This window comes from Columba livia, chromosome 16, assembly GCF_036013475.1.
Source record: "Columba livia isolate bColLiv1 breed racing homer chromosome 16, bColLiv1.pat.W.v2, whole genome shotgun sequence".
Lineage (NCBI taxonomy): Eukaryota > Metazoa > Chordata > Aves > Columbiformes > Columbidae > Columba > Columba livia.
This window is the reverse complement of record NC_088617.1, coordinates 6,276,341-6,395,979: the sequence shown is the minus strand read 5'-3', so window position 1 is coordinate 6,395,979 and position 119,639 is coordinate 6,276,341. Positions and strand designations below refer to the sequence as shown.

Genomic DNA, 119,639 nt, shown 5'->3' with positions numbered 1-119,639 from the left:
GGAGTAACTCGACCTCCCCCTCGGAGCAAAGGGAATCAGCCCTGAGGAAGGAACCTGATTACAAATGTTTTTTTTCTCTCCACTCGTGGGGTTTGCTCCATCTCCAGCAGCTCATCTCCCCCTGGTGCAATTACCCTGCACGGGAAGGTGGCTGCACCCTGGGCCAGGTGGTTCTGCAGGCAGCTCTGCTTTCGGGGGGGAGCTGGGGGCAGCTGGGGCCACACTGGTCCCCTCCACAGTCGCACTGGCCTTTGGGGTGATGCTGTTGCTCCTACCCGGAGATGTGACTCCCCAATGGAGCCATTTGTGTTAATGGCAGGTTGAACCGAGGAGGCCGCGCTTCAGAGATGGACTTCATGGGTCTGGGAGTGCTATTTGATAGAAATAAAGGGTTTGGTGTGAGAAATGCTCCTCCCCTCTGTGTCTGCGGTGCCGACAAGAAGATGAGTCCCAGCAGCGAGGGTTAAACCTGCGCAGGGGTGCCTGCAGCCCTGGTTGAGGGTGTCTGTGGTGCTTTACAGCTGCTTTTTGTTCTTCTCAGCTTTGTTCTGCGCCTGCACAGCCCAGCATGGGGCTGCCCTGGCTGCCCTCTGCCTGTGCCCCCATGGGAACCCAAGATCTGTCCCCCCTCACTAAAGCACTGCCACCTCCTGGGATGGGTCCCACATTGGATGTCCCCTCTGTCAGCCCTGGGGAGATGCAGGATGCTCTGCCCTTGCCTTGTCCTCACCTTGTGTCCTTCCGTGCTGGCTCAGTCTCAGCCAAGATGAGCTAAAATCCACCTTCAAGCAAAAGCTGGGGGGTCTCATGTGCTTCCTGGGGAACAGAGCCTGGTGGCACCCCAAACATGGGTGCTAGTGGAGGTGGCCACCAGCCTTGGGGACAGGGGAGCAGGGGCAGCTGGTTCATGCTGCTGGTGCTCGGTGGAAGGTCCTGACTGTGTCGGTGGCCCCTGTGTCCCTCACCAGCACCGGGAGGGCAGAGGGGGGGCAGTGGGTCCGGCGGCTGATGTCGGAGCAGGGAGAAAGGCAGGTTGCTGGGAAACATCCCTCTTGAGCTCCGACAAAAATAGCTCCGGCTTCAAGGTGAGAGGACGGGCTGCGCTGCTGTGGGGATATGGGGGACGGGATGGGCTGGTCTGGCCCCCAGGTCTGTGTCTCGGCCCCTCTGCCCCATGGCAGGTCATGGTGCAGGGGGATGGTGGTGAATGGGCTTGGGGAGTGCCCTGGTATTGCCTATTTCACCCCCAAATTTGGCTTAGAAATGTACGAAAAGGAGTCAGGGCTGAGTGGGGAAGGAATAGAGGGTGTCTGTGTCCCCCCACCCTGCTGCCCCTGCCCCTTTGGCTCATTTCTTTGGGTTTGTCCCCAGAAGGAAGGGGGACAGGGCAGGTGGAAGCAGAGCTGCTCTGAGCCCTGTCGGTGTGGAGTTTCCCTGGGGACACTTCGCTGCACAACTGCAGCCAGGCTGGGTGGGCTGGGGGGACATAATTCTTTCCTAGGGTGTGAAGACCCTCTCGCTCTTCCCGGAGGTTTTGGACAGGCTCACTCTCCCAGCAACACCACAAGGTCCATGCATCTCCCCAGCCTGCTCCCCAGGCTGGGGGGGTCGGGGCTTCACTCCCCCCTCCTTCTTGGCCAGCGTTTGAATTTGGTGCCCAGGAGGGATTCACACACCCAACAGCCAAACTCCTGCAGCATGCAGCTGTGGGGAGACAGACCCCTTCCCCTCCCTGTATTTGGGATGCACATTTCGAGATCGAGGACCAAGGCTGGCCCAACGGGGCCCCAGAGGGACACAGCCAGCAGTGGCGCAGCGGTGGGACGTGCACTCCAGTCCCAAGGGCTGACCGGGGGCTGCAAGGGCTCTGGCACGGCGGGAGAGACGGCTGAGGACGCGGTGAGGATGCTGCGAGGATGCTGCGAGGATGCTGCGGGGCTGATCATTCGCAGCCTCCCTCACCCCGATTGGCTCCACCGCCGCAGGAGGAGGCTCCATGGCCATAAAAGCGGGGTCGGAGCCGGGGGGTGCCGAGTCCGGCAGGCACCCCGGGCACCGCTGCAGGGCCACCAGCCAGCGTGGCCTTGCCACCACCACCGATGACCAGCTCAGCGTGACACCTGTGGAGGGACACCCAGCACCCAACACCCGTCCTGACTTGGCGACGCGTGTGCTCAGCGGGACGGGGAGCAGCGGCAGGTAGGGCTGCCGGGGTCACCATCCCGCTGCCATCATGCGGGCACAGCCAGGGCATCGCTCCTGCTCACCAAAGAGTGACTCTGGTTAAAAACATCCCGAGAGCGGCTCACGGTTGGGCTTGTTGTGTTATTCTGAGGGGCTCCTCTGGTCCCTCGAGTGGTTTCATAGCCAGTGAGCCACCACCCAGAGCTTTGCTGGGGTTCATTTTGACACTGATGCCACGTCTGTCACCCTTGTGGTGGGGACATCTGGGGCTTGGAGGGCAAAGGGAGCCGGGGAAAGGATGGGGGGAGTTTTCTGTCTCCCTGCACTTGGCTCGAGCGGTGCCAGTGGCCACAGTACTGGGTTTTGCTACAGTTTGGTTCCAAAAGTCACTGGGGTTTTTGAGAAGCCTTGTCCTGAACATGTTTCCAGGTGATTTTTAAACGCAAGGAAAGGAACGGCCAGAAGGTGATTCTTCTTCTCCACCAGAAATCTCTGCAGGGTCCTTAACTGCCTGGGTTAGCCCTGGGTGGGAGGAGAGGTGTGCTCACATCTGCTCACCTCCCTCATGAGAAATAATCACAGGTTAATTGTAACAAGGGCTCAGTCTCTGTGCCGCCTGGCACACACCGTCCCTGTTCCCCCCCCTATAAACGGCTTGGGGCTTTGCCATGCACGAGCGAAGCCTGGACACCGAAAACTCAAGTGGAAACAGGGCAGGGGACAATGGGACCTCAGGACAGGTAGGACACGCTGCTGGTGGCTGTGGCAGCCAGCGCTGGTGTTGTCACACACTGCCAGGGTCCCATCAAGGTGATTCTGCAGGAGCGACGGCACCGGAGCACAAGCTCCTCCAGGTAACACGGCATCGGGCTCTCACTCTGCTTTTCTTCCTCCTCCCTTTGCGTGCTGCTGCTTCTCGCTTTTATCCAAAGCCTTTTGTTTTTTTCCCCTTTTCATGCCCCAGTCTTGCCAGTCCTGCAGCAGCAGCAGGCAGAGCGCTGGGGGACAGCGGTGACACCGCCTGGACAAGGTACATTTGCAGTGGGGTGTCCTGGGGTGTCCGTGTCTGCGCTGTGCTCCAGAGAGCTGCGGCTCCCCTGGGTGCCACCAAGCCCCCGATTCTTTGGCTGCAGCAGCACACGGTGCTGCTGGCAAGAGAAATGGGTGGGAAAAGGGAGGGTGGAAAAAGGAAAAAGGTTGTTCTTGGGAGCTTCATTCCCCTCGGTGCTGCAGCTGGCACCTACCTGTGTGGCTGGCGAGTCCTGGCTCATCAGTGCCGTCTCGGTGGCAGTGAGGTGATGAGGGACCATCAGCTGTCACAGGAGGGGGGGTGGCCGAAGTCCCCCCGTGCCCACCCTGCTGGGGCGAGCCGGGGCGCTGCACTCGGGGCTGCACAGAGCCCGTGTGCAGCACAGCCCAGGAATGCAGACGGCTTGACACACAACGGTGCAGATAATTCAAATTAAATTTTAATCTGGCATGAATTAATACCATGGCATTAACATTTCTTCATCAGTACCAATTACGGTACATTAGCAGATACTGCTGGAGAATACAATAGTCTCTGATATGCGTCATTAATGTGTAACAGATCCCTCTGGGTCATGCCTTTCCACCCCAGATAAAAACAACCAAGGAGGCAGGCAGGTGTTTGCTCCCCTTTGAGCTCAGTTCTTGCTCCCAGGGCCGCCATGGTCCCGTTGGCACTGCAGTCCTGTGGCACAGTAGCTGGGACCACTACTGGCCCCTGCAGCCTGGTCCAGGGGTTCCAGAGCAGCTGTGGGCGCTGCCGCCAGCACAGCTACCCTGCTGGCCCTTGCATGGCGTGTTCAGCCCTTGGGAGGCTCCGGCACAGCTCCTGGCCAGCTGCAGGATGGCGAGCATGAAGTGCAGGTGGGCTTGTAGCCCAAATCTGGCTTTTTCCCCCTCCCTCCTGCTGCAGCAGCCCAGCAGAAGTGGCAGGTGGGAGGGAAGAAAACGCGTGGGGTGCAGAACCTGGGGTGAGTCTGTGCTGGGCGACAGCGTCTCCCTGTCCCCTTTCTGCTGGTGGCTCAAATCGCACTGCTTCTCTTCCCCAAGGCCAAGGGAAAGAGCTGGTGAATCATCCCCTCTGCACCAGGCAAACGCAGCCATCACAATAGTGCACAGAAACCCAACGCTAAAGAAAACAAAAGGGGCTTTTCTTTCTGTAGGTACAGAAGGAACGATGGAGGAGATGGATCAGGATGAGATGGATGGGGATGGGGATGAGGATGATGGAATGGTGGTCCCGGCCCTGGGGACCTGGGTGGCCCTAGCAGTCTGGCTGCGTCTCAGGGCTTGTGCCAAGGACCCGGCTGCAGCTGGGGTAAGAGATCACATCCCATGGCCAGTCCTGTCCCCTTCTCATCCTGGGACCAGGGCGCAGCTCCCGGAGGTGAGTTGTGGTCACAGGTCACGATGCACATCCCCAGGAGCATTGGTAGGTGCCCTGTACCAAAGGTGCCAGCAGGGCAGTGACAGGGTCCCTGGGGCTGGCGCAGGGAAGGTGACAGGCTCTGTGCTATCTCCCCCTCCCAGGCAGTGGCTGCGGGTGACATGGCGCGGCGGGCACTGGAGCTGCTGCTCTGTCTCTCCCTGGCCTCAGTGGCATCTGCTGACTGCGTCACCCAGTGCTCCCTCTGCGCTGCCCGGACCCACGGCACTGAGAGCAGCATCCAGCCCCTGGTGAGTGCCAGCCCCATGCCGGGGGGTCACAGCGGGGGGACAGTGGGGGTGCACAGGTGGTGGTCGTGGGCACCCCAGGGTGCTGGGAATGTCCAAGATTCAGCTCCTCACTGAGCTTGGCAGCATGGCGGGTGCAGACCCCCGGGTTGGGGAGGGGGCCCCCGGGCAGGCGGTGGGGGAAGGCAGAGGGTGACACCAATGGGTGCCCCATGGCCGCTGTCTTGCAGATGTGCCTGCGGGAATGCCAGGGCTCCTCGCCACCCAGCCCCGAGTGGGAGACGTGCAGGAAGGCGCTGGCGCTCCTGGCCCCGCTGGTGGCCCTGGCCGAAGGGACAGACGCGTCCCCTGGGGAGGCGGAGGAGGACGAGGCAGAGCTGGAGCCGGAGCAGGGTCCTGGGGAGCCGCCAGCCAAGCGCTACGGGGGCTTCATGAAGAAGCTGTCCAAGGGGAAGCTGCTTGCCCTCCTGCGCGAGAATGCCCACAGCAAGGGCGGCCTCAGCAAGAAATTTGGGGGTTTTGGCCGCAAACTGGGGGAGCGGGCGGCCCCCCAAGACTACCCAGGGCTGGGGCCAGTGGGCAATGGGGACGAGGAGCCCACGGGTGCCGGGGCCGCGGGGCAGGAGCTGGCGGAGCTGCACAAGCGTTACGGCGGCTTCATGCGCCGGATCCGGCCCAAGCTCAAGTGGGACAATCAGAAGCGCTACGGGGGTTTCCTGCGGCGGCAGTTCAAGGTGACCACGCGCTCAGACGAGGAGCCCAGCGCCTACTCAGGGGAGGTCTTGGACCTATAGAGCTGGGTGTGGGACAGGTGGCACCTCTGTCACCCCCAGCCCCATCCCCTGCCCAGCCCGGTATCACCCCTGCCTCGTCCCCCCAGCAGACCACAGGTCCCTGTCCCCAGCTGTCCCGCTCTGGTTCACCTGCCCATCCCTTAGGGACCCTGTGCATCAAGGGGACAGTGCCACCCCTCCGGCTGCGGGTCCAGCCCCCGGGGTCCCCAGGGCAAATTGCAGAGGGGTTGCGCATCTTCCACACTCCTCCAGCCACAGAAGTGCAGCCGGGACTGGAAACCATTGCAGCTGAGCTACGGGGCAACAGCTGCTGAGCACCGGGAGGGATGAGCTGGGGCAGGATGAGGCCCCCCGGGCTGGATGACAGCTCAACAGCTGGCACGGCCGCGGGAGAGGCGGCGGGACAGAGCTGGCACCGCGGCACTGTCACTGGGACACTGTCACCAGCAACCAGCTGAGCACACCCCAACTCCCCTCCCCTCCCGCTCGCTGTGTCCCCCCCGTCTCTGCAACCACTGGTTCCCCCGGGCTCCCCCTCCCGAGAACAACCCCCGAGGCAGGATTGGACCCGCAACCGGCCCCCTCTCCCCCCCGCAGTCAATAAAAGGCAGATGCCAATGAAGCCGAAGCCGTGCCAGGTGCTGGGTGTCGGCTTTGTCCATGCTCTGGGGTGGATCCAGCTCTCAGAATGAGAGTCCATGCACCCCAGCTGGGAAATGGGGGGTGCTGGGGGGTTTTGGGTGCCCAACGTTGGGGTGCCAGCTGTGAAACCCACTCACAGCACATGGTGGTACCTGCCCTAGGTACCACGGGGGTGTGGGAGCCCCCGCACCCCATTGCTGCTGCACCTGGAGCCACGTCCTGGGGGTGACAGGGCACCCCCAGCCCAGCAAGGATGCTCAGCGCAGATGGGGTGCAAGCGGGGTGCTGGCTGGGGACCTGCTCTCCCTGCAGCACCCAGGGGATGCTCCACTGGGAATCACAGCAGCTCCACTGGCTGGGAAGGGACAGCCGTGCCCAGGGCACTTTGAGGACACAATGTCCCTGCCGGCAGCAGCTCGGTGCTGAGAAAGCCCAGCCCGGGCAGCAAATTCCCTTTTGAACTTGTCCTTCGTAGCCTCCGTGTGATTTGTCACCATGGGAAGCCTTACGCCACAACTCCCGGCCCTGGCGGGACACTGTGTGACAGACACAGCCTAGGTGACAGAAACAGCCGAGCCACCAGCTCCGGGGGGACAGGGGGGAGGTCACTGCAGAGCACTGGCACACTCAGCTCACCCGTGGCAGGGGCTGCTTCCAGCACCCCAGCTTAGGCACCCCAATTCCAGCTCATCTCCCATGGAAGGGGCACCCAAAAATGCAGCAGGTCTGTCCTCAGTCCCAGGGGACCATCGCCATCATCCCCATCCCAGCCTCAACCTGCTGACATCATCCTCCTCTTCCTCACTCCCCGTGCAGCGCCCTGCAGGGCTGTGCAGATGAGCACCCCTCCCAACACACTGACCCCCACCCCACACACACCCCCCAGCGCAAGGGATGAGGTGACCATCCTGAGCACAGGGACACTCTGACGTGCGGGAGCAGCACAGGACTTTTCACTTTTATTATAAAAATATCTTGCAAGCAAAAAGAAAAAAAGTCTGTACAAGCAGCCACATCATTCTCAAAGCATCACCAGCCCCCCCAGCTCCCCACCAGCAGCCTGGAGGGCAGCCCCACACATGCCCCCCGCTGCAAGGCCACCTGGTGCTGCAGGAGCCAGCGTAGGGTGGTGGCCCCATGTGGTGGCCCAGGGAGGGGACACATGGAAGACACTTGTCCCCATGGGTGGGCTGGCGGGAGCCTGCCTGGCCCTCATGGCAGAGCTGGGGGGGTTGAAAGCCTCTTAAACTCTGCAGGGTTTAGGGATCTTTACTGAGGCCTTGGTCTTAATTTTGCACATCTTATTCTAGTGTTAAGTACACAGCAGCACACCCACGCACAACACAAAACATCGGGTTTGAGCTCTAAAAATTAACAGTTACATGTCAAACAGTCAAAACATGTTACACGGTACCTGCGGGGAGCTCCCGGGGGGGCCGGGCTGGCAGGGCCACCCCCATGCGTTGTACAAGCCTGGGGCAGCGCTGGTGGGTCCCGGTGTGGGGCAAGGCTGAGCAGAGGAAGATGAGGAGGAGGATGCTCGGTGCTGGGGACACGGAGCCTTCCCCAGGCGGCAGGAAGGGGGTCAGTCTGCAGTGGGGGGCTCGGCTCACCAGCTGCCCAGCCTCGTTGGCCTTGGAGCGAGACTGAGGTCCCGCAGAAGGGACACTTGGGAAGAGAGAGGCGGACACTCATGTCCTTGCTTTAAAGCAAGTTTGTTTTCCAGGCGCCGGCAGCACAGAGCCCCGGAAGGCAGTGTGGAGATCCCTGTGGGTCCCTGCGGGGTCGGGGTGGCTCTGGGAGCCCAGGCAGGCAGCACCATCCCCATGGGAGCCAGCGTGGAGACACTGTCCCTATCCCCTCACTCAGCTGGAGCTTTTCAAAGAGCCGCTGGTTTAACTCCTGTGGCCATGGGGGATCCTGAAGGGATGGAGCCATCACCCTTGGGAGCAAACTGCCTCCAAAAATCAGGTCTCTGGATGGGAGCTGACCCCCACGGGCTGCATTTCCACCCCAAACTGTGGGTACCGCAGCGCATCTTCACATCACCCTCAGCGCTTCCAAGGAAATCCTCCCGGGGAGGAGTGGGACAGCTCCCCACAGGGGGACGAGGGTCCCAGCAGCCCCTACTCATTTCCTGGGGATCTGGACGCTGGCATATTCGGAACTGGGCTCCTCGGGGCGCGGGGCTGGCCGCCTGGGCGCCTTGCTGAGGTGCACCATGTCCAGGTCGGCATAGGTGAGATTGTCATCGTTGGCGGGTGCTGGGCTGGTCTGGATGCTGGCGTACTCCGACTGCTGGCTCAGCTCCACCATCCGCCGGATGGTCTTCCTCTCCCTCTCCCTCTCAAAGTTCAGGTCCACGTATGTCAGGTTGTTTGGGTCAGATTCCTGTGCAAGACACCAAAAGTTTGTCCTCCAGGATAAGCAAGGAGCTCTCCACCATCTGCATCAACCCAAAGCCCCACTGAATCACAGGATGGCTGGGGCTGAAGTGACCTCTGGAGATCATCTAGTCCACCGCTGTCACTGGCTTCAGAGCCACCATCACTATGCAAGAGCCACCGCTGCAGCCACCCTGTCACCCCACCCTGGGAGGGACAGGCAGGGACCAGCCTGCCCAGCGCTGCCCACGTGGGAGGCGGCAGAGGCTGGGTGGGACAGACAGATTGCTGCTGATCACGACTTGACTCCTAACTGCGTCACCAAATGCAAAAATAACTCCGCAAAGAGCCCGGCTGGCTATGGCATAGCTGGGTCTGCAGGCAGCACCAGCCCAGCACTCCCGGGAGGTGGAGGAGGAGGAGGAGGAGCAGGAGAGAGGGTGAAGGCAGAAAAGATGGTGGGAAGTGGCTACACCTCATCCCTGGGGCGTCTTCTCCCTCTCCAGCCACAGTGTGGAGACACTGAGATGTTTCACAGGGGAACCACCACCCTCCACAGGAGACACCGAGATGTTTCACAGGGAAACCATCACCCTCCACAGGAGACACCGAGATGTTTCCTAGAGGAACCACCCTCCTCCTCTCCCTCCCTGGCGCCTGCGGCTGAGCAACACACCTGGGTAGTGGCCTCGCTGCTCTTCTCCGGCTCATGCAACCTGAAAGGTGGAACAAACTGAGTCAGATCAAGCACCTTGTTGCCTCTTCCCTAGTGATGGAGGAGCTGGGGGCTTCAGAAGCAAAACAAGGTCCTTGAAGGAGCCCCGAGCAGGATGAGTCCTCAGCAAGGGAGCATCTGCTCACATGCTGCTCCAGCCACATCCTGCAGGCTGTAGACCTGGCTCCCACCCACGGCTGCAGCCTCACCAAAAGCCAAACGTTGGGGTGCAATATCAACATGGGAGCAGAACCACAACTGGGAGATGGGCAGAGCCCATGCTCCCGCCTTCCCCTTCACAAGCTTTTGGGGATCCAGCTCCATCCCCATCCCAAGGGACCCCATTTTCAGGCTGGAGGTGCCCAGCGCAGAGTCACCACAGGTCACACAGTGACGAGAGGAGATCAGCTCTTACCTGGCAGACGGCGAGCTTTTACCTGCCGGGAGAGAAAGAGTTTAGCAAATAAATACTGGAGGAATCGTTTCAGCAGGCACGCAAGCCCCCACGCAGAGTCTGCTGAGGGCAGATACAGATCTTTTCCCAGAGGCAAGTGGCTGCAGTTTTTGGAATTTCACTCAATTTACTGCACATCTATTCCTGGCAGAGGGCAGGAGCTGCAGGGGGGTGTCAGGTGTTTTAGGTATGAGGAATAAAGAGCACATTCAGCTCTGCTCCTGCCAGGCATTGGCATGTGGTGGCAGCAGGCAGAGGTTTCTCTGCAGCCTGCAAACAACACGGTCAGCTCTGCTCCGTCCTCCCCTTTCAGCAGGAGCTGCAGCAGCACAACTGTGAATAGTGTCCAAGCACGGATGCCCGAGAAAGACGGAGAAGGGGGTTGGGAGCTCCTGGTTTCCTTACCATTGCTCTGCTTTGCACGGATGAGGTACAGAATTGCAGCCACCAGCAGTGCCAGCATGGTGCAGACCACCCCCACCACACTATAGACGAGGGGCAAATAGCCTGAAACATGAATAGAAAAGGTCACCAAGGGCCTGAAAACTCTGGTACTGAGACCCTGAATCCTGACAGCTGGGGTTGGCTTGGTGACACCTGAAGTACTGAGGACAAGAGCTTGGTACACACCAGCATCAAACCCTGACCCCCCAATATGGAGATTTTTTGTCCTTGAACCACATTCTGGTGGGACTTTGAGCTTTCTGAGGGGGTGACATCCTAAAGCCTCACCCCAGCAGCTGTCACACAGCATTACCTTGCTGGGGTAAGTCCTCTGGTTCCTCCTTGGACAGCGGGACAATCTGCAGGGTGGCCATACTGGTGATGGGGTCCTGGGCATCATGCACCACACGGCAGGTGAACACAGACCCGTTCTTCTCCTCCGTCGCCTGGACCTCCAACAGGCTCCTCAGCTCGAACAAGCCCTGGGGGGTCTCCACCGCCCGGGAGACGTTCTGAACCTTCAGCTCCGTCCCGTTCTCCAGCCAGGTGACGGTCACGTCTCCTGGGTAAAACCTCTTCACATAGCAGGTGAAGTTCACGGTCTGGTTCACCTTAACGGGGCTTGATGGGTCCATGACCACCTGGACTCTGGGGGACACTGGGAAGAAAAGCAGCACCAGCTAACAGGGTCCCCCCACCCAGCTGCCCATGGGGTGCCCCACGCCCCCCAGGACTGGACACCCCGGGGGCCGGTGCCCCCAGCCCTCACCTCGCAGGGCTCTGCTGAGCGGGTAGGTCCCGTCCAACGGGTCCTCCAGTGTGGGGTGCTGCACTCTGCAGATGAGCTGCGAGCGGATGTCGCCCTCCTGCAGCATCACCGTCACGGTGCTGGACATGTCGAAGGAGAATTTCATCTGCCCGGGGTTGATCTGGGGTGGCTGAGACGTGATCATGGCCTTGTCCTTGAGCCATTTCACGCTGATGTCTTTGGGGAAGAACCCTCCAGACGTGCAGGTGAAAGGCAGCGACTGCCCCGGCCCCGCTCTGCGGTCGGGCCCGGACACAACTGGGGCACTGGGTTTGGCTGCAGGGAGAAGCGTGGGGCTGTAGAGCGGGATCTGCCACCCCCCAGCCCCAGGGCTGCAGGGAGAGGGGTTCCCATGGGGACACAGATGTGCCCAGGAGACCCTCTCCTGGTGATGGCCCCAGAGCCCCTTCCCCGTCCCCGCTCACCCTGAGCAGAGTCGCCTGGGCTGGGATGGGCTGGGGGGCTACGCCCAGCAGGGCTGGATCCCCCAGGAGCTCTGGGAGCCCCACTCACCCTGCACGGACACCTCTGTGCCACTTCCACGCTGAAGGACCCCATCACCGCTTAGCGATTTACTGAACTTCACGCAGTAATAGGTGCCGGAGTCCTCAGGCTGAACATCCCTGATGCGGATGGTGAAGTCTGTGTTGGACCCATCCACTGCCCTTGTCACACGGGGGAAGGAGCCCGTCTGCTCATAAACAGTCACGTTCCTGCTGTCCCAGCCCTTCAGCCACTTCAAGGGGCCAGGGGGACTGACTCCAGATATGGTGCAGTTCAGGGTGAGTGTCTCCCCGGCTGCCACTGACACCTTGTCCTGGGGCTGTCGCAGCTGGAAGCCTGGATCCACCTGGGCACCCACACCTGGATGAAAATAGACCAAGTGTCACCCCATACCGCACACCCAGCTCCCCACTGCCCTCCCAGCCATGAGATGGGCTGAGGACACAGCTCTGGGCAGATGGTGAGGGGGACCATGGGTGACAGGGCTCCAGCGCTGGGGAGCAGCTACGGTTCCGGCAGTGGGCACAGAGCTCTGTCTGCACGTCTTGGCCCGAATGCCGGCTGGAGCTTTTCTAGGTGGAGCACATCGTGCTCTGCACAGCTGAAAAACGGAGCAGAGCCCAGCTGGCTGTGCTGCCTGCACGCCGTGCTGCCTCCCACGGCCACTCGGTTTGTCAGTCAGGAGAAAACAGGGGCACAAAATAGAAAGTGCTCCAAAAAACAAGCTCCCCTCACTGATACCACATTTTCTACATTGAATCTCTCCTGTTTCTGCACTGAATTCCAGCCCCAATTCATGTCAGCAGAGCACCGGCATGAGCCAACGCCGGTGCCGCTTGGGCAGACGCCATTCCTGCTTGTCACCGACAGAGGAGAGCCGTCCCCTTCACAGCGTCTCCATAACCAGGTTCCCTAATCCAGCAGCCGTGCTTCACCTCGCCTCATGAACAGAGCACCGCTATCCCCAGCACTCCTGTACCCATGGGTGCCAGTGCACCCAGGAGCCCTGCGGGAACCAGCGATGCTGCTGCTCTCCAAAACCAGCCGGAGCATCAGAGACGGCCGCCCCGCAGCCTCCACGGCTCCTCGAGGGGTTCATCGTGGCAGTATTTGCCACGCCAATACAGTTATTGCAAATGAACTGCATGAGATTTCAATACAGGTCATTGCTTAAAGGAACACTTTTGGGAGAACCACCTAAGTCACCTGCCACAATTCCAGAGCTGGCAAGTGGCACACAAATCAGTGTCATGGTCACACAGGGACCGTGGTGTTTGAGCAGGTAACTCCTATGCAGCTGTGCAGGAAGCATATGGACAAGCACGGATGGCCGGACAGTTGCAGCCGCACCCCACATCTCACGGCAGAAAACCCCAGGGTACAGGCTCCTGCGAAGGCTGCCCTTTGCACCCTGCAGCCCCCGCACCATACTGTCCCCAGGATGGGACAAAGTCCTTGGCTGGACGCTCCCAGGGGGACCTGCTGCAGGACAAGCTGCTCTGAGCCCTCCCAGCCACATCTGGCTCCCACGGAGGATATTTGGCAGCTGTTAATCCCCTCGGACTTCCAGCAGTATTTGATGAACCCACAGATGTTCTCTCCGTTTGCACAATGGCCAGAGTTACCAGGAGCTCTGTTCCTCCAGATTCCTCAAGTTAAAGGCTGTTTGCCTGCTGCATCCCCAGCACGGGCTGCTGCTCGCACCTGAAACCTTCAGCCCTTGGCATGTCCCTTGGAAGCCACGACAAGGCTTTGCGGCAGCAGCACTTGACACCAAGATAAGTTTGTCCCAGAAGACACGCATGGAAGAACAGGAACTTGGTTTGTGTCACGTCCAAGCGGGATATTCAGGCTGAGCCTTGGACATTTCCCAGCAGTCTGGGCTCCTGCGAGGTGAGCCCGTGTTTCTGCGGTGACACCCGAATCGGGGGGAGCAGAGGCCCTGCCCGGAGTGGGGGCTGGTGCCCCCATGTGCAGAGCTCAGCGGTGCCGCAGGGTGGTGCGCCCACAGCTCCACTGCTGTGGCATGTCCTGAGCTTCTCCATCGCCCTCTACCCCCAGACCTTTTGCAAGAAGTGGTTGAGAAACACACAAAGGAAGTTTGAAAACACAGAAGCACCATTTGCTTCTCCCTGAGCCCGCACCCAGGGACGTGACATGGGGATCAGGCTGCTCTGGGCATAGGGACCATCACCCCCAGGAACCCACCGCACAGACCCCCAGCCCCTTTACATGCCCAGAGCAGCCACGTTGCTAATTGCTCCCTCTGCCCAGATCAACAAATGAAGCAATCCTGTGTAAAAGCAATTACTGCCAGGCTGTCACCTTGCTCCCCATATCTCCTTGAGGGTCCCCTGTGCCAGGGAGAGCTGCCCTCATCCTCCCTCTCTCCATCTGCCCGTCTCCCTGCAAGGCATGAGCTATGCCAGAGGGGACAGAGCCAGGGCAGCACCTGCTTTGGGGTCCTGGAGTCGACCCCAACACCTGAGCAATGTCAGGTTGAGTGGAACCAGCATTGCCCAACCCCAAAGCACATTTCTTGGTTCCAGTGATGGGGTCTCAGAGCTGCATCTGCAAAAGCACGGGGCAGTTAAACCGAGCACGGCTGGGCTGCAGATCACCGCGGCCGCGGCACAAGGCTCCTGCCTTCCTTGGGGTCATGGGGATTGATCTGTGCAGGTGGCAGGGCTGCCTCTGAGGGCCTGGCTCTGCAGATGGGCTGTGTGCATGTCGCACGGCCAAGCCACCATCACCTCCTCATTGGGCAGTGGCATCTGAGCACCGTGCCCACTCCCCACGCCGAGGGATTTGCAGGGATTTTGCTCCCAGAGCAGCACCAGGAGCAAAGGGCTTCATGCTGCCGCTGGTGGCTCTTGCCAGGAGGCTTCACTGGCAGCTCTCGGTCATTGCAGAAAACACCATGTGGCTCTAGGTGGCCTCTCAGGGCCAAAATGTGGCTTTTGGGTATTTTTCCATGTTCTGTTGTGAGCTGCCATGCTACTTTAGAGACTTCCACGCACAGGTCTGCTTGGCCAGCACTCTCCAGATGGCACATCCCAAGTCTGCAGATGTGTTATACCTGAGCCTCAACCAAAACGTGCCCCATTAACACCCATTCAGACCTCCCAGCTGCTCCACCTGCACCAAACAATCCCCTAGCCGGACCACCCTGACCCCCACAGGCTCAAACACCTTCAAACGCCAGCAGCAGCGTGCAGAGTGATGTCCCTGCCCCCCTGAGATGGGAAAACACAAAGGGGAAGTTGAGAGAAAACCTCAGAATATGCAAGTTAAAAAATGCAAAGTTTCCACTGAAGCTCCTTTCCTCCCTTCCCCTGAAGGCAGCTTATCCCTGCACCCAGCAGACGATGTTTCTCCTCCTTCCCCTTTTTGGGTCCTCACCCCAAGGAGCAGTGGGGCCAGGACCCCCAGCCGAGCCTCCTCCCAGATGGGGTTTTCCAGCAGCGTGTACAAGCCCTGCACACTCACGTGTTTGTGCACCAGGAGTGGGATGCTGAGACCTTCATGCTGCAAACACACGAGACACACCATGATTTCTCACCACGAGCACCAGTTCTGTGCAGACCTGCCTCCCCACCCTGGCACAGTCATGGTGCCACCCGATGATGCTGTTTTCTTAGACTTTGATTTCAAACCATGTACAGTCAGAGCACGATCCTTTCACCACTGAGATCAAGGGGAGTTCAGGTGCCCTGACCCTGTAATCTGCTCTATCCTACATTCCAGAATTAGCAAAGGCTTTAGGAGCCCTGAAAATCATCACCTGACAGTTCCCACGTAGGTAGGGACACCCTTGGAATGCAGCCCCAGAGCATTTCCAGCCCAGAGCAGAAGCACCAGCACAGGCATCGTGCTGTGCTTGGTCTGGCAGAGCCTCCCTCCTGTTATCCAGTTTAATTTAAGAGCACAATAATCCCCAGCTCTCCCACCACGGTGCAAGTTTTCCATTTCGGTGACACATTTTTTTCTGTATTCCACCTTTTGAAGTATTTGATACCGAACAGATTGCGAGAGGCTGGGGTTTAATTCAGGAGAGGCTGCCTGGATGCTTCCTGGTAAAAATAGATTATTCTTCCGAAGGAGCCGGGTAAGGAGGTCCGGGACGGCAAGGGGAGGGTTGGCTGCTCCAGAGCAGCTGGTCACCGGCATCCTGAGCCCCGCAGTCACTCGCTGGAGGGATGGGCCGACAGGCAAGAGAGACCCCAAAATAATCCTGCTGGAATTTCACCTGCAGTAGGGCTGTCCATGGGGGAAAATAACAGGTGCTGCCTATAAAAAGGGCCTGGAATCTGCAGTTTGGGGGAAGACAAGAAGAGAGACTCAGGGATAGCTGTTGAGCAGCTTGGGGACGGTGACAGTAATAGCCACATTTTACATACGTGACATCAGAGGAGGCCTTGGATCACATGTAGCCACCATTCGTGAGCTTCCCTCCTACAGCATTAGCAGAAATTCAGCTTGAAAGCCACAGCCCCACAACAAAACAGATTTCCTCTTCAGAGGAGGCTCCTGTAAGCTCAGCTGAAACCCTCAGTCAAAAAAAGCCTGCACGGAAGGGATGTGTGCAGTGTAGATTTTGTAACGGGGCTTTGCAATTTGGCTTTCCAGCATATGGCTCCTCTCTACCCTACGGGAAGGTCTCTGGCCGGACCTTCCCTTTCCCCTCTGCTTCTGTTGGAGCAGCCGCCTGAGCCAGCTCTTCTGGAGTCCAGGCTTAGTCTGAGCCGTGGCCCAGGCAGGGTTCACCGCAGGGTCTCCACCATATGGGAAAAAAAATATCTGCATGCTTGCACCTGAAATCAGGGATGCAAAACACCTTGCAACCCAGGGCCTTCTGCCCCAGGTTGGTTCTTTTCCTAGAGCTGGCTTGGAAAACCAGAGTTCTTACTCCAAGGCCATGTTTGATTAAACTCCAGAGCCATTCTTTCACGGCAGGAAATCACAGCGGTTCACTGAGAGCTGTACTTGCCGCCAAAGCCTTCTTGGCTTTCAGCAACTGGGAGTTTTCAGCTTGGGGCCAACACTTCTCAGTTGTGATCAAGCAACTCACAGCAAGGAGTGTTGTGCCGAAAGCATTTGCTTTCTGCTCAAGTTTGCGCTCAACTCTCTGTCCAAGTAAAGCTTTGACGGTAAATATTTCTGCTGGGCCTGGAAGAGGATGGTTTTCCCCCATGCGGGATGGTGTTTCACCCGCATGGGAGCCTGGGCTGGGCTGTTTGCAACGGGATCTGGCCGGAAGGCGTGAAATTTGGGCAGATCAGGCAAAAAGCTGAGCAGCCAGAAGCTCCTGAGGGTGCATGGCTATTGCCATGGGAGGTTTGCACAAAAAGCCCCGTCCCTCCCCAGCAGCACAGACAGCGTTGGCGGGAAGGAGAGCGATTCCTGAGCAATATCACCCAAGATGAAGAGCACCAAAACGAAACATCCTAGAAAGAAAACACCCTTGAAAGCAGCAACCACCACAGGGCTCTGTTCCTGGTGGAGCGAGAAGCCTCCCACAGCCAGCGAGGGAAGGGAAACAGACGGGGAGCAGCTCCCATCACCTTCTCTTGCTGCAGCCACAGCTTTTCGGAGGGACTGGTGGCGCCACAAGCCCTGGGGATGGCTGGGACAGCGGGGGGGTGGCAGCAGGAGCCCGGGGTGACCCAGGGCCAGTGTCAGCAGCAGGGCTGGATGGTGCAAGGTGCCTGGGAGGATGGTGCAATCCCACCACTTTGTGCTCAACAGTTGTGTTGAGCAGCAAGAACTGCACACGGTCATGGGGAAAGCAAGGGGGGAGCAAGAAAAACAAGTTCCCAGCAGAGGAGGCAGCAGCTTTGCCGGGCCCCCCCGCGACCCGCTCTGCCATGGTTCCCATCTCCGAGCAGCCTCCAAGTGGGAATTTTGGCTGCTTGCAGAGATTTGCCTCTCGCATAGCTGGCAGGGAATGCTAGCAAATGGGTGGAAACAACATGCCTCTTCACGTCCCTGCCTGAATCCCTTGTCTCCCTGGAAAGGGGAATGTCTGCCTGGAAGTTTTGCTTCAAGAGGAGCAGCCGAGCAAGGGCCCCGCTGCCATCGCTCTAGGTCATCGCACGGAAAGGTCAAACCAACCGTGCGCGGCGAGACGGCATCATGTCGCGTTCAGGAGGTGTGCGGCAGAGGGGCAGCAGAGAGGAGAGACGGGCATGGAGGGGAAAGGGAAGGAAAAAAAACAACGAAAAAAGGCCAAAACACAAGACAGCAGCAGAGTGGCGGGGGGGCATGGCTTACCTGGGCAGCCGAGCAGGGCGAGCAGCACCAGGCAGGGCAGCGGCCACTGGGCACGGCCGGGGCTGCAGGGAAGCGGCTCCATCGTCGGCTCTTTCTGGGGAGCAGAGATTAGAGTGGCCTCAGAGCGCGGCTCCGGCTGCGAGCTTGAGTTGGGTTTTTTGTTGTTTTTTTTTTTTTTTTTGTGTGTTAAAAATAAAAAAAAAGGCAAGCAGAATTGCCGCTGGAGAAGAAAATCGCTCTTCTCAGCCCCAAAATGAGGAAGGAGGACTGGGCTCCCGCCTCTCCCCCCACCTCCCTGGCTGCGGGCGGCGAGCACGGCCCCACGCGCGGCCCCGCCGCCCCCCGCGGGCACCGCGCTGGCCGGGCCCCGGGCTCGGGCTCCGCCGCGGCGGGGCCCCGGACGGGCGCATGCCCCGGTGCGGCGGAGCGGAGCAGAGCGGAGCCGCCCCCGCCGCCGCGCCGCCTCCCGCCGCTGTTGCCTTGGCACCGTGGCGGGATGGGGCCGGGCCCGGCTCCGAGACCCCCCCCGCGGCTCCGGTTCGAGGCCGGTGCCGGGGCCGAAGGCAGCCCAGCAAAGTTCTAAGGTCGGCTCGGGGCGCTGCTGCCTTAAGGTGGGCTGGGGGGACACCCGGGCATGGCTGCAAGGAGCCCCGGGGGTCAAAGCGGTGCCCAGTTCCCCGCGGGGAGCAGGAAGCACCCAGGGCCGGTGGAGGAAGCAGCTGGGGCAGAGGAAGGATGGTTCAGTGGCACCGGGGCTGTGGGGAGGGTGACAGGAGTGTCCCCCACTCGCCACAGGCTTCCTGCACAGCCACAACATGCAGTCCAGCATCCCTGTGCTGGAATGGGGGTGCTGGGGGAACACAGCTTCAGGGGTCCTGAACATGCAGGGTGTTTTGTGCCACCCAAGGGACCCCATGGGACCAGCAGCTGAGCTGGAACAGCCTGCAGCAGAGGTACAAGCAGCATTTTGGAGATGCCACATGGACAGGCCAGCTCAGCCCACAGGGGTCTGAGCAGGGAAGGGGCTCTGGTGCAGCACAGACAGCTGGAGGCAGGGTGGGAAAGGAGAGACCTGCAGCCCTCTCTGCAAGGGGTCCTGGAGACACAGGGGCATCCCAGGATGTCCCCTCAGCAGGATGGGGGTGGCCCCATGGCATCATCTCAGTAGGACGGGAGCATCCCCATGAGATCCCCTCAGGACAGGGACACAGGGAGAGGCAAGAGCCTGAGGATGAGGCTGTGATGGGAAATGAGGTGTGGGAGGGCGCAGAGGAGGACTAGGGTGTCTGCCCATGAGCATCCCTGGGATGCATGTCCCTGCACCGCCCTGCCACAAAGTCCCTCCTTGCAGGGGGAGGAGGGGGGCACAAGGACACATCCTCCACTGGCTGTGCCTGCTGAAGCTTCTCCCACCAGTCAGGAGCAGTTCAGCAAGGCCAGGAACCAGCTTGTTCCACTGCATCCTGGGTGGTCACAGTCACCGGCAGCCAGACGTGACACAGGTCCCAAACCTCCCTGCTTTCCCTTCCACCTGCCCAAAGGACGGGGCAGATGCACACCAGGGGCTCCCAGCCCCAGCAGCACCCACACACACCACAGCATGCCAGATCACACCCACCTGCTCTCCCTCACCAAACCAGATCCCAAGGGCAGCACTGGGTGCCATACCAAGGACCAGCTTCCCCCTCCCTCCCCAGGCAGCCGCCAGGGCTGTCGGCTTTATTTAGAGCTTCGCACAAACAAACAGCAAAGATATCTGAAGTGACTTGGCACCATCAATCTGTGCACAGCATCATCCCGCACCCATTTTCGTCCCCACCAGCCTCCCCCTCGGCCCCAGCTACACATCCAGCCTTAATTTAGCTCTTCTTGCTGCTGGGACTGGCCACCCCAGGCATCTGCACTACAGCTCCCTCCGAAACCCCCCCCAGGGCAGTTGGAGACCGCACTCCCATCCTGTGGCCAGTGCTGCTCCTGCTGTAAAATAATTCGTGGCTCCTGGGGAGCCCAGTGCAGCCGTTGTTTTTACTTCCCCTTCACACAGCTGGCAAGAGCATGAGCAAGCAGCAGAGACCCAGAGGAGCCGTCAGGTTTGGCCTTTTGCACATGCAGCATGGGAGGAAAGAAATAAATCACTTTGCACAGGGATGGGATACGAGATGAGCAGGGGTTTGTGAAAAACTTGCAGCTACACCACCACAGGCAGAGCATCCCAACCAAGCCTGGGAACAGGTACCCACGGGGCAAGCAGGCACCCAGCACAGGGGAGGTGCTGGTGGGACATGCTGCAGCCATTCGCAGCCTCTCTCCTGGTTATTTTTAAATGGAATCACAGTTCCTGGAGGCCTGGCTGACTTCAGCCTGTCTGGGCTGTTCTCCTGCTCAGCATTGAAGGTTCAGACAACCTGTTTTGAGGCGATTACAAAAGTGGAGACAGCCCGTACGCAAGCAGCCGCCACAGAGCGCTTGGGAAGGAAAGTTAAGAGCTTAAAAAAGCTCTTGCAAGAGAAGGTAACGGCGGCAGAGCAGATGGTGCAGCGCGAGCTTCCCGGGAAGAGCTGCTATTGCTCCCTATTAGGAAGCATATGGGCAGGTTCAGCTGCCTCCCCCTGCCCACAGCCCTGCCGCTCGCATTGCAGGGGCTTGCTGGAACACGGGGGGGGTGGGAGGATCCCCCCCCAGGAGAGCAGCTCCTGCCCCATGGGCTGGCAATGAACCCGGGGGAAAGGAGTGCTCTGTTCCTTTTCTTGCCCGAGACAGAGAGCAAGCGTAGCATTTTGGGAGGCAAAACACCACCATTAGTAGGCTCTTTCTGCACTGAACACCCACGGCGAGCAGGAGGCTGCTGCGCCGGTTGGCAGGGCGGGCAGTGCTGCCAGACTCCCTGCGGGCAGCCGGGCTGTGCTCCTGCAGCATCCTCATCCTTCAGCTCCAAACTGCTGCTCCCACAGGATGGATTTCGGAGCCTGGGTCTCCCCAGCCCCCAGGAGCCATGCAGCAGCTGCTGGGGGGGGACCAGGACAGTGTTTCAGGAGAGCTTTTCAAGAATAGGTTGATTTTCACAGCTTTGAGGCACAGCGAGGAGCTCGCATCACGCTGCCAGCACCCTTTTGGGGAAGGCACGTGCTTACCCACCCCCGTGGGGTTGGGTGCTGGGGGAGGCTCAGCCAAGCAGGGCTCTGGTCCCCGTCCCAGGGAAAAGGCTCCAGCCTGAGCTGTCACCGCTCCCAACAGGGACAAGAGGCCCAATGTGCCTTTGGATTTCCCCATTTTGGATTTCCTGCTGGGCAGCAGGAGCAGCTGCACGAGTGGCTTCATCCCCAGGGACCCCCAGCTGGGGCAGTAGCACGCCAGCTCCAGGAGGAGCCCTTTTGTCTGAGCCCCCAGCATCCAAGGGAGCAATTACAGCCTCGCCTGGGCAATCCCAGCTGAAAATCTTGCCACGCTGGTTTTGCCCAGACTGCTGTTCCATACCCTAATTAGCAGCCTGTCTGATCCCCTCCCAGCACCCACAGCCCAGGGGCACAAGCAGTCGCTCCTTCTGCTGGAAGGGCATTTGCAGGTGATGGAGATGGGAGAGGTTTCAATTCCTGCCCTGCAGTGCCAAACCTGGGCCTGTTAATGAGCCATGTTTCACTAACAACAGAAGTAACTGCAACTCGGGATTCCCGCTCCCCAGACCAATATGGTACAGTGGGAACATTACCCGTGACCAGAACTCAGCGGCTGAAGGGCTTGTGGGGTCAGTTCAACCTCAAAACCCATACCAGCAGGGATAGCTTACAGATAAACATAGGAAAAACACCAATATGTTGGACATCAGCCTAGAAAACACCCTAATACCAGCATCCAGCAGTGCTGTTCTGGGGCTGTGGGTACAGGACCATGCCAAAAAATCTGCAGAAAACCTTCATTATAATCCAAATTAACCCATCACACTCCCCATCAAGGCATTCAGGGTTCCCCATCAAGGCATTCAGGGTTGCAGGGACTTGCTGCCCCAGGGAAGCTGAAACACCCACTTGTATCCTGCCTGGCACAGGCCCAGCACCCCAAGAGATGCTGCTTTCACACCCTGTTTTGTTATGGTGAGCTGTGAGACCACATCAGAGCACCGTGCCCAGCACAGCACCCACATGAGGGCTGCTCCACTGCACGCAAACCCGCACCAGAGAACAACATGAGCACACTCACCCCAGCTGTCCTCCAGCTCCAAAGCCAAATTTCAAGACTCCCCCAACCTACAAGCCAGGTGGATATATTCTCTAGCCCCCCCACCTCACCCCACCACCCCTGGTGCTTTAGAGTCAGCACCCCCACAGGGCTTCCGGCTGGGAGAAAAACACACAAATGTCTCCTAAAGTAGGTAGCACCAATTACACTGCTGATATTTAGGGCTTCCAGTACAACAAATGGAGCTTCAGCTTCATTAGGTACAATGCCAATTTAATCCAAGACATCCAGTACAGAAGGAGCTTAAATTAGTTTATCTGATGTTAACTTATAACAAGCAATATGTTAACATGAGGATGGAAAGAAGTGACCCACAGCCTGTAAGCGTGGAGCAGCACACAGGGTGGCTGTGACCCCAGAAAGAGGTGAAGGCAGGAGCACCCCAGCCCTGCAAACACTGATTTATGAAATTGGGGGGTGTATCATACCTGTCTGCTCACTGCCTGCCCCTGATGCAGCACCCTTCACCTTACAGCTGGAAATAGGGGCACCCAGCCACCCCCTTGTGTAGGAGAGGCCCTGGGGGCAGTTAATGAGCTGCAGGTGCTTCATTAAGTCTGTGATTACCAGAAGAATGGCAGGGTGGGTTGGGGAGGCTGCTGTGTCCCTTTGCTTGAAGGGGGGCACATGGGAACTGTCTCTAATTGCTTTGGTCAAGCTTTTGCCATGTGATTTAGGGCTGAGCTGAGACATCTTGGGTCCTGGGCTGAGCTCTCCAGCCCCGGCGGTACAGATGGTGCCGGGGGCGAGCGGGAGGAGCTGCTCCCCGCGCGGGGGATTTTCCGGGGACGCCACCTCCGCATGCACCAGCCGGACCTGCCGCCTGTCCCCGCAGGGAGCTGGGTTCCTAATTGCAGCCCACTTAATTTTATTGGCACTTGAGTGCTCTGCCGGGATCAGCTGGTCCCTTCTGAGTGCATAAAATGACTTTCAGGGAGGAGGAGGGAGGGATGTGGTGCTGCTGGCTGCACTGGACCTAATGAGGGTGCAATGGTGTGCCAGGTGCCCTCATGCTGTCACACATCATCACCCTGGGCTATGGCAGAGCCTGGCCGGCATCAAACCATTCGTCACCACCCTGTGACGGATGCACGCATCCACTGAGCAAAAAGAGAAGCCCATAGGCTGCAGCAGGGACAATATCTGCACCATGGTACTCCCATCCCTGGGCCACACGATGCTCCAGGGCCGCTCCTCTGCGGCAGCGGCACCTGCGGTGTGCTGCAAGGTGGGTAACTCGGCCAGGCTTCCTTAACACTGCCCTGCATGCTTCCAACACGGGGAATTCCTCCTGGTTGTGTCAGAGCAGGAAAGGTGGTTTATATCCTGTGCCTGGCCTGGAAACAGCCCCGGCTGAGCTGGAGGCAATGGTCAGCGGGACAGGGGTTCAGGGTGAAAAACTGCTGACGGGCTGGGAAAACTGCTGCTGCCAGGAAGGACAGATGTGGCAGGGCCGGTGCTGCTGCCCAGTCAGCGGCCGTGAGCGCTGGGAGGGCTGTGACAACCTTTGCTCACAGGCAGGATCCTGCCCCTTGCCCTGGAGGAGGATTTGCTCCCGTGGGTGTTGTGGGGAGCAAAGCCAGGGGTTCCTGGTGTGGGATGCAGCCCACACTTCCCCAGCTGCCCCCTGCTCTTAACTGGGGGCTGCTGGGTCCCAGGGGAGGCTGGGGACTGTATGGGACACCCTGAAGGGCCAAAGATGCCGGGTGCTGCAGGTGGGTGGGGATGCACATGGGAACAGCAGGTGCTTTGAGCCACACAGCATAATGCTGGAGAAGACCTTGCTCTCCCCTTGGCAGTACCGCTAGGACCGTGGCCTAGCCGAGAAAGGAGCGATATCATCTCAGTTTTCTTCTGCCTTCTTTTTTTTCTGTATCCTCTCAAAGTTCTCTGTTGATTGCAAATTGTTATCATGAAAGCGCATCCCATGCTGCAAGAGCAGATAATGCTCTGTGCGCTCCCGGGCGCAGCGGCTGTAACTCCTTGAAGGCTGGGCTGCTGCTGAGTCCCACCGCAGCTGCAGATGAAAATAAAAACGCTAATGTGGGGGGATTTATCATGTTAAGCAATCTCAGCCCATCACTTCCTGCTCAGCAGGGCTCTTGCTGGAGGCACTGGGGAGGTTGCAGGACCATGCAGCCCAGGCTGGGCACAGGGATTTGTGCGGCTGGACCTTGGTACTCACACCTCAGAGCCGGGAGATGCCCCAAGTGGGGCTGAGCTGGGGCGCATGGGGTGTGGGACACCTGGTGCCACCCCACATTTCCCCTGTGCAAGCACTATGAATGGCTGTTTGGACAGATAACGGCCCGGCCGGCAGCAAGGGCTTTTATCAAGGTTATTTGTGAAAGGGCCGTATCTAGTACATCACAGTGGAAACGGCGATTGCACGGCGCCTGGGGTGCAGGGGGGACGTGTCCCCCAAAAACCAGCCAGACGCAGCCCTAGAGGGGGTCCTGCTGTCATGTCCAGCCCCAGCCCCCAGCACCATCAGTGCTGCCCCCAGCCCTGACACTGGGCTGTCCCTGTGGTGGCCATCACTGTGGTGGTTGTCCCCACGCTGTCCCCACAGCAGCCTCACAGCTCCGGGGCCACGTGTCAGGGATTAAGGCTCTTTGCTTTATCCCCATTGGGACCAGACACATCCATGCACCTGACACAGTGCTCCCAGTTCCACAGAGCCGGTGCCATACTGGTCCTGCTGTGAGCTCAAGGAAAATGCTTCTGCAAGAGATTTGTGTTGTTTTGTCTTGTTTTTTTTTTTTTTTTTCTTTTTTTTTTTTTTTTGGAAGCTGAAGGGCAATCCCAGCTCTGTAAAGTCCCCCCATGCTCCTGGTGACAGCATCAGTCCCAAGGATCTGGCCTGGCCCCGATGAGGGGCTGCTAATGAGCACAGTGAAATGCTGCCGTCCTGCCCAGAGCTCGGTCTGCGGAGGGAGATCAGGGGGTTTGGGGTCTGTCTGGTGTCTAACAGGTTTAGAAAATATTGCCTGGGATTATCCACCAGCAGCAGTGACCAGAGAGGTCTGAGCCGAGACACACATCAGCATGAGCTGATGGCTGCTGGGGGGTCATGTGTGTGCATGTGGTTTATATGCACGCGTGTACACATGTCCATGCGTTTGCATGTATTTGCATGTGTGCACGCACATGTGTGCAGCAGCAGCAGCTCTGGAACAGGGTTGTGAGTGCAAACGGTGCTGCTGGCCAGGGGTGCTGAGCTGCGTGTGGCCCCCAGCAGCTACCAGCCCTGTGCAGGGTCTGGGGTGCCAGGAGGAACCCCGAGCGCCGGCAGCAAAAGCATCTGCCCCACGACACACACGAGGGATGCTCCAGCCTTCCCTGCGTTGCAGCCCATTACCGGCAGCTCCCGCCTGCCAGCATTAATGATATCCACCCAATTAGCCGCTGCGAGCTCTGCCTAGCCCCAAGGATTAGCGAACAAAACCATCATCCCGAGGCGTAAACAGTTAACACGGCTAATTAGTCATGGTGTGAATCCTAACCCAAGCACTAACCCGGGCACAGGCAGCGCTGTGGGCAGGGGGCTGCTGCCCACCCAAGCCCCCCTTGGCTGCTGGGAGCTGTTTACGGCAAATTTACTGGGCTCGGGGATGTGTTATTTTTACACGTTGCCATAGTTACCGCTACCATTATAAAATTAAGCCTTGAACCTTGCAGAAGAAATGGATCTGTCAGAAGTGATTATTTTAGCGCCTGTGTTGTTGGTCCTGCCGCACTGCCCACCCCATGGCCAAGCCCCGCTGGGGTGATGGGCTCCCAGGAGATGGGGCTCTGGGCAATGGGGTCCTGCGTGATGGGGTTCTGGGTGATGGGGTTCCAGGTGATGAGGGTCCCCACTGGACGCTTGGCAGGGGACATGTCCTGCTCAGGGCATATTGCTGACCGAGGCGCCAGGCAGGCTGCCGCAGCACCAGGCTGGCCTGGCCACACCATGCCAGGAGCCACGGTGCCGGCACAGCCCCTCCACACTGGCAACACCGTCGAGCACGTCTGGGGCAAACAAAAGCGCACTGAGAGCGAGCTTTCAGCCCGCGCCATGGCTCCCAGCCGCAGCGCTTGCTTTCCCCCTTCTCCTGCCTCGCTGCAGATTTTTTCCTTTCCCTGCACTGCTGCTCACAGGGACAGGACTTGGGGCGCTGCCAGAGCTGTGGCCAAGCGCGGCTGAGCTGTGAGGCTGCTCAGTGCTGGGGGGAGCAGGGAGCCCAGGGACCCCGCAGTGTCCTGCCCATGCTGCCCCTGCACCCCCAGAGTTCCCCGGAGGGTTCCCCATTCCGAGCAGCGGCTCCCAGCGCTTTTCCCCAGATGAACGTCCCGAGCACCCCTGGGAGCATGCAGAGCACTGGGGGCACGATGCACGCATGGGTGTCGGGGGACCAGGACCACCCCAATGTGTCCCCATCCACTGGTCCAGCATGAGGAGCCTGGGGGCCCCCAGTGCAGGCAGGACACCCCTTGTGCCGCCCCAGGACCCTCTCAGGCACTGGCAGGACCAAGCCCAGCAGCTCTATTTGCCGTACCCGTGCCAGCTCTGCAGTGCGATTGTCCCTGACCAATGTCCCAGCAAACACCGAAAGCACAAAGCGAGTCTTTCTTAAGCGCTGGTTGTTCCTGTTCGTCCCACGGCCCTGGAAATCCCTCTTTAATCATTGCCAGAGTCTTGGCCTCCGCAACATCCTGCAGCAAAGGACCGCACGGGCCAAAGGAGTGCTGGGCGCAAAGGATTTCCTTTTGTCACCACATTTGAAATGTGTTTGACACCTTCATTTTCCCCTTTGAGATGGGGAATGGCCAGAGGGCAACCCCTGAGCTGCCCCACATCCCCTCAGCTCCAGGGATTTAATGAAAATGAGCCCAGGTGGGGCAGAGAGGTTCCTGGCAGCCATAGCTGCAACAGCACAACCTCCTGTTAGACACCAGAGAATCCACACGGACACGCAGCATCCCTCACGCTCCTTCATCTCTCTGAGGCTTGAAGCCCTGGACCACAGCCTGGGGGTCCTGGTTCATGTCCCCATGGCCACAGGGCAGTGCCTGGGAGTCCCCTCCTCCCTGAACACCCCGGGGGTCCTGCAGGGCTCCCCAGTGCCATGGGGTGAGTGTCCCATGATGTGGGTTTCACTGAGGCAGTGCTTCTGGGGCTGGAGAGCCCTTGCTGCATCAGGCCCCCGGGGGAAGGACAAGGCTGGCAGTGAGTCTGCGGCACCAAAACTGTTCCTATGACAACCCCAAATCCCAGACCTGTTTATTCCCTTTAATAAAAATCCACAATAACCATGAAACCTGGGAATGATATTGGATAAGTAAGACATGAAATAAATCAGTGGCAGTGCAAAGCATGTCACCGTTTTGCTCCAGCTTCTTTCCTTGCTTTCCAAGGAACAGGCTGAGAAACGGGGAGCTGCGAAGGGGCAAGCTGGCGGGGTTGGAATTGGTGGAAGCAGGATCCAGCCATGCAGCACCCCAGGGCTTCTCCCTCCAGTTCTCTCTCTGGGCAGGAGCACAGCCCAGGGCAGTCAGTGGACACAGGTGAGACCCACATGGCATTTCCTGGGGATACTCAAAGTGTCACTGAGACCTTCTCACCCTTTCCAACCCCCTCAAAGCACCCCAGCTGCTCCTCATGCTGCTCCGCATCCATGTCCTGGCACAGCATCCCCCATGGCATCGCCCAGTCCCCATGGCATCACCTGATCCCCATGGCATCGCCCAGTCCCCATGGCATCACCTGGTCCCCATGGCATTGCCTGATCCCCATGGCATCACCAAGTGCCAGTGGCACTTCTCCTTGCTCAGCCCTGACTCCAGCACAAGCTCAGCTTGTCCCGCTGCCCCTGAGAGCTGCAGCACCCTCCTGCCCCCCAGGAAGCTCAGGAGACACCCACAGCCCTCAGCTTCAGCCAGTCCCATGCACTAGCTGAGACCATGCTCTTCCTTGTTGTTAATTAAACCATTGATTCCCCTCCCCTCACTGCTGGGACCAGCCTCCTCCGTCAATCACTTTCTTTCAACTAATTGCTCTCTGTTATTCCTTGGTTTCCAACAGAGGCTCATGCTCCCCATTGGCTCTTGGCACAGCCTGTGCCTCCCATGCTGGATCACTGGCAAGGCACAGTGTGGCACAGCATCACACAGCACAGCACGGCATGGCATGGCATGGCACGGCACAGCACACACCACTGCCGCGGCACAGCACGGCACGCTCCGCCACCCTGGCAGGCCGTGCCAGCCCTCTCGCCTCAGCACGTCCAGGAGCCGCTTCCCACCTCCAGGGGCCGGGAGCGGAGCAGACGCTGGGGCAGCCCCTGAGCATCCCCCGGCCTTTCTCCAGCTCCTGATTTCTTCCCCTCCCCAGGGCAGAGGTCCATGCAGACCCCCAATGGCACAGCCCAGCTCAACCCCGTGCTCGGCTTTGCCATCCCACAGGGTCCTAACACCGGGCTTACAGACCACAGAGGAAAAGAGTGACTAAGACCACCGCTTTTGCTCTGCACCGTGACCCTGCCCTTGCTCAGCCCCGGCTGTGGGCAGGAGCCCCCGGTGGGTCCCGGCCCCCGTGTTGCCCCACGCCCCCAGCCACCGCAGCTCTCGCCCGGGCGCAAGCACCCACAATTCTCACTCGAGCACCCAGCAGGTGGTTCGGTGGAGTGTGACATACAGCAGCACCAAGAAACCACCCGGATGAGCAGTGAATCCCCAGCCCCGGTATCACCAGCGCTGACCCCGCACGAGCTGCTCCCCGGCACGTTCCTACCTTGTGTCCACGCTCGGGTGCCTGTTTTGCTTTCACTGCCGGCACACCCCGGGCTGCTGGCTTAAAGGATTTTCCTATAATAACCACCAAATCCCTCCCCTGGGCAGTTAAGCTGTAAACCTGGGCCCTTTCCTAGGTGCACAGCGCTCCACGGTGCTCTGCTCACTCGCTGCTTTGCATATGCTCATATCAAACTGGTTTCCCCCCTCCTGACCCAGCCCAGTGCTTAAAAAGCCTTAAATCCCCTTGAATTTCATTTCCCCTTGTCTGCGAGGTCTATCCCCGGTTTCGGTCTCACCCACATATTTTACATACTCCTGCCCGTAATCCTGACGTGAGCTTTTCCGCGAGCTTTGGTGTCCTCCCCATGCAGCGGCTGAGCAACCCCGTGTCGGGGCAGCCACGGTGCGGCTGTGGCTCTGTTCAGGAGCTGGTGCTGCCGGGGGCTTCACACCGGTGCCCCCACACCCGTCACTGCTGCTGGGGCTGGTGCAGAGGGGACCGAGCTGGGGATGGGCACTGAGGGTGGTGGTGTTGGAGCCCTGCCCTGGCAAACCCCCCCCACCACTGTGCCCACGGGGTGCTGGGTGCCCCGAGCAAGAAATGACCCAAAAGTGTCCCCAGGGCACGTCCCCTGCTTATTCACTCGTGTAATTCACTCATTCACTCACTAATTTCGGAAGTGGGTCTCCTCCCCCCAGAACAATCCCCTCCCCGAGCAGATCTCTGCCAGCACACAACGCTCCCCAGGGTTCACACACACTATTTCATGCTGTCTTGTTTCACTTCTCTTTTTTGTTTTCACAGTGAAAAAGTAGATAAAGTTAGAAACCAGCAACTGCAACAGCTTTCAAGGTTACAGTCAGCAGCAGCGGCAGAAACACCAGGTTCCTCTGCCTGAAAAGCACGTTTCGCCTCAGCTCATGCCCACAAAAGGTGTTTGCAGGTGGTGGCACACAGTGCGGTGGCACACAGTGCTGCCACAGGTGGCTACATGTGCGCATGTCGTGCCAGCGTGTGCCCGGTGTTGCGGCGGTGCCCGGTATGGAGCACACACGCTGCGGCTCCCTGTCCCCACCGTGCTCCGTCCTTGGCCACCGGCCTGCTGCCCTTGGAGGGGGACACCCAGCACGCGTGCATGGAGCAGGGGATGTGCATGGAGCAGATGTGCATGCAGCAGATGTTCGTGGAGGGGATGTGCATGGAGCAGATGTGCAGGGACTGGCTGGGGATGGAGCAGGAGATGTGCACAGCTCAGGGGAGAAGGGGTGTAGGGGCTGGCAGGCTAATGCCAGCTGCCCTGATTTTACCACAGCACCAGCAGCCCCATCCCCAATTACCAGCTCCTCTGGGAGGGCAGAAAAAGTCAGACAAGAGCTTTTCCTCGGCCCATGAGCTGCAGCAAAGTGGCCCCAAAGGCTGTTCCCGGGAGCTGCCCTGTGTGTGATTAGACTATGCAGGTTTGGGGGGAGCTGGGCAGCCGCCCTGCCCGGGGGGCTCAGCACGACCATGCAGCAGCACAGGGTGTGTGGGTACAGAGCTGTGGAGGGGACACATCCCCCCAGACCCCACGGGACCAGCACTACGGCTCTTGCTCTGAACACAGTGGGACTGGACAGCACAGTTGTTTGCTGCCTTTAATGAGGATGAGCTTGGTGCAGCAACAAGAAAGCACAAATCATGGAGCTGCTGAGCTGGGAAGGTGCTGCTGGTGGCCGGTGCCGGTGGGACAGGTGTGCCTGAAGCCCTCCTGGAGCCATCAGCACTGCATGGCTTGCACAAAGCAGAGGTGCTGAGCCCCATGGCCTGATCCTGTGCTCAAGATGGCCACTGTGTCCTGGGAGAGCTGCTGCTGAGCCCCGGAGCAGCAGGTCCAGCCCTGAGCCTCACCCTGCCCAGCACTGCCACCAAGACAGGAATTAATCAGGGGATCTTTGCCGAGTTGTGCCACATGAACAGATTCACTTCTTTATTGCACTCTGTAGAAATGTCCCTGCTTCCTCCTTGAAAATGGGCTCTTTGGCCTCCCGGGCTGCGGTGCCACACATCACTTGGTATCTACCCTGATGCTGGCGTACTCGGAGCAGGCTGTGCCGGGGCTCCTGCTGCGCCGTGTGGCCGCAGGCAGGGGCTGCAGATCAGCGTAGTGGATTTCGTTGTCCTCCTTGCTGCTTTGCTGCGGAAGCACACACAAATAGTGAATATTGTCACTAGAAACATCTTGCAAAAACATAACCCAAATGGCAGGTTCAAGGTGGGACGGCGGTGCCACAGATGCGTGAGTGGCCCCACACCACGACACGGAGCATGCCAGCACCAAGCGCAGGCGGCCACTGCTCACCCAAGGCCCACCCCGGCCCCAGAGCCATGCGGAGTCCCTGCAAGCTGGGGCATCGCAGTAGGATGTTCTTCCCCACATTCACAGCTTATACTTACCTTGCTGGGCAGACCTGAGGCCTCTGCATCCAGGACTTCGCTGCTGGGGGGAGGAAGGATGGTCATTAGAGCTAAAGGACACCCAGCACAGCCCTCCTCAGTTCTCCTCCCAAATTTTAGCTGAGGTCTGTGACACATGGCCATACATAACACCCACGCTGAAGGCAGAGGGACAAGGCGATTTCTGTGCACCTGGGCTGGGCTCAGACACCGCGGTGAGGGACTGCAGGGAGCCCTCCATGCTGGGCACTGCCCAGGCACGCTCCTGTATACACACAGAACAGTGATGCACCTGGGAGCAAAGGGCGTTTTCTGGGGAAAAACACAGCTCCAGATGGAGGGGAGACCAGGATAAAGCAGGTTGACAACATAGTTCATTCATCTCATGGTGCAGAAGGAAGAGGCAGTGGGTACAAACCTGAGGGTGCTGGGGGGGGTCCCTGCACAGCACCACAGCGTCGGGGGTGAGAAGCTGCCCACGGCCACCGGCTTGTCCAGGCACCGTCTCTCCGTCTCGCCTCTGCGCTTCCTCCTGCACACGAAAAAGGCGACAAAGAGGCCGAGGAGGAGGAAGCAGAGGACGACAGCTGCAGCCACCGTGACGGGAATGAGAGATGTCTCTGTGGAGACAGAGCAGGAAGAGGGCGATGGGCATGGGGCAGCACAGACCCCACTGTGGGCAAGGCAGGGCTGTGGGACAAATCCTCAGGAGCTGTGTCCTGCGAGGCTGCACTCACCATACAGGGACACCTCTGTGCCACCTCCATGTCGAAACACCTCATCGCCACCCACCGATTTACTGAACTTCACGCAGTAATAGGTGCCAGAGTCCTCAGGCTGAACATCCCTGATGCGGATGGTGAAGTCTGTGTTGGACCCATCCACTGCCCTCGTCACACGGGGGAAGGAGCCCGTCTGCTCATAAACAGTCACGTTCCCGCTGCCCAAGCCCTTCAGCCACTTCACGGGGCCAGGGGGACTGACTCCAGATACGGTGCAGGTCAGGGTGAGTGTCCCCCCGGCTGCCACTGACACCTTGTCCTGGGGCTGTCGCAGCTGGAAGCCTGGATCCACCTGGGCACCCACACCTGGGCACAGTGACAGGAGGGTTTGGGGCTGAGGGATGGAGCGAGGTGAGCGCTTGCTCCACTCATCCCGAGCGGTGCAGGCAGAGCGGCCCCAGTTTGCTCCCAGTTTGCAGCTGAGAAATGTCCCTGAATATGGCAGAGACCAACCACAGGCACTACGTGTGGGAGACACGATTAAAAATGAACAAGGGGCAAATTTGCATCCCAGGCCACATCCTTAACACGAGGCGATGTGGGCGCTTGGATTCCGGGTAGGTACAGGGCAGCCAAGGGGAATTCCTGGCAGGAAAAACTCCCAAGTGCTGTTAAACATTAACGTTCTGCCAGCTCTGTACAACGGGAGCCAAAATCACTGGGCCTCTGCGAGGAAGCGGGTTCAGAGCCTGGGGCTGTGCTCAGCGGCCAGGAGCGGGCTCTGAGCGGGGATGTGCATCCCGGAGCTGAGCAGAGCCCCCAAACCCTCCTGCCCAAAGCCCCCGGCTACCTCCGGTACCAACCCAGCAGGGATCGGCTCCGCACACGCGGGGCTCAGTTCTGCACACCCGGGGCTCGGTAGTGTATATCCCGCCCGCTTTGGCCCCGACATCGCCGCGCAGCCCAAAAAGGGGTTCGGAGGAGGAAAGCCCCCCCACCCCTCCCGGTGTCTCTTTTTGCCGGCCCGACCCGTTAGCGATCCGTGGCGGCGGGCGGGCCTCCCCCGCGCCGTGACCCACCCCCGGGCAGCAGCGGCCGGCGGGGCAGGGACGCGGGGGGCTGGCGGGGGCTGGCCGGGGAGCTGCAGCCGCCGTCCCGCTCCGTACTCACCGCAGAGCCGCAGCGGGACGAGGCTGAGCGGCCCGAGCAGGAGCGGAGCCGCCGCAGAGACCGGGCGAGCCATGGGCACTGCCCCAGCTGGGGCTGCGGCGGCGGGACGGGAGAAGGAGAAGCTGCGCAGGAAACGGTAGGCGAGCGGCCGGGAACGCCTTCGGTGCCTGCCCCGGGGCGGGCGGGGGCAGCGGCGGAGCCGCCCGGGAGCTCCGCGGAACTCAGCCCGGACGGGACCATCGCATCACCCCCAGCGCGGGGGCTGCACTGGGCGCGGGGCAGGAGCGCAGCTCGGAGCCCCTGCTCCGGGAGCCGCAGCGGTGGCTGCGGGGGGCTCAGGGGAAGCCCCGGCCGAGCTCTGGGCCATTGGAGACGCCCGCCTGTGTCATGACCCTGCTGGCAATGCTGGGTGTCCCTGCGACACCCTGGGGTGCCGAGCCGTGGGCTGGTCACGCGTGGAAGAGCAGGCCAGATCGGGACCCCTGCCTCTGGCTGCCCGGTGCTGGTGGCCGTGGCTGTGGCACACGTCTGTGTGGAGAGTGGGAGCGACAACCCTGGCGAGAACCAGCCTCATGACGTGTAAACACCATAGGAACCAGTGGGACTTCTGCAAGGGGTCTGTGGCTGGTGATGAACCGCTTCCTTCCCCTTTGCCGGGCGATAGCCCAGCACTAGTTGAGCTTAGCTGAGCTGAGCTGAGCCGAGCTGAGGTGAGCCAAGCCGAGCCGTTGGGAAGGGGCTGTGGGACTCATGATGGCTCCAGTGACACAGGCGCTGCTGCTTGCCTGCCTGATGCTGCTCTTGCTCCGGCGAGCCCCGGGTAAGTGGGGACCCACACAGCCCCACATCGCTGGCAGGGCCACCCTTCCCTGTGCCCACAGGGGTCTGGGGCTCTTCTCTCACTGCCTCCCAGATTGCTTTTATCCCCAGCCAAAGACTTTTATTTACTCCAGCACGTCCCGGGGGCCCCGGGCCCTCCTCATTCTGCAGTCCCCAGCAGTGCCAGCTGCTCCACGGGATGAGGAATGGGGATATCTCTCTGTCCCCTGCTTTGGACTCAGGGCTGGGGGTCTGGCAATGCCCTGTGCTGTGCTGCAGCTACAGGGATCAGCCCCAAACCCTCCTGTCACTATGCCCAGGTGTGGGTGCCCAGGTGGATCCAGGCTTCCAGCTGCGACAGCCCCAGGACAAGGTGTCAGTGGCAGCCGGGGAGACGCTCACCCTGAACTGCACCATATCTGGAGTCAGTCCCCCTGGCCCCGTGAAGTGGCTGAAGGGCTGGGGCAGCAGGAACATGACTGTTTATGACCTGGTGGGCTCCTTCCCCCGTGTGACAAGGGCAGTGGATGGGTCCGACACAGACTTCACCATCCACATCAGGGATGTTCAGCCCGAGGACTCCGGCACCTATTACTGCGTGAAGTTCAGTAAATCGCTGAGCGGTGATGGGGTCCTTCAGCGTGGAAGTGGCACAGAGGTGTCCGTGCAGGGTGAGTGGGGCTCCCAGAGCTCCTGGGGGATCCAGCCCTGCTGGGCGTAGCCCCCCAGCCCATCCCAGCCCAGGCGACTCTGCTCAGGGTGAGCGGGGACGGGGAAGGGGCTCTGGGGCCATCACCAGGAGAGGGTCCCCTGGGCACATCTGTGTCCCCATGGGAACCCCTCTCCCTGCAGCCCTGGGGCTGGGGGGTGGCAGATCCCGCTCTACAGCCCCACGCTTCTCCCTGCAGCCAAACCCAGCGCCCCAGCTGTGTCCGGGCCCGACCGCAGAGCGGGGCCGGGGCAGTCGCTGCCTTTCACCTGCACGTCTGGAGGGTTCTTCCCCGAAGACATCAGCGTGAAATGGCTCAAGGACAAGGCCCTGATCACGTCTCAGCCACCCCAGATCAACCCTGGGCAGATGAAATTCTCCTTCGATATGTCCAGCACCGTGACGGTGACGCTGCAGGAGGGCGACATCCGCTCGCAACTCATCTGCAGAGTGCAGCACCCCACACTGGAGGACCCGTTGGATGGGACCTACCCGCTCAGCAGAGCCCTGCGAGGTGAGGGCTGGGGGCACCGGCCCCTGGGGTGTCCAGTCCTGGGGGGTGTGGGGCACCCCATGGGCAGCTGGGTGGGGGGACCCTGTTAGCTGGTGCTGCTTTTCTTCCCAGTGTCCCCCAGAGTCCAGGTGGTCATGGACCCATCAAGCCCCGTTAAGGTGAACCAGACCGTGAACTTCACCTGCCATGTGAAGAGGTTTTACCCAGGAGACGTGACCGTCACCTGGCTGGAGAACGGGACGGAGCTGAAGGTTCAGAACGTCTCCCGGGCGATGGAGACCCCCCAGGGCTTGTTTGAGCTGAGGAGCCTGTTGGAGGTCCAGGCGACGGAGGAGAAGAACGGGTCTGTGTTCACCTGCCGTGTGGTGCACGATGCCCAGGACCCCGTCACCAGTATGGCCACCCTGCAGATTGTCCCGCTGTCCAAGGAGGGACAGGGGGACTGGTCCCAAACAGATAACGGTGTGTGAGAGTTGCTGGGTCCCTGCCGTGGCAGGGGGATGTGGGATCCCTGTCCTCAAGCCCCGGCCACTAACGTCCCCTGTCCCCACTGCAGGTGTGAACCTTCTGGCCAGCCCCGTCCTGTGGCTTGGCATCCTGCTGGAGAAGGGGCTCCTCGGCGGCCTCCTCATCTTCCTCTTCAAGCGCGGGAGGGCATGAGAGAGAAACGCTGGGGCTGCCGCCCCGTTCTGCTCCTTGTCCGCCCGAACCTTTGTCTTGTGTACCTGGAAATAAACGGGCCGGTGTGCACAGGCTGCCATGGGATGCTCTGCGCCGCCGGTCCCCGCTGCCCGGCCTTGCCCGCAGCCCGCACCGAGGCTGCGCACACCGGGGCTGCTCTCTGCACACCCGGTGCTCCGCTCTGCACACCGGGAGCTCGGTGTTGCACACCCGGTGCCTGGTTCTCACACGCGGGGCTGGTCTCTGCACACCCGGGGCTGGTGTCCGCACACCCGGGGCTGGTGTCCGCACACCCGGTGCCCGGTTCCCCGCACCCGGTGCTCGGTTCCGCGCAGCCCCTGACACCGCCGGGCCGCCAGGGGTCGCTGTGCGCTGCGCCCGGCGGTGTTTCCGCCCGGGGTGGGTTGGGCGGCGCACGCGGGGCGGGGCGGGGCGGGAGCGGCGCCCGGCGGGTTTACGGCGCTGCACCGCGGCAAGATGGCGGACAGGGAGGAGGCGCTGAGGGAGTTCGTGGCCGTGACCGGCGTCGAGGAGGAGCGAGCGCGGTTCTTCCTGGAGTCCGCCGGCTGGGACCTCCAGGTAGCGCCGCCGCCTCTCCGCTCGCTTCCGCTCTCCTGGGGTCCGGCCCGCTGAGGGGACTCGGCGGGGTCGCGGGCCTGGAGCCCGCGGCGGGGGAGGAGGAGGCGCCGGGCCGGGAGCTCGGGCCTCGCCGAGCTGTGGGGAGCGGGCTCAGCTGGGGCCGCGGCTGCGAGGGCTGGTTGGGGTCGCGGCCCGTCTCGGTTCTATCGTTAATTTGGACGTGGCTCATTTCCAACCAGGGCCGAGGAACCGGCGGGTTCGGGGATTTTCTGGGTTTCTCTCGGTTTTCCGTGGGCCTTCATGAGGTTGTTAGTGCTGCCGTGTTTGTGCCGCCATCAGTTAAGCTTCGGCACCCCGAGAACGGGGGCGATCGGCCCTCACGCCGACCTGTGCCGTCTCCTTCAAACAATCTGCCCGTGGTTAATTAACTCCCAGTCCACGCATGTCTGTTGCAAAAGCAGCTGATTCAGAACAGTAATTTTAGCATAACCCCTATAGAAATGCTGCAGAATAAAAGCTTACAGTTGCACGTACCTGCCCTGGTGAGTGTCCTGCCATAACAAAGCCAAACTTTGGGAATTGGTAAAGCCTCGTCTTTGCTGTGACCTCCAAAGGGGAAATGGCACAAAATGGCTCTAGTGTTGGTGTACCTTAAGAGCTCCAACGTGACAGAAGCTTCATTTGTGTTCGTGGCTTGTTTCTGCCTTTATTCTGGAATATTTGCTCTCTTCCTGAGAAGCTCCTGTGGTTTTCCTTTGCAGATCGCACTTGCTAGTTTCTATGAGGACGGGGGTGACGAGGACATTCTGACTCTTCCCCAGCCCACACCAAGTTCTGTATCCAGAAGCTCCACATCCAGGTGAGGAGGGAACTTCGCCTCAGGCCGGTCTGTGTATCAGTGGCTAGGAAACATGACAGTGGAAACCATTTGTGTGAAAATGCAGGCTCTGTCTCAAGCATTGCTGGATATTCATTTTCAGGAGAAATAACTCTGTGTTAGGTCTGCTTTACCTCGAGTGGCTCTCTAGAAATAGTGGAAACCTCAGCATTTATAACCCGTGAGCGTAGATGTTATTGCACAACTAATCCAAAGATCAGTTAAGGCAGCTTGCCGTATGACTCAGGAAAAACTTGATTTGTTTTTTGAGCTTAGAAGACAATCAATTGGTGGTGCTTTCATTTGAGCAGATTGTATCTCCATGGGAAAAAATTCTGATTTTCTGTGACACCTGACCTGATCAAGTTGAGCACTTTACAAAAATAAGTTCATTTTGCATTACCAGATCCCTGTGCAGTAGGGAAATACCACGCAGGTTTAAAGAGGAGGAGTTACTGACTGTATCTTGAAGGAAAAGCTCTCAGTTCAGATGTTGGTCTGTACTGGAGGGGAGCCCTGTTCCAATTTGGATCACAGGCAGAAACAACCCGTGGGGAGGGATGTGGGGCTGGAGGAGAATGCTGTGCAGGTTTGAGTGTGTCAGCTCTGTGAAAGGGAACAAAATCCAGACATGAGCAGGGCTGGTGGCTGACCAACCGTGCTGTGCTGCAGCCGCTGCCAGAGCCGCTTCCGCTCCTGTTTGCTGCGGGTGTAGCCAGCAGAGAGGTGCAAGAGCTCGGTTCATCCCGGTCAAACCAGCACTGCCCCGTCATTTCATAGAGTGATGAATCAGAACTGAAAAGTAGTACAGAGTCAACCGAGCTGCTGCGTGCGGGAGCTTTTGTGTACATGGTTGGAACGTGTCACAGGGCTGATGTGCTACTCTGGTTGATTTTGCAGTGACCACAGAGTAACATCGTTTCGAGACCTTGTTCATGCGCAGGAGGAGGATGATGAAGAGGAGGAGGGACAGCGGTGAGTTTTTACTTAAAGACTTAAAACCTCCGTGTGCATCCCTGCCCTTTTGTGATGGCTTACCACTTGTGCAGAGGTTGGCTTTCTTTAAAGAAGATTTAAGTTGATACAAAATTGCTGTAGTGAAAAATCTCAGGTGGCACAGAAAGGTTGGGCAGTGTGAAGTCTGTGTACGCGCACGTGCTCAGCGGGGCTGCGTAGCACCAGTTTGCATCACTGAATTGTGCGATTGAGAGAAAGCCTGAGGTAGGCTGTGGAAGTTGTAGGTCAGGAACAGAAAAAAAAAAGCTCAGATCATCACTTGTGTCCATAGAGAACAGTGTGGGAATAATGCAGGGATTGTTTTTATTTCTGCTTGAGGTTTTGGTTGTGGTTTTGTTTGGGTTTGTGGGGGTTTTTTTGGTTGGGGTTTTTTTAGGTGCTGCTTAAGGGTAATGTAGCGGAGGTGGAAGGAGGAATTTAGGTTCCCTTTCCAAGGGGATCATGGCATAGTAGTGGGAAAGCTGTCTGTGGTGTCAGCTGCAAGTAGTTAAATACCCTCGGGGTCAAGGGCAAGGGAAATGGGGTGGAACTGAGGGGTGCCGAGGTGGCTCAGCCGGGCTGGGCTGCACGCTCTCCTGCAGCCAGACCCAAGCTTGCTCTGTGTTGTGACCCAGCTAGAAGCTGATGAACCCAATCTTCCAGAAGTGCTTAATTGCACTTCACTGACTGCCTTCATTGCTTCCAGTTCAGATCCGTCCCATGCGTGGTGATCTCTGTGTGGCACGACCATGTGCCTTCCCTCAAAATACTGGTTGGGTGTTGCCCACCTTCCACCTGACAGGTCATAGACTTGCTGGAAGCCTTGTTGAGCTTGGTATTATAGCTGGTACTAGCTCATGAAACTGAGCCTTAGTATGGGTTGTTTCTCTTGCTATGGATGAGAGGATTATTATCATGTTATTGAGGTAATTTTCAGTAACTGACATAAAACCAAAGCTTCTGCATTACAGGAACTTGTAGGTGGCTACAGCAGGAGATAATATTGGTAGCAGCTGAGCACAAGCACAGATGTCTCTTCCAGTAGTAGCAAATATTTGTAGATCCAAGCTGTTCCATTAAACTGTACAAAAATGAACTGAATCCTGATGTAAAGCTAACGTACCCTGTCATGTGTGCACTGGTTTTGGCAGGACAGAGTTAATTTTCTCCACAAGAGCTGGTGTGCTGGAAACAGGGCTGATAACCCAGGGATGTTTTTGTTATCACTGAGTGGTGCTTGCACAGCGTCAAGGCCTTTTCTGCTCCCCACCCTGCCAGTGAGCAGGCTGGGGGTGCACAAGGACTTTGGGGTGACGTGAATATGACAGCTGACCCCACTGACCAAGGGATATTCCACACCATGTGGCAATAAAATTTGTGGGTAAGGTTGTCAGGGGGGCTGCTGCTTGGAGACTGGCTGGGCATCCATTGGTTGGTGCTGACCAATTGTTTTCATTTGGATCACTTGTCTTGCCTGGGTTTTATTTCTCCCTCTGTCTTATTTTCCTTTTTGTTACAATTTATTATTATTATTTATTTCAATTATTTAGCTGTTTTTATCTCAACCCACAAGTTTTCTCACTTTTACCTTTCCGATTCTCTTCCCCCCATCCTACTGGAGGGGAATGAGCGAGTGGCTGCGTGGTGCTTGGCTGCTGGCCGTGGTTAAACCACCACGACATGTGTCTCCTGGAGAAGCTGCGGTCCAGCCTCACGCAGGAGCCGTGTGCTTTCTGTCAGGTTTTACGCCGGCGGCTCAGAGAGGAGCGGACAGCAGATTGTTGGTCCTCCGAGGAAGAAGAGTCCCAACGAGCTGGTGGAGGATCTGTTCAAAGGAGCGAAGGAGCACGGGGCAGTGGCGGTTGACCGGACAGCCAAGAGCGGCGGCGAGAGCAGCAAACCTAAAGTGAGGAGTGCGAGTTCTCCTTCCTTCTGTTCCCTGTGTCGGTCATCACCTGTGTGTGGCTCCCACCATGACAGCGATTTGGCGCTGTAGAGTCCCGAATTCTCTTAAAAGAACAGCTCAGTCTGGGCTCCTCTCTCAGTGAAGCTCCAAGTCCTGTGTCACAGCGGCAAGAAAAGCTGCTCTCTTGTGCCCTATTTCTTAACTTGTTCAAGCTGGTGACTGTGCCTGCAGGACAGCACATGTTGCCGCTGCCACGAAGCCCCCATGCTCACCAGTAACGGTGTTGGGGAGGGGGCAGCAAGCTGGCCGGGGTCTGTGTCACTGTGTAATCTCTGCCTGCCCTCTGTCCTGCAGCCTTTCGCGGGGGGAGGGTATCGCCTCGGGGCCACTCCAGAGGAGGAGTCCGCTTACGTGGCAGGAGAGAGGAGATCCAACTCTGCCCAGGACGTGAGTATCTGTTCCATTTTGGAGATGTCACCTGAGGGATTTATCTGCTAGAGTTATGCAGCTTGTGAGCCCACAGAGTTCTAAAGCTTGATAGAAATTTGAGAGGACAGAAGTGTGGTAAATCCCGCTTCTCTTGAGTTTTCTGATTAGAGAAGGGTAGATGTGTTGGTCTTGGATAAGGAGCTTTTTTTGTTAAGAATCTGAGTGTTCCTTAGAAGTGTGGATTGTGAAAAATAGTGTGCAAAGAGCACTGGGTGATTAACTCTTCTTTATCCGCTGAGTAGATGTGGAGCTCACAGCATTGCTGCAAGTTTTTCTCGTGCTTCCTTTGTCAGCAAATACCCATCTAGGCCTTGGTCAGAGCTTAGTTTGGGCTCCTTGCCCAGCACACACTTGGCTTTTGAACCATATTTATCACAAAGGGGTCTGTGGTGCCACCTTCTAGGCACTGGTGTATGACCATTACAATAGCCAGTGCTTTGGGTTTTTCTCTCAGCCCAGAGGAACCTGGCTGGAACACTTTGTGCAGCTCAAAATTCCTCTTCCAGTCAGGAACTTTTCACTTTGTGTCCAGTTGTTGTTCTTACCAAGCTGCTTCAGTGAGGCTGATTGTTTTTGGGGGGCTGCTGCAGGTCCATGTTGTGCTGAAGCTCTGGAAGAGTGGATTCAGTCTGGACAGTGGAGAACTGAGGAGCTACCAGGATCCGTCCAACGCCCAGTTTCTTGATGATATCCGCAGAGGGTAGGTAGCGAGAGGGGGGAGAACAAACAGCTGTTTTCTGAAACAAGCATTTGTGGAACTCAGGATGCTGAATCAGTGGCACATTTCACCTGAGATTTCTTAAAAGAGCTGGATTCTTAGTATGGAAACCATGGGAGGGCAGACTTGAACATTTACTGCAGATAAGTGGGAAGTGGCTTTAGTTTGTAGGAAGCCTTGGGAGTTCAAAATGTGAACAAACAGACATTTATATTTGGTCTGAGAATTTGTCATGCATCACATCACTCCAGGTAAAGGCCAGGGAAAAGTAACCTTTAATTTGTGCCGGTTAGTGGGGAAGCGTCCATCTGCCCTCTTAATTAAGACAGAGCTCGCTGTGATTCCTGGAGTTCCAGACGTCTGCGGTTGGCACTTTTTCTCCCCAGTTTCCTGGCCGGTTTCCCGAGGCAGCTGCCTGAGGCCGCTCTCTTTGCAGGGAAGTCCCGGCAGAGCTGCGCAGGTTGGCACGGGGCGGGCAAGTGAACCTGGACATGGAGGATCACCGTGATGAGGAGTATGTGAAACCCAAAAGTGTCTTTAAAGCTTTCACTGGAGAAGGACAGAAGCTGGGCAGGTGAGGAGACAGCAGTGCTGGTTTGCTGCCTGTATGAGGTGAAAGTCGCTCTAGGGTTTTGCTGGGTTGATCCTTTTGATTCATTGTTCTGAAGAACAGGCGCTCTGTGCCTGTGGTGCAGGATCCGTTCCTCCAAGAGAGGAAATGAGGCTGTGAGCTGGCTCAGCCTGTCCACGGCAGGACATCCTGAGTTTGGAACCACCATGGTGTGTCACACAGAAGCAGTGTTTCCAAGTTACGCTGCCCTTTTAACAGCTCCTCGTGTCTCCCTGTTTGCAGCACCGTGCCGCAGGTGATGGGCACCAGCTCGCCGGCCCAGCAGGCAGCCAACGAAGCCAAAGCCAGTTCTGCCATTGCCATTGATGAGTCACAGCCCATTACCAACATCCAAATCCGGCTCGCGGATGGTGGGCGACTGGTCCAGAAGTTCAACCACAATCACAGGTACAAATAAAACCGGAAATAACAGGTTACTAACTGGGAAAGCCTGGATGACACTGCAAACTGTGCACAGATGGAGCAGATGTTAGAATCCTGGCTAGCCTGCTGAAGGGACCTCTGGAGATCCTTCTCTGTAGGTGATGATGAACACAATTGTTGTGGGGTTTTAAGGCAGCTATTAACTGTCGGAAGGGTAGGATTTGCTTTCCAAATAGTGATGGATTATAGCCAGTGATGCTGTGCCTGGGAGCTTCAGTATCATCAGTGGAACTTTCCTTAATGTCACCTATATAAAAAAAAAAAAACAAAACGAAACAATCTCTTCTAAGGGCTTTAGAAACTGTCAGATAATTAGGAATTTGGCTTGATTGTTCTGACTCTCCGTTCAGACCTTCCTGCTGGCTGAAGGGAGCGCCAGGGGGTGCGCATACAGCAGCGGGTCCCCTTGGATGAGCAAAGCTGGTTTATACACCCTGCGGCCTTGTCAGACTTCTCCTGAAGTCCTTCTCGCCTCCCTGGTCTCAGAGTGTGGCCAGTTGGTTATACTTACCTGTCCAGTTTTTGTAAGAGAATCAAGAGTGATGCAATAAGTTACAAAAACCTTTGGTGATGAGGTGCAGGAAATGGATGCGGTGTCATTGTTGTGGCTGCTCGTGGGAGTTGAGCTCATCCTGGTTATGCCGTGTGTGATGAGCTCAGTCACTTGCAGCAGCCAGTGTCAACCAGTTTGTTAATCTCTTCATCTTGAAGGGTTCAGCAGCCTTCAGGTAGCCGCCTGACAACACAAATGTTCCTGTTGGGCGCCTTGAAAGAACATTTAGCTGAAAATCTTTAATCTATAGAGCAGCTTGTGTTATTTCACCAAACAGGAGCTTACAGAGGAGCAGGTTAAATCGGAATTGTCCGGCCATGGCCTCTGCTGTTTGCTGAAGAAAAAATACAGTGGCTGCAGTGTTGGGTGCTCTGGGAAGGGTGATTTTGGGCTGTTGCCACGTGCTTTCACGGGATGTTCAGTAACAGGATCCCCCCGTGTGTCTGATCCCTTTGGACAGGGTCCGCGACATCCGGCTCTTCATAGTGGACGCCCGGCCAGCCATGGCAGCCACCAGCTTCGTCCTCATGACCACCTTCCCCAACAAAGAGCTCACTGACGAGAACCAGACCCTGAAGGAAGCCAACCTGCTCAACGCCGTCATCGTGCAGCGGTTGACATAGAGGAACGTGCCTCCGGTCACCTGCAGCGCACACCTGTCGTCTGGTCCTGTGCGTACACCCGCTCCGCACAGGCTCGCATCTCCTCCTAGCTCTGGGTTCTTAGGTCTTGGTTGGACTTTTTTTCTCTTTAGTTGCATTTCCCTTTTTTTTTTTTTTTTTTTTTTTGTGAGGATGATCAGTGGACTTTAAAATAAATAAATGAAACAAATCCGTTTTGAAAGGAGCTGCAGCCTATTGTGCCACAAATTCTCCCAGGAGATTTGAGTTACTTTTGTGGATTGTGTTACTGTGCTTGTAGAGGGAAGGTAAAAGGGGGAAGGGAGCTCCCGGGGAGCAGTTTCCATCCAGCCAACTGACTGCTCATCTCAGTCTCTTCACTCTTCCCTCTCCTCCAGGGACTGCTGCAGAGTACTCCCTTTATTTTCGCACATTAAATATAAAATATATGAGAATGGGTGATCTCATGGTCAGGACAATGGTTACACCACTGTAAAAGCGTTGTGGTGGAAGTCTGTGTGAAACAGCTCTTGCTCAGTGTGGGGAAAACACCGATGTGTGTGCAGGTACAAGGTTTAATGCTCTTCCTGGGCTTTTCTGGAAAGTTCTGACTGTCCTTCCCTCAGCAGGACTCTCGGGGTGTTCACTGCTCTGCCTGCAGTTTTAATTTGCTGTATTGCATTTCTCTGAGAAACCCAACTCGCTGCTGACTTCTTTCCAAGAAGGCACAGAGCTGAATCAGCTTCAAGTGACTGAAAGTAAAAGGCAAACAGAGTTTATCTTACTGGAAAGCAAGTTTTATTTTAAGAGGTGAATTACTGAGGTGATGGCAACACCTCAGGTGGAACAACTCAAGGCTGTAGCATCCTTTTGATGAATTTCCTCTGCTCTGCTGAGGACTAACACAGCCAAACACCTGGAGTTCTCCAGCTTTGGTCTGTTCTGTTTGTGTTCTGGGCTCACGTCTCCATATCTGTCCTTTGAACAGAATCCTGTGGGTGAATTCGTTATCCCTGCGAGGGACAGGCAGCGCCGCTGTAGCGGTGCTAGTTTCTGTCTGGTGTTGTGCCACGGTGCTCTGCACCGACCTGCGGTGGTTCTGCTGCCCCGGCCTTCGGAGCCGAACCGTGAGCCATCGGCTGCCGGGAGCTGCTGCGCTCTGTGTCCCCACTCAGCTCTCTGAGGTCCCAGGTCCCTACCATGGTGCCAGCGCAGGAGCAGCCATGGGGACACAGGCTGGGGAGGGATGGCAGGTTGGGCAGGTTTGGCACGAGGAACTCGCTTGGCTGCCTGCGCTAATCATCCAGACCTTGGCAAGGGCATTCGGACAGCAGTTCCTCAGCTGAGAGCTGAATTAACTTCCATTTCTCATTACTAAATGGATAAATAATGTACGTAGCAGCAAATTTGTAAATTATTGTGAAAATTAACATTAAAAGCCCGCAAAATAGGAAAAGAGTGTTTGACCCTTTCTAATAGCGGCTGCCATCTGTTTTTGTATTTTGGATGATGTACATGTGGGTGTCTCTTCTTACTGCTTTGGGTTGCAACGCTGAGCTGTCTTCAGCTGAATGAGATTAAAAATCTCACTGCATTTTTAAAGATGATTTTTTTTCTGCCAGGCGAACTGGGGATTTGCCTGCTTGTATCACCGCATGTCGGTATTGTGAGCACTTAGTCACCTGTGTGACCCAGTACGGAGAGAATTTGGAACGGGAATTTCCCTCAGAGCTAAAAATAGTCACAGCTGCCTCGTGGGAAGTCACTAATTTGTAATTGTTCATCAGGGGAGTTTTGTATCCTGATCTCCATGTGCGCCACTTTGGGGACCTGGGACAACATGTCCCAGCATGCTGGGCAGGATATGCTGCTAGAGCCAGAGGGAAAGTTTATCTACAGATTGTAGATCGTTTGTCTCCTGCCGTGGTTGGCTGGTGGCATCAGGACCATGGTGGTGACCAGCTGGTGGCTGCGGTGTTTGGCTGGATGAGACAGACACATTGGTGGCCCCAAATTAAACGAGGGTTGACAGCCAAACAGCAACTTATCACCCTGCTAACCCAAGCAGTTTTGTTGTGCAGATTCTGCTCAGCGCTGGGAAGCGTCGCATCCAGGTTTCCTCTCAGCTCTGACTGCCAGTGGGACAGAAAAGTGCTAAATTCAGCAGGGTTCTGGGTTTGGAGACATTTCTCCACCAAGAAAAGTGGGTTTTCCCGGAGCCAGAGGGTGGCACTGCTGCAGAGATGCCACTTGTCACCTCGGAGCTCCTGCTGAGGAACCTGCAGCTCCTGCTGTCTGCGGGGACCTGCACCTGCTGTCCCAGCCCCTCGGGGACTCCGCTGCACACTCCACCTCCTCTGATCTCCGGTTTTGTGGTTTTCTGTAAGCAGTGAACAGTGCTTATCTCCTGGCGAGCAGGACCAGCTCTGCCTGCCGCTCTCGGAAGTGCGTCTGAGTGGAGCACCAAGGTGGTGTCAGCACCATGACAGGTGTATCTGCTCCCAAAGCTGACAGAAGAGCCCGTAAAATGAACTGGAAGCAATGTATGTGGAATCTCCCAAATTAAACTGTCTCCTCCTAGGAGCTGGTGGAACATTTGACTATAAAATAAGCTGTAAAGCAAAAGTGACAGCCAGGCTAATTAACAGGGAAGGGATGAAAAACCAGGACACGAAAAAGTGGGGTGGTAGAAGGAGGCGCCTTGGTTTTGTAAAGAAAATCACCTTCCTTGTCAGCTGTGCAGCTCTTTGGTGTTTGCTGCACTACTGCAGGAAAGTAAATGCTCGTTTCTGATGCTCCTGTAGTTTGTGATGATTGGTAGCGAGCTTGACTTTCTCTCTAGTAAAATCTCCTTCCTTTATCATTCCATTTCTTTGTTTTAACAGAGTCTCAGTCTGAGATGGGGCTTTTCTAAAACTGACAGTTATGCTCACAAAAGTGTGTCTTTTCTCCTCTTTTGCCTGGAGAAGCGTTTCACTTTGAAAATGTTATTTTTTTCTCCCGTCATTCCCCCCCAGGGACTCTTGCCCGTCTTCCCACTCCCCCACATGCTGGTATAAGGCACCGCTCCACGTGCCATCGGGAAAATCGCTCCTTTTCAGTTTCTGTGTGATAAGATACCACCCAGTTTTATGGCTGCGCTGGCCCGTCAGGGGCTGATGTCCCACTGCATCCGACTGTTTTTCTCCAAGCACTGTATTTTAACAGTTTTCCCTTCCTCAGATGGGTAATTGTAGGATTTCCTTGGATTTTTTTTTCCTTCTTAGACACTTCTTTGTTTCCTCTTCTTCCTTTCCACGTGTCCTTGTTGCTAAGACCGAGTTCCTGTGTTTTCTGATAGCATTTTGTGCCATTTCCTGGGAACTTCACCTCCCCTTTGCCATGGGAGGTTTCCTGGTCCATGTCTTTTACCCAGCTCAGGGTTTGCTATCCCAGGGCCTTTGGCCAAGGAGTTTTTCAGTGATCTTGGTGTAGGAACATCCATTTTTAGTTACCTTCAGCTGCTTATTTGGGTAAAACGAGGCAAACAGCACAAAGCAGTTAGCTGGTTGGGTTGTTTCAGCACAAAACTCAGGTAGATCAACTACCAGATAAATGGAAGCAGTGACAAGAGATAAGGAGCAAGAAATCTCAGGGGGCACAACAACAGCTGGAAGAGGGTGAGTGTAAATTTTGGCCTGTTTTCTTTTTGCCTTTGGTTGTATGCAGTTATGTTTAATTTAGTCTTTGTGCCTCATTGCTGGACAACACCCAGTCTTTCCAGAAGGACGAAGCGGCCTTCATGCTCTGGCTTCTTTTTGGGTGGGTCTCCAGCTCCCCGGTGTGTTTAAAGGGACGTCAGTCTGCTCCTGGGCAGGTCGGTCAGAGGGTTTTCCTCTGAAAGCAGCACTGCTGTACTGAGCCTTTGTTGTCAGGAAAAAGGACCTTGAGTTGATCTTCTTTCTGATTCTGGAGTTACAGCAGAAAACTGACTTGGGAGATTGGTGTCACAGTCATGTTAAACAAGATGCTGGTGTGTTTCTTCAAAGCCCATCACCACGAGGGGACCTGCGATATCTCATTAATCCCTGGGCAGGGGCTGGTATCTTTTCGGGGGTTTGCTCTTCCAGGTCAGCCTGTGTGAAGATTTGCTGGGCTGTGAGAGCATGACCATGCTTCTCTCTTACCAATTCTGAACATCGTGTTTCTGTTGGTGAACCAGAACGTTTATAGATGGAGACTGGTAATTTTAAATGACGCATCTAATTAAGCAACCATGTTGTTTTCCTTCCCAGGTTGTGTGTTTCCTTTGGTGTGTGGTAGACATGCGCTGTCGTCCCAGGAAGGGTGACAGTCACTCAGGCAGAGCTGGGAACACAGAGCCCACACTCCTCAGCCGGTCCTGCTGCCAGATGTGCTGTTCTGGTGACACAGCTGCATCCCCTGTGAAATAAAAGCCTTTGGCTCCTCCTGAGACTCAGACCCGAATTCTCCAAGCTGCCCAGTTCTGTACCTGCACAGCAACAATGAACATGCGCATGGGTGCTCGGCCTGGCGTGAAGGGAATTGGCTGCTGCACACACCGAATTGCACACAGCTGCAGCTCCTCACCTACAGTCCTTGTTAATGATGTTCATGATCCTCCTGCCAGCTTTATTGGTGTATTTTAAGCAGTTTCACTTTCTTTCCAGAAGGAAAAATGCCCCAACGGTAGCTGATGTCTGCTGAGAGTGCAGCTGCAGATCTCCTCTCACTCCGGTCCCTAATGCCCGTGCCCTGCCCGGTGGCACAAACGCACACGGTGGCGGGTGGCCCTGGGCGCTGGGGGGTGTCTGACCCTGCAGACTGCTTGGGGACTTTGGTGGCCGCTCCAAAAGCACTGACCAGGATCCGGCGATGCCCATGGAACACAAAGCAAACGCTGTCAGAACTGAGGGAGCAGCCTTCGCAGCCGCTGGCCAGGTGAGCAGCCCGGCTGCCCACAGGATCCTGCCGAGAGCAACAGAAAGGGCAGGAAAATCCCTCCTAGTTACCTGTCAGCAAAAGGGTTTTTCCAAGTGAGTCCCACGTTTCCCAATTACACACTTCTGCCGAGAGTAGTACAATAATAATTATGCAACAGGTCCACATCTTTGGCAGCTGAACAGCTTCTGTGTCACGCACCTCTCCATTTACTAATTTATCATTTTCTGACTTATTTACTACATTCCTAAATGCTTATCTTATTTGCTGTTCTGTCTTGTCTGTGCTGAGCTTGTCTGTCCCAGCGCTGGGAGTTCCGGAATGGATTCCAGATGTTCTTATTTACTCAGGTACGTGTCATGACTCCTCATTAAATTAACTCTTTATTGGCTTAGGGGCCCTACAGTAGCACCCACCCCTCTCCTCCAGTCCCATCCCTCTTGGTGGCCATTGAAGTCATAACTCAGGTTCCCCAGGAGAAGGAGCTGTGCTGCAGGGAGCACTAGAGCTGCTGCCCGTCCAGGAGGGGTCAGACATTGGAGGGCTGGCTACTGGAACGTATCCAAATGCTGCCACTTGCTTCTGTGTCAAAATATTCCCATTTACTGGCTTTAAACATTTTTTTTAACAGGGCTGAGCAGCTGGTTGCTGGTTCGTAGAACCCAGGGAAAAGCTGATCAGCTGGCATTGCTCAGGGTTTGTATCACGCATTCCTGGGCTGATAAGATCTCCTGCTTCTGCAGCAGAGGGGGGTCTTGGGGAAGGGACCTTCCCCGTGCAGTGGGCAAACTCCAACATGACCTCGTTTCATAAACTGCAGAGCTTTGGCTTCTCTGAGCCTTTCGCTGAGTATTTGTGCAACAGAAAAGCAGGCACAGCTGCAGCGCTGCAGAGTGCTTTCCCTGTTCTTTCAGAACCGATTTCTGAGCCGCTGATAGCGAATGGTCAGCGCCGCGATGGGCGAGGCATCGCCCTTTGGCTGCAGACCCTTGGTGCCCACAGTGTATGGCAAGCTGGTTTGGTGATGTTGCAGGCCCTGGCACAGGGTATTACCAAAAGACTCATTGCTTGCAGCAGGTAGCCCAGTACAGAGCCCTGATTAACAGCGAGATCGGTGCTTTTCACCAAAATCTGCCTTTCCAGCTCCATGCTGACCCCCGCTCTTGAGCAGAGGGGGGGTGAGCTCCCCGTGCTGCACCAGCCATCGTGAGAGCTCATCCCGACCCACCGGTAATGCCGGCTCCTGTACAGCACCGTGCAACGCGACACAAGGCACTGGGCGGCTCTGAGGTGAGCAGAAAGCAACTTTTCCTCGTGCCGAAGGGAACTGCACACTGAACAAACCCAGGAGCGAGAGCTCACAGCTGCCCGGGGCGGTAATTGCTGCTCACCTCTGGGCTCTCTACTGTGTGCAGAAAATGAAGCTGTTTGCACCTGGGGAGTAAATGAGAGCCAAAGAGCCAGAGAATTAAGTGCTGAGTACAATTTCCAAAGGTACTTTGCGTCTGTCCAAATGTAGCTGTGTGTGGTGAGTGGGTACAAAACAGCCTACAAAAAAAACCCACAGGTTTTTAATATTTCCTTTTGAATTTCCCCTTTCCTCTTGGGTGGGGAGAGATGTATTCTGCTTTCTTATAGAGATGTATGCTAAGATCTGCTGGTGGGAGACAGGGATTTGGCTCCCTCTGCACTGGCTGTGGTCTGGCGTGAGTGATATTTGTTATCTGGGTTGTCAGTAAAATAGCAGTGAAGAGAGATGCCGCTGACTCAGTTGTACTGTGGCTTATTAACCAAGTTCTGACTCAGCCCTGCGAAATTCGGGTATTTTAGATTAACCCCCCACTGGAGGCTGAGCTGAAGATGATGCAGTTTTTCACCAGCGTTGTGATGAACCTCGCAGTTCACGGTGCTCGCGTTCCCCAGGGTGCTGCAGAGACGCTAACACGGATTTAACACTCCCGGGGCTCTCGGTGACCTGGGGGCAGAGCGAGGAGAGGGTTTGGTCCCTGTTCTTCTGCCCTGGCTGCTGCACATCAGTTCAGTCTTGGAGGGTTGAGGTTGATCTGGCTCAAGAAGCGTATTCTTGAGCAGCCAAGCCAAAGCGACGGGCAGCAGGCAGGGCGGCTGTGCCATCCCTCTTCCGCCACACTTTGTGCCTTCCATTCTCTGAGGCTGATTTCTCCCCGTCTTTGCTTTGCCGAGGGCTCGTGCTGGTGCTGGGCTGTGCGCTGTGAGCACCGGGAACTCGGCTGCTCCCACACAGCCGGCGCTGAGTAACTGGGCTCCTACCACTCTTAATGTGGGAGTAATTGTCGGTTTGTGACGCCGAGGCTGCTGAGCTCTGTGGACGATGAAGGTTCTGCAAAAGGGGACTGAGAAAAGCACATTTCTGGTCCCCAGGCTAAAACAGACAGTGTGGGGTCTGCATTGCCACGGGAGATGTCTCAGGACCTCACAGGCTGCAAGAGGCTGTTAATTGCAGATGTCACTTAACGGAGAAAGGAAAATGCATCCCACACTGCTCCAAGTGACACCATCATGGGTGAGGGCAGCACCAACACCTCGCAGCCATCAAAGTAAAGGGGCAGGGGCATTCTGCAGGCCCGAAAAGGGAGCCAGAGCTGGGAGAAAGGTTCCTGCTGCCCTCTTCTTGCCCGCTCCAGTGCTCTGTTTGCTCACTCTGGGTTTGACAGGCTGCTTCTTTGCAGCTGGTGGCTGCTGGTGCTGAGGCAGGAGCCTTGGGGTGGCTTGGAGCGTGTTCCTGCAGTGGTCTGGAGCTCAGGCCAAGGTTTTCTTCTCCGCACCCCTAAGATCTCAGTGAGGCAGCAGCCCTGGGATGGGGAGGAGGTGCTGGACCAGCCTGAGCTTTGAAGAGCACTGGGTTTCTCTGCTTGACTGCAGAGAGCCAGGGAGCTCCTGAGTACCCGCTGCCCTGTGAGCGCTGCCAGTTCTGCCTCCATGGGCAGGGTCTGGCCGCGCTCCTCCCTCGGGACCAGTCATTTCCCCTCCATCAGCCACCCCTGGGGCCCCACAGATGTTGCATCTTCTGTTGTCAAATCTCCATCCGGCTCTGGTCTGTGCCTGCGCTCTGCTCTCTGACATACGAGGCGACATCTTGCTCACCAAGGGCGAGGGAGGTTCTGCGTCCCCACCACATGCCACTGCAGGACACGTCTGCAGTCATGCATCCAGGTGCTCACGATGATGCTGCGCTGCATAGGTCCACCCAAGAAGGAGCTCTCCCACAGAGGAGAGTCCCCAGAGAGGTAAGATCAGTGTCCCAGGTGTTTCTTTCTCACTCACAGAACTGCGCTTCCTGGTGCACGCGAACCCTCGCGAGCGCGCGCGCCCACGCAGAGCCTGCCCGGCTCCAGCAGCCGCGGCTGCGGGGGTGTTTCCAAGCACTGATGACTCAAGCTTGAGAACACGCTGTTAAAGCACAGCTCCGCGTTTTGTTGTTGTTGCTGACTTCTCAGAGAAGCAGGGGCAGAGACGTGCAGAGCGCCGTCCTACCTGCTGAGAGCACAAAGGGAACAAAAGCTGTCACAAAACCTTACAGCCAGGAGAAATGCCTTTGTAATTTTAGAAGCAGAATTGTGGTGGAAACGAGATGTTGTATAAGTGCTCCTCAGCGGTGCTGCAAGCCTAATGCTTCAGCCATCCCTGCGGGATGAGGTTGGGCTGCAATTTGAAATATGAGAGACCCAGCTCCCACTGTGTGCAGTAAAAGGTAGAAAGTGAAGTGGGAGCAGCAGCTGGGAGGCACAAGCTGCAAAGGTGACTTGGCAGGGGACAGGTGACCTGGCAGGGGACAGCGGGCGCTCTGCTCTGGGGGTGCAGGGGCAGACTGGGCCTTCCAGCTGGGTGAGCACAGCAGCGTCGGTGCTTTTGCCATGGCGTGGGTTGTGGAGGAGTTATTGCTAATTGCTGCACAAGGGAAAGGCACTTGGTGCCTTCTGGAATGCTGTTTTGTTAGGATTGTGTCTGTGTTTTCCGAAGCTGCTCTCTAGGACTGTCACAATGAAGGTCTGTCCTCCCTCGACGGTGATGTTAGTGGCACAGCAAGTCATCTCCAGCCCAAATTTGCCCCCTCACCTCACAAGAGATGAGGGCAAGTGGGAATCTGAAGCGATCCCTGACTCAGTTTCCCTGTTACCCAGCCAAGATGTGACCCTGCAGCCTATTCCTCAGCCCAGCTCCTGCACAGCTCCGTCTGTGCCCAGCGTCCATGCCCGCTCTGCTCTTCTGCAGGGCTCTTGCTGGAGGAGCTCGCAGACTTTTATCACCATGTCTGGTCCAGGCCCGTCGCCCGGGGTGGCTGTTTGCCCATCATGAACAGGGGAACCTTCTGCATCTCTCCAGAAATGGCTGTGCATTTTTGGGGTGCAGGACAGCAACCTGCCTGCCACATCTTAGCAGTGCCAGAGCTGCTCAGCAATCAGAAAAGCTGAAATGTGGTGTAGACCAGGAACCTGAGATGCTGACAAGTGCATCAGCCCTGAGCATCACCCAAGGCAGCCTGTGCTGAGGTGGGAGGGCAGCACCCGTGACCCCACCACTGCTCACCCCATCCCCCCTCTAGCCCTGGTTTGCTGGTGGGAGTGCGGAAAGCAGAGCCTGGACAAGCTATCAGGTTCCGACGTACTCTCACCCTGCGCTCTGCAGCGTGCTCCCGGTCCTACGTGATGCCGAGGTGCATCGCACTAGAAAGCGAGTTCGTTTTGGGGCTGGGAGGAAGGCAGTGCTGTAGGTTGCTGCTGGGACCTTGCCAGATACTTGAGGCTTGGTATGGTATTTATTAAACCTAATCACATCCAAATAAAAGAGAGGCTTTGCCACCAGCCCTTTTCCTGTGTGCTGAAACGTTCCTTGTGCTGTCCCTGTTAATCTATAGAAATCCTCTGGGCTCTGGCCTTTGCAGTCTCTTTCCTTGAACTGCCTTCATTACAGTCATGTTACGCCTGATGCAATTTATACTTTTTAATATTAAAGAACCTGAACCACTGGATTGTGGCTCAATAGAACAGGAAAGGAGAACGTTAGACCAGCTCAACAGATAGCTCTGTGTCTGCTGTTAGATATGGATCTCGTTAGCAGCCTGTGATCTCATGCAAGCATGCCTCCAGGAGAACCAAGGTGAAACGCCGGGGATGTGACCCTGGTGACAAGCCCAAGACCAGCACAGGAGGCAGCTGCCCGCCGACTGGCTCTTGCCTTGGGGCTCTGGCTGCTGCAGGAGTGGACATGGGCTGGGGCGAGGAGAGCGGCTGTCGGCGTGCCCAGAACCTCAGGGCGGCTCTCAAAGAGACCCCGGAGGCTTGTGAAGAATATGGAACTGCTGAGCAGGATCTCAGGAGCCCCGAGGGCAGGTTGGGCACAGGGCCCTGCACCCTGACCCACTGAGATCACCAGCAGACGGGGAAGCACCCTGTGGCACCTTGTGTGTGGATATCAGGTGGACGGATGCCCAGCCACAGGCCAGGTACGTGTCTTGAGGGGGTTATGACATGAGTCAGGGTTTAAATGTCCCTCGGAGAACGCAGCAGGTGGCCGAGCAGCGGCTGGAGCTGAGCTGGCAGCCATCACTGTGGATCTGCTCTCAGGTGGGTTTGTTCCCTGGTGTCTCAGCTCCAGGACAGGCCAGGACTGACGCTCTGCGGAAAGGTTTGCTACGCCATTGGGGGCATTCCCTACCAGATGACAGGCAACGCGCTTGGGTTTTTCTTCCAAATCTTCCTGTTGGATGTTGTGCAGGTGAGCAGCCACATGAGATGGGGTTATCTGCAAAGGGGCTTGGCTTAGGCTCAGCAAGACTGGGCAAGAGTAGACTTTGGTGGGTGGCCTAAGCCCTTGGAAATGCTTGTTAGAATTAGGCATTCACACCAGATCAAAATCTTGTGATGAAAATATTGCTGGTGGGCATGGAGGAGATGTTTCTGGCCCATTTCAGTGCTTAGAGCAGTCTCCAGGAGATGCAGATGAAGCGTTGGCTAGAGTGAGCTGATTCATGCTGGCTGCTCACAGCTTTTTGCCAGGACTTCTTTTCGAGCCGTGGTTTCCATTTCCCCCCAGCTGGAGCCAATCCATGCCTCTTTGATCCTTTTCCTTGGAAGAGCCTGGGATGCGGTTACTGACCCTGCTATCGGCTTCCTGGTCAGCAAGAGCCCAAGGAGAAAATATGGCAAGCTGGTCCCATGGTGAGTGTCCAGGCTGGAGCCTTGGGAGGGTCTTTGGGCTCAAATTCCCTCAGTGCTGGCACAAAAAGGCAGCTGGGGCGCCTCACTGGGAATTTAATGTGTTTATGGCTTATGGAGAATTACAAAAGCTTAACATCGCAAGGACACTAAAGATAACATCGTTTGCAGTGGGGTCCATGTGTTGTTGCAGCAGCAGAGGAGTGTTCTGCAAACCTGCACACTTGCTGCTTCCAGGGCCTTGTGGTTTTGGGACTGTGGGGTTCAGTGCTCTGAGTCTTGCATGGTGGCACATACAGAGTCTGGTCTTCAGCTGTGCCAGGAGCTTCCCAGGCTCCAACCATGGGCAGATCTCGCACACAGGGAGTAACTGCTGCCCCAAGGTTCTGCTGCAGGGCAAGGACTCCAAGAAGTTAAGCACGAGAATAAGAAATGCTTGACAACTTAGACATTAGTTCTTGTCTCAGTGTTTGTATCTAGCCCTCCCAGGCTGAGCAATGGACACTCAGGAGAGCAAAGATGTTTCCTCTCACAGATCTTGCTCTTTCTGGGCTGGGGAAGAGGCTGTTCTGTACCTCAGTTTGTGCAGTGACAAGCGTGACCACCTTACCTGCAGGTCACATCTGACCAGCTCTGCCTCCTCCCCAGGATCGCAGGCTCCATGCCGTTCGGGGTGCTCTGCTACTGCCTGATGTGGTCCACGCTCTCGGATGCCACCCCTGCCTCCCTGAAATTCCTGTGGTACCTGTTCATGTACAGCTTCTTCCAGACTTGCATGACTGTAAGGAACACGGTGCCTGAGGCTCTGTCTGACACATCATCCTGTACTGTAAGGGACGGGGACAGGGTCAGCTGGGCTGTCCCTGCCTCTCCAGGAAGGGACAGGGAGCGGTGGGTGGTGCAGGATGGCAGAGACCAGCCCTGCAGGGGTGGTGGGAGGGAACAATGTGTTTTAATGCTGGGGATTCAGCTGGGCTGCCTGTACGTAATGATGTGAACTTCCCCGTCACTGGTTTGTGGGAACACAGCAAATCACAGCAGAAAAGGGTGAAAAGCCACCAGTGCACAGGGGTGACACAGGTGGCATCATTACCTGCTGTGTGTAGGGACGAGGGGGGGGTCACAACCAGCAAACCAGGGAAGCAGCAGCCAGGGCCACTTGAACTGTTCTCTCCCTAGTGTCACCATGTGCCGTACTCATCCCTGACAATGTTCCTGGGAGGAACCCAGAGAGACCGTGACTCAGCCACTGCCTACAGTGAGTGTGGGTGCCCCTGCAGCCCTGGCTGCCCGTGCTCCCGGGAGGCCCCCCCAAAGGAGAGGTGAATGAGTTCCTCTGGCTCTGAACAGCCTGCAGAGTGCATGGGGTAAACCAGGGATGAAACCAGTCATCTTCTGCAAAGGATTTATCTGCAGAAACACTTCTTAGATTTGCATCATCCCTAGGAGAGTCAGGACCCAGATTTATTAGTTTCAAACATCAAGAGTATTTATTGCTGAAAAAATCAGAGCAAGTAGAAATAGTAGGTCTCTTCTTCTGGGGCAGCTCTGGATGTTGGTGTCTCAAATTCCATTCCCAAAGTTGGTCTCTTACCCTGAGGGATGCGTCCCTTCAGCCAGCAAGTGGGACCGAGGTTTCTCTCCTGGTCATCCTGGCAGGAATGGGAATGGAGGTGTTCAGCACGCTCCTCGGGTCAGGAATCCAGGGGCAGATTGTGGGCAGTTACCATGCCCGCATGATGAACGGCTGTTCCGTGTCCAACAAGACCCTGCACAACACCAGCACCCACAGCCTCACGGACTCTCTGGAGAACATGGTAAGGGCTGACCCGTCTGCCCCGCTCCTCCCGTGGTACCCGCCTTGTCACTGGAACCAGCTCTTGTTTTCCAGCGTAGGGCCTACATATTGGCATCCCTGGTCCTAGGCTCGATCTATTGCCTGTCCTGCCTGATTCTCATCTTTGGAGTCAGGGAGCAGCCTGGTAAAGTCAATTTAAGATTAAATTTGGAGGGTGCCCAGTGGCAGTGGATGGTGAGGACGTTACAGGGAAGGTGTGAGGCAGAGGGAGATGGGCTCCTGTGAGGGGATGGCTCTCGGGGTGTGTGGCTCAGAAACACACACACATGGATGTTAAGCCCCTCCTCGGTCTGTGCTGGCAGCATCTTGCTTCTACAGAGGAGAGGGGAGATGCTCTGGAGAAAGGATGGCTCCTCCGCATGGAGCCATGAGCTGGGACAGGGTCTGCAGCTCACTGCAGTTCACTGCTTCACAGTGGATGGGTCTCACCAACACGCAGCCTGTGGAGCTACACAGACCAGCCCGCATGTGCAGTAAAAAGAAGTAAAATCCTGCCTGCGGTGCACACCATGGCTGTTGTCTCTGCCCCGAGATGACAGACTCCGACAGCTCCTCACCCAGACGAGCTGCATCCCAGGCACAGTGGTGCGATTCCGCAGTGCCTTCTGTCCATCACGCTTGTTCTGGCAGCTCCAGTGCCAGTGCTGCTGTCTCTTCTCTCAGGGCCCCTCAGCCCCCTGGGGAAGGTTGAGCTGCCCTTCACCAGCTGCCTGAGGATGATGGTGGGACACAAGCCCTACACTCAGCTGTTGTCTGGCTTCCTCTTTGCGTCCCTGGCCTTCCAGGTGCGAGACCCGCCGCTGCAGGAGGGATGAGATCCCTTGGGGGATGAGATGTCCAGGCAAGTTATCTAGACAGCGAACTTGGCCCCCCAGCCACGAACATCTCCCCATTGCTTTCCCAGATCGCACAGGGGATCTTTGCCTTCTTCTGTACTCACGCCGCAGGGCTGGCAGGGAAGTTCCAGCATTTAGTGCTTATCATGTTGGTAAGTGAGCCCCAAGGAGATCTTCCTGCTGGAGAGTTGATCCCTGGGTCACCCCAGCCCTTGAGCACGGGCAGCTCAGCCTCGGGGAGTCACACACTGCTGCAAGGATGTGACCCAGGCGGAGACTGGCAGTCCTGAGGGACATTGCTGAGACTTCCATTTGGTTTTCTCTTCAGGTCACAGCTTCCCTCTCTATTCCCTTTTGGCAGTGGTTTTTGGGGAGATTTGGAAAGAAAACAGCAGCGTCACTGGGCCTGGCGGTGAGTTTGCCTGCAGCTGTGGGCTGAGAAGCCCTGCGAGGGGACAGCCCTGTCCCTAGCTGCTCACAGTGTCCGGGGAGGAGAGCTGGGGACAGCTAAGGGTGGCCCTGAGCGCAGTGTCCTCTGCACCACAGGTGAACAGGAGTAAGCCAGTAGTTGATGGCAGCTCTGCAATTCTTGCGTCTGGCCACTGCTTGTGGCTCCAGAGCTGTGCAGTCAGGTGCAGGGAGGCTGAGGGACTGTCCCTGGGACATCTCCAGACACCTTTCTTGCAGCCAAAGCAGACCCAGCTTCCCAGTTTAATCACTCAGCTCCACTGGCCTCCACAGCTGTCCCTCCTTTACTCATGAGGAAGGTTTTGCTGCCCGTGTCAGCCTGTCCAGGGCCTCCACACTGCACTGTGCCAGGGACAGGAGCAGATCTGCTTATGGAACGTGTGGGGAAGAGGGGACCATGGTTTGTGGGTGGGCAGATGGGTACAAGCTACCTGTGAGCAGCAGAAAGGGCCCATGTGCTTTTGTTTTTTCTCTTCCTCTCTCCGCTGCAGCTGATCATCCCAGCCCTGGTGGCCGTCACCCAGGTGACACGCAACTTCCTGGCCTTCATCTTCCCGGTGATGGTGGCAGGCTGCAGCATGGCCGTGCTCTACCTTCTACCGTGGTGAGCAGTCACCTCCAACACGCTTCTCAGGTGGAGAGGAGGGGAAGGTTATTGGGAAAGCACCACCCATGACGTGCCAAGGCTGCCTGTTTGCTCCATACAGCAGCTTTTGGGCCGTAGAGGGATGTGGAGGTGGGACTGGAAGGGATGTGATTGTGACCCACAGTCCCACAGCAGCATCATTCAATGTGCGTTCGGGCTGGCAGCAGGATGCCAGGTGTTGTGCAAGGCGCTGTTTTCCTTCTCTTTTTCTGGGGCAGCTGCCGCACCCTCTGTAAGACGCTCTCTGCCTGTTTGCGACGGCAGAGGACAGGCTCAAAACGGTCCCCAGCGGGGTTCTGCATGGGCGTTGTCTTTCTCCGCTGCTTGGGGAGGCCTGGGAGTGTCTGCAGACAAGTTCAGCAGGGGTGTCACCAATGTGTCTGTGGGGCTGTCTGTCCCCAGGTCCATGCTTCCTGATGCGGTGGATGACTTCATGCTAAGGAACCCTGGCTGCCCCAACCTGGAGGCTCTCTTCTACTCCTTTTATGTCTTCTTCAACAAGTTTGCAGGTGGCCTGGCCGTGGGGATATCGACGCTGAGTTTGCAGTAAGCCCCAAACGCCTCCTCCCCTGCTCTGTCCGCCCAGCACAGGCACTTCCTGCTGTTGTTTCCTAGAGATGCTGGAATGAGCGTCAGGGGTATCCAAATCTTTATTTCTGACATCTACCAAGAACGCAAACAGCAGAAATGAGTGGAAATTCCCCAAAACTGGGCCTCTGATAGCAGACCCTAGAGCAGAGTGATAGAGGTGCCTGTGTCCCTTTCTGGAGTGACTGGAGCCAGAAAAACTGTTCTCCTCTTTAGTTTTGCAGGTTACCATGCTGGAGACTGCACCTACAACCCCTCCATCGTCCTCACCCTGCAGCTTCTCATGGCCCCCATCCCAATAAGCCTCCTGCTCATTGCCATAATCATCTTCTGCCTCCATCCTATCAACGAGGAAAGGAGGAAGCAGATGAAAATGGAGCTGGAGGCAATGGGGTAAGCCTGAGCTCCCTGAAGGTCACCCAGCATTACTCTGGGTGTCTGCCTTGGTCCAGCCCTGACTTTGGGGGTGTTTGAGGCTGCTGACCTCACACCAGATTTCTCATCTTCCTTTTAACAGGCACCAGCTACAGCGCGGCAACCAAGAATAAACACGGGGCCGAAGCGGGTGAGTTTATTGGGAAGGACACGGACTTGCTGCACTGTCAGGATGTGCTGCTGTCAGGGAAAGTCATTGTCGCTTCCTGTTGATTCCTGTCCCCACATCCCAATGGCTGGTTTTGCTTCCTGACCCCCTCCCTGCCGCAGCCCCAGCCCTGCCGCCTCACCAGAGCTGCGTTCTCCAGGGCTTGGCCTCGCTGGGCTTTTGGCAGGTCCTGACAGCTCCAGGCACGGCAGATCCATGTTCTCCCCTGGGAGAGCCCATGATGCCGCAAGACGGGCCCCGCCAGCCTCAGAGCGGGGATCCCACACGCTGGGCACAAGCGTGTCACTTAACCTCGTGAGAAAGCATCCACAAGGAACAGAGAGATTGTTTTTGAGAAGAAACTATTTTTGACCAGTTTATAGAGAAAATACTGCCTGGATAGTACATGTCTTTGTGCTTAGACTGCCCTTTCACAGGGAAAGGGTTAGAATTTCTTTGAACAAAGGCGAAGTTCAGGCTCACAGAATCACACAGCTGGCGGTGTTTTAAAGCATGTGCAGTCACAGTGACACCGGGCAGCAGCCAGCTCTGTCCATCTGCTGGGCCTTGTCACCTGAGTCACTCTGGGGAGAAACCAGGACTTCTTGGTGCACGAGGCTGCAGGAAGGAGCTGCGCTGCCTCCGGCCAGGCAGCTGGGGGGGTTTCTCGCAGCCTGTCCTGGTTTTTGCCAGGTCTGCAGGTAACGACAGAAGTGTCAAATGATCGTCAAGAAGAGCTGAGTTGGTTTTAAATCATAGCCCAGAGCTGGATCTACCACAGCAGCATCTTGCAAGGGCGGCTCAGCACCCCCACATCTCTCCTGGCAATGGTGAGGGGGCAGTGGGGGGAAGAGAGGAGGAATTGGCCATGTCGTAGCTGGCGGCGCTGAGCTGCATTCAGCCCTGTGTTCAGCAAAGTGAGGCTGGTTATTTTTAGGGCTAGAGCTGTCTCTGCCCGTCGGCTGACCTTGCAGCTCTCCGGTCTGGTGCACACTGGCAGGATCTGAGCAAATTGCTCCCCAGTTGTGCGCTGGGTTAATTTGAAGCCTGAAGTCTTGTGGCGCAACTTTGCGATCGATGGGGTAGATTGTATTTTAGAGCTGCGTCAGGGCACCTGCAGCACCATCACAGTGGTCTGGATCCAGAACAGTTTCTCAGCCACACAAAGGGCCTTCTTTTTATCCTCTTTTTTCCTTCTTTTGTTGTTTTGTTTTCTGGGGTGTGAAGGATGTTCCTTGGGATCGCCTGACTGAGCCCGTGGTCAGGTGTTGGGATGCGCTGCCCTCTGCCACAGTGCTGCTTTCAGCCTCACTGCCTGCGGATTTATGAACAAACAAGCGCCTTTGAGCATCGAGGAAACGCTCTGATTGCTGAGAGTTTGGAGTCCGGAAGAAAGCATGAATTATCTCCACAGACACAAGCTCTTTGGGACAGGATCTGACCCTGTGCAGAGCAGGGAGCTGCTGCCGTGCTCGCTAGCCCCGCTGCTGCCCGGGGTCCTGCGTCTTGATATCAAATAACGTCCTGTTTATTATTTACACTATTAAATATGAATGGTGGTTGCGCTTTTCCCTCTTGGTATTTCTTTATTTTGCGAGTTCTGCCAGCAGATTATCCAGAGGGTGGAGAGCGGTTTGGGCAGAACTCATGCGATTTCCAGCCTCTGTGCTTCCTCCAGGATTTAGACACCAGAATTTGACCTGACCCAGCTGGACCCTGGGCAGTGCAGTATGGTGGAGCCTGGCTGAGCTCCTGGCCCCTGTTGAAGGGCGGGCTGTTGCAGCGACCTGCCTTGCTGGTGAGACGAGCAGGTTATGCCAAGGAGTAAAAAACAAAACAAAACCCAAACACCCCACCCAGGGCAAGAGCCACAGTGGTTGACATGTGCGTGTCTGCGCATGGCACCGGCTTTAGCGTGGGCTCACAGCGAGCAGGACTTTCCCCTTTCAGATCCCGGTTTCTCACCAGCCCAGCTCTTCACAGAGCCAGCGTTCATCGGGAGGGACACAAGCGGGTTTCCTTTCCTCCCCCGTTAATCTTCATCTGGGCCTCGCACATCTGCCCTGCTGACAAGTGTGTTTGTGGAAGGTCAGGGACCACCGGCACCACCTGTGTGTCACAGATTTAACACAAAAAATAACGCTATGGCATCAAGTGAGGAAAAAAAAACCCACGTTGGTATTTCAGTTTTTAAAAGATGCAAGCAAGGAATAGAAGCAATTAAAACTGACCTGTTATTTTAAGATTCTCAACCTCCTCTGTCCCATTTTAATGCACTTGCTGAGAGTACTGGCTTTGTATCAGTCCCTTGGCTGTCCTTGGAACTTCTGTTCCCTTGTGGACACTCAAGTTCATCTCCTTGAAGCAGGGAAATAGGACACTTTGAGGCAAAAATCCTGTGCCTGGAGCAATTCCTTTTTTTGACCAAAAGAAAAAAAGAAAGTAGTTGCAGTTGTTCCCAGAAGAAAGTCATTTTGAATGTGAGATTGTTCAAACCTGCGTGTGCTCTGCCGAGTGTGCCCAGTAACACTGTGAGGAGCAGCGTTAATATCTATAAAATGTTATCTTGGATGGTCTCTGACTGACATCGTTGCATGTGGCCAACACTCTCAGTGTAGGCACAGCCCAGGTGTAGGAACTGTGGAAATAACTGAAAGTGGTGTCTGGAGCTGCTGTGACACTCTGGGGGCTCGGGGGACACGGGCCTGCACCGCGGCCTGGGCGGGCCCGCAGCTGCCAGGCCCCGGCTTCTCGGGCCTAGAAATGGCGGAGAAGCGGGCAAAGCCAGCACGGCCCGAGCCCTGGGGGCTCCCCGGGTGACACTGCGGGGCCCGGTTGCGGCGGGAAGGCTGGGGGGCGGCCGGGGGGACCCGGGAACGCTCCCTCACTGCGGGCCCCGCGTTTCCCTGGCAACGGCGCGGTGCCAAGATGGCGGCCGGGGCGGGCAGGAAGGAGCCTGGGGCTGGGGGGGCAGAGCGCGGAAGATGGCGGCGGCGGGGGCCGGGGGCGGGGCCGCTTCAGGCGGCGGGCGGGCGGGCTCTATGGCGGCGGCGGCTGCGCACACGTGGCCCCTCCTCCCTCGGGCTGCGGGCGCTGCGGGTGCGCGAGCGGCACCGGCACCGGCACCGGCATGGGCGTGCATGTGGAGACCATCGCCCCCGGCGACGGTGAGCCCCGGCGAGCCCTCCCCTCCTCCTTGCTCCCCTCCCCGCCGGACCGGTCCTGTCCCGGTGCCGATCCTGGTGCCGGTCCCGGTGCGGGTCCCGGTTCCGGTGGGCTGATCGGTGCGTGTCTCCCCGCAGGGCGGACGTTCCCCAAGCGCGGCCAGACCTGCGTGGTGCATTACACGGGTGAGTGCCGCCCGCCGTGGGGCCTGCAGGGCGGGGCTGCCCCGCCGACACCGGGAGGGTCCCCCCTCCCGGCCCGATACCGAGGGACGCGATGGGCGAGCGGGGTCTGTTCCCCCGCCCGGTGCCCTGGCAGCCTGCGGGGACCCCGGGCCTGGCCGGTGTGGGCGGCCCGGCTGGGCCGCGGCGCTCCCGGGGGAGCCGGGGGACCCGTCCCGCCCCGTGGGGCCGGGGGCTGGAGGCTTCCTGGGGAAGGGGGTCCCGGCTGTGCCCCGTGGCCGTGGGGTGGTCCCCATGGGAGCCGTTTCTCCCACGGCCCTATCTATGTGGCAGCTTTCCCGTGGGTGCAGCCCTCTTTTTTTAGGGGTGCACCGGGAGACAGCCCAAGGGGTGGGCAGGGGCACCTCTGGCAGGCGGGACACCCCCCACCTGCATCCGGGAGGCCCTGGGGCGGTCCCAGGGTGGCAGCCGAGCCAAGAGCCCCCACCCTGGTTGCTCCCGTGGGACATCAGTGTCACCCCCCACGAGATTCGGGGTTGACTGTGTCGGAGCAGGGTCCCTGCACCCACAGCGCTGTCCCTGCTGCCCCAGCCCCTTGTCCCTCCTGGGGTGACGTGGGGCAGACCCAGACCCACAACCCACCCCAGGATGTTTTTAGGGTGGGCAGCGGGGGCACCGGTTCTGGGGGGACCTCAGTGTGGGTAGCGCAGGTGCTGTTAGCGGTTGGGGTGTACGATGAGAGAGGGTCATACTCTAACCATGTCCTCCAGCAGACTTCTCTGAGCTTGATGGCAAAGAACCCAACCTTGAGACCCTCAAAAATGTCACCCTGGGGGTCTCCTCTCCCCCTCAGCTGCCCTTCAAGCAGCTCTGGCTCAGCAGAGTGGCTGCTATGCTCCGGGGTAAAAACGAGTTGACCCATTTGTGGCTGTTTCTGCTAATAACCGATTCCACTTTCCGCCCTCCCCTTGCCCGTGGCGGGGGCCGGGGGTGCCCCTGGCTGCGGAGCGGGGCCCGGCACAGCCGGGCGGGCGTCCAGCCCATCTGCTGCTCCTCCATCTCCCCCGACCTTCCCCTTCCCTCAGGAAGCGGCTCGGGCTCCCCCGGCCGCCCCATTTCCTCCGGTGGAAGAACAAAGGGAGGCTGGCAGGGCGTCAAGTGCTCCCGGGGGGCCAGCCCCGCCGCCCGCCTGCCCTCCCGGCTCTGGCTCTCCCGTGCCCGCGGTGCAGCCGGGGCTCTGCCGCCCGCCCCGGCCCCCGCCTGGCACAGCTCCCGCCTTCGCGTCCCCGTCTTTGGGCAGAGTGCTCCATGGTGCGCCTACTCCTGACAGACCCTCCCCAGCAGCGATCCGCTGCGCGTGGGAGCGGTTCTCTGGTTTCCTTTTCTTTTAAAATTGTTTTTGTTGTTATTATTGTCTCCTTTTGGCCTTTACCCCCCCCAGTTCCTCTGCAGGCAGCTTCTGCCCCCCCACCTCGGCAGGCAGCAGCAATCAAACCCCTCCAGGCCCTGGTGCCCGTGTCGGCAGCGCAGCTCCCGGCAGCCTGTCCTGCGAGAGGCCAGAAAACAGCAGAACGGTAGAAACCTTTGATTCGCGGCCTTGTCGTGGTGCTCACGGAGCCCAGAGCGGTGTCAGGGACGGCAGCAGAGTGTGGTGCTGGGGGTGCCATGCTCCGAGCTCCTTCCAGCTCTGTCCCCAGCCGCCCTCTGCTCCTGCACCGAAACCTGCTGATGCTGGGGAGATCCAGCCCGTGCTGCACTGTGATGGGTGCGTGGCAATTCAGCTCTTGCTCTGCTGGGTTATGGATGTGCAGTGACTCGGTTAAAAACAACAACAAAAAAGCCCAAAACATTTGGGGAAGTAAACCCCAGTGGCCTAAGGGTGAAGGGGCATTTGGAGCTGTCTGACGGCTGCTTCTGTGTGTGCCCAGGCTCCTGCTTAGTGTTTTTTGGCCCTACTGAGAGCAACCGCTTTGTCCCAGAGGTGAGGGACAGACAGACGGATGGCCCCAGTGCAGCAGGGCTGTGCTGGGGATGGAGGGGACAACAGAGCATCTTCCGGGTCCCTGGTTGCTCATGCTGGGCTTGCAGAGGTGGAGGCACTTGGGGGGAGCTTGGGGAATTGGACCCTTTCTGCTTCCTTTGGTCCCGGGTCCCTGTTTTGTGCAGGTCATGTCTGAAGCTGTGGGGAGCAGGGACAGTGCAGTGGGGTGTCCGAAACAGCCTGTGATGTGAAATCTGTCACAAAGGGCTGTTAAAGAAACTAAATCAAGGATGAAGCTCCATGATGTATTCGGGACTGCTCAGAGCAACTGGTGTGGGGCAGGAGGGCTGTGCAGAAGTGAGCAGATGGGGGTGGGGGTTCGGGGCCAGCAGCCCTGACCCCCATAGATCTGTCTCCCTGGGGACCACGGTCCTTCCCAGCACCCGGGCGTTGCCGCAGGCTGCGGGCAGCCTCAGCTGCTGGCTCATGGTGCTGCCCATGCGGCACCCGGGGCAGTGGGTCCCCCCTTGCCACATCTGGGTGCTGCCACGCTTGAGCAGCAGCAGCAAACACTCTGCGTTTGCGAGATGTTTCCTACCGAGGTGTGTGGCTGCCCAGCGGCTGTGGAAGCTCAGCGCCTTCTCCCAAAGCCCCCAGTGCTTGGCAGAGCCCCCTCCTGCGTCCAGATGGGGGAGTGATGGGCAGCGCTGGTGCAGGCAGCTCTGGCGCTGGGGTGTAAAGCATCTGGCAGAGGGTGCTGGTGGAGGAGGGTTCATACTCAGCTGGGCAGCCCTGTCCTGGCGAAGGGGGTTGGAGCTGCCTGGGTGCCCCAGGGCTTTCGGGAAGGGTTTCTCATCCTCTCCCTTCCTGTTTTGGGAAGCTGGGGATGAAGGGGGCGCGGGTGGGGCTCCACATCCCACCGGCAAAACCCCAGCATACAGGTTTGTCTCCAGGGCTGCCCCTGCCTGCTCCAACACCGCTCTCTGACACCTCTGCCCATCCCGGGGGCAGGGGGACTGGAGCCAAATCGCACGTTGCAGCCGGCATCTCCCGGCTGCTGCCTGCCAAGTGTGGCAGAGACCTGGCAGAGCTGCGCTGCCCGCCCGTCCCCAGCCAGGGCTGCTCTTGGGAGCCCCCTGCTCCATCCCCGACTGCCGCAGCTTCCCGCTCTTCCTCACCCTGGTTCCTCCGAGGCCCCCCGTGTCCGTATAGCCCAGCCGAGACCTCCAGGGCGGTCAGATCTTTCACTTGGGGTAGGCGGGTCCATAACCAACCTCCATGGGCTCTGCTGTCCTCATGGGGCCAGTGTTGGCCATGGGCAAGGAGCTGTGCTGGGGGTGGCTGCTCCTCCAGGGGCCTTGGCCGGGCAACTGCTTTTGCCAGTGGATGCTTTGCCTCCGTAATAGCTTTGAGATCTTGTTATCTCCATGCTCAGGGATGAGGAAATGGTTGCTCGTGCTTGTCCAGAGCTGGAGAAATCTCCTGGGAGCCACATGGGCAGAGGAAGTGCCAGAGACGAGGACGCCGTCTCCGAGGCATCAGAGCCGCTTTGTTTTCTCTGCTGGCGTGGTTGGGGGAGCACGGCAGCCCCGTGCTGGGCACAGGGACGAGCTCCTGTGTGCGATCTGCACCTTCCTGGTTCAAGGCAGCCCGAGGGATCGATCCCCTGGGTGCTGCAGCCAGTTCTGTCCCTTGGTCCCTCTGTCTTGTGACCAGGGCGCTGCCAGCTCCAAATGCCTTCCTGAGGCCAGACCTGGGCAGGTGAGCTCGGCGCAGGGACAGGCAGTGCCACCCGCTCCTGCACGGGCTCTGCAGCACCTCCCGTACTGCTGACGGTGCACTTACATTCCCCCAAATGGGGCATTAACTGCAATTCAGTTCTGCAGGCGGAGGGTGCCCTGCAGGTCCCTGTTTGCTGTGACAAACAGGGTTGTGCTGCCTTGTCCTTGGGGGATTTTCCTCTGTGGGTGCAGGCATGAGATGTCCCCCTGTCCCTCTGCAGCCGCCCCAGCTCGTTGCAGCGCCCGAGGGCTCGGCACTGAGCTCGGGGTCAGCTCGTGTCACGGCCCAGCAGCGCTGCCTGTGCCAGCCGGAATGGCCCGTCCCGTGTCCCCGCTGCCAGCGTCCCCGCCGGGCAGGAGCAAAGCCAGCGCCGGGGAGCGCTGCCAGACAGAGCTGGAAGCAGGTTTAGCAACAAGAGGTTTACCCTGGAAAGGAGGAAATGAGAAAACTCCGGATTTACTATTCCAAAGTCCAGGGTTGCGGCCTGACCGGCTGAGCTGGTGCTGATGCTCATAGTCCTAGAACGGAGATTTATTTTTTTCCCCATGAAATTAAAAGCTTAATTTTACTCACTGACTGAATCATGGGGCCGCTGGCCCCCACCTCCTACATCTTCCTGCCAGCCAAGAGGTTTTGGTGCTTGTTGCCTCTGCAAAGGTGATGTATTTTTTCCTATTCTTTCCTTTCGGTGCTTCCCATCACCCTCGTGGTTTGTGTGCCGTTCGCTCTGGCCGCTGTCACGACATGAGCCGAGGCTGAGATGCCCCAAGGCATCTTTTGCGCAAATGCATTTTCTCTTGCTCGTGGGGTGAAGGAGAGTTTATTAATTGCTCTTACTGCAGGGCTGCATTAATACGGAGCTGGAGCTGCCTTATAGGAGCAGCAACTCCGCCATCCGGCGGAGTTGCTGCTCCTATAAGGCAGCTCCAGCTCCGAGATTCCCCAAGAAGGTCAGGCAGGGAGCAAGGGAGGGGAGGAAATTCTTCTTTTGCTCATGTTAGGGAGTTATATTTAGCCCTGGGGATATCAGCCTGGCTCAGCCCTCACCGTACAGCATGTGCAGGGGGAACGGGAGCTGCCCCGGGCACTTGTGTCCAGCACTTGGTGCTGCTGCTCCTCATCATCGTTCCCGGGTCCGGGAACAATTTGGCAGCGGGATGCCGGGGGGTACGGGGAGATCTGAAGCTGAGGTGGGGGCACCAGAGCCCCGAGTGGTGGTTTTGGGTGCCTGAGGACGGAAGGCTGCCCGTGGCGAGGAATGGGAGGGGTGTTTGCTGGTGGGATGGGAAGCGCCAGCTTGATCCTCCTGCCTGCAAAACATCTGGCAGCGGTGCTGTGAGGTGGGGAAGAGTTTTTTCCCCTTCCCTTCCTTCTGCTCCCCCTTTTCCATCCTTGGGCGCCCGGAGGAGCGCTCGTCTCTAGGTCAAAACAGCAATCCTGCCCTGTTGCATGGCTGGTCCTGCCTGGCTGGATGATGCTCTGGGGGTGGTTCTGGTGGGGTTTTTCCCCTCCATGCCACCCTGTCAGGTGTTTCCGCAGGGCAAAGGAGGCTGGGCCACAACATGTCTTTGACTCAGGGCTATGTGAGCTCTCCCAGGGTGACTGTCACTGGCTCAGGCTGCCAGGTCACAGGCATGCATGTGTCCCCTGTGTCACCGTCATCTCCATCCCTCTCTTCCCAGGTATGCTGGAGGATGGGAAGAAGTTCGATTCCTCCCGCGACAGGAACAAGCCCTTCAAGTTCGTGATGGGGAAGCAGGAGGTGATCCGCGGCTGGGAGGAAGGAGTCGCTCAGGTGCCTCTCGCCGTCTCCCGTGCGGGGCTGGGGGGCTGCGGCGTGGGCAGAAATGGCTGCATGCAGCTCGTTCTCTATTTTATTTTATTATTTTTTCTTTAATTCCCCTGTGTTTTCCGCCCCTCCGCCCCCTCAGTGCTGGGAGGTGTGGGTGTGAATATCACCTTCTGCGTTGCCACCTGCCAGATGGCAGGAATGGAGCAGGGCCGGGCCCCGGGAACACCTACGGCACGTCAGTGACTCAGCAGTGACATTTCTGCGCTGAGTCAGCTCTGAACGGCGGCGTGGGGAGCACTTGGGCCCCCAGCTCCCCAGGGAGCCCACACAGAGGGAGGCCCGGTGGGCACGGCACGGCTGCGGTGCCCACGCGAGTGACATTGGCCAGCGCCCTGTGCCGCTGGGGACGCAGCACGGGGGTACTGGTGGCTTTAGGGAATGGTCTGGCCCTCCCTGCCTGTCCTAAAAACACTCATGTGAGGAGCATCCCAACCCCTGCCGCTGTTGTAGCCCATGCTCCCTGCCTTTTCCTCCTGATGTTCCTCCCTTTACTCTTCTGTCCCCTTTAATTTGTTCAGCTTGGGTCCCTGCTCTTGCCCAGTGTAGGGACGGGATTGGGAACAGGTCTGTGTCCCTCTCACTGTCACTCACCTGGTGACTCTGCCCATCTCCTGACACCCCCATGTTTCTTCCTCTGCTGCAGATGAGCGTTGGTCAGCGGGCAAAGATGACCATCTCCCCAGATTATGCCTATGGCTCCACTGGCCACCCCGGGATCATTCCACCCAACGCCACTCTAATTTTTGACGTGGAGCTCATGAAATTGGAATGACCTACCCCAGCACCCCGGCCTCGGGTAAGGGGGGTGCCAGCGGGGGGATGCTGGGGCTTGGGGGACACTCATGGCCCCAGTTCTGGTCCCAGGTGGGTGTGAGGAGGTGGGATGGGGTGGTGGCAGTGGGGGGTTTGAGAAGGATGGTACGGGCAGGATGGGGCTGTGCTCCCGCTCATTTGGGGCTTGACTTTGTTAAACGGTGCAGTTTGCCGTAAGCACGGCCCATCCTCTGCCTGTTTCCTCTGCAGGCAGCAAGGAGGCAGGGAGCAGGCAGGGAGCAGGCAGCTCTCTGACGCTGCTTCTCCTCTCTCCCAGCAGGTTTGGCACATGGAGGAACCCAGAATCTCAGCTTCAAGAAGAGTGCACATGACTTTGTACGGAGCTTTTCCCGATCGTCCACTACACTCATTGTATAACCTGACACCCGATTGAATGCCTTTGGTCACTAAGCTTTGCCTCTGACTCTTCCTCCTTGTATTGTGTTTTTATGTCTTTTTAAACTATACACCGTAAACCTCAACTCTTTTTGGGTCAAGTTCTTAATCTTATTTTTGTTCCAGGTGTAGACTACGTTTTACCAGTAGCGCAGACAGGCTGCCCTTAGATAGGACTCATTGGAGCAAAAGGAAACCCGGTAGTTATTCATTTTGGTGCAGATCTCTCAGTGTTTTCAAACCAGGAATTGCTGCTGCTGCAAAAGCCATAGCAGAGTGAGACTGAATGGATGCGGAGAGCGAAGTAGCGTTAGGATGGTGTGTAGGTCCCTGCCTGGCAGGGGGGGCTGTGGGGCCTGGCCCCGCTCCCGGGGGGTCACTCCGGGGAAGAGGGGGCTGCTCTGCCCCTGCTTCACTCTGCCATCTTACAGTGAACCTGCCTTCCCCCCCACCCCAGCCCCGTTTGCATTTCTGGAGATGGGTTTACATCAGAGCCCCCCCACGCCCTGAAAATTCAGTAGCTTGCATTGAGCTTTCTTTAGCTATAAAGAAAAACAGCAAAAGAAGGGAGAGAGGCTGGTGGGGAGTCAGCTCAAAGAAAATGCCCCATCCCCTCCCCCTCCTCCCGGAAAGGAACCATCAGAGCCCAGTTGTCCCCAGTCTGAGCAGACCTGACCGTTCTCTCCTGACACCTGATGCTGGTCATCGCCGCTTGCCTGGTCTCACAACGATGCAAAGCTTTCCCCGCTGCTGTCCCACCTGCCCCCTCACCCCGCCTAGTCATTTGGTAAGAGAAATTGCCGCCGTTCACTTCCTTTTCCACCGCATAAAGGTATCAAGTTTTATTATTGCAATAAAAACGCTTTATGCTGGCTTTTCTCAGCCCGGTGTCTCGGAGGTTTTTCGCTCGCCTGGTCTGTCGCTCAGCACAGCTGGTGCTGTTCTGGGCCCTTGGGGTGCTATGGGTGCTCTGCTGGGCTCTTGGGGTGCTGTGGGTGCTCTGCTGGGCTTTCGGTGTGCTGTGGGTGCTGTGCTGGGGTTTTGGGTGCTGTGGCAGCAGGACACAGCTTCTGGCTATGCTGGCTTGGGGTGTTGCTCAGTTGCTTGGCCCTGGCACAGAGGGACACCTGGGGCTCACTGGGTTCTGTGGGAAGGTGATGGAGGCCTGCTGGAATTTGCGTAATTAATTGCCTTACCATAACCTCTTAAGCATTGCCCTCTCAGCCTCTGGCCATTGTGGCTGACTCAGCCTGAACTGGGAGCGGGAAGGACAGACAGACAGACATGTGCTCCCTGTGTCCCCCCAGCTCCAGAGCTGCATGTCAATGTCTCTGTGTATTTATTTCGGTCCCCTTTGGAGGTTGGATGCTGCAACGTGTGACACTGCACATGCAGCAGCTGGTATTTGCAGGCCAGGTCACCATGGACCTGAAAAGCCTCTTGGGGCTTTTTTTGGTGCTTTTCTCAGTGATTCCCCCTGTGCCTGGTCGGTGGGACCCCCTGAGCCCCCGCTCCTGCCCTGTGCTGCTGCAGCTTGGCTGCTGGCATCCGGCTCCTCCACAATGACCTTTGCTCCACGGTCGATAATGTGGCCATGATTGATAACGTGGTTGTGATCGATAATGTGTCAAGTCCCAGCTCCTGAGCAGGTTTGTTTGGGGCAAAGTTTGTATTTAATGGAGGGTGCTGGGGAAGGCACTGGGGGCAACAGGAGCCGTGGGGCTCCAGCCCCTATTTGGGGAGCCCAAGGCGTGCGCAGGGTCATGTGGGATTTGGGTCAGGCTGTGCAGTTATTAGCACTGCCCATAATTGCTACTCAATTAAGCAGAGCAGGGAGCTGCTGGGGTGCCAGCACTGCACTCTGCCCTTCGCTGCAACCACTTCTGGGCGGAAACTCGGGATGAGTTCGGGTTTCTCTTCCTGCAAAGCTTTTTGCTTTAATCATTAACGGGTGCCAGGCGGTGCTGTGGCTTCTGGCTGGAGATGAGCCAGGGCTGGGGGGAGCTTGGGGCCAGTGGCCCCCTTGGCCGTGCAGCCCCTGCTGTTCCAGGCAGGGATGAGGGTTTGGGACCAGCACAGACCCTGGGGTGGATCCTTCTCAGGCTGCTGTAGAATGTGTCCCTGCTCCTGGATGTGATTGTCACCATGGGGCTGCTCCCATCCTGGGCTGGCTGAGGGATCCGTCAGGCTGAAAATAGCACCAGTAAATAAAACGCTTCCTCCCAGTCTGGCACCGGCAGCCAGGACGTGCCCGGCTGCTGCTCCGCAGTGGGGCTGGCCCCATGCCAGCAAGCTCCTGGGCTGAGGCCACCAGCTCTGGGCTCAGCTGGGTGCCTGCAGGAGGGGACACGGTGGCCCGTGGCCTCCCTGGCACTGTCAGCGGGATGTGGCAGGTGGGTGCTGGGTCCCAGGGTGACACGCCGATGTCCCTGGCAGTGGGATGCCCGTGTCTACCCCGTGCCCTGACTCAAATTGAGCGCTGCACTCACCGTGTTTCCACCAGTGGCGCGGGATTCCCACGGGGTTGTCACACCTGACTCGTGCCCTGGGGACAGCAGTGACAGCTGGAAGGGTGCGGGACACGGCATCACCCTCACAGCCACGTCAGCCCCACGTGCCTGGGCAGTGGTGGCATCAGGAGGAGCCACCCACACAGCACTGCTCACCGTGGGGCACCCTCTCTACCCCCAACCAGCACCCCCAGTCCCCAGTTTGGGACACACCCTCTGCCCGCCCCCCGACCCCCCCCTCCCCCCCCCCAGCACTCCCAGTCCCCAGTTTGGGGCACCCAGCTGCAGTGGCCCAGGTTGGGACATAAGGGCTGCAGTGGGGACAAGTGATGTGCTGGTGCCAGCAGGGTTGGTGACACAATGGGAGGGACGGGGGGCTCAGCCCCATCCCTGCTCCCCCAGAATGCCCGAACCCACAGAAAACCATCCCAATCCCTGTCTATCCCTGCAGTGCCAGGGCCCTTTGCAGCTTTGTGTTCACCTTCCTCTTCCTCTTCCTCACCTGTGCCCTACCTGTGGGGGTGGCAGTCACCTGAGGCTGCCTGGCCCCTCCCTGAGCCAGGCAGGGCTATAAAAGACCTGCAGCCAGGTGGAGGGTGACACAGAGTGACACAGGGAGCAGGGAGCTGCTAGCAGGTGAGTACCAGGGAGCTGGGCTGGGGACGGGGGGTCTCCCCATTCCAGGGATGCTGCTGGGAGCGGGGGGATGCTGCGGTCCCTGGGCTGTGTACAGGACCCTGCCCGGTCCCCATGGGGCTCAGAGCTGGGGCTGGATTTGGCCTCTGTGCCCCAAGGTTTGGGCAATGTGTTTTGGGGCACACAGTGATGCAGGGCTGGGCTTTGCCATGGTCACAGTGCAGGGCATTGGGGCGTAGGGGGGACTGATGGGGGTTTAAAGGCAGTGAGGAGCAGTCAGGGGGGCTGTTCCCATGGAACATCCCACTGTCACATCTGGGGAACAATGAAATGGCCCCATGGGAAGCAGGACCTGCCACCAGCCAAACAATGCCCAGGGTACCCATGTCCCAGCTCCTGGGAAGCGGCACAGGTGATGGCTCTTGTGACATGTCCCTGAGTCACCCCGGGGGCCCTGGGTGACAGCCCATCTCTGTCATACGGAGCCAGGCATGTGGGCCAGGAGGGATGCTCAGGGAGAGGCTCCCGAGCCCTGAACCGCCTTATCCCCATCCCCAGGCTCGGCAGCAACCATGGCGACGCTTTACCCCTCGCTGGAGGACATGAAGGGCCACCAGATCCTGCAGGTCGGTGTCAGCGGTGTTACAGGGGGGTGAGCAGAGCCCAATGGGGTCCCACCCGCACAGGATCCCGGGGGCTGGGGACACAGCCTGCAGCACACCCCATCTCTCAGCAGGCGCAGGCAGCAGCCGCGGTGAGGACACCTGCCACCACGGTGGCTGCAGAGAAGCCGAAGCTCCCCTCTGACACCGGTAATATGGCTGCTGCCAGCTGCCCCTGCCCAGGGGCTGCCTACGGGCAGGGGGAGCGATGGTCACTGTGCAGGGGGCTCAGCTGAGACCCCACAGCTCAGTGCGTGGGTTGGGGATGGGATTTGGGGGTTTCTTTCCACTGGCCTGGGGCGTTCCTGGGAGGGAGATGATGGTGGTGACTTGGGAACGACAGGCGCTGAGGCCACTCTCGGTGTGTCCCACAGCGCCACCTGTGCTGTACCCCAACCTGGCCGAGCTGGAGAACTACATGGGGCTGGCTCTCTCCAGCAAGGAGCTCCAGAAGAACCTGCTCCCTGAAGGCAGCACCGTAGGTGTTGGGGCTGGCGGCTCCCCCTGCCCTGTGCGGGTCCCCATGTCACAGCATCACTGGGAGGGGGGTAACTCTGGGGTCCCGTCCTGCCTGGGGAAGGTACCAGCGTCTCCTGAGGGCTGATGTGCCCCATGTCCCCCCTGGTCTTGCTGATCCCCCCCTCCCTGGCAGGAGCTGACCACTGCCGAGCCACCCCCAGGCCAGCTGGTTGCCCCCCTGAGCGGGAACAGCGCGGGGCTGCGGCGGGCAGAGATCAAACCGGGCGTGCGGGAGATTCACCTCTGCAAGGATGAGCGGGGCAAGACGGGGCTGCACCTCAAAAACGTCGACCAGGTGAGGGGCTGGGCCAGTGTGAGGCTATGCACAGCATGGCATGGTACAGCTTGGCATGGTACAGCATAGGGGTGTTGATTGACAGTGGCTGAACATGAACCAGCATGTGCCCAGGTGGCCAAGAGGCCACCAGTATCCTGGCTGGTACCAGCACTGGTGTGGCCAGCAGGACCAGGGCAGTGACCGTCCCTGTGCTGGGTACTGAGGAGGCCAAACCTCGAATCCTGGGGTCAGTTTTGGGCCCCTCAAGACAAGAAAGGCCTTGAGGTGCTGGAGTGAGTTCAGAGGAGAGAATGGAGCTGGGGAAGGGGCTGGAGCACAAGTGTGATGGGAGCGGCTGAGGGACCTGGGGGGTTCAGCTGGAGAACAGGAGCTGAGGAGAGACAGGGACACAAAGAAATGGCCTCAAGTTGTGCCAGGGGAGGTTGAGGTTGGATCTTGGGAACAATTTCTTCCCCAAAGGGCTGTGGGGCATTGGAACAGGCTGCCCAGGGCAGTGGTGGAGTCACCATCCCTGGAGGGGTTGAACAGGCATGGAGATGAGGTTCTCAGGGACATGGGGTAGTGCTAGGGTAGGGGAAGGGTTGGACTCGATGATCTTGAGGGTCATTTCCAACCAAAATGATTCTGTGATTCAATGACATGGCAGGGCAGAGCACAGCATGGCACAAGCATGACAGCACAGAGCAGCGTGACATGGCACAGTGCACCATGGCATGGCAATGTGTGGCATTAAGTGGCACAGCATGTCACAATGTGACACGGCACAGTATGACGTGGTGCCTAACATGGCATGGCTGCCCAGTACCTGTGTGCCATCGCTCCCTCTGTGTCCCCAGGGCATCTTCGTGCAGCTGGTAAAGGCCAACTCGCCGGCGGCGCTGGTGGGGCTGCGTTTTGGTGACCAGATCCTGCAGATTGACGGCAAGAACTGCACGGGCTGGAGCAGCGACAAGGCGCAGCGGGCGCTGAAAAAGGCGTCCCCGGAGAAAATTGTCATGGTGGTGCGGGACAGGTGAGCAGGCAGGTGATGCTGGTGACACTGCTGGTGACATTGCCAGTGACATTGCCAGCACTGACCGCGTTCTCCCTGCAGGCCTTTCCAGCGCACTGTCACCCTGCACAAGGGCAGCGATGGCCAAATCGGTGTCGTGGTGAAGAAGGGGAAGATCGTGGCGCTGGCCAAGGACAGCTCTGCCGCCCGCAACGGGCTCCTCGTCCACCACTACATCTGCGAGGTGAACGGCCAGAACGTCATCGGCATGAAGGTGGGGGCTGTGCACAGTCGGGGGTGCTCGGGATGGGGCCAGGGGAGCTACGAGGGACTGCTGGGGGGGTGGGGAGAGCTTGACCCCCCCCCCCCGGACCCCTCTGCTCTCTCCCACAGGATAAACAGCTCTCAGAGGTGCTGGCGGGGGCCGGGAATGTCGTCACACTGACCATCATCCCCACCGTCATCTATGAGCACATGGTCAAACGGTGAGACTGCGGGGCCATGGTGCCCCCCCCCACCCCCCTGTTGTCCCACAGGGACCCCTCCAAGCGCCCCCCTGGGTGTCCCCACTGAGCACCTGTCCCTGTCCCCAGGCTCTCGCCGGGGCTGATGAAGTCGGCCATGGACCACTCCGTCCCTGACCTGTGACGCCATCGCTGCCGTCCCAGGGGCTGACGCTGGAGCTCGGAGGGGCTGCTGAAGGTACCTCCCAGCACCCCCAAGAGAAGCTGTTTTAGCACAAAACCCCTCGACTCTACAGAGGCTGGTGGCTGCTGGGTGGCACGAGGGGACCCCCCAGCGGGGATGTCCTCACCTCCCCCTCATCAGCCGGGATGGGGCACATGCCTCCCCCTGTCCCAGGGTCCCCATGTCCCCCCGTGTCCCCGCTTGGGCCAGGCCCCTCGGGGCTGATGCCAAAGGCTGGTTCCAGCCACAGCAGACACAGACCCAGCGACATTTATTACATCCACCACAGACAGCGCGTACAGGACAGGGGCAACAAGAAAAGGGGGGTTACAGCTTTTTCAGTTCTGTATTTTAAAAATATATTATATAGATTTGTCTTTCAAATATAGTTGTTACATTTATTTCTTGGCAAAGCTTTGGATAGTCTAACAGACGTGTACACAGATTCACAAATACATTGCACAAGAGGCGTACGTACATCCCAGCTCCGCTCACAGCGCCCGCCCTGGCTGCTTTGCCACTGTTTCTCCCCAGATATTACACCTGGCAGCCGGTGCTGCTGCCTCCACCACCCCCCGTGCGGGACAGGGGATGCGGGGAAGCGCAGGGGATGTGGGACATGGTGGGTGCCGGCACGTGGAGCATCACCAAGTCCCCTGGCCGGCAGCACCCGTGGGTGGTGGAGTGGGGTTGGGGGGGAAACACCGTTAGTTCAAGTCACGAAGAAGCCACAGACATTCGTGGGGGCGGGAGCACCGCGCACCCGGGGGGAGCCCCAAGTCTCACACCTTGCCAGCCCCCGCTGAGCAATCATTGCTGTCTTTGCTTTTCAAATAAAAAGGCATTATTTTTTTTTTTTCCGGAGGCCACCAGCAAAGTGGGGACTCGGCTGGGCTGGAGCAGGCGAAGGCGCTCGGCCCTGCCCGCACCCCCCTGCCCGCACCCCTTGCTGCCCCCGGCAAAGGCATCCTGGAGCGCTGGCGCAGGACGGCATCACCGGCATCACCGCTGCCGACACCGCCAGAGCTCCCAGTCCCACTGCGCGGCAGCCAGAGCCAGGGCTGGGGTTCTCCCCCCTCACTGCTGCCTCAGCCCCCCAACACCAGGGCTTCAGTCTGTACCAAAAAAAAAAGTGAACATAGTGCAAAGCAAAGGGAGGGACTGAGGCTCCCCTGGGGCCGCCCAGTGCCACCAGAGCCATCCTGGGGCTCTGTTCCAGTGTGGGAGGCATCTCCCACCCATGGGTGGTTTGGAGAGGGATCGAGGGAGGGGGACACTGGACTGGGCTGTGACAAAGGTGTGCGATGAAGTCCCACTGTCCCCTGAACCTGACCCTGTGTCTGGGCAGGTTCCCTCCGTCCTCCCGGACTTTGCTGTCGTGGTGCAACCAGCACCCACTGTGGCCCCCCCCCCGGCTCTCCTTGCTGCCAGGGGCTCCTCACCATCACCCGTCCCTGGCAGGACAGGAACAACCAGAATGTGACTGCAGAGAAGGGGGAGAGCCCCCCTGGGGGTGCAGCCCCCCCCCCAGCAGCCAGGCCCTCTGCAGCAGCTGTGTCCGTGGGGCAGGGGGTCGCAGCGTGGTGCTCAGTGCCATGTACCCCATCAGCACTTGACACCGTTCTTCCAGCAATGGTCCTTTCCCTCCTCTGGGACAAAGGAGCTAGGGGGGGACAGCACATCCCCACACCCCCATAGACTCCCCCTGGCCCCTTCCCCTTCCTCCCAGGGCTGTATAATGAGCCAGAGCTGACGAAGGACCCCGGGACGGGGGACATGCCGGGGCTTTACAATCAGCAGTCGGGTCCATGGGGGCGCGTGGGGGGCACTAGGGGGGTATCAGGGCTGGGTGCTGCCCCCAGGGTTGGCAACGGGGCGACAGCCCATCCTGCGGATGGAGTGGAGCGCGACGGTGCAGCAGCCGCGCAGCAGCGAGCTGATGTTGTAGATGGGCTGGCCCTGCCGGCGCTGCGAGCGGCACAGCCAGGCCACCGTGGGCACAGCCGGCACCACCACCGCCAGCAGATCCACGATGAAGTGGCGGCTCCAGTAGCTCTTGGCCGGGGCGGCCTCACAGCCAGTGGACTCCGTCGCCTCCTCCTCCGCCGTGCAGGCGATGGTCACCGAGGGGCTGGCACTGGGGGGCTGCCGCACCGCCGGGTTGCAGGGGGTTCCCCCCTCGGCCCCGCCACCCGCTGCTGCGGCGTCAGGCTCGGCCACCAGCAGGTCCGTGGCCCCAGTGGGGTTGGAGAGCTCGGGGACGGGCATCATGTCTTCCATTTCGGAGACCCAGACTGAGGTGGGGCTGCCCAAGCTGCAAGCCTGGGACTTCATCACCTTCTCCAAGATGGTGTCCAGGTCGGGCTGGCAGGGCACGAAGTCCGTCTGGATGGCCCGTTCCTGCATGCAGCTGGCCTGCACCCCCGCCTCCACGCCCCCCCGCAGCCCCAGCAGCTTTTCATAGGTGGTGCTCTGGGGCAGGCGGGCGCCGGGGTCGTTCCCCCCCTCCAGTGGGTCCGTATGGCCAGGAGCGTCCTCCGCCCCCACGAAGCCGCTGTCGGCCCCCTCGTCCAGCGAGATGGTCTGTGAGCCCCCCACGTTGCGGTCCCCAGCCCCCTGGTCGCTCAGCTTGGTGTAGGTGGAGCTGCGGGTGAGGGACCGGGCTGGGGACCCCCCAGCAGACTCGCCGGCCCCCTCCTCCTTCAGCGCCCCATTCTGCGCCACCTCCATGCTGTGCAGCAGCGTCTCTAACTTCTTGTTCTGGATGTTGATATCCACAAAATACTTCTGGAGCCCCTTGTCTTTTTCCAGGAGGTTGTTCTTCACCGTGTCGATGACCTGCTTCAGCTGCTTGATCTCCTTGCGGGCTTCCTTCAGTGCCAGCTGGGCCTCCACGCGATGGCACTCCTCCTCGATCCAGTCCTCCTGCATCCGTGACAGCTGCGTCTTCAGGTCCTCGATCTCAGCATCCCTGCGAGAGATGGGGAGGGAATGGCTGCTGTGCTGAGGGGGCTGCAGGGACAGCCGCATCCTCACCTGCCCCACACTGAGCCAGCCAGATCTCCCAGTGACGAGGGCAGCTGGATCCAGGGATGGATCCAGGGGGTTGGGGACCCTCGGGAGGGATGCTCAGGGACCCTCCAAAGGGATGCTTGGTCTCTTCCTGGAGGGGACACAGAGCCCAGGGCTGCGTGGGGACAGGCAGGTGCCCTGGGTGGGTGCGTGGCAGCTGGCATGCCAGCGAGGACGTGCCTAAGCCCGAGAGGAGCAGATGGGGATTAGCCACTCTCTGACGCTGAAATTCAGAAAAAACGTGGCAGAGACTTAACCGGGGGTGCAGGGGAGGGTGCAGCCACCACAGGTGGGACACATGGGTGCTGTGGCCCCCAAATTGTGGCTGCCCAGTTGGACGGGCGGCAATGCCAGCATACTGCATGCCTGCAATGCCGCTGCAAAGCCGTGAACCTGGTGCCAGGGCACAAGCCCGAGGACGAGACCCAGCTCTGGGAACTGAGAGCGCCCAGAAGGACCAATCCCACATGGGAGGTGCCACCGCGGGTGTTGGTGGCTGGTGCTGGGACCCTGCCCAGTGGCTCCCATGCCTGGGACTGTGCCCACTGTCCTTGCGCTCACCTGTCCTGCAGCCGCTCCTGCGTGTCCTTCAGGCGAGCCTTCAGGTGCCGGATGCAAACCTCCTTCTGCTGCAGCGGCGTCAGGTACTGCTCCGGCGTTGGCGGCTTGATCCCATGGTTGTCGCTGCAGAGGTTGTACTTGGCCGAGCGCCTGCGGGGACATGGCTGTCACCCACCCGCCGCTGCTGGCACTGGCACGGGTGAGCAGGGGCTGGCCAGGGAACAGGGCTGGGTGGCACAGAGAGCTGTGTGCCACACAAGACGCTCCAGCATGGCAGCAGGGTGGCCCAAGACCCCCATGTGTGGTGACAGGCAGCACCAGCAGCCTCCAGCCAGAGATAGGAGCATCACGTTTGGAGTAGCCAGGCAGCATCATGACCTTGCGATGCCCCTCAAGTCCTCCCACATGTGATGCCAGCTCTGGGAGCTGGCAGGCGGCTGGGGACAGCCCTGGTGCCCGTCCTGCAGTGTGGTGCCTGGCTGTTTACGCCCCAGCTCGCTGGGACATCCCTGCGGAGCAGCGGGGCTGACACCAGCTCTTGCCAAACCTTGGATGGGCAGCACAAGGGGATGGAAACAAAGCTCCTGTCCAGTGTGCCTTGGGTCCCCAAGGACCCAACATGTCCCTTGGGGTGCAGCAGCAGGGGGACATGTGCAGCGTGCAAGCCACAGCCACGGCAGGACAGAGGGACAGGGCACCAGGCTGGCAGGCGGGGAGACGGGGAAGACAGGACAACAGTGGCAGAGAGGTCTGGAGGAGGATGGTGGGGTCTTGGCGAGACACACCAGCAGCTCCGCCGGCTCCGGCACCATGGGCACAGCCTCGCTCCACCGGCCCCTGCGCTCCTGTCCCCAGCCAGGCACCAGCAGCCGGGTGATGGGTTACCTTGGGGTGGGGCTGCTGTCGCTGCCCTTGTAGGAGCCTGAATTGCTGCTGCTGCTCAGCGAAGAGGTGCCGTAGGTGTCCCTCCCGGGGGGCGAGGGGCGCCTGGAGGCAGGGAGAAGAGGCTGTGTCTCAGGCCGAGTGGCTGAGGGTGCTGAAGACTTAAAGAAGGAGGCAAAGCCACTCCGTCCATACAGCCCGCGGCTGCCAAACCACCACACCGAGGAGGACACACAAGACAAAAGGACAAAACAAACAGCAGGGATCAAAATGGCACGGACACAGCGGTGGGGTGCAAAGGCAGGGCTGGGGGCTGCCCACCCGCTCCCCCCACTGCTGTGGCATCCCCGCACCCCGAGCACCGGGAGCCCCTTGGGAGCCCCCGGCAGAGCTTGAGCTGCCGGCTCAGCACCGACACCGGGGCAGAGCTGCCTCTTCTCTCTGCCCACGCTGCTGGCGGCAGCCGGTACCTAAATAACAGCATCCCAGGTCATGGAGACATTTGGAGGGGAACAAATGCTTCTTTTTCCCTCTTTCTCTCTTTTTTTTTTATCCTCCTGATCTTTAACTCAGCGAGAGGCTTTTCAATGGCTACACCTCCCAGCATCACCGCCCCCACCCCAGCACCCCTTAGGGCTGGGTCCCCCCACCACCACCTGCCTTTGCCCGGACGGACAGAAGGGTCGGTCCCGGCAGCAGGACGGACAGGGGGACAGTGGGTGCAGCACTTGGGGGCTGCATGCCAGACAGAGAAGTGCTGTGCAGTGAGCAGAGACATGCAATCCCCCAAAAGTGGGGCTGGGGGTTGGTGCTGAAAAGTGGCAGCTGGTGGGTGGGTGATCGGTCCCTCCCTGCTGCCAGAGGTGCCAGGTGGGCGCTGGTGATCAGTCCCGCGGGTGAAAGGCCGAAGCATATTCACCTTCGTGATCCGGTGGACGAGCGTCTGCTCCCCGGCAGAGACATCGCCGCGGTGCCACGGGTCCTGGGCGCGGGAAAACTGCGGGTGAAACAACAGAGAGAGGGCGTGAAGGCAGAGAAAGGGCCCGGGGAGACGGGAACCATGCGAAGGGGTAAGCCCCTGCACTGGGCATCAGTTTAGACCCTGGAGCCACCTCTGTGAGGACATATGTGGCCTGTATCCCCTGCACATCTCAGCTGTGCTCCCTGTCTACCTCCCACAGGCCAGAAACACTGAGATACCACAGGGCAAGGGATTTCTCCACTTCCAAGGCAAAGGCACCTGCTGCCCACCCTCCCTCCCAGCTGGCAGTTTCCCACAACCTGCTCCCGCTCCATCCCCTTGGTCCAAAGCCCCTTTTCCTGCCAGTCTCCAAGCATGGGACAAGCTTTCCCATGACCCCAGGTCCCTGTTCCCATGCAGGGACACAGGGCACCTGCAGTGGTGACAATACTCGGGGCAGAGATGGCACGAGGGCTCTGACACCCAGCCCCGGACCCCGCTGAGTTCCCCCCATGCAGGTGGTTGGCCACGCACAGGCTGGGCACCTCTTTTTCCTTCATTAAGTCAGAATCACCCGTTCAGCAGTGACATTGGGTGAGGAAGCCCAGATCCCCGCATGATGCGGCAGCAGCAGCTAATCCCTCAGGAAACACAGAGCCTCGCTCCTGTAAATAAATAGGCCAGAGCCAGGGGCCGGCAGCAGCCGGCAGAGGAGGCAGCAGCTCAGGGAGAGCTCTGGAAAGGACCTACTCGGCACATCCATCCTGCCAAGCATCCCATGGCACCACCGCCACGTCCCACCACGGTCACAGGCTGCTGGGGACGGCCGGGGACACCGCTCAGGCTCCTTCCTCATCCCCAAGCCCATTCAACATGCCGGTATTGTCCCAGATTTTGGCAGCTCCAGCCCAGAGCAACAGGAGCGATGGGACCAGCCAGCAGATAATCGACGGGTGACGGGAAATGCCAAGTGCTGCTCAGCCCCGGTCCAGGACAAGACGGGGAGGCAGGAGAGAAGGGGAGGCACGGCCAGCTCACCCTGATGCAGCCTTTCGCATTTGCCATGCCAGGGCTGGGGTCTTCCAGGCTACCTCCTGCCTGATGCTCAAAGCTCGCGGTACCAGCCCAGGCCTCTGCTCTGCCTGGGATGCGCTGCTCCCTGACCCTCACACCAGGGCACCACAGAGCCCAGAGCAGAGGAGCTGGCGATGCATGGCTGCGGTGCCCTACACCAGGGGGTGCCAGCACCCCTGGGATGCAGTGATCAAGATTTAGGGGTTCCTGGGATGGGCACAGTGGGGAGGAGCCGGGCATGGGGAGGGAGCGCTCTGCTGTGCCGGATAACGGCTCCCGAGCCGGCAGCGAGCACAGCCGGTGCTGCGGGTTTTGCTCATGCAGCAGCGTGAATCAGCATCCAGCGCAGGAGCCGAGCGCGGCCCTGGCGCCGGCGGGAGCATCCTGCGGGAGCATCCTCCGGCAGCACCACGCGGGGCTGCGGCACAGCCGGCTCCGGCTGCGGGGTCTCGCAGAGCAGGGCCCCCCGTCCCTCTCCCCACACCGCAGGGTGCTCCCCGAGCGGCTCCTGGGCAGGGCTGTGCGGAGATTTGTGGTCCATTCCCGCAGAGAGGAAAGGAGAAGCGTTCAAAGCTGAATAACCACCTCCCTGAGCACGCCGCAAGCCTGCAAACAAGAAAACAGCAGTCACAGGGGCCAGGAAACACAGGAGAGTGATCAAGAGCAGGTCACTAAAATCTAGAAACCATCTAATAGATGGGGCTTGGAGCAGGAGCCAGAGCAAAGCTGCAAGGATAAGCAGAAATGAAGAAATGCCATAAAAACAAGGATGGTGCTGGCACAACTGCCCATGTCTGGCCCCACACAGGGAAGGTGTCTCCTGTTCAACACGGGGACAAAACCCCAAAAACAAACACTGAGAGCCTCAGCAGCAGGAGAGGAACCCTCCTCCACCTTATTTTCACCTTTGCAGAGTGAGGAACACGGGAAATGTCTTGCAGGACACAGAAGAAATGCAGGAGAATCGCTGGCCTGTGGGTTGGTCATTACAGAGCTGACCAAAGCAGTTCGTGCCCCAGAGGAGAGGACGCGTACCCAGCACAGGCTCCAGCGAGACCTCAAGCAGCATGAACCTGGCACCAGAACCCGGCGCTGAGCCCAACGCCACAGGCGGCAAACGCTGTTCCCACGTCCAAAGAGCTCATCTCCGCACCATTATCCATCTGGGACACACAGTCCCAGCCCCGCAGTGCAGCCCAGGTGTGCAATAATGCAGATTTTGACAGCCACGGCCCACGTGAGTGCACAGACACAGGGGCAAGGTCCAGGCGATTTGGGGAACATCAGCTTGTCCCTGAGCCAGGGGGACAGTGCTCAGTGCAGCGTCTTTGCTGCTGCTCCTGCTGCCCAGGGGTGCTGGTACAGGGTAGGGTCTGACAGTCCAACTTACACCAGATACAGAGATCACACTGCAAACCACCTATATTTGTTCCAGCAACTTGCAAATCACCCCCAAAACGCAGCTTGGGGGACAGGCGGGACGAACGCTGCCTGTTGCAAGGGTGAACGCTCCCTCCTGCAGCCGCAAAAAAGCAAAACTCCCCATGAATTTCCCAGCCCATCGTGGAACGGAAAGGCAGCTCTCCTGAAAACAACAGCACAAAACAGCACTTATTGTGGGCAACAGCATCAGCCCAGGGAATTCACGCTCAATAAAAGCGACAGTTCTTGGTAAGGAAACAGCCGGGAGTCACAGCACAAGGAGCCAACACCCCGTAGGGGGGAGCACAGCGGGTACAGGAGCCCCCAGGGCTGGAGACACCCCACACTGCCACCACCCAGGTGGTGACACCACGGGGCTCTGGGCGGCCCTGAGCCGCACCCCCCTATGGTACCCAGCTGCAGCAGGGATCTGGGGCACCATCACCCCACCATGATGGCGATACAAAGCCAGATGTGTGACAGAGTAGTGACAGAGCACACTGAGGCTCAGCCCAGTGCCCCAGGAGAGCATTTCCCCAAGAACTGTAGTTCAGCCATCATTTTGGGATTGCTGAGCTGCCTCTTTGCTTTGAATGCTGATGCTTCCCCACTTGGCGCTGGATCCCCCAACAGGCAGACAAGGCTGGGCAGGAATCACTCCTCCCAGAAGCTTCTTCCACAGGAAAACGGGGCCACAAGACCCCGGACAGCCCCTCGCCACCGGCTCGGCGAGGCCGCTGATGGCTCCTCAGCCTGTTCCTCCGGAGGTTTCGCCACCACAGGCTCTCTCGCTCCCAGGGCGTCTCTCTGCTCCACGTCTGCAGGGTTCAGAAGGAACCAGCTGCTGCGCTGGCCCGGGCTGCCCCACCAGCTCATCCTGACCTGCGGGGACATGCAGGAGCCAGCAGGTCCGGCTGGCAGCCCCGACCCTTGGCACGCAGTCGCTCACTGCGTTCCCCCAGTTTTATCACTCACTGCTTCTTTTGTCGGGGCTCCCGTCACCCTGCACACTGCCAGATTCCCTTATTTCCTTTGACGCATCCTGCATTAGGAGCGTTTTGCAATGGTGGCACCAAGCCCAAGCATCTAAGAGCAGCTTCGATTCCACAGAAACCTCGGGAGAAGAACCACGCCTGGCACACGCCGGCAGGCGCCTTCCCTGCGGGTCCTTTCCTAGGTTTTCAGCCTCCCAGTACTAACAAGATTAAAAGCAGACAGCAAAGTGGGGGAGGAAATCACAGCTTCATTTTTCCAGGGAACAAAAAGGGCTCCCAAGGAGACATCCCTGCCTTTCTGACACCAGCTCTGCTCTTTCCTTCACACTTAAAATAAGCAAAGCACTGAACACAGCAAACAAGCAGCCACCTGATCCGGGACAGAGCACTGTGTCCCCAAAACAACAGCAATGCTGGGATCGGTTTGTGTTTAGAAGGGACTGGGATGCAGTGGGTGGCACTGGGAAGGAGCAGGATCCAGCAGCGGGGTTGGCAGAGCCTGGCCAAGGCGGGTCAGTGCCGCGGGCGCCATCTGAACTGCCAGAGGCCAACGCCGGCTGCCCAGCACAGTGGTGACACTGGGGAGTTTTGGGGAGGCAGGGGCTGATTTGTTCATTCCCAGGAGATTCCAAGGGAGCAGTGACATCTCCAGGGGCTGGGAAACTGCTCCAGCAGAGACGGGCTCATCCCAAGGCAAATAGCGCTTCACCTGGTTCTGGACAGCGGGAGATGCTCCAGTTCACACCAGAGCAGAGTGCTTGGGGCAGGAGCAGGGACAAAACACACAGGATGTTTATGCAACAGCACCAGAAAAATCAATTTTGCTAAGAGTTGTTGTATCACGTAACAAAACGCAGGAGCACCTCCTTTTATTCTCGTTTGTTATAAAATGCTGAGTTGACACCCAGAGATTACAGGAAAATAGAGACCATTCGAAAAGATCGGGTTATGCAGCTCATCACTTTTCCAGCTGACCCGGCTGCAGTGCCAAACAGGGAGGTGGCAATTCCTGGCCCTCATTAGCTAAAAATCAGGTGCCTGACCAGAGGGAAGAGGCTGGTCTTTTGCTGGGGCCTCTGCAGGCAAAGGGAAAAGAGCTCTCTGACAAATGCTGTAGCAGCAGAGTGGGAGCAGCACAGCCGGGATGCAGAGCCCGCAGTCTCACCCGAGCCTGGGGGGTTGGCAGGTTGGGATCACACCCCACAGCCCACCCTGTGCTGCTGCTGCACTGGGCAGCCCAGCTGAGGACCCATAAGCAGAAAGAGGAGCCCGTTCCACAGGCAAAAAGATGGAAGAGAAATCCAGCTTCCAGCACAACAGCTGCTCCTCCCTCCGCAGCCCCGCACGGTGGCACCAGGTCTCCCCAGACCACCGCCCACCATAGACCAGGGCTGGGAGCGACGATGGTCACAGGGGATCAGTCCCCACACCCCTGGCATGGCCTACTCAAACATGTCGCATCTCCCGCCCCAGCTGCTGCAACGCTGCCGAGGCATTGCCCCTCCTGACCCCCCTGCCAGGGACCTCCGCAGCCCCAGACACTGGGATTTGCACCTTTTTTTTGCACAAGGTCACGGCACAACACACCCACTGCCCGGAGAGGGAGGATGCTGGTATTTTAAGCCCAAAAAACACAGAGCAGCAGGTTTCTGTGCGACAATCCGGCAGCACTGACCTTGCGGGGAGGAGAGAAAAGGAGCACCCGGCTCATCAATCAGCTCCTGGATTTTCTGTGTCCCTTCGGAGATGGAGCATTAAGCCATTAAATAATAAAGTCTCAATTGCACAGCGGCTCCTGCAACGCCCGTGGTGCCAGGAGACACATTTGGATGCTGGATGAGCAGATGTAGGTCTGGTGCATGCAGGGAGGGTCCAGCGCATGTGATGTGGGTCTAGTGCATGCAGGGAGGGTCTGGTGCGTGTGGTGAATGTCTGGTGCACGTGATGTGGGTCTGGTGTATGCAGGGAGAGTCTGGTGCATGTGCTGTGTTCTGATGCATGCTCTGTGGGTCCAGTGCATGCAATATGGGTCCAGTGCTTGTGATGCATGTCCGGCGTGCATAATGTGGGTCCAGGCACACGCAGTGTGGGTCTGGTACATGCAATGTGGATCTGGTGAGTGTGCCATGGGTCCGGTGCATGCAATGCAGGTCCAGTGCACGCACTGCGGGTCTGGCGGGTGTGACGCGGGGCTGGTGCACCCCGTGGGGTCCGGCGCGTGTGCCGCGGGCCCGATGTCTGACCCACCCCACGCACCCTCTGCCCCCCCTCGCCCCGCGATGGGGAGCGGCGCTGGCAGCCCCGTGCTGCGGAGTCCGCAGCCCAAAGGGATGAGTCACGGCGGCCCCGCCGCCCCCCGCCCCGCTCCCCGCTCACCTGCGCGGGGCCCCGCCGGTGTCCGGGGCGGCAGCGACGGCGGGGGGGCTCAGCGACCTGGCGGGAAAGGGAGGGAGAGAGCGGGCGGTGAGCGGCGGCGGCTGCGCGGAGCGGGGCGCGGTGTGACCCCCCCAGCCCCCCCGACCCCTTCCCCCGTCTCCATCACCTGCGCCGGCCTCCATGGGTGCGATGGGGCGGCCGGGGAGCGCGGCGGCGGAGGGATGGATGGAGGGAGGGAGGGAGGGATGAAGACAGGGAGAGAGGGAGGGACGGAGGGATGAGCCTCGCAGCTGCGTAATTTGCCTCCCTCCTCTGCGCATTTAAAGCGACGGCGGCGCGGGTGCCCCCCCCGCCGGGTTTCCCCCCGTTTCTATGGCAACTCCCCTCTGCCGGGGCGCAGCCCAGCAAAAAACTACAAAAAAAGACAAAAACCAGCCGGTTTTGGAGGTTGGTCCCCGGCGGCGGAGCCCGCGGGCCGGGTCGCGCTGGGCTCCTCTCCCCGCGTAACCCCGGAGGAGGAGGAGGAAGGCGGCGGTGGAACCCGGGCCGGCTCCGCGCTGCGGACACCCGGCCCTCGGAGTCCCGTCCCCCACCCCCGGTTGTAATTTTCACCTAATTAGTCCAATTCTGAGGACATCCGTGCGCCTAATTAATGACGCACTTTCATAAAGGAAAATAAATAAATAAATGGGAGCGTTTGCCGCAATTAACTACCTACGGTCAGTCCGGCGGCTGCCAGGCCGGGGTTGAAGAGCAGCAAATGTCAGCACAGCGGGTTCGCTCCGAGCCCTCCCCGCTCGCTTGGGGGGAAATCACGCTATGATCGCTGGCACGGCGCGGCTGGGCTCTCGAGCACAGTCTGGTTACTCATGGTTCTACCTACACATCTTCTGTTATCTCTCGAACGTAACCTTTGCTAATTATTGAATGAGCAGACGTCTAGGGGGAGGCTGCTGGGCGCTTACTGGAAGGCACTGGGTAAGGTGTTGGGGTCCCTGTGGTGAGGAGTGGGGCAGGGGTTGGCTGCAGCTGCCCCTCCAGAGCTGGGGAGAAGGTAACATATAGCTGTGTGATGTATATACATGTAACGTCCCACCTGTGTGACATGTATGCATGTAACATCCCACCTGTGTGACATATGTACATGTAATGTCCCACCTGTGTGACATGTATGCATGTAACATCCCACCTATGTGACATATATAGATGTAACATCCCACCTATGTGGCATATGTACACGTAATGTCCTGCCTGTGTGACATATGTACATGTAACACGTGCATGCACACACAGAGAACTCACTGCGCAACACCAGGTGCTGCCCAGGCCCTTGCAGGCTCCTGTTGTGTCTCCCCTGCGGTTATTTTGGGGCTCCAACAAACCTGTTTTGCAAATAAGTGAGAGGTTTTCTTCTTGGACTATTTCCTGCAAGATTTGTTCCTGCTTTATTGCGACACGCAGACGGATTTCAATGCGCCTGTGTCCTGCCTCTCATCCCTCCCTGCCCGCCTCCTGCCTCCTTTTGTTCCCTCTCTCCCGGTGAATCCGCGGCACGGCCTCTCTCCTTGAGAGGAAAATTAACGAGTTATCGCCTCTGCTGCGCTGGAGCTGCTTGGACCATGTGGCAGCGGCAGCCGTGGCAAAGGCAGCAGCTCTGGTGCGAGATGCGGAGTCATTTCCAATGGCTCTGGGGGAAGAAAAATGGTTTTCTTTCCCTCCACAGCACTCAGCTTCCCAGAGCGCAGACCCAGGGCGCAGGGGCTCCCGGGATTCGCACCGGGGAGGGAGGGAGAGATTCTTGCTTGCTGAGTGCAAGACTTGGAGAGCCAAACCCTTTCCTCACCCTGGGCTGGTACCAAACCACCGGGCCTGGCCCCGGAGAGGGAAACGAGCTGCTCCCGGTTACAGCCTTGGCCTCTCACTCCTGTTTGCATCAGAAAAGGAAAGCACCATTTTTTTTTTCTGCAGAAAATCAAAAGGTTTTTACCAAGCAGCGTCACTCACACACGGAAAAGTAACCCCTTGGAGAAGAGTACCCAAGGCTTCTTATTGCTCATTTTGTGAACAACCAAAATAACCTCCGCAACCAGGCAGGCCAACCCCCAGCCCTGCCCATCCCACGTGGGGGCTCCAGTCAGTTTAAAGCCTTTTCGCTCCTCAGAACAGGCCCCTCAGAATCAGCTCCTCACGTTCCCAAAACCGCGCACACAAAAATGAACCAGCACACGGCAGGAGCAGCACGTGTCAGCAGGGACAGACACACGGGTGCAGCTGAGGTGAGCGAATGCACAGAAAGCCAGGATGACCACCTCATCCAGCCTTTCACGTTTTAAGAAAAATCACCAAAAACCCAGACTCTGAGAAGGCAAACACACAGGATGGCTCAGGTGGCTGCTGGTTTTGATCCTTCAGGACAAACACTGACGAGCTGAGGAAACATCGGCTTGTGGTTTTTATTGATTTCACATTAAGAGACTTGAACACAGCCCGACACTGCAACACCTGGTGCTGAACACACACGACCCAGCAGGTCTGGTGCAACTGAAAAACACTACTGCCAAATGACAGTAAAAGCATTAAAACTTGTCCTAAATTAGCTAAAAAAGCAAAGAACTAATAATATTTCAGTTTAACATCCGTTTTTAAATAGGTCTACATATAAATAAAAGTGTTAGGCTTTAAGTGAACACGCTCCATGAAATCAAAGCTTGCAGGATTTCTGGGAAAGAGAATTTCTTCCTAAAATTCACGTGGCTCTGCCAGGGACAGTGTAACCTCTCTGCCTGAGCACACAGAAACAATGCTGGAGACCTTCCTAGACCTTAAAGTATCAAATAATGAACATTTTTTGAAAGGAATAGTGTGAAATAGAATAAAGTTTTTGATGAAGAGAGCTTAACAGCCTTCTCTTCCTAACAGCGTTAGGTAATTAACACACAAGCTCTGTATAATTTAATAATTTAACCTCCAAAATTGGTCTCTAATAAAGGTTTTAAAGGACTTTCATAAAATCCCTCACAATCTAAATCTGTCATGTAGAATATGTATTTTAGCGATATTTTATTGACAGAATAAGTAGCTGCTCGTTGTATAAACATATATAAAAAAGGTAAATGTGTTGTGACCTGTGTGACCACCATGGAGGCAGCGCGAGGTCCCTGGCACTGGCAGAGGTGCTAGGTGGGAAAGAGCTCCGCACAGTCACCACGGTCTGATGAGACATTCAGTCATTTTTCCAGGAAATATCTTTGTGGAAGGACTTAGCCTAAGATTTATTTTTATTACCTTATCTGAATACCGTGTGATTGCACTGGGTGTGGAACATGGGGCCGAGGGTGGCGGTGATGTCGGCAAAGGGAGCGCCCTGGCTGAGCTCAAGCACCGACTGCTTCTTCAGAACGAGGAAGATGTAGAACTTGACGGCAGCTTCTTTCCGGCTGTTTTTCTGACAGAGCTCCTGCAAACTGAAAGATCGCGCGCCCGATCTCTGCAGGTGCTGCGTGAGGGAAGGAGAAGATCGATCAGGTCGGCTTGGCTGCCAGTAAAACCAGATCCCATCAAGTCTGAACTCCGAGAGCTGCTCAGAGTGAGAATTTTCTGCCTGAACACCTTGAACAGAACCTTATCTTGGCATTTGCATTTATATAAGTGGCTCTGAACATCTTATTGCCATAGTATTGCAAGCACATACATATGTTACTAGAACTACATGTGCCCGTAGTTCCACTGACTTCAATGGAACCGTGCTGAGGTGTGAGATGAAGCACATCTGGAATGGTTTGCATGACTCAAAACAATAAAAATCATTGCGCACCCTGTTCTTTGAGTAGGGACCACCAGCTGTATCACGGACAATTTCAGTCACCGCTAAACAAGTGTTATTATTTCTTGGTTTTTAATGGCTACACTTAGATGTAAGTGTTTATTTATGGGCATTGCACAGAACCATTGAAATACATTCACATAAAATCCAGTACTGGTACCTGTAAAGTTTTTAATAACTGAAGAGTTCTTTTGCTCCACCTTATTTCTTCACTGTCTTTATCCTTCCTCGTTTGCTCCTTGAGGGGAAACAGAACAGAAGGTTAGACAGCCTGTGGAAAAGTCACACACCATGATGATAAAAAGGACAAGAACTGTGTGGCCCAATTGAAAATCCAGCTAGACTGGGCGTTTTGATGGCCATACTGGGGATGTCTGGGACACCCGACACCTCTGCGGTCACACCAGGCTTCGTGAAGCAGAGGAAATAATGTTATTATGATTTTGACTGGCAAAATATGTACTAAAGATGACATCAGTACACCAAAATTCACTGTAAGTTCACAATGCCATCACTTTATTTTTAATATGTCTGAGAAAGAGCACAGCTCTGTTGTGCAACAAGCCAGAGCTGCCAGGTTCGGGCACACGTACCTTTGTCAGCTCGGCTCGCTGGGTTTCGGCTTCTTGGTCCAGTGAATTGTTGAGCAGCGCGGAGCTCTCAGAGCCAGCCCTGCCATCCTGCTGGAGAACAGCAAGGACCGTCAACAGGCATTACAATTTATCCAGGAGATGTAACTCGCAATTACATAAGTCTGCTCAAAGAATTTATTCTAATAAAATTTTCCAAAATTATTTTGTAGTTACTGTTTCTACCACGTTTCTCCTCCCAGAGGAAAGGACTTTGCTGTAGGATTTATCCTACTGACGGACTCAGTTCTACATTTTCTGCCGTTGTTAGGTCCAATTTTATCATTCTTTTTCAACTTTAATGAGCCTCATATTCTCTAAAGAATCCCCTTTCACATTACCCTAAATAAAGATGGCAGAAACAGACCATTTATTGCTTGAGTATTTCCTCAACTGGAGACACAAAAGATAATTTTTATCCTTTATAAAGACGATTATATTTATCTCTTGAGTACACAGAGGCTATATTTCATATTAAGGTTCCATTTATACTTAGTCATTAGACTGTAATCTATACTGATTAATAAACATTTTAATTAATAGTTCAATTCATGGCGAGACTCTTCCAAAGTGCTTATAAATAAGCTTTCATGACACAAGCTACTTAATGCTCTATCGGCTGTCTCTAACATCCTTTTCAAACATCTATTAGTAATTCCTTGTTGTGTTTTAAATGGGACCCTGGCATAGAATGACACCAATAAATACATTTAAATCTCTAAAACTGAAGGAAACCGCTCACTATAGTTTCACCACAGTTATCGTGGGTTTCATTTCTGTTATTTTGTGTTGTCAACATAAACGAATCATTTCTAATTTCAATCTCTGAATGAGCTGACTCCTGCGGATAACTTGGCTCTTCTACTATCAGCATCTCTGTATTAACAGAAAAAACAAGGTTTAAGAGGAAATTATGGTGAATCTCTGTCCTTAAAATATAATAATAATAATTGAAAAGCAAAAATCACACCCTAGTCTAGCAATCTTTGAGCTCAAGAGCCAGAATGAGTAAATATAGATCAAACATCATTCCCAACAGGGCCCCAGAAGAAGAAGAACCTTCCCAGAGAGTTTTTCCTTTTCTAAAAGTTGAGCTTTCTGGGCTTGCAGGAGGTGGTTTTGGTGATTAATTCCTGGGGCAGCCACACAGTTTAGATTTCTGGGGGAGCAAAGGAGTGAAAGCACATCCATCACCTCCTCGGGAGATCTGAAATGGATCATTTCTTCTTGCTTGGTATTAGCCAAAACACAATTTTCAAGATGCAAATAGAAGTAATTTACATTAATTTGGAAATTTAGAGAGCAGTTTGATTAAACTCAGAATAAGTGGGAAGTTTTATTTTTTTTCTTTAAAAAAAACCCCAAATCTGCAATTTGGTAGACAATAGAGAAACCAAAGTTGAAACCAAAAATCCCTCCTTATGCCAGAAGGAAGAAAAAGACTCACACTTCACTTCTGACCTAAGGAACAAAAGAACAGCAAAGTACTTATAAAAACAAACAAACAAAAATTGAAAATCATTCACTATTTCCTTAATATTTAACTTTTTTGGCCTTCAATTTGCAGAACTCTGCACACAAACACCATGCACATGTCTCCGAAACATTATCTAAAATAGAAAATATTTTGTAATGGCTAATTCTGCAACAACAGAATTGAAATATTACCTGTGGTATCTTGTTCTTTTCTTGTTTCTTCCACTTCAGATTCCCTCTGTATTCCATTTCTTTTCATCTCAAATCTGTGACTCTTGAAGCATCTCTCAAACAACTAAACCAAATAATTTTTATTGGTTTGCTTTCAGAAAATCATGTCAGATTATTTGCAAACATCAACACGAAGGTACGAATATGAGCTGTATATTAATTACTGCAACCTAGAATTTAGAGATTTGAATTAGGTCATTCTGAAAATCCGCATTATTTTTTTAAGCAGCATCCTGCAGCTTCAACTTGGTCAGCAAACTCCGTGAAAAAATGTCTTAGGAACAGCTCAGATTGTTTTTCCTTGAAGCCAGACAGTAAGGAGAGATGAAAGCAAGAAACATCTGGGGTTATGTGGGTGTGGATTTCTCTCCCCAGGTCCTGGTGTGTGGTTTTTATTCTCATAAAGGAGCTGTAATACTGCAGCTCGACTCTAAGGGGTGAAGCTGCTCTAGGGAACCTGATCAGCTGCACAGATCTCTCCAAGCTGCACAGCAGAGGAAACAGCGCAGGGAGCACCGGCTTGCTGTGCGGAGCTCTCACCACAGCTCCTGCATCACCTGTGTGCACATCCATGCCTTTTTTATCTTATCAGCAGCTCTAGACTTATAACTTCTTTGAATGATCTGTCAGAAAATACTTGGGGACTGGAGAGACTTTGATAATCACGTTGCCATGAAACAAACACATTTTTCTTGTGTAAAAGGAAGCTTTAAAGTCCACAGCCACAGGAACGGGTGGTCTGGCCCAGCTTCTCGCCAAAGTGAGTGATCAGGACTCTCCTGGTCCTCTGACAGGCCAGTCCCTGCCTGCTCCCCGGCTGGAGCTTAGTCTCCAATTGGGAAAGTACAAAAGAAATCGGCATACCATCTTTGTAAACCATCAATGAAATAATAATAATAAACAACCTTTGAAGTAACTGTAAAGAAAGATACAGTCTTGTACTGGTTGCAGAGAAGAAGCAAAATAGAAAATAATTAAGTAGAAAGTTGCAAAGCATTTGACAGAAATCTAAAAAGTTGTGTGTTAGTGTCCAGTGTGAAATGAAACATCAGCTCTCAAGTTTTTATGTCATTTTTTACTGTTTGTTGGGGTGCTGGGATTAAAGTAATGAGCTCTACAGATGGTCTTGCTGGTGAAGCAATTAGTGGCAAGTATGCAAATAATCATCAGGTTTCCAGCTGAACCATACTGCAAAGCAACACATTCAATGATGCACCTGCAGCTTGCGAGGAGCTCACGTGCCACCAGGTCTGCAAAGTCTCTCCCAGTTCAAACCTGCGTGTGCAACAGTCCCACCATCTCCACAGTGACATAAAAGCCACGAGGACTTGAGCTTTACCTTCTGCAGCTCCGCATGCACCACAGGCTGTGCAGCATGGGACAGGAGGTTTTCCACGCCGCCCGATTTCTTCCACATCATCGTTTTTTTTGTTGGGGGTGCAAGGTCTAACGTAGTAAGGATGTCTGTGCAGTTGTTTAGCTGCTTGTATATGGTGCTGCAGCTGAGCTCCTTGTCTACATCCACAAGCAACTTCCTCTTCCTTTTATTTTTTTTCCTCTGGGTGACAGCTAAAGAGAGCAAGTATTGAAAAAAAAAAGTCCAATAAGGTCTGTTCACAGAACACTTGAGCACCAAAAAGAGCACTGTGAATCAGACAGACAGGCTGCTGACCTGAAACATCGCACAGACTTGAAAATCAAAGTAGAAGTGTACGGGCCATTGCTCCCAAAGTTTTCATAAAGTGTCCCCTTTGTATTCTTGTACAGGAAATGCACATATGTTTAATTGCGGAAGACATATGACTGTTGTACTAAAGAACCGGGAACATGAGGACTTAATGAGAACACATGATATACCAACACGACTGAATAAGCTGTCTTTAATCCATCAGGAAGTTAATTGTTCCAAGAACTGCTGATGTACTCAACAGGTTTCATCACCTCATAGTTCATATCTGTACTTGTCAGTTTGATCCTTTAGCAATTTAGTAAAGACGTACACAGTAAGTGCAGAAGAGAGGCACTGGCTGGTTATGCCATAACTTCCTGAATATTATTCTGACAGGCTGGAAAATTCCGATATTCTAAATAATAGTGTCAAGATGAACTTGTTTGTTTGCTGACAGTCACCTACGCAACATTTGTATTTACCCACAGAAGAAATGAAACATTTTTCTTTTTGGATCTTATTAAAGTTCACAAACAAATTTTTATAGATACCTGGAAGTTTAAGATTGTTAGTTTAGACATAAAAATCACAGATGTGTCACCAGCAATAGAAGCTCTTCAGATGAAACTTCAGTAACACTCATCAACAGGCCAGGCTGGCAGTACCAGAAATGCACAGCAGCAAAGCTTGGTTTGGAAAGAAAATGTAAGGAGAGGTTTGGGCAGATCAGAGAAATAGCCTGATATTGATTTTGTGCAACAGTTGCTGTAAAATGGAACTCTGACAGGAGGAGCAGATGAAATCTAAAGTGAGAGTAATCTGTCTTGCAAATATTTTCACTAACAAGAAGAAAAGCAAACATAGAAACACAAACATTTAGCAAGAAACTGGTCAAGTTCTGACCTGTATCATCAATTGGCTCAAGTACAAATTCTTCATTTTCTTTCAAGAAAAGTACCGTTTCATTCATTAGATGGTTGACTTTCTTAATGGTGGTGTCTGCGCAGCTGGACTCAACTATAAGAAAACACAGCAAATAAGACAACAAAAACAGTTTACAAGATGGAATAATGTCTCAATCTCATGACATAGAATGGTATCAGACAAAAATTATCAGAATTAGAAAACTCTGATTTTGGCTATCATCTCACAATGAACCAGCACTAACTGGCACTGCTGCTGCTCCTGTTCTGCGTGGCCTGGTTTCCTTGGCTGACACTAGAACCTGTATGAGAACTGATTTGGAGGAAAACCCACCTGACAAAACATGTTTAGGGGGAAAATTGGTTAGTTTCAGCATGTATCTGTTTCTGGTTCCAGGGAACTGCATGGCAGTGTGGACATTTCTGTCAACGTGAACAGGACTAGAGCAAGGAGGAGCAAGTGCTGCTGAGTCCCTTTAAAGCTGTTCCAGACTACTCAGTTTTAAAGTAACCGTGGGATGGGGGTATGAGGGTTTAAGATAGAAAAAAAAAACCCAGAAGCACTTTTTGAAGATTAATTTCATTGATATCAAATCAAAAGAAGACCATCAACGCCTTTATGTACTACTAAAGTGTCATGTGTTGCTGAAATAAGAAGCCAGAAATGCTCATAGGTAAAGTTCAAAATCATGGCAGACTCTTTTTCAGCTTCTTTTCCCCTACAAAAGTGGTATCGTGCTGCCTAAGCAGCAGGGTGGATCAACAGCGTGCCCAATGGGGGAGCACACAAACGGGTTTGTAAGCAACGCCAAGTTACACATCTGGAATCCCTAGATCAAATTAAATTATACCTAAATGGTCAGTGAAGCACATTAGAAAAAAGCAAAAGACACAACCAAAGGAAAAAGGCACAAGGTATTGTAGGAAGGAACGTGAGTAACTTTAGGCATTAACAAAGAACAGAGAGTTCGTGTGAGGAACATAGAGCGGACACTGCAAACTCACAGGCTGTGCTGTTTTCTGGCAGATCCTGTGGCAAAGGACATTCTTCCTCCATATCAATAATGTCTTTATCCAGGTCATTTTGCTCATCCCTCAACAGGATTTCTTAAATACAAAATGCATAATTTTAATCATTTGGAGCCTTAGTAGTAATGAAGTAGCCTTAATAATATCAATATTAATATTAATGTTAATATTAATGTTAATATTAACATTAATATTAATAAAGAATTGTTACTATAATGTCAATAGAATATATTGTATTATATTATATGATCTATAACATATATTATAATATTAATAGTATTAATATATTTTAATATTGTTTAAAAGGTACATATCTATAAAGGTTTGTGCAAATACTCTAAGCCATAAAGACGTAGAAGTGACTTTGCTGCCTTTGTTACTACAAAGATTAAAATGCCGCAGTATTTCACCTCTGAAAAGATAAACTAAATTGTTAAACCTTAAGTATAAATTGAATGTTTTTAATTCTAAAACACTGAAATATTTCCTTTGATATAATTTTACTTGGCAATGTCTAAGTGATCATAGATTTAGCAACAAGTAGGAAAAAACAAGAAAGTATGAAATCAACAAGAAATAAAGAATTTATGTTTGGAAACAATCACTTGTTTGTCTTCCTGCCAGAATAAAAACTCTGCTTATCTGTGGCAAACCCTACCAATCATATCGGCAGCATCTCCCTCGTCTCCAAACCAGTCGTGCTCAAAGCAGTAAGTGTCCTCGTGCAGCGCAGGCTTGTCTCCACTCACACTCGCAGAGTTGCAATCCGCTCTGAGACTGTTGCTGCTCGTTAAGGTGCTGCCATCAAAGCTCTGTTTTCTCAGAGCATCTGGTTCTTCATCTGGATAAACACAGAATTTCTGATGCTTCATCTGCACAAATTTTTGAAACAAATATTCATCCATTTCTTAACTTTTCAACTAATTTTAAAGGAGTGTAAGATATCCTATACCTCAAAAGCAATGAACAATAAACTATGGTAGCTAATTGACTAAAATGCAGAAAATGTTGGGTTTGATATTCAGTCTCCAATATCAGATTACTTAGGCAGAGTACTTACACAAAAATTTAAGCATAAGACAGTATGACAGGCCAATCAGCAAAAGTATGAAGCAAATGCATTTTTAATAACAGCTTTTTCACAAGTGGAAAATGCTCAGACTGTACAAAATGTTGCATAAGACACACTTTTCCTTATGGAATATTGCTAATTTTGCAACTTCTCTCACCAAAGGTTCTATCACAGAGAAGTATATTGCTCTCGTAATCGTCTGTAAGTGTGATGTCCTCAGCTTTGCTCTGATTCAGGGTAAAATGTTCAGCAACATCAATGGCCCTGATGAAAAAAAATTATACAAAATATACAAAATAGCCTGGCCCAAAGAGCAACGGAGCAGAAATGAAACAGCCACACAATGCAACAGGACAACATTGTGAGGTCACTACCCAAACTTCTGCAGTCTTACAACAGGATTTATACTTTTACGTCTGCTCTTGAGGCCAGCAAGTTGTTTGCAGGCTTCACTGACACAATTTTAAGTTAGAAAATCCTGAAGTCTGAGTTCAGTACATTATTTCATTGTAAAGGTCTGTTGATTAAACAGATTTGGATGAACTCTACAAAAGCACAGCTCCTGTGAGAGTAGCCTTGGAAAGCCAACTCAGAACTCAGGAGAATTCACTTATCAAATCAAGGTATTCCATCTGAGTCTTGATCAGATAACAGCAAGAATACTTTTTACTTCTGAAAATACTAAAATAATTAGTATTTAAACTAGGGAAGTATTTACTTTAAATCAGGTAGTGGTGTTTCAAAATCGTGAAATTCTTCAGGTAATGTGATGGACTGATAAGCAGCCTCAAAGTTTTCTGCTGGAAGGTCAACAAGTCCTAAAAGACAACAAAACAAAGCAACTGTCAATAAAATAAAAGTAATGTTTTCCTAAATACATATAATAAGACAATAAACCTGTCAGGAAGGGCTGCCATTCTAAATAACAGAAAGGTGAAACTTGGGCACTTTGTCAACAGGACTCCAAAGTGGAATTAAAATCCTTAATTTACCTGTGCTTTAGAAGCCATGTTTTTACAGACAGATACAGAAGAATTTGCTGCTACAGGACCTGAAGTACTGTAAATATGTTGGGCTTATGAACAGCTCCTTTAAGTCCCTGGAAGATTCTCACAGCTGACATTTAGCCTGGAGTCATTCATACCACTTCAAATGAATCATTGCATTTTCTCTTCCTCTCCAGTGTCCGTACAGTGCTGTTCTCCAGCATCAAATAATTATGAAGCGAGACTGCAAATACTCAGTGATCAGAATCCTGGAGCAATTCGGGTGAGAAGGGATTCCTGAAGGTCATTTAATCCAACCATTTGCTCAAAACAGGATTCATTTCTACTTTCACTTTTGACTGTTTCTGCTGATGTAGATTCTGCAGCGTCCCTGGACAGTCTGGTTCAGCATTTTACCACTTCCACTGAGATTTCCCCCCCCCCCTTTATATCTAATTGGAGCCTCCCTCGTCGCAGTTGTGACTGTTGTGTCTTTTTCTTGTGCAGTGCAGTCCTCTGTAAGCCACTACCATATCTCATCAAAATAGATAGCACTGGGTACTTATCTTAAGTGTTTCTTCTAGAGATTTCCAAATATTTACAAATATTAACTAACTAATCATGTTCATATCCTTGAGAATAACATAGAGTGGGTATTCACTATTCTGCAAACAGACCAAGTCACAAAGTGTGTGAAGACTGGGAATAGATGCTGGTGTCCTGTTCTTGGCCAACAGTGCCTCCCTGTTTGGTGTCTAAGTACAACAAACGTGGAGCCTGTTGGAAAAGGACCCAGTCATCTCTGCTCCTTCTTGCTGGCTACATGGCTCGAGCTCAAAACACTCTGTCAGACCTGGCACTAACACACTGTTGGGCATGTTGTTGGTGTCAACAGAAATCAAAATTAATTATCTAGCAACGGAGGCTAAATTCAAGCATCTTCTCCTAAGACTACTGAAGATACTGCTTCCCTTAAAGGAGTCAAAGACCTGAAATGCCATTACATTAAGCCAGACTAAACATCAGCAGTAGACAGTAGTATGTTCAGTTTCCTTTGAGACCAATAACATATATTTAACAGCAATATCCAAAATTACATTTTAAAACAAGAGCTGTAAAGGAGACAGATGGAAAAATGCTGAATTCAGGACATACCTGGGCGAAAGGCTGTCTTCATTTTTGTCAAAGCTTCACTACAGTCTGCCAAGAGGTACTTGGCTTTCCTGTGGTAAATCCGCACCACTCCCAGGAGTAAGTGTCCAGAGGTTCGCAGAGCTATTGTAAACTTTGAGGATGTAAAAAAGTTGTTCAGGAGTTAGTATTTTTGGCAAAAACATTAACATGAAAACATGGAAGAGTCATAACAGAGTTCCAGTAACACCAATGCAGAGCTATACAAAAATCAACAGGGTTTTGTACTGATACAGGGGATCATAGAAATAAATTTTCAGAGCCAGGAACTTCTAGTTGCTTCTGCTCCTAAACATCACCACGCTGAAGCATGAGCCCTGAATTGATGGTCTTATTTTATCTAAAACACCTCAGCTGACTGCCAGCGAACAGTGTAACATGTCCTGAAACAGAAAGTGGCTGCGCACATCCTAGTATTTGACACTTTGGTTATTTAGGTGAGCAGATGCCACACCTGTGCCCTTATTTATGCAAATAAAGGCCATAACTGTGCATTTATTCATGCAATGTCTTCCTGCACTAAGCCAAATATCAAACAGGTCTTTTCATGGAGAAAATTTTTAAAATCTGCTTGCACCAGCTGAAAGCCTTGGATCTCCTGAGCCATCAATCAGTGACCATGCAAAGCGTTCCTCACTGTTCCCTTGCATGTGATTGCAGCCAAGGCCAAGGACTGAGCCATGGCCACTAGCCCGCCTGAGTCACTGTCCCTGTGACACGCAGGGACTCCAGCCTCCGGGGCTGCTCACAGAGTCTCTTGTAAGTGCAACGTAGGCTTAGTTACAGATTTATTGGCTTATAATGGGGGACATGGAAGAAGTCCACTGAAAGTGGAAGGATGGTTACAATATGTCAAAAGTTATTTATTATAAGATCAGCAACAGCATTCTCCTCAAATAGTCTGTGTACAATTTCACAGCAGTTTTCTTAGGCCCTTGACTTTGGTTGAACAGCTGACTTTTCAGTCTTTTTCTGGCTGTTTCCTCAAAACCAGCATTTCCCAAATTCTGTTGAACAACCCCCCCAGCCGGTACTCAAAGCCTCTGAAGAAAGACCGGCACTGATGGGCTCCTGCTGCCTCATGAGCAGCTCAAACCCACGTCCCGTGGTTCCTCTGGCAGCACTGCCCACAGAGCCCTCCCTGGAGCTCTGTTGGTGTGTGGAGAAACACATTTTAATATATTGTGGTAACATTTTCTTACACTGTACCTAAATGCAGTCCACAGATCTCCAGGAGTAACACAGCAAGTAAAATGTTTATATTACTGTCATTTAATGGGATGGAGCTTTTATCTGAATGAGATCTGAATAAAATCAGAGTAGGAATTTACCTCACACTGGTTTTGAAATAGCCACAAATTTTTCTTATAACCAAAGACTTCACAATATCAAGTCCTGTTCCCTACTGAAGGTGAACACCTCTGCCCCAGACGTACCAGAAGCCATCTTCTCATTCCATAGCATACCTTTGGTGAGATGATCTTTTCAACAGTAGTCTCTAAATTGCACTCAAATATATGAGCTTTGGTGAGCTTCTTCTCCCAGTGGGCAGCAAGCCATATTTTGGCCAATGGCCCGCGCTTGTTGATGAGCAAATGCATGTAGAACATGGCGCCGGGGCTGAGGCTCAGGGGCCGACGCTGCTGCTGCCTCCCAGGCTCTTCCCCCTCCCACAGGAGAGGGGTCTTGGGGCGGGGAGAGGGATTTAGGGAGACCCTGAGGGGATGGGGGACCAAGGGGGTGCTCAGGGGATGAGAGGATTTGGCGGGGTCCTGAGGGGACAGGGCAGTGGATGTTAATGGGGCCTGAGAGGATGAGGGGACCCAGTCAGGCCTTGAGGGGACAGGGGGAATTATGGGGACCTGAGGGGCACCCAGCTGGGTGCTGAGGGGACAGGGGGATTTAGCAGGACCCTGAGGGCATGGGAGGATTTAGTGGGACCCTGAGAGGACAGGGGGATTTAGTGGGACCCTGAGGGGACAGACTGGGAGGGGTTAGTGAGGCTTGAGGGGATGGGGGACCCAGCCAGGCCCTGAGGGGACAAGGCGATTTCTGGGGACCCGCGGGGACAGGGTGGCACAGCTGGGTGCTGAGTGGATGAGGGGGATTTAGTGGGATCTGAGGGGATGTGGGACCCAGGCAGGCGCTGAGGCAATGGAGGGGGTTTTAGCGGGATCCTGAAGGGATGGAGGGACCCAGCCAGGGCTGAGGGAACGGAGGGGGATTTAGAGGGATCCCGAGGAGATGAGGGGACCCGGCCAGGCCCTGAGGGGATTGCAGGGGGATTTAGCGGGCGCTGAGGGGCCGGAGGGGATTTAGCGGCACCGCAGGGGATGCGGGGACCCAGGCGGGCGCTGAGGGGCTGCGGGAATTCAGCGGGTCTCGGCGTCGGCGAGCGGCGGGTCCCCTGGCGGCCGTTCCTGCGCGCTCCCGCCAAGGGCGAGCGGGGCGCGCGGCGGCGGGAGCGCGCGGCGAGCGCGGGCCGGTCCCGTCCCGTCCCGTCCCTGCAGCGACCCCGCGGCTGCTCCCGGGGGTCCCGGGCTGCGCGGCCTCGCTGTCCCCTCCGGGCCGGCTCCATGTGCCTGGGGCGGGGGGTTCCTGGAGAAGCCCCTTGCTGTCTGCGGTGGCAGCGCGGCCGCTCCCGGTCACCGGCTCGGTTTGCACGGAGTCCCGGGTGCGGGCGGCGGCACGGCTGCGGGGCGGGGGGTTCCCATCGCGCTCCTGGGGTGTACAGGGAGCGCGCATGCATCTCCAGGAGCACGGTGCTCAGCTCATTGCAGGTTCCTGTGGATGGAGAGCATCCCAGCACGCTCCTGCTCCTCCTCCCGACCTCTTTCGCCCTTGACATTTTAGAAGCCCGCCCTGGGGGCACCACCCCATCGCTTTCTCTGCAGGCGAGCAGGTCCTGCGCAGCTCCAAACACGTTTGATAAAACTGTGTTGGTGAAGGGATTTTGCAGAAGGGAGAAGACATTTAAAAAACTGAGCTTCAGATGTGATCTCTGTGCAGAGGGATAAGGGGAAAGGTGTGCAGCCACCTGCCCACATCAGGCACAGCCACCACTGAGAGGAAAAGGCAGCGTGTTTACACACTTACATATCACCAGCCAGAAAAGAAATAAAAATAAATTAGTTTTTCAGCCCTCTATCTCATGCTTTCCGTGTTTTGCTTTATATTCAGGCAGAGCACAGCAAGTCTCCTGGTGCTCCTGAGCCACAGCCCAGCACATCAGCTGTTGCTGTATCACAAGGCACCTGTGGTTTTCCCATTCCCATGTTGCCTGATGTCAGCCGAAGATAATTAGACCTCAATTAACACCAGGAAACTTTTGAGCCTCTTCCCAGTGTGGCCCTGCTGCTGGTGTTAGTGGAAGGCAGGGCTCTGTTCGTCCAGCTGCCTTTGGGCAGAGCGGGTACCCTGGGCTGGGGTGTCACTGAGGAGGGAGAGGGGTTTCTGCTGTAAAACACCCTTGGAGCGATGCATCCCCAATGGGGGCCTGGAGGACCCCCCCACAAGCTCCGGAGCAGACATTTGCTGCCTTTGCGAGGGCACTAAACCTGCTCTGGCACCCAGCACCCTGCAACAAGGAAATGACCTGCACCAGTGCCTGGCTGGGCCAGCAGCAGCCCTGCCTGGCGCCAAGGCTGATGTCTAGCCCCAGGGTGCAGATCCAGCCCAGCCTGGCTGGTGGCAACAGCTCCCAGGGGGCAGTTTGCAGGGTCAGAAACCCCCTGGGTAGCCGACGCTGTGTGTGCATCCTCATGGGCATGGGGACACTGGAGTGGCACATCCGTGCCTGTGCTGGGATGGGAGGCTGTGATGTGCCAGCAGTCTCTGGTCCTGTAAACCCGCCAGTGTGGAGCCAGCGGCTGCTCCCAAATTCCGGGCTGCTTGTTCCCTGACCTCTGAGTCCCCTTGAGCTGTGCTGGCTGCGGGCGCTCGCTCTGCTGTGGGATGCTGTGAATACTAAGGAGGCAGGAATGAAACTTCACCTCCGCGGCAGTGCTGGGTCAGGGTCCGCACTGACAGTGAGCACTGGGCTGTGCTGCACAGGCGGTGTGCTGTTGGGGTCTGGAGGGACACAGACATGTTCACAGTCCTGCCGGCTCCTTCCCATTCACACAGTGTCCTCTGCTGGCTTGCAGCTCCTATTTGCTGTCCCTTTCATCCTCATTTAACCATTTTGGCTGGGCAGCAGCATGTCCCTGTCCCCAGCAGCCCTGTCCTGCTCCCTCACCCTGCTCTGTCTCCCAGACCCCCCTCTCTTTCCTTCCCTCTCTCTTTTTCCATTTCTTTCCAAGCCCTCAGTCTCTCCCCTCCAGCACTCCTGCAGATTCATTGTGAATTTTGGCAGTGCTGTCTCTGACCTTGGCTGTCTCTCTCCTCTCTTTGCTCCTGTGCTGGCAGTATAAATTTTCCCTATCTCAATCTCTCCTCCCCTTACATTGGTGCCAGCGCCTCGGGGACAGAGCAGCCCCTGCCAGCCCCCAGCCCCAGGCTCAGACGGCTCAGGACCAGGCTGGAGAAGGTTTTTGGGCTGCTCACCCCACACCTTCCAGCCCTTTCGAGGCCTGGGGCCACCTCTCAGCTTCCACTCGGCAAAGAGAGGGACCCTGGGACAGCACAGCAAAGCAGCAATGCGTGCAGGATGCATCCCTCCACCTCAGTCTTTGCAGGCACCCTCTGGGGCATCTGTGTGGGTTTGGGGTGCAGGAGGAGCTCCCCAGGCAGCACAGCACCCTGACCCCAGGGCAGAGCATGGCACAGACCCCAGGTACCCCTGGGTGCATCCTCAGCTGCAGGGTTTGGGCGCTTGACCTCTGCTCAGGCACAGCCCAGTGGTGTTTTGCCTTTTCCCAAGGAATTTGGTGATGTGAGAGGCAGCAGTGCCTGGTGCCGGCACTCTCTTCCTGCCCTGCTCCTGTTGCCCGGCTGTTCACAGGGATGCACTCGCTTGCTCCAGATCCATCTTTTCCTGCTGATTCGGAACAATCTGTGTCCCGTGACCTACTTGTCTCCAAGCATCTTCTGCCTTCCTGCCGAGTGGGTTGGTTCTGAAGCCTCTAAAGGTGGTTAACGTGTCAGGATACACTTACATTTATTTTTAATTCTGTTTCTTTCTTGGCCCACTTCTGGATGCATCCCTGGGGATGCTATGCTGGGAAACCTCTGCATTTCAACACAGTGCAATGAGAGGAGACGGGAGCAGTGAGCGGGCAGGTCGCAGCACACACAACCTCCACTGCAAACTAAAAAAATAATAAAATCATGTGTATGCTTGACCCTGACATGGCAAAAGGTGATGATGGGAGACCCCAGCCCACCCCACAGCCCCTGGCCATGCTCAGGGTCTGGAGGCACTGTGGGTTGGGTCCCTTTTGGGTAATGCCATGAGACCCCCAAGGGTGCCAGACACAACGTGAGCACATCGCAGCAGGGAGCTGGGGAACCTGCAAACCCATTTTGCCAAGCTAAACAACAATTAAAATAGACAGAATACCTTTTTGGGTCACTTGGAGAACATTTTTTAAAAAATGCATCAAAATGGCTAAAAATTATCTAGAGGTTACTTTTTAAGAGAAACTTTGGAGAGTCAGGGCATGGGGAGCTTGGGGCACCAGCCACGTGTCCCTGCAGCCCTGGCACTGCAAATTCACCCAGTACTGGTATCAGCACATCATCTAGTGCGATCACGGGTGAGCTTGTGAAGATGCCGGAGGCATGCGAAAGTGCTGAAGGGAATGACAATGTGATGGACAAATCTTCCCGGCAGCTTTCAGCAGCCCACCCGCTATCGCTCAGGATTTACATCCACAACCCCATCTCCAGGCACCGCTCCAAATGCGGAAATAGCACACGGCTGATTAACAAACGAGCTGAAAGTGTGCGGCTGCCAGCAGGTCACTGCTGGGGCTCAGGCCCCGCTCCAGTTTCAGGTCAGCGAGAAGCCAAGTGCAGGCACTAACACAAGTGTCCTGAAAAATTGAATAAATCGCGCAGTGAGAGGTGGGAGCGCAGGGGGGTTCTGTGCTGTGGGCCTGTGGTGGGACCATGGCCGTGGGAATGGCTGTGGGCAGTGGGCACTGTCATGGGCTTTTCTGTCCCAGACTGGAGCATCTTGTGTCTGGCCCAAACCCATGTCAAGCCCTGAACCTTTCCCCCGGGATTTGGGGGCTCAGCCCTTGCAGGGGGTCTCAGCAGGTGGGTGGCTGGGCTGGGGGTCTCCCTGCTGCGTTCAGGGCTGGAGGTTGAGGGGACTTAAGGTCCAGAGCCCAGCTCTGCCCAGGGTCTCCGACAGGGACAGCTGGTTGTGGGGTGCCCAGCCAGCACCCCAAGGACACATCCCTGTGCTGTCCCCTGTGCAAAACCCACCGTGCTGCCCTGTCGTCTCCACCTGTGCCCCCCCACACACCCCGGGGTGCCCACAGAGGGTCCCGACGCTGTCGGGGGGTGCACAGAAGGGCTCCGGTTGCAGGCGGGGGTTGCACAGAAGTGCCGGTGTGCAACGGGGTGCGTGTGCATGTGTGTGTCCCCCGGGGCAGCCCGGTGAATGTGTCTGTGTGTGTGCGCGTGTGTGCGTGCGGCACTGTGCGCGCCCCCGGGGCCGGCAGCTCGGGGCACCCACCGCCCGCCCCGCCCGCCGCCGCGGCACCGGCACCGGCCCGGGGAGCAGGGGAGGCGGCGGGGGTAGGCAGCTCGGCGCGGGGCAGGCAGACAGAGGAGGGAGCGGAGAAACGGGAGCGGAGCCCGGTGCGGGGAACGGGGGAAGCGGGCGGGGAGCGGCTGGGTGCGGGAACCGGGGAGACATCGCATTCCGGGGGACTGGAGGGGGAGCCTGGCGGTGGAAGCGGGTCCGGGAGGGGCAACCCGGTAAAGTCACAGAGACACGGGTCCCCGGGGGGGGTCAGCCCGGTTCGGGGAGGCGAGTTGCGCGGCGGGAGCCCGGTTCGGGGAGGGGGAGAGCCGGGGCGGGACCTGGTTCAAAGAGGCAGGTGTCGGCTCCAGAAGGGGAGCAGCCCAGTGCGGCAACCCGGCTACGGGAGACAGCCCGGTTCGGGAACCCAACACCGGGGAGGGGGGACAACCCACTGCGGGGACCCAGGACTGGGGGTAGCCCGATTCGGGTAGGCGGGATCCCGGGAGGGGGAGCAACCCAGTTCGGGGACCTGAGCGGTGGGGTTGGCAGCCCGGTCCGGGGAAGCGGCTCCGGGGAAGGGGGACAGCCCGGTTCGGGGACCCGGCTCCGGAGAAGGGGGACAGGGCGGTCCGAGGGGTAAGCTCCGGGAAGGGGAGGTATCCCCGTCCAGCTCCGCCGCTCACCTCTGGCCGCGCAGGCCGGCGGCGGCTCCATGGCGTCCCCGCGGGCGGTGGAGCTGCAGAGCCCGGGCGAGACGGCGACGGCGGCGGCGGCGGGCGGGGCCGGCCCGGCGGGTCCCGGTGCGGGCCCGGGGCTGGCGCTGGCGCTGGGCTGCGCGCTGAGCGGCGCGGCGCTGGTGGTGCTGGCGGGGGCCGTTCCGCGGGCGGCGCGTCCCGACCCGGCGGTGCCGGCGCGGCAGATGGAGCGGCTGGAGGCGCGGGCAGCCCGGCTCCGCGCCCGCCTCGACCGCTGCACCGTGGCCGGGCTGGCGTTGCTGGCCCTGGGCGGGCTCCTGCTCGCCGCCCTGCTGTTGGCCGCCGCCGCCGCCCGCCGCCGTGCCCGGGCCGCCCGCCGCACCGGCGGTACCTACGGCTCGGTGCGCCTGCGGATGCGGAGGGTGTCGACCGAGGGGACGCGGGCACTGCTGGAGAGCCAGCTGAGCCCCCCGCCCCAGCCCCCTGAAGAGCCAGGCTCCTAGCCCTGCACTCCCCGGGGACCCTGTGCGGCTGGCAGGAGCGGGGCTCTCCTCACCACACTCTGGTGTCAATGCTGCCTGGTGAGGCTTCGCCCACACCTGCCCGGCAGCCTTCAGCCACCTTCCTCGCCACCTTTCTGGGATGGAGGTCCCATCTGTCAGCACTGGAGTGATGTGGTTTTGGGATGCCCCGCTGGACTGCACAGCCTCTGCCTGGGTTGTTCCCCACCACCAGCACCAGGGCAGCGCAGCTGTTCAACACCCCACTTGCCTCCCTGGCACCTTCCCAGATGGGGTCTTGCCCTCCAGCATCATGGCAATGGAACCTTCGAGACACCCGTGGGATTTCGGTGCCATGGCCAGTCGCAGCTTGGGCTGGATGTGAGGCCGAGCTCCTGCTGCAGCCAGCTTGTTCCCAGCCTGGCGCCAGCTGCTCCTCTTCAGGATGGAGCTTCTCATTTTCTGCCGTCAGCGACCTTTCTTAGCAATAGTTTCTTGTAAAAGTCTGTGATGTAGACTTGGCGCTTGTACCGCTCTGGGCAGAAGAGGAGACAGCAAGTGTGACCACTGACCATGCAGCGAGGTCCAGCCCCCAGCCCTCGCACCCCATCAGCCCCACTCCAGAGAGCAGGACGAAGGCCAGGACACATGCCCGCACTGTGCCGAGCATCCCGCTCCCACCAGCAACCCCAGAATGGCCTCCTCAAAAATCATGGTGCTCTGTCCGGAGGAGAAAGGACGATTCCAAACGCCTTGAAACAATGTGGTTCTTCTGTTCTGTGTTAGACGGGGAGCTCTGCCCGACGGGCAGCCCACGCACGAGCCTTTGTGCTGATCGCGAGGGCCATTGTCTGCGGTGTGAAGGTAAAATCGCATCTCGGGAATTAAACATGAAGCATCATTAAAGCACAATGTTCTGTGGAAAGAAAAATCGGTATGAGCAGGATGCTGAGAAAGGGAAATAATTATCCCATAGGAAAACGCAGACCCACAAAAGATGGTGTTTATCATGAACTGCCACCAGGCTTGAATCCATCCCATAAATGACTCACTTCAAATGTTTCCAGGCAGAGACAAATCTCTCCAGACAGCCTGACACAAGAGGAAAGTAATTTTTACACATGGGGCAATTGCCTGGGTCAGGTTTTCTTTCAGGGCTTCCAGTGTCTCCCTCAGATGTCAGGGATCACAACCTCTGCCTGCTGTTTTCATTTCTAACATTAATGTCATTTCTAATGCTTTGCAGCCGATTCCTCCTGTTGCTGCAAAGGGCCATGTGTCCTTCTCCCCATCACTCTGCCACCCGTCCAGGCTCTGTATTTATTGTAGGTTCCCACAGGAATTAGGTGCTGGTGGGTGGGTTAGAGGCAGCTTTGAGATACCCCAGAAAAAGTCCTCCCCATCCCTGGAGGTGCAGCAAAGCCAGCCTGATGGGAGAGCATTTCACCCCTGCGTGCCATTTCTGGATCCAGTTTCTGTGGGAGAAGCTGGTTTTGCTGGAGGAGGCAAGAGGTGCAGGATGGGCACTGGCTAGTGCCAGGGGTGAGCAAAGAGGGAATGGCCCAACACACCCGTCCCAGTCCCATGGAACGGTGGCTGCTTTGTGTTCCCGTCTGTGCAATATGCGCCGGTTCCTCCCTTGCGCTGTGCATGGGACACGTGGGATCCCAGGGACAGAGCATCATCTGCAGGGTAATTAGCAGTGCTGGGGGCTCTGCCTTTGGAAGCGCGTGGGGCAGGTGCCGCCACGCTGGGCGGGCTGGCAGATGGCCCGAAGAACTCTCCAGGGATCTGAAGCCATTACCGATAATCCAGCCGTGGAAACCCCTCACCAGTGCTGCAGGAGGAGGGGAGGCTGTGCCTGTGCCAAAACCGCACGCGCCAGCCCCTGCCGCTCCTCACGGCCTCACCAGAAAATTAACTCGAGGTGTGTGGCTAGATGCGCTCCCTTGCATGTTAATGCTTCTCAACACTTATGTTTGCAGCAGCAGTGCCAGGGATGGGGACACATGGCCGGGGACCGTCCATCCTGCTGGCAGGACACCCAGCCTTCACAGCCGCCATCGTATGAGCCTGCAGTGAGGATGGCTGTGCCCAAACCACACTGGGGAAAGGGGCTGGTGCCTGTGGATGGACCGAGGAACACGCTCAGGATCGTGGGTCCCCAGGAACCACCTCAGCTCCACAGCTGCTCTTCAGTGTGAGCTGTGCCAGCTGCAGAGACAGTCTCCTGTCCGCACCGTCCCGACGCGCAGAGGAGGATCCTCGCCTCCTTTTCCCCATCTTCTCTGGAGCACGGACAGCACAGCCCTGGGAGCTGCACAGCTCCGGCATGGGCCCACAGCGGTCACGGCTCCATGCCAGGCACTTGCCCGCTCTGACACCCTCTCCTTCCCACCTGCTCCCCAGCTGCACCGTGAACCCGCTGGGGCTGTGCGCTGCAGACAAAAGCTTGTTTATCAGGACCCGCACAGCCTCTCCTGGCACTGGCTCGCTTTAATTAGCCCCATCAAAGCCGGCTGCGCCTCTCCCTCCTGAAAGGTTGCAGAACATGATTAATTCAGGCACAGAAAGCAGCCACCTCCTGCAGAGAGAGGCCCCTCTGATAAGGCCAAAGCCATTTTCCTCTTTCAATCCTGCACAGCAGGGCTGGGGGCTCTGTTCTCCTGGGGCAAAGCTGGGGACAGGCCCAGATTGTCCCAGGAGCTGGAGAGGACCAAGCAGGAGCCATGGCCTCACCAAGCCCTGGGTCCCTCTCCCCATTCCACCCGTGCTGCGAGCACAGCTGTCTGCTCCACTCACGGGTACCGAAAAGCCCAGGGACATCCAGTGGGGATGGCCTGTTCCTGCCAGCTCTGGGCTCACACCAGCTTGACCAAACAAAACACAGGGGTCACAGGATGCTCCAGCTGCCCCAGTGCAGAATTTCTACGACCAGTCCTCCCCGCTCCCACCTGTGCACAGCCCAGAGTTACATACACCATAACCCAGCTTTATCAGCTGCATTTGTAGGCAAAGGGGGTTAAAAAGGAAAAAGCCTTTGGGAAGAGAGAGACGGAGCGATCGCTTCCCCCAGTTTTATTTATGCCAGCACGGCTGTGTGTAGCGTTTCAACAGCATTGAATACCCTGGAGAGCCAATTACCGCGAGGAGCACAGCTGGAGCCAGGCCGGGCTCTTCTCCGCTTCATTTTCTTAATACAGTCACATCATCTCAGAAAAGTGCTGCTGCTCTGGGGAAGGTACAAAGCGGGTTCCCAGGGCAGGCACAGGCTGGGCAGAGTTCTGGGTCCTCCGTTCTCACGGTGGGGAGCAAGGGCGGCACCCCCAGCAAGCACCGACACAATGCTGCTGTCAGGTTTTTATTTCAGTCTCATGAACATCCTTCCAAGAAATCAAACCATGAGAAGAAAAAAATAGTAGCGACCCCCAACAGAACACATGATCTACAGCCCCAAAACTGACAGGGGGCAGGGGGGCTGCGGGGAAGGGAGGAGGTTTCCACAAAGCTCGGGAGTGTCCTCCCCGAGCTGTTAGGCAGAGCTCAGCCAGCCAGAGCCACACCAGCCTTGTGCAGCAGGACTGATGGGCAGGGAAACAATATTCCTATAAACCCCTTTTGCAAAGCGAACCCCGCAGCCGAGCGAGTCTCCCATGAGCAGCCCCAGCTCGGTGCTGGGCTCAGCTCCACTGTGCCCAGAGATTCAAGGCTGGGGCCAACGCTGGAGCCAAGGCTGGAGTCGGCGGGTTGTGCAGGTACCGAGCACCCTCCCTCCTGCCCCAGCCCTGCACAGTGCCAGCACAGCCCTCAAGATGCTGCCTGTGGGGCTTTGCATGCCCCCAGAATAAAAACCAACAGCTGCAGGGGAAAGAGGGGGCAAGGTGGGGCCAGGAATTCGCTATCTGTCCCTTCTCACGCACATTAAGGCTTTACTCTCGGTGTTCTTTAGAGCCAGTGGGCTGAGCCCTGTGGAAGCTGCTCTCAGCCCTGCCGGGCTCTGCGCATAGAGACCCGTGGGATGAGCCTTCTCATCCTTCACGCTGATCAACCCTTCGCTTGGATGAAGAGCAAGAGAGAAACCACCTCTGCACAGGGAGCGGCTCTGGCTGCTGCCTCCAGCAGTCGACTGCAGCTCCCAGCATGGCAGTGGGGAGAAGTCGGCTCCCTCCTCAGCACCAGCCCCTGACGCAGCCCCGGCAGCAAAGGCAGAGCCACCCCAGAGCAGAGGAGGAAACCCCACAGCTCCCAGACTGTTCTTGGGGTGGCAGGACTCATCCCAAACAGCCAGGCACCCTTAGAGGAGCATGGAAAGAAACGGATCTACTGCCCCCTCTTCTGTTCTGCACACAGTGAAACCTTTATAGCTGGTCTGATGCAGGAAGGTGGCCCCGAGTCAGGGGGAAGAAAAACGCTGCTGAAAAGATCGAAGTCCACCAAACAGAGAGCGAAGAGGTGAAAGCGTTCCTGCTTCCCAGAAGCCTGCTCTGGCTGCAGCCAGGAGGAGCGTGTGGTGACTCCTCACATGAACATGTCATCATAGCCTGGAGGGGGAAGGTGGTCGGGATCTGGCCTGGAAAGAAATTCAGAGCAGAGTGAAAGCAGGAGCAAGAGCTCAGTCCCGCAGCAACAGGGACGAGGGGGCCAGCTGGGGACACAGGCACAGCCGAACACCTACCCAGCTCTGCCAGCTCCCAATGGGCCAAAGGGGTCGAATCTGGCGCCTGGGGGAACGGCTCCTGGGGGAAGGCGGCCGGGGATGCCCGATGATGGGTCAATGCCACGCTGCGGGAAGCCAGATCGGAGAGGATCCACGATCATTCCCCCGCTTCGACCTCTGGGGAGAGGAAAGGCAGAGGAGGTGAGACTGGCACTGGTGAGAGAGAAGCAGAGTGTGTCCCTTTGCCAGACCTCTGCTGCAGAGACGCTGAGCACAGGAACATGGGGTGAAGTCGACCCACGGCACATGGGAAGGAAAACACCCCCAATCCACCGCAACATGGGCCATGACAAGCCGGTGGGGCGAGATCACTGCAGCAAGACAGAGAGACCTTCACGTGTGTCCGTGTCAGAGTGCTGGGGTAAACCTGATCCTTGTCCCCCAGAGGCTGTGACAGGAGGGGACCCAACTGCAGCACATGCTGCTCCTGCCCAGGGCTGGCACAGCCCCTAGCCTTGCCCGTGCCACAGCACAAGGCCAGGGACGGGCCGCAAATCACGGCTCACCATCATGCCGAGGTGGGAGTTTCACTGCTGCAGAGCCCGTGCCCGAGTCCAGGCAGCAGCAAACACCCAGGTGTGGGGCACAGCAGTGCCAGCACACCCCAAAGCCTGGCTGGAGACGCGCTGGGAGCACCAGACCCTTGGCTGCCTTCCCCAGAGCCAGCGCCAAAACAGACACTAGCAGCAGCAGAGATACAGCTTCTCCCTTCCTCGGCTCCTGCAAGGCGCCACTTCGGGCATCAGCAACGGCTGCTGAGTCCTGGTGGCTGCTCAGTGTCCTCTGGATCCACTGGCCCTCTCTGTGAGCTCCTACTCCTGTCCCTGCTCTCCCTGCCCTGCGCAGTGTTGCAAGAGCCCCCGTCTGGGGCCCCGCCAGCAGTCCCAAAGCACTGCCGGGAAGTCGTTCACTGCCCATGGCGGCTCCTCGGAGCTGCCCCATGCTGCAAGCACCATCCCTCATGGTTGGCTTTGTGCAAACCCGGCTGGAGCCTCTGGACACCGCTGCCATCATACAAGTCATTAACATGGGCACTAATGAGTTCCATGACAGCAGGCTGGCTGCCCAATGGGCCCTGGGACAGCCAGGCCCCATGAAGATACGCCTGGGAGTCTAGGGCTCCAGCCCCGGCACTGGCAGGTGTCAGCACACAAATCTGCTGCCACTTACCATCTTTTTTGTCATTTACAGAGAAACTTCTGATGAACAGCTGGAGGCAGTAAAAGAAACAGGGTCGTGTACCCCCCCAGTGAACCCCTCTCCTTGTGTTACTGGGTTTCCTTCCAGCCACCCAGGCTCCGGGTTTCTCCTCCCAGCCAGGCACGATGCTTTTAGTTGGTTCTTTTCTAGCCAAACCCACGGAGAAACAAGTCTTTCAAGAGGGGAAAAAATGCGATCCCCACAGGAGAGTGGTTCCAGAGAGGACTCCCCTGGGCTGCAGGATGCTCTGCAATGACTCCAATAGCTGGTTTTTGTCTGACCATGTGCTTTTAACTGGAATGGAAGATGACAGGTTCTCCTTGCCCAACCAAACCAAAGATGCAGAGATCTATCCGTGAAGATCAGAGTCCAGACAGCCCTGCTTCTGCCCAGGCTTTCTCTTGAGTGCCTCAGACAGCCAGGGGCTCACAAGCAGGACTCAGGAATCTGTGGACTCAGCTTTAAGCCTCCCCTTTTCCAGACTGCTGGGCTGTAGATGCAGCAGCTGGTAACATTTTAAATTAGAGGCTTAGATTCACTTAACGATGTATTCAGCTTTGATTTAGTGAAGGAATTACTGCATGTTAAATGAATACAAGCTGATTATTAAACAGACGCAGATTGCAACCTATCATCTATGCAAGAGACAGGATCTTATTACGATATTAGAACCATATTGAGGTTTAGCAACTGTCAATTGGTCTCTTGCAACAGGCACTGAGCAACTGTCCCACCACCGTCCACGTTCAGAGATGCTTTGCTGGATGCCTGAGCCAGGCGGACTCCAGCTGTTCCAGGTCCCCAGCCACCACCAAACACCCCATAGGCAGAGCAGAGGATGCTCCCCGAGCATGCAAAGCACCATCTCTCCTACAATACTCACCCAAAAGGGTCCAGGTCTTCCCCACCAACAGCGAAGGGGCTCGCGGGAGAAGGCCTGAAACAAAGAACACAGCGCAACATTCAGAGAAGGGAGAAGGGCTGAGTGGAGCGAGCAGGAATGAGCAGGCAGGGCCGTCTCTGCTCACGGATGCTCTTCCCCAGCAGGCGCTGCAGCACCCAAAAGGCTCTGGGACCTGTGGGACACTGCATGACCGGGCAGGAGTGTCCCCTGCTCTGCGGTGCAGCTGGCTGTGGACATGGGTGTGTGCTGCAGGCTTGCAGGAAGCTTGCCGAGATAAACAGGCCCTGCTGTGCACGCTGCTCCAGCTGGAGCTGGCTGTGGACGCCAGGAGTTTCCAGGCCAGGGGCTCCCTGAGCAGTACGGGGCTAGGCCGGGCTCTCCAGCATGTCCCAGAGACACAATGACAGTCCCACTTCCAGGATCGCGAGGACAGTGGTGCAGTGAGCCTGCAGCCAGCTGTCACATCTCCCTGCCAATACTATGTGTCAACACCACCATTTCCAAGCTGTGCCCAGCTCCAGCCTGTCTGCCCCAGCATTCCCAGGGAGCATCTCGCACTCTCAGCAGCAGCACACAGAGGTGGTGTTACAAAAGCAAGAGGTGACACGTAAGTCAGAAGTTACGGCTGGTCCCCAAGATATGGTAGAGCCACTGTGGTATCTCTCACTTCCAGCCAAAGGGGATTACAGCTCGTGAGGAAAGAGAGGGGGAGCCTGCCTGCTGCGTATGAGGGGCAGCTGGGCATCAAGGGGCCAGGCAGGGATGGTGAAGCAGATCTCACAGAGAACCATCAGCAGCTCTTCACTCACCAGGATGGTGCCCTCGTGCCTGCCGGCTGCCGGGGAGGGACCCGGAGAGGGTTGGAATCCCGGGACGAGTCTGGATCCTTCTTCTCAGCCTCAGGCTCCTTTTTGGCTTTTTCTGCAGGGGCCCCGAGGGGAGCAATGATGCCTGAAGCAATCCTTGTCCTCAGCTCCTCAGTGTTCTTGTACACTCTGTGGGGAGCAAGGCGAGGCCACGGGTTGGGGAGGCTGTGGCAGCCAGGTGCGAGGTGCTGGACAGGCTGCGAGAGGGATGGTGAGGGGACAGACATGCCCAAAGTGTCCCAGGCACAAAACGTGTCCCCAGCCGACAGCAGGGAGGGACAGGAAGGGATAACAGTACACTGTGGCACCAAACCCTGACCCTATTTAAGAGGGCAAAGGTGCCACCCAGCCCAGGGGACTCCCTTGCTATGGCCATGACCAAATGAGTTCTGCACTGGAGGAAATGGCAGCACTGGCCTTTAGCGAGGCCACAGGGTGTCTGGGCCACAGATGAATGTGTCCAGGCTACCAGGCAGTGTCCACCCAGTCCAGACAGGCTGGCAGCACTCTGGAAATAACAGTGCTGCCCATTCCCAGGTGGGGTGGCTCTCCCTGGGACTCCAACCATTTCTTAAATCCCTCTTGCGCAGCAGCGGCGCAGAGGGAGGCAGAGGAGGGAGCTCTGGATGCATCTCAGGGCTGACTGGACTGCCCCTGGGGTTTGTACTGGGGAGGAGAGTCCTCCAGGCTCGTCCTAACATGGTCTCTGCCTCCCTCCCCACGCTGCTGGGACATTTTCTCCTGCAGAAAATGCTGGGGAACTGAGATTACTTGTGGAAATCGTCCAGGTGCTCCGGGTTGATGTAGTCGGCCACTGACAAGGTCACATCTGCCACCTTCTGAGAACTGCGATCCTGGGAAAAGACAGGTGAAATATGGAGTCAGCAGCAGGGCAGAGCAGGGAATGAGGGAAGGAGCAGGTATAACTACAGCCAGGGGCTTGGACATGAGGAATGGGCTTGCCTGCTTCCTGCCATGTCCCTGTGCTGTGCCCGAATCCCCAGAAGCACACAAACTCCAGTGTAGAGCAAGGCTCTCCCTGCTCGCTCGCCAAATCGGGGCTGCCAAGGGTGAAAGTGAAAACACGCTGGGCAGGTGCTTGTGGGGGACAGAATAAATCATCTGCAGAAAAATCCTACGCTGGGAAGGGGACACAAAAGGGGCGACTCCATAGCCAGAGCATGCAATGCAAACCACATCACTGCAGCTGGTGTTTGACCAGCTTCACATCTGCTGCTGCTGCTGCACAGGCAGATCTGCAGCCCCAAACATCCCCCGGGTCTGCCCCACCCTGAGGGACAAACACCACTGCAAGGCAGAACAAGCAACAACAAAAATTTAAGAAATGGGCCCTGTTTTGAGTGGCAGCAGCCACTGCACCTGAAGGATCCCAAGCCGCAGGGACCCGGTGGGTGCTCACCATGACATTGAGGATCATACTGTCTTCCACCATGATGGCCTTCAGCAGCAGCTCACGGGCATCATCCGTGGACTTATAGCGCAGCGTATACACCTCTTTGTTGGCTTCCCAGCCGGCGGGGAGCAGCTCTGACTTCCTTTCATCAGGACTTGGCTGCAATAGGACAGACATGCTGCTGAGACCCTGCCCAGTAACCATGGGGCCAGGGGGACCTGTCTTGGCTGCACAGAGAGATCCAGGAGGGGATCTAGGTCCCTGGGAGAGGATCTCTCAGTGCTTTCAAGGTTTCAGCTGCAGGAGCAGGGCTTTATTCTCTACAGGCAGGCCCGGCCAGTCTGACACAGGGTCCCTGCGCTGGAACAGGAGCAACACAATCACCCTTTGCTGAGCAGGAGGAGCCAACAGAGACCCAGACTGGGGCATGATGCTCTTCCCTGCCTGGCACCTCCCAGCTCCCCAGCACGGGACAGAGCTGTCTGGGGCAGGGAAAGGGCTGTCGTCCTGGTTGTCCCAGGCCCATAGCAGTGCTGCTGGGGGGCACTGCCCCACACCGTCTCCTCCCCTGGGACTCGGGGATTTGTCTGCGAAGACACTGTCCTGTCCCCCCACCACCGCCCCCCAGCACTGCACCAGGCTCCCAGCCCACCAGACCCCCACCTTAGCACTGGGTCCAGCACCACACTGGCCCCCTCCCTGCGCTGGCACTGGACACCCCTCCAGCACTGAGAGCCCCCCTGGCACCACATTTGCCCCCCCAATGCTGCACTGGACACCCACCTTTTGGTACAGAATTACCGCCCAGAACCGCAGCAGCCCCGTTCCTCCAGCACCGGCACCCCCGACCTCCCAACAGACCTCGAGGCTCCCAGCACCGCAGCCCCTTGCTCCGTCTCCCCCCAGCAGCACTGAGGCCCCTCAGACCCCGCACGGCTCCTTCCGCTTGCCCCCTTCCGCTTGCCCCCCAGGCAGCGGGCGCCGGGCTCGACCGAGCGGCGCCGGCGAGCGGCGGTAGGAAAGCCCGGGGATTAACCGCGGCCTACTCGGCCTCCGCGGCAGAGGAGCTCGCCGGGGCCCGGCGCGGCTCGTACCTGGTCTCCGGCGCCGAGGCAGCGGTAGCCGTGCCGCACCAGCTCCCAGTGGACGCCGCAGATGAGCGCGTCCTGCGGGCGGGAGACAGCGGCCCGCGCCCAGGCGTACAGCGGCTCCAGCCCCGCCATGGCCACGCCGCACCGAGCAGGCGCGGGTGGGCCAGGAACCGCCCGGGCAAGGCCGGTAGGGCCGCGCCGGGGCCGCTGCGGGCAGCGGAGCAACGCACCGGGCAGCCCCGGCCGCTCCTCACTAGAGGGCCCCCGTCCGCTGCGCAAGGCCGGCGCCGGAGGCGAGTTCCCCCCAGGGGTTTAGCGCTTCTTCCCGCAGCGGGAGGGCCGGCCGGGGGCCGGTCACCCGGCGGCAGCCCGGGGGTTGGGGTCTGCCCGACGCCCTGCCCTGGCTCTTCTCGGCAGTGGGTAGGAAAGCGTTAGGTCTGGGGCAGGGTCTGCGTGCGCTGCCGTAATGAGCCTCTTCGTCCGTACTGGAGGCACCAAATCACAGATTGGCCATTGGCAGGAGTATTTCATTCCTTGCACAGCTCATTTCTCTGGGTCACAGTATTTGTAACACCTAAATTCTGTTAAAGCCGCCACTGGAAGGTACTCGGGGGCTTTTGTTTTCCTGCCCCTGAGCCAGAGCTCTCTGTGCTGGTGGGAGCCTGTCGCTCAGGATGGAGCAGCCCCATGCCGGGAACACCATCATCTGCTGCTTTCCCAATCCGAGCTCCAGCTCCTTGGGGACGCTCGTCTTGACTTCATTATGCGTCAATTAATTAACTCGCACCGTCTGCTCTTTCCATTTCCCCCTCAAGAAGTCACGGAGGCTGAACAATCGACCACAGACCGACAGCCCTCACGCCTCCGCGCTGCCCGTTCGCACGAACCATTGCCGCGCT

The 119,639-nt window shown here is 56.8% G+C and overlaps 12 protein-coding genes and 1 long non-coding RNA gene across 41 annotated transcripts; 7 read left to right on the top strand and 6 right to left on the bottom strand.

Moving 5' to 3' along the window:
- The first annotated feature begins 1,854 nt into the window (after window positions 1-1,854).
- On the top strand, window positions 1,855-6,309 carry PDYN (prodynorphin). Of its 3 annotated transcripts, none has more exons than XM_065032195.1 (3): window positions 1,855-2,199; window positions 4,744-4,890; window positions 5,118-6,309. In XM_065032195.1, exons 2-3 carry the CDS (start codon window positions 4,762-4,764, stop codon window positions 5,679-5,681), a joined length of 693 nt encoding a protein of 230 aa, XP_064888267.1. In that variant the 5' UTR covers window positions 1,855-2,199; window positions 4,744-4,761; the 3' UTR covers window positions 5,682-6,309. The 3 variants fall into 3 exon arrangements, with proteins under 3 accessions (XP_064888267.1, XP_021138139.2, XP_064888266.1); XM_021282464.2 differs by lacking the exon at window positions 1,855-2,199 and adding an exon at window positions 2,254-3,038; XM_065032194.1 differs by lacking the exon at window positions 1,855-2,199 and adding an exon at window positions 3,127-4,600.
- Window positions 6,310-7,254: 945 nt separating this feature from the next.
- On the bottom strand, window positions 7,255-29,124 carry LOC102095434 (tyrosine-protein phosphatase non-receptor type substrate 1). The gene is made up of 9 exons (XM_065032193.1): window positions 28,914-29,124; window positions 17,906-17,999; window positions 11,642-11,992; window positions 11,090-11,404; window positions 10,634-10,978; window positions 10,282-10,383; window positions 9,838-9,859; window positions 9,384-9,423; window positions 7,255-8,714 (listed from the first exon to the last, which is right to left on the bottom strand). Exons 2-9 carry the CDS (start codon window positions 17,985-17,987, stop codon window positions 8,454-8,456), a joined length of 1,518 nt encoding a protein of 505 aa, XP_064888265.1. The 5' UTR covers window positions 17,988-17,999; window positions 28,914-29,124; the 3' UTR covers window positions 7,255-8,453.
- Window positions 29,125-30,852: 1,728 nt separating this feature from the next.
- On the bottom strand, window positions 30,853-33,648 carry LOC110356070 (signal-regulatory protein beta-1-like). Of its 4 annotated transcripts, none has more exons than XM_065032199.1 (5): window positions 33,242-33,648; window positions 32,087-32,465; window positions 31,768-31,969; window positions 31,350-31,392; window positions 30,853-31,089 (listed from the first exon to the last, which is right to left on the bottom strand). In XM_065032199.1, exons 1-5 carry the CDS (start codon window positions 33,479-33,481, stop codon window positions 30,961-30,963), a joined length of 993 nt encoding a protein of 330 aa, XP_064888271.1. In that variant the 5' UTR covers window positions 33,482-33,648; the 3' UTR covers window positions 30,853-30,960. The 4 variants fall into 4 exon arrangements, with proteins under 4 accessions (XP_064888271.1, XP_064888272.1, XP_064888273.1 ...); XM_065032200.1 differs by having other exon boundaries at window positions 31,350-31,389; XM_065032201.1 differs by having other exon boundaries at window positions 32,087-32,437; window positions 33,242-33,406.
- Window positions 33,218-36,033, top strand: LOC102084948 (tyrosine-protein phosphatase non-receptor type substrate 1). Of its 2 annotated transcripts, none has more exons than XM_065032197.1 (5): window positions 33,218-33,377; window positions 34,381-34,731; window positions 34,969-35,283; window positions 35,395-35,745; window positions 35,840-36,033. In XM_065032197.1, the coding sequence occupies exons 2-5, from the start codon at window positions 34,536-34,538 to the stop codon at window positions 35,941-35,943; spliced, it is 966 nt and encodes a 321-aa protein (XP_064888269.1). In that variant the 5' UTR covers window positions 33,218-33,377; window positions 34,381-34,535; the 3' UTR covers window positions 35,944-36,033. The 2 variants fall into 2 exon arrangements, with proteins under 2 accessions (XP_064888269.1, XP_021138086.2); XM_021282411.2 differs by lacking the exon at window positions 33,218-33,377 and adding an exon at window positions 33,806-34,061.
- A 337-nt stretch (window positions 36,034-36,370) lies between these two features.
- NSFL1C (NSFL1 cofactor) lies at window positions 36,371-45,212 on the top strand. Its single transcript, XM_065032198.1, has 9 exons — window positions 36,371-36,543; window positions 37,305-37,402; window positions 38,321-38,395; window positions 40,157-40,322; window positions 40,677-40,769; window positions 41,402-41,511; window positions 41,966-42,103; window positions 42,383-42,547; window positions 43,597-45,212. The coding sequence occupies exons 1-9, from the start codon at window positions 36,442-36,444 to the stop codon at window positions 43,757-43,759; spliced, it is 1,110 nt and encodes a 369-aa protein (XP_064888270.1). The 5' UTR covers window positions 36,371-36,441; the 3' UTR covers window positions 43,760-45,212.
- A 6,578-nt stretch (window positions 45,213-51,790) lies between these two features.
- On the top strand, window positions 51,791-61,439 carry LOC102095067 (sodium-dependent lysophosphatidylcholine symporter 1). 9 transcript variants are annotated; one of them, XM_021282356.2, is made up of 15 exons: window positions 51,791-51,963; window positions 54,326-54,451; window positions 54,770-54,894; window positions 55,540-55,672; window positions 56,071-56,149; window positions 56,551-56,708; window positions 56,783-56,873; window positions 57,413-57,534; window positions 57,654-57,737; window positions 57,914-57,997; window positions 58,545-58,657; window positions 59,102-59,245; window positions 59,504-59,680; window positions 59,805-59,852; window positions 61,098-61,439. In XM_021282356.2, exons 1-14 carry the CDS (start codon window positions 51,853-51,855, stop codon window positions 59,833-59,835), a joined length of 1,578 nt encoding a protein of 525 aa, XP_021138031.2. In that variant the 5' UTR covers window positions 51,791-51,852; the 3' UTR covers window positions 59,836-59,852; window positions 61,098-61,439. The 9 variants fall into 9 exon arrangements, with proteins under 9 accessions (XP_021138031.2, XP_021138023.2, XP_021138043.2 ...); XM_021282348.2 differs by having other exon boundaries at window positions 51,871-51,963; window positions 55,540-55,720; XM_021282374.2 differs by lacking the exon at window positions 51,791-51,963 and adding an exon at window positions 51,970-54,179 and having other exon boundaries at window positions 55,540-55,720.
- Window positions 60,216-62,771, bottom strand: LOC110356076 (uncharacterized). The gene is made up of 3 exons (XR_010466574.1): window positions 62,102-62,771; window positions 61,836-61,979; window positions 60,216-61,185 (listed from the first exon to the last, which is right to left on the bottom strand). It is a non-coding gene; the product is annotated as an uncharacterized LOC110356076 (long non-coding RNA).
- A 130-nt stretch (window positions 62,772-62,901) lies between these two features.
- On the top strand, window positions 62,902-70,923 carry FKBP1A (FKBP prolyl isomerase 1A). Of its 2 annotated transcripts, none has more exons than XM_065032209.1 (5): window positions 62,902-63,037; window positions 63,173-63,220; window positions 68,663-68,775; window positions 69,476-69,628; window positions 69,926-70,923. In XM_065032209.1, the coding sequence occupies exons 1-4, from the start codon at window positions 63,001-63,003 to the stop codon at window positions 69,602-69,604; spliced, it is 327 nt and encodes a 108-aa protein (XP_064888281.1). In that variant the 5' UTR covers window positions 62,902-63,000; the 3' UTR covers window positions 69,605-69,628; window positions 69,926-70,923. The 2 variants fall into 2 exon arrangements, with proteins under 2 accessions (XP_064888281.1, XP_064888282.1); XM_065032210.1 differs by having other exon boundaries at window positions 62,903-63,037; window positions 69,923-70,923.
- A 1,943-nt stretch (window positions 70,924-72,866) lies between these two features.
- On the top strand, window positions 72,867-76,728 carry SDCBP2 (syndecan binding protein 2). 2 transcript variants are annotated; one of them, XM_065032204.1, is made up of 9 exons: window positions 72,867-73,187; window positions 73,746-73,813; window positions 73,921-73,999; window positions 74,224-74,327; window positions 74,502-74,663; window positions 75,503-75,678; window positions 75,760-75,931; window positions 76,051-76,142; window positions 76,251-76,728. In XM_065032204.1, the coding sequence occupies exons 2-9, from the start codon at window positions 73,760-73,762 to the stop codon at window positions 76,303-76,305; spliced, it is 894 nt and encodes a 297-aa protein (XP_064888276.1). In that variant the 5' UTR covers window positions 72,867-73,187; window positions 73,746-73,759; the 3' UTR covers window positions 76,306-76,728. The 2 variants fall into 2 exon arrangements, with proteins under 2 accessions (XP_064888276.1, XP_064888277.1); XM_065032205.1 differs by having other exon boundaries at window positions 72,870-73,187; window positions 73,924-73,999.
- On the bottom strand, window positions 76,672-88,425 carry SNPH (syntaphilin). 12 transcript variants are annotated; one of them, XM_065032179.1, is made up of 7 exons: window positions 87,854-87,999; window positions 87,688-87,744; window positions 86,987-87,049; window positions 81,779-86,387; window positions 80,863-81,063; window positions 79,978-80,127; window positions 76,672-79,315 (listed from the first exon to the last, which is right to left on the bottom strand). In XM_065032179.1, exons 4-7 carry the CDS (start codon window positions 81,919-81,921, stop codon window positions 78,184-78,186), a joined length of 1,626 nt encoding a protein of 541 aa, XP_064888251.1. In that variant the 5' UTR covers window positions 81,922-86,387; window positions 86,987-87,049; window positions 87,688-87,744; window positions 87,854-87,999; the 3' UTR covers window positions 76,672-78,183. The 12 variants fall into 12 exon arrangements, with proteins under 12 accessions (XP_064888251.1, XP_064888256.1, XP_064888253.1 ...); XM_065032184.1 differs by having other exon boundaries at window positions 80,863-80,964; XM_065032181.1 differs by having other exon boundaries at window positions 81,779-81,856.
- Window positions 88,426-90,124: 1,699 nt separating this feature from the next.
- Window positions 90,125-107,311, bottom strand: RAD21L1 (RAD21 cohesin complex component like 1). Its single transcript, XM_005499548.3, has 13 exons — window positions 102,183-107,311; window positions 100,681-100,810; window positions 99,258-99,357; window positions 98,697-98,803; window positions 98,126-98,308; window positions 97,444-97,545; window positions 96,419-96,532; window positions 95,186-95,415; window positions 93,808-93,910; window positions 92,882-93,015; window positions 92,104-92,193; window positions 91,671-91,748; window positions 90,125-91,183 (listed from the first exon to the last, which is right to left on the bottom strand). Exons 1-13 carry the CDS (start codon window positions 102,324-102,326, stop codon window positions 90,974-90,976), a joined length of 1,725 nt encoding a protein of 574 aa, XP_005499605.2. The 5' UTR covers window positions 102,327-107,311; the 3' UTR covers window positions 90,125-90,973.
- Window positions 107,312-107,315: 4 nt separating this feature from the next.
- Window positions 107,316-109,479, top strand: TMEM74B (transmembrane protein 74B). Of its 2 annotated transcripts, none has more exons than XM_065032208.1 (2): window positions 107,316-107,403; window positions 108,051-109,479. In XM_065032208.1, the coding sequence occupies exon 2, from the start codon at window positions 108,066-108,068 to the stop codon at window positions 108,549-108,551; it is 486 nt and encodes a 161-aa protein (XP_064888280.1). In that variant the 5' UTR covers window positions 107,316-107,403; window positions 108,051-108,065; the 3' UTR covers window positions 108,552-109,479. The 2 variants fall into 2 exon arrangements, with proteins under 2 accessions (XP_064888280.1, XP_064888279.1); XM_065032207.1 differs by having other exon boundaries at window positions 107,336-107,466.
- Window positions 109,480-111,610: 2,131 nt separating this feature from the next.
- Window positions 111,611-119,050, bottom strand: PSMF1 (proteasome inhibitor subunit 1). Its single transcript, XM_065032206.1, has 7 exons — window positions 118,744-119,050; window positions 117,656-117,808; window positions 117,007-117,089; window positions 116,179-116,364; window positions 115,349-115,402; window positions 113,224-113,382; window positions 111,611-113,118 (listed from the first exon to the last, which is right to left on the bottom strand). Exons 1-7 carry the CDS (start codon window positions 118,870-118,872, stop codon window positions 113,067-113,069), a joined length of 816 nt encoding a protein of 271 aa, XP_064888278.1. The 5' UTR covers window positions 118,873-119,050; the 3' UTR covers window positions 111,611-113,066.
- Window positions 119,051-119,639: the final 589 nt, after the last annotated feature.

What these genes read in the sequence shown, in the direction of transcription:
- PDYN (XM_065032194.1), top strand. Translation starts at nt 4,058, where the DNA reads ATGGCGAGCATGAAGTGCAGGTGGGCTTGTAGCCCAAATCTGGCTTTT. An exon ending in CCAGGGCGCAGCTCCCGGAG is followed by an intron (nt 4,601 to 4,743) that starts GTGAGTTGTGGT and finishes TCCCCCTCCCAG; the next exon opens with GCAGTGGCTGCGGGTGACAT. An exon ending in AGAGCAGCATCCAGCCCCTG is followed by an intron (nt 4,891 to 5,117) that starts GTGAGTGCCAGC and finishes GCTGTCTTGCAG; the next exon opens with ATGTGCCTGCGGGAATGCCA.
- LOC102095434 (XM_065032193.1), bottom strand. Translation starts at nt 17,987, where the DNA reads ATGGAGCCGCTTCCCTGCAGCCCCGGCCGTGCCCAGTGGCCGCTGCCC. An exon ending in CACAGAGGTGTCCGTGCAGG is followed by an intron (nt 11,405 to 11,641) that starts GTGAGTGGGGCT and finishes TTCTCCCTGCAG; the next exon opens with CCAAACCCAGTGCCCCAGTT. An exon ending in AAAAGCTCGCCGTCTGCCAG is followed by an intron (nt 9,424 to 9,837) that starts GTAAGAGCTGAT and finishes TCCACCTTTCAG; the next exon opens with GTTGCATGAGCCGGAGAAGA.
- LOC110356070 (XM_065032199.1), bottom strand. Translation starts at nt 33,481, where the DNA reads ATGGTCCCGTCCGGGCTGAGTTCCGCGGAGCTCCCGGGCGGCTCCGCC. An exon ending in CACAGAGGTGTCCCTGTATG is followed by an intron (nt 31,970 to 32,086) that starts GTGAGTGCAGCC and finishes CTGTCTCCACAG; the next exon opens with AGACATCTCTCATTCCCGTC. An exon ending in CCTCAGGTCTGCCCAGCAAG is followed by an intron (nt 31,090 to 31,349) that starts GTAAGTATAAGC and finishes GTGCTTCCGCAG; the next exon opens with CAAAGCAGCAAGGAGGACAA.
- LOC102084948 (XM_021282411.2), top strand. Translation starts at nt 33,992, where the DNA reads ATGATGGCTCCAGTGACACAGGCGCTGCTGCTTGCCTGCCTGATGCTG. An exon ending in CACAGAGGTGTCCGTGCAGG is followed by an intron (nt 34,732 to 34,968) that starts GTGAGTGGGGCT and finishes TTCTCCCTGCAG; the next exon opens with CCAAACCCAGCGCCCCAGCT. An exon ending in CTGGTCCCAAACAGATAACG is followed by an intron (nt 35,746 to 35,839) that starts GTGTGTGAGAGT and finishes TCCCCACTGCAG; the next exon opens with GTGTGAACCTTCTGGCCAGC.
- NSFL1C (XM_065032198.1), top strand. Translation starts at nt 36,442, where the DNA reads ATGGCGGACAGGGAGGAGGCGCTGAGGGAGTTCGTGGCCGTGACCGGC. An exon ending in GAAGGACAGAAGCTGGGCAG is followed by an intron (nt 42,104 to 42,382) that starts GTGAGGAGACAG and finishes CCCTGTTTGCAG; the next exon opens with CACCGTGCCGCAGGTGATGG. An exon ending in AAGTTCAACCACAATCACAG is followed by an intron (nt 42,548 to 43,596) that starts GTACAAATAAAA and finishes CCCTTTGGACAG; the next exon opens with GGTCCGCGACATCCGGCTCT.
- LOC102095067 (XM_021282348.2), top strand. Translation starts at nt 51,880, where the DNA reads ATGCATCCAGGTGCTCACGATGATGCTGCGCTGCATAGGTCCACCCAA. An exon ending in TTGCGTCCCTGGCCTTCCAG is followed by an intron (nt 57,535 to 57,653) that starts GTGCGAGACCCG and finishes TTGCTTTCCCAG; the next exon opens with ATCGCACAGGGGATCTTTGC. An exon ending in ATTTAGTGCTTATCATGTTG is followed by an intron (nt 57,738 to 57,913) that starts GTAAGTGAGCCC and finishes TTTTCTCTTCAG; the next exon opens with GTCACAGCTTCCCTCTCTAT.
- FKBP1A (XM_065032209.1), top strand. Translation starts at nt 63,001, where the DNA reads ATGGGCGTGCATGTGGAGACCATCGCCCCCGGCGACG. An exon ending in CTGCGTGGTGCATTACACGG is followed by an intron (nt 63,221 to 68,662) that starts GTGAGTGCCGCC and finishes CTCTCTTCCCAG; the next exon opens with GTATGCTGGAGGATGGGAAG. An exon ending in GGGAGGAAGGAGTCGCTCAG is followed by an intron (nt 68,776 to 69,475) that starts GTGCCTCTCGCC and finishes CCTCTGCTGCAG; the next exon opens with ATGAGCGTTGGTCAGCGGGC.
- SDCBP2 (XM_065032204.1), top strand. Translation starts at nt 73,760, where the DNA reads ATGGCGACGCTTTACCCCTCGCTGGAGGACATGAAGGGCCACCAGATC. An exon ending in AGAACGTCATCGGCATGAAG is followed by an intron (nt 75,932 to 76,050) that starts GTGGGGGCTGTG and finishes TCTCTCCCACAG; the next exon opens with GATAAACAGCTCTCAGAGGT. An exon ending in TATGAGCACATGGTCAAACG is followed by an intron (nt 76,143 to 76,250) that starts GTGAGACTGCGG and finishes CCCTGTCCCCAG; the next exon opens with GCTCTCGCCGGGGCTGATGA.
- SNPH (XM_065032179.1), bottom strand. Translation starts at nt 81,921, where the DNA reads ATGGTTCCCGTCTCCCCGGGCCCTTTCTCTGCCTTCACGCCCTCTCTC. An exon ending in GACAGCAGCCCCACCCCAAG is followed by an intron (nt 80,128 to 80,862) that starts GTAACCCATCAC and finishes ATGTCCCCGCAG; the next exon opens with GCGCTCGGCCAAGTACAACC. An exon ending in CAGGAGCGGCTGCAGGACAG is followed by an intron (nt 79,316 to 79,977) that starts GTGAGCGCAAGG and finishes CATCTCTCGCAG; the next exon opens with GGATGCTGAGATCGAGGACC.
- RAD21L1 (XM_005499548.3), bottom strand. Translation starts at nt 102,326, where the DNA reads ATGTTCTACATGCATTTGCTCATCAACAAGCGCGGGCCATTGGCCAAA. An exon ending in AGATGCTGCCGATATGATTG is followed by an intron (nt 97,546 to 98,125) that starts GTAGGGTTTGCC and finishes TTTGTATTTAAG; the next exon opens with AAATCCTGTTGAGGGATGAG. An exon ending in AGTTATTAAAAACTTTACAG is followed by an intron (nt 91,184 to 91,670) that starts GTACCAGTACTG and finishes TCCCTCACGCAG; the next exon opens with CACCTGCAGAGATCGGGCGC.
- TMEM74B (XM_065032208.1), top strand. Translation starts at nt 108,066, where the DNA reads ATGGCGTCCCCGCGGGCGGTGGAGCTGCAGAGCCCGGGCGAGACGGCG.
- PSMF1 (XM_065032206.1), bottom strand. Translation starts at nt 118,872, where the DNA reads ATGGCGGGGCTGGAGCCGCTGTACGCCTGGGCGCGGGCCGCTGTCTCC. An exon ending in GCCTCGGCGCCGGAGACCAG is followed by an intron (nt 117,809 to 118,743) that starts GTACGAGCCGCG and finishes GTCCTATTGCAG; the next exon opens with CCAAGTCCTGATGAAAGGAA. An exon ending in GAAGACCTGGACCCTTTTGG is followed by an intron (nt 113,383 to 115,348) that starts GTGAGTATTGTA and finishes TCCTCTCCCCAG; the next exon opens with AGGTCGAAGCGGGGGAATGA.